This window comes from Rana temporaria, chromosome 8, assembly GCF_905171775.1.
Source record: "Rana temporaria chromosome 8, aRanTem1.1, whole genome shotgun sequence".
NCBI classification, from domain to species: domain Eukaryota; kingdom Metazoa; phylum Chordata; class Amphibia; order Anura; family Ranidae; genus Rana; species Rana temporaria.
Window position 1 is genome coordinate 185,559,000 of NC_053496.1, and position 118,657 is coordinate 185,677,656.

General features: G+C 47.3%; 9 protein-coding genes and 2 long non-coding RNA genes across 11 annotated transcripts; all 11 read right to left on the minus strand.

Moving 5' to 3' along the window:
• Positions 1 to 1,146: 1,146 nt before the first annotated feature.
• On the minus strand, positions 1,147 to 9,103 carry LOC120910624 (oocyte zinc finger protein XlCOF6.1-like). The gene is made up of 2 exons (XM_040322379.1): positions 7,768 to 9,103; positions 1,147 to 1,194 (listed from the first exon to the last, which is right to left on the minus strand). The coding sequence occupies exons 1-2, from the start codon at positions 9,028 to 9,030 to the stop codon at positions 1,147 to 1,149; spliced, it is 1,311 nt and encodes a 436-aa protein (XP_040178313.1). The 5' UTR covers positions 9,031 to 9,103.
• Positions 9,104 to 22,200: 13,097 nt separating this feature from the next.
• Positions 22,201 to 27,432, minus strand: LOC120909608 (piggyBac transposable element-derived protein 4-like). Its single transcript, XM_040321362.1, has 3 exons — positions 27,398 to 27,432; positions 26,516 to 26,651; positions 22,201 to 25,655 (listed from the first exon to the last, which is right to left on the minus strand). Exons 2-3 carry the CDS (start codon positions 26,637 to 26,639, stop codon positions 23,890 to 23,892), a joined length of 1,890 nt encoding a protein of 629 aa, XP_040177296.1. The 5' UTR covers positions 26,640 to 26,651; positions 27,398 to 27,432; the 3' UTR covers positions 22,201 to 23,889.
• Positions 27,433 to 27,918: 486 nt separating this feature from the next.
• LOC120909676 lies at positions 27,919 to 29,231 on the minus strand. The gene is made up of 3 exons (XR_005741336.1): positions 29,190 to 29,231; positions 28,086 to 28,176; positions 27,919 to 27,958 (listed from the first exon to the last, which is right to left on the minus strand). It is a non-coding gene; the product is annotated as an uncharacterized LOC120909676 (long non-coding RNA).
• A 7,081-nt stretch (positions 29,232 to 36,312) lies between these two features.
• LOC120909643 (gastrula zinc finger protein XlCGF17.1-like) lies at positions 36,313 to 61,594 on the minus strand. Its single transcript, XM_040321405.1, has 3 exons — positions 61,563 to 61,594; positions 61,272 to 61,407; positions 36,313 to 37,296 (listed from the first exon to the last, which is right to left on the minus strand). The coding sequence occupies exons 2-3, from the start codon at positions 61,393 to 61,395 to the stop codon at positions 36,419 to 36,421; spliced, it is 1,002 nt and encodes a 333-aa protein (XP_040177339.1). The 5' UTR covers positions 61,396 to 61,407; positions 61,563 to 61,594; the 3' UTR covers positions 36,313 to 36,418.
• Positions 47,231 to 51,210, minus strand: LOC120909665. Its single transcript, XR_005741325.1, has 3 exons — positions 51,049 to 51,210; positions 47,361 to 47,509; positions 47,231 to 47,244 (listed from the first exon to the last, which is right to left on the minus strand). It is a non-coding gene; the product is annotated as an uncharacterized LOC120909665 (long non-coding RNA).
• Positions 61,595 to 68,008: 6,414 nt separating the features above from the next.
• LOC120909647 (gastrula zinc finger protein XlCGF7.1-like) lies at positions 68,009 to 69,395 on the minus strand. Its single transcript, XM_040321410.1, has one exon. It carries the CDS (start codon positions 69,047 to 69,049, stop codon positions 68,156 to 68,158), a length of 894 nt encoding a protein of 297 aa, XP_040177344.1. The 5' UTR covers positions 69,050 to 69,395; the 3' UTR covers positions 68,009 to 68,155.
• A 9,388-nt stretch (positions 69,396 to 78,783) lies between these two features.
• Positions 78,784 to 80,874, minus strand: LOC120909653 (gastrula zinc finger protein XlCGF67.1-like). Its single transcript, XM_040321415.1, has 2 exons — positions 80,838 to 80,874; positions 78,784 to 79,823 (listed from the first exon to the last, which is right to left on the minus strand). Exon 2 carries the CDS (start codon positions 79,813 to 79,815, stop codon positions 79,063 to 79,065), a length of 753 nt encoding a protein of 250 aa, XP_040177349.1. The 5' UTR covers positions 79,816 to 79,823; positions 80,838 to 80,874; the 3' UTR covers positions 78,784 to 79,062.
• An 8,514-nt stretch (positions 80,875 to 89,388) lies between these two features.
• LOC120909642 (oocyte zinc finger protein XlCOF6.1-like) lies at positions 89,389 to 91,526 on the minus strand. The gene is made up of 3 exons (XM_040321404.1): positions 91,521 to 91,526; positions 91,230 to 91,365; positions 89,389 to 90,533 (listed from the first exon to the last, which is right to left on the minus strand). Exons 2-3 carry the CDS (start codon positions 91,351 to 91,353, stop codon positions 89,644 to 89,646), a joined length of 1,014 nt encoding a protein of 337 aa, XP_040177338.1. The 5' UTR covers positions 91,354 to 91,365; positions 91,521 to 91,526; the 3' UTR covers positions 89,389 to 89,643.
• Positions 91,527 to 101,376: 9,850 nt separating this feature from the next.
• Positions 101,377 to 102,952, minus strand: LOC120909635 (oocyte zinc finger protein XlCOF6.1-like). Its single transcript, XM_040321393.1, has one exon. The coding sequence runs from the start codon at positions 102,790 to 102,792 to the stop codon at positions 101,671 to 101,673; it is 1,122 nt and encodes a 373-aa protein (XP_040177327.1). The 5' UTR covers positions 102,793 to 102,952; the 3' UTR covers positions 101,377 to 101,670.
• LOC120910625 (gastrula zinc finger protein XlCGF67.1-like) lies at positions 101,502 to 102,744 on the minus strand. The gene is made up of 2 exons (XM_040322380.1): positions 102,093 to 102,744; positions 101,502 to 101,599 (listed from the first exon to the last, which is right to left on the minus strand). Exons 1-2 carry the CDS (start codon positions 102,742 to 102,744, stop codon positions 101,502 to 101,504), a joined length of 750 nt encoding a protein of 249 aa, XP_040178314.1.
• An 8,253-nt stretch (positions 102,953 to 111,205) lies between the features above and the next one.
• Positions 111,206 to 112,453, minus strand: LOC120909646 (oocyte zinc finger protein XlCOF6.1-like). The gene has a single exon (XM_040321409.1). The coding sequence runs from the start codon at positions 112,337 to 112,339 to the stop codon at positions 111,374 to 111,376; it is 966 nt and encodes a 321-aa protein (XP_040177343.1). The 5' UTR covers positions 112,340 to 112,453; the 3' UTR covers positions 111,206 to 111,373.
• Positions 112,454 to 118,657: the final 6,204 nt, after the last annotated feature.

Consider the following 118,657-nt stretch of genomic DNA (forward strand, 5'->3'; position numbering starts at 1 on the left):
AAGTTGGTCTCGGAGGATGTTTTTGTACCATTCTTTATTCATGGCGGTGTTCTTATGCCGCGTACACACCATCACTTTATGTGATGAAAAAAAACGACACTTTCTGTGAAGTAAAAAATGACGTTTTTGAAACTTCAATTTTCAAAGACGAAGTTGCCTACACACCATCGTTTTCTCACAATGTTCTTGCAAAGTGAGGTTACGTTCCACCACGTTTTACCATTGAAGCTTGCTTCATAAGTAGCTTCTGGGCATGCGTGGATGAAAAAACGTCTTAGAAAACGACGTTTTTTGCTACACACGGTCAATTTCTGTGAAGTAAAAAGTGCACTTTTGAAAAACGACACATAAAATTGAAGCATGCTTCAATTTTTTTTGGTCGTTTTTTACAAGACATAAAACGACGTTTTCCCCCACACACAGTCAATTAAAGTGACGTTTTTAAAAACGTCATTTTTTTTCATCACATAAAGTGATGGTGTGTACGGGGCATTAGGCAAAATGGTGAGGCATTGTTCCTCACCAAACTCTTCTTGGGTGGTCGGGAGAAGTTGGTCTCGGAGGATGTTTTTGTACCTTTCTTTATTCATGGCGGTGTTCTTAGGCAAAATGGTGAGGCATTGTTCCTCACCAAACTGTTCTTGGATGGTTGGGAGAAGTTGGTCTCGGAGGATGTTTTTGTACCATTCTTTATTCATGGATGTTTTCTACACACGGCCGGAATTTCCGACAGACTTAGATAGAGAGCAGATTGTCTATTTTTCCGTCGGAAATTCCGACAGAGTTTTTCCTGTTGAAATGTGCGGCCGTGTGTACGCGGCATTAGGCAAAATGGTGAGGCATTGTTCCTCACCAAACTCTTCTTGGGTGGTCGGGAGAAGTTGGTCTCGGAGGATGTTTTTGTACCATTCTTTATTCATGGCAGTGTTCTTAGGCAAAATGGTGAGGCATTGTTCCTCACCAAACTATTCTTGGATGGTTGGGAGAAGTTGTACTCGGAGGATATTTTTGTACCATTCTTTATTCATGGATGTGTTCCTAGGCACAATTGTGAGTGAGCCCACTTCTTTGGCTAAGAAGCAACCCCACACATGAATGGTCTCAGAATGCTTTACTGTTGGCATGACACAGGACTGATGGTGGGGCTCACCTTTTCTTTTCTCGAAAAGGTTTTCTCCAGCTGCCCCAAACAATCTGAAAGGGGATTCATCAGAGAAAAATTACTTTCCCCCAGTCCTCAGCAGTCCAATCCCGGTACCTTTTGCAGAATATCGTTCTGCCCCTGATGTTTTTCCTGTACAGAAGTGGCTTCTTTGCTGCCCTTCTTGACACCAGGCCATCCTCCAAAAGTCTTCTTCACAGGGATGTTGCTAGGTGGCAAAAAGACTAGGGGCTTCAGCCCAAAGTCCAAGGCCAGCAACGGCGGGGGGGGGGGGGGGGGTGAGTATGTGGCGCAGGCTATTGTTTTTTGGCTGGGTGGGGTAAGCTCACTTGCTGCCTGGCTTACCAGTGTCCATCAGTGATGACCACTAATCTCACCTGCCTGACACACTGACCTACCTACCTGACATACACACACTGAGGGTAGTGACATACATACAGACCTACCTACCTGACATACACAATGACGGTAATGGCATACATACACTTACTTACCTACACTACATACACTGACCTACCTACCTGACATACACACACTGACGGTAGTGACATAGATACACTGACCTACCTACACTGAGGGTAGTGACATACATACACTGACCTACCTACCTGACATACACACACTGACGGTAATGGCATACATACACTGACTTACCTACACTGACGGTAGACATACATACACTGACCTACCTACACTGAGGGTAGTGACATACATACACTGACCTACCTACCTGACATACACACACTGACGGTAATGGCATACATACACTGACTTACCTACACTGACGGTAGTGACATACATACACTGACCTACCTACACTACATACACCAACCTACCTACCTGACATACATACACTGACCTACCTACCTGACATACACACACTGACGGTAGTGACATACATACACTGACCTACCTACACTGATGGTAGTGACATACATACACTGACCTACCTACCTCACATACATACACTGACGGTAGGGACATACATACACTGACCTACCTACACCGACGCTAGTGACATACATACACTGACCTACCTACACACACTGACCTACCTGACATACATACACTGACGGTAATGGCATACATACACTGACTTACCTACACTGACGGTAGTGACATACATACACTGACTTACCTACACTGACGGTAGTGACATACATACACTGACTTACCTACACTGACGGTAGTGACATACATACACTGACCTACCTACACTACATACACCAACCTACCTACCTGACATACACACACTGACGGTAGTGACATACATACACTGACCTACCTACACTGATGGTAGTGACATACATACACTGACCTACCTACACTACATACACCAACCTACCTACCTCACATACATACACCGACGGTAGTGACATACATACACTGACCTACCTACACTGACGGTAGTGACATACATACACTGACCTACCTACACTACATACACTGACCTACCTGACATACATACACTGACGGTAGGGACATACATACACTGACCTACTTACATTACATACACTGACGGTAGGGACATACATACACTGACCTACCTGACCAGGAGACAGACCTCTTCATGTGTCCTGCAGCAGTTCAGCTCAGCTGTGGTGTGCGGCATGCCCATCATCACACCAGGCAGCCAGTCACCAGAGGAGAAGGAGGAGAGGAGAGGAAAGCCACCCACCCGAGCGGGGATGTGGCTCGGCGGCCGCATTGTAATTCCCACCTTCTGGAGCCTGCAGCGCCCATGATGGACGTCACACGTCCCAGCATTAGACCAGTGGGACGTCCATCATAGGCGCTGCAGGCTCCAGAAGGCGGGACCTGCTATGTCACGCGGCGGAGCTCAAGATCAGATCGGTTCTTGTGGTGCGCATTACACAGAAGTTAAAATGGACCCGCTTAGACACTCGGGGCTATTGAGCCACACATTCGGGGGCTCCGGCCTCAATAGCCCCACCTTAACGACGCCTACGCTTCTCCTCACTGTTGCGTACCGATGTCCTCACACCTGCCTGCTGCCATTCCCGAGCAAGCTCTGCACTGGTGGTGCCTCCCTTGCTCCCGGGGCTGAACCAACCGCAGGAGACAGTCCTGGCGCTTGGTGGACTTTCTTGGGCGCTCTGAAAGCTTCTTCACAAATGCAGTGGAGATGTTCACTTGCATTAGAGCTTAACGATTCTGGAAAAAAATTAGAATCACGATTTTTTTTTGCTTTAGAATAAAGATCACGATTCTGAAGAACTTTTTTATTTAAAAGATTTACAACTCCTGAACATTGGGTTATCAAACAAGGTAGCAATAAAATAAGACATACAGCGGAACCTCGGATTACGAGCATAATCCGTTCCAGGTGAATTCTCGTAACCCAAAGCACTCGCATATCAAAGCGAGTTTCCCCAAATTTAGTTCCGCATTGACTTCAATGGCATGCAATACCACATGTGGTCAGAGGTGGGGGGCGCAAGAGAGCCTCGGAAATGATTGGAGACAGCTCAGCTGACCTTGGAAACAACCGAGAATTTTTGCTCGTTTTGTTGCTCGTCTTTCAAAATGCTCGTTAACCGCGTTACTCGTAAACCGAGGTTCCACTATAATACTCTTTGCTTCAATCAAATTTAAAGTAATGTAATAATAAAAAAAAAAAACAACAATGTAGGGCCGGATTCAGGTAGGGGCACGCATTGTTACGGCGTCGCAGCGTATCGTATTTATGCTACGCCGCCGTAAGTCAGAGGGGCAAGTGCTGTATTCACAAAGCACTTGCCTCCTAAGTTATGGCGGCGTAGCGCAAATGTGGCCGGCGCAAACGCGCGTAATTCAAATAAGGATAAGGGGGCGTGTTTTATGTTAATTTATGGTGACCCGATGTGATTGATGTTTTTTCCCGAACGGCGCATGCGCCGTCCGTGGAATTTCCCAGTGTGCATTGCTCCAAAGTACGCCGCAAGGAGGTCATTGGTTTCGACGTGAACGTAAATTACGTCCAGCCCCATTCACAGACGAGTTACGCAAAATTTTCAAATTTCGACGCGGGAACGACGGCCATACTTATCATTGGCTACGCCACCTAGGGGGCAGCTTTATCTTTACGTCGGCGTACCTCTTACGGAAACGGCGTATCTTTACTGCGACAGGCAAGCGTACGTTGGTGATTCGGCGTATCTAGTCATTTGCATATTCTACGCCGAACTCAATGGAAAGCGCCACCTAGCAGCCAGCGGAAATATTGCACCCTAAGATACGACGGCGCAGTTTGAGCATACACTTAAACATACGACAGGCTTAGATTCCGAGTTACGTCGGTGTATCTACTGATACGCCGGCGTAACTCTTTGTGAATCTGGCCCGTAATGTGTAAAGAAATAATTAAAAATAAATAAAAAAATTACCATTAAGTTATATTAATGTCTTCTTTTTTATTATTATTATTTCTTTACACATTACATTGTTCATAAAAAAAATAACAATGTAATGTGTAAAGATAGGGAGTGACAACCAGATAGCTAGGATCCTTCACCAACAAAGCATATAAATCTGCTTACCAGATCCCGGGGGGGGGGGGGTCCCTTGATTATAGGGGACCCCAGGTAGCATGTAGGTATAAAGAGTTGCAAAGCCACACGCTGGATGGAAACGGTCTATAAGGGATCATCACCTTGTTCCATTAATTCGAAATATCAACGTTCATAATTCACAAGTTGGAAAAAGAAAAGAGGGGGGGGCCTCGATAGTGTAAAACCTTCTAAAATGTTATTGTTAAAAAATTACACATGCTAAAACACTCACAATTTGGCAGTGATATAGAGCCTTGTAGTCCGATGTCCCGGCCGGGTTACATACAGACGACCCGTCCACAGGGAAACCAAGCAGTCCAAGGGGTTGATACCGATGTACCGCACGTTCCGCCTGTAATGGAATGACCCGGGACATCCAGAGACTTTGTGAGGATGGGGGATACTCCTGTGTCAGCGTCACTGATAACTCTTGGGTCTGAGTCCACTCTGTGCCCTTTGGGCATGGAGTGGCAAGTGAATCATAATTCATGTATTACATGAGATAGGACCTCAATAATAGTTCATATTGCAGGATCTTGAGAGATTGCAAGATGTTGGCCCAACCAGTCAATAGTCATTTCTAGTGACATGCTAATTGCATCAGGGCCTGGGAGACAGTCCATTGTCCTTGTGTAAAGGTGTTGTAACGGACAGGTATTAATCCCAGGTCTGCTCCCAGACCTATAATTTTGCATGCTAAAAACTGTTTATGTGTGATAACACTGTCTACAACCTATTAATGCTCAGAGGTGTCAAGCTGTATGCGGAGACGAAACGTCTGCCTAGGAGACGGAGTGGGTGAAGGTGTTTTGTTGTTGATTAAGGAATGTTAAGTAATTAGCCTTAGTGTGTGATTAGGGGGGTGGAGATCTCATTGTCCCTTTGAATACTGTCACATGGTTGTACTGTATATAAGACTGAGAAGAAACCATTAAAGTATCATTACATTTGAAACCAGAAGCACATCACCCTCCTAAATACCTTTCAGCGTCAAAAGAGAAGCCACGGTTCCGGTCCGCGGCGCATGCGCAACAAAAACCAAGCCTCGTTTTGGAAAAGACGTAGATGGCCAATGCGCACGCGCTCAATGGTCGAAAAACCAAGCCTCATCCTCCACCCTCACGCACTGGGCGGAGGCAAACACACACTGACGCAACCATCAACAAAAACAATACTTGGGCTGTAGCCCAGGGGCCAATGGGAACACGGACCAATCCACTATGGGCGTCCATGTCCAATGGCGCTCGTGGTCCAGACGCGCGTGCGCGGCACGTCGGCGCGAGGGAAAGCCCAACCCCGAGGCGGAACGTGAGCCGCCAAACGCGCATGCGCGCCGTGAAACAAAGAGAGCCAGGCCCCATTATGAACAGCCACTCACATGCCAGATAAACCGGAGTGGAAGTGGTGATCAAAGTGCGGAAACCGCCCCCTCCTGTAAAAAGAAGACAGCAGCGCCGCATTATTGCTCATCCCCTCCCAACCAGGGGTGAACAAAATACATTAATTGGCATTTGAAAAAATATCCACTGGTTTAAACATTGATTTAGTTGATTATTGTGCAGTAAAACTACAAAAATACCACTAATCAATACTAAATGCATGATCCCATAAACATTAAACCACTAAAAGACTCCAGATCGTAACTTATGATTGCTGGGTAAATCAAACCTCAGTAATCAAATGTGATAAAAAGTAAAATAAAAAATCTATAAAAATAATGTATGTGTAACCAAAGCCATCCAATCATATAAAGATTGGCCAATATAAATTTACCGCAAGGGTACCCAAAAAACTACGATTGGTAAACCCACGCAGCAAAAATTGGATGGTTGGACAGATAAAAATCTGTTACAATTTTCGACGGGAAAACCGGTCGTGTGTACGAGGCATAAGTGTGAGGTCTCTGTGTGTTCCCGTGGCTTCGTAGGGAGTTCCCCAGCCACTCCGGTTCTGAAAGTCCCCATGGGGGGGTGGGGAGGTCGAATCGAGATCACAATCTTTTAATGATTAATCGCACAGCTTTAAGTTGCATCTAGCTGACCTCAACTATGAAGGACAAACTCAACATCGCAGATGTAGCAGAGTACTGACTTAACGAGAAGATCTTATTTTTCTATTCTTCAGTCTACAGCCCCCCCCCCCAACACTCTATCTTTCCCTCCTTGTTGTTTTCTACCCATCTGGAGATCTTTTCTGATAAACAAGGTCTGACTTGTGCACAGTGGCAGCCAGGGGTCAAATTTCTTTTGGAGGGGTGGCAAACTAACTCCACCCCCAACCCCCCCATGGTAGACTGACAAGACGGCAGCGACCCCCACTCCCCCCCCCCCCACAGGAGTCCTAAGACTCCTTGGCCCGTCAGGTCTCAGGACCCACTTCCTGATTGGCCAGGAGGAGAATCAGGAAGACAATAGCGAATATTAAATTTGCTATTTTCACACAAATGGGTGGGCTCAGGGCGTAGTGCTCTGCGCCCCGGGTCCACCCCTTTTTTAAGCCAATTAGAGCCTCAGGCTGTAATCATGTGCTTAAAAAAACAAAAAAAAAACCATTGGAATTCATGCATCCAGCACCCTGCATATATGATTAGGGGGCCGCCGCGGCTTCCCCCGTGTGAGATATTTGATGTCTAACAAGGTGCGATTTATGCGTATAACATTTCCCGCACTCTGGACAGGCAAAAGGTTTCTCACCAGTGTGAGATCTCCGATGTCTAGAAAGAATGGACTGCTTTGAAAAACATTTCCCGCACTCAGGGCACGAATACGGCTTTTCCCTCGTGTGAGACCTCTGATGTCTAACAAGGTCTGATTTTTTTGACCAGCATCTCCCGCACTCAAGGCAGACATACGGCTTATCTCCCATGTGAGATATTTGATGTCTATCAAGGTCCGTTTTATGCATATAACATTTCCCGCACTCTGGACAGGGATAAGGTTTCTCACCAGTGTGAGATCTCAGATGTCTGGAAAGAATGGACTGCTGTGAAAAACATTTCCCGCACTCAGGGCACGAATACGGCTTTTCCCCTGTGTGAGACCTCTGATGTCTAACAAGGTCTGATTTTTTTGAACAGCATTTCCCGCACTCAGGGCAGACATACGGCTTATCCCCCGTGTGAGATCTTTGATGTACAACAAGTACTGATTTGCGTGTGTAACATTTTCCACACTCAGAGCAGGAATGCGGCTTTTCTCCTGTGTGAGACTTCTGATGTATGGCAAGATTGGACTTCTTTAAAAAACATTTCCCGCACTCGGGGCAGGAATACGGCTTCTCCCCGGTGTGAGAGCTCCGATGTTTAACTAAATCGTTTTTTCGTGTATAACATTTTCCACACTCAGGGCAGGAAAACGGCCTCTCCCCTGTGTGAGATCTCTGATGTACAACAAGTTCTGTTTTCCGTGTATAAGACTTTCCGCACACAAGGCAGGAAAATGGCCTCTCCCCCGTGTGAGATCTCTGATGTATAACAAGTGCTGTTTTATAGGTATAAAATTTTCCGCACTCAGGGCAGGAATATGGCTGTTCCCCTGTGTGAGATCTTTGATGGACGTCAAAATGGTACTTCAGTGAAAAACACTCCCCGCATTCAGTGCAAGAATACGGCTTCTCCCCCGTGTGAGATCTCTGATGTCTTACAAGTTCTGATTTCTGTATGTAACATTTTCCGCACTCAGAGCAAGAATACGGCTTCACCCCTGTGTGAAAACTTTTATGTCTTACAAGTTCCGGTTTCTGTGTAAAACGCTTCCCGCACTCAGGGCAGGAATACGGCTTCTCGCCCGTGTGAGTTCTCCGATGTAAGGAAAGACTGGACTTCTCTGCGAAAGATTTCCCGCACTCAGAGCAGGAATACGGCTTCTCACCTGTGTGATATCTCATATGTATGCCAAGATGGGCCTTCTGTGAAAAACATTTCTCGCACTCAGAGCAGGAATAGGGTTTCTCACCCGTGTGTAACCTCTGATGTTGGGAAAGATTGAACTTCCTTGAAAAGAATTTCCCACACACAGGACAGGAAAAAAGCTTTCCACCCGTGTGCAAACTCTGATGTTCAGTAAGTCCTAATTCCGAGTGAAAACTTTTCCCACAATTAGGATAGGAACATTTCTGTTCTCCTTGAATCCCGGCCCCACCCCTCACAGTACGAGGTTGCTCAGAGTCGGAGGGATTCCATGGTCTCTCCACACTGTGAAGTCCTCCATCCATAGTGGAGCTCATTGTCTTTTCTTCTCCACAATCTCCTGTGATGTCCTCATCTTCCATTTTACAACCTGGAGATAAAGTGAGACGATCCTTTGAGGGTTTCTCCATGGCGTGTCCTGGAAAAATATAAAAACATCATCAATAGATATGAGAGGGTTAGTTCACTTCCCTCAAGATTCCATCTGGATCAGGTAGATATGAGTGAGGAGATGTTCTCTGTGGAGGTCCCAACCAGCTGGGACTCTTCCCCCCCATCAAAAAACCTTTGGTCCTCCTCCCAGATTACTTCTACATTTACACAGCCTTGTCAGAAGAGCAGGAACCAATGGGGACTGGGAGGTCCATGCTCACTGGGACAGGGCGTGGCCCCGATTGAGTATAGAGCTGATGACGCGGCTCCTTACCCATGTGATCGGCTGTGTCCAATCACAGCTGGTCACATGTAAACAGGGAAATGCCGGTTATCGTCTCTCTTCTCCTTACACTGACAAAGAGTGAGGAGAGGGGAGCCGATCAGTGGTATTTCCTCACAGGGGAGATCAGTACCAATAATTAGTGCCCTGTTCATTAGTACAGCCTCAAAAGTGCCCATCAGTGAGGCCAATTTGTCCCCATCCGTGGGGCCAATTTGTCCCCATCCGTGAGGCCAATCTGTGCCCATCCGTGAGGCCAATTTGTGCCCATCCGTGAGGCCAATTTGTGCCCATCCGTGGGGCCAATTTGTGCCCATCCGTGGGGCCAATTTGTGCCCATCCGTGGGGCCAATTTGTGCCCATCCGTGGGGCCAATTTGTCCCCATCCGTGAGGCCAATTTGTCCCCATCCGTGAGGCCAATTTGTCCCCATCCGTGAGGCCAATTTGTCCCCATCCGTGAGGCCAATTTACGCCCATCCGTGGGGCCAATCTGTGCCCATCCGTGAGCCAATTTGTGCCCATCCATGAGGCCAATTTGTGCCCATCCGTGAGGCCAATTTGTGCCCATCCGTGAGGCCAATTTGTGCCCATCCGTGAGGCAAGTCAGTGCTGCCTATAAGTGCCGCCCATCCATGGCACCTATTAATGCCCATCAGTGCAGTCTCTTAAAACACCTACTAACTGCACCTGCAGCATTTGAGGGGAATTGATTCAGCGTTGGCTTTGTTTTGGAGGTATTGCAGGTATGAGATCTCCCAGAATGCACTGGGCAACCAACAAGAAAACCTAAAAGACCTCATCAGCAGTCACTTCCTGTTCAGGTGTATATATTCTGGGACTGTCTGGTGCAGAAGTCACATGTGGTGTACAGTGTTGAGCAGCAGAAAGGTAAGCGGGGTTCGGGCTAAAGAGGAGCAACTAGCATACAGCCCACGTGGTGCGCCACTTGGGAAAGCTATAGCAGAAGGTGAGCAGGGAACGGAGAGGGAGGACTGAGCGGAGGAGGATTAGCAGAGCTAAGGGACCAGAGCAGGAGAAAATGAGCAGATGTTGCACGTGGTGAGCAGCGTGGGAGCAATATAGTGGGAGGTGAGCGGGGACTGAAGGGAGAAAGTACTGAGCAGCAGAGCTGGGGGACCGAAGTACGAGACACTAACAGATTAAACATGCGGTGCACAGCATGGGAGCAATATAGTGGGAGGTAAGCGGTGACTGGAGGGAGAGAGGACCAAGCAGAGGATCAGCAAAGCTGGGGGACCAGAGTACGAGATACTAGAAGATGAAACATGTGGTGCGCAGCATAGGAGAAATATAGCGGGAGGTGGGCGGCGACCGAAGGGAAAGAGGACCGAGCAGCAGAGGATCAGCAAAGCTAGGGGACCGGAGTACGAGATACTAGAAGATGAAACATGTGGTGCGCAGCATAGGAGCAATATAGGGGGAGGTGAGCGGGGACTGAAGGGACATAGGAGCAGAGGATCAGCAAAGCTGGGGGACCAGAGTATGAGAAACTAGCAGATGCCACACATGGCGAGCAGCATGGGAGCAATATAGGCGAGTGGGGACTGGAGGGGGGGGGACTGAGTAGCGGAGGTTCAGCAGAGCTGAGGGACCGGAGCAGGAGAAACTAGCAGATGTTGCACAGGGTGAGCATTATAGGAGCAATATAGTGGGGACTGAAGGGCGAGAAGACTAAGCGGCAGAGGATCAGCAGAGCTGAGGGACCGGAGCAGGCGAAACTAGCAGATGTGGCACATGGTGAGCAGCATATGAGCTATATAGCGGGAGGTGAGCGGGGACTGGAGGGAGAGAGGACTGAGTGGGGGAGTTTCAGCAGAGCTGAGGGACCGGAGCAAGAGAAACGAACAGTTGTCGCACAGGGTGAGCATTATGGGAGTAATATAGCAGGAGGTGAGCAGAGACTGAAGGGAGAGAAGAGTGAGCAGCGGAGAGACCGGAGTAGGAGAAACCAACAGATGGCACACGTGATGCATAGCAAGGAGGGAAATATAGCCGGAGGCTATCAGGGACTGGAGCGAGAGAGGACTGAGTGGCAGAGGATCAGCAAAGCTGAAGGACCGGAGTAGGAGGAGATGTCACACATGGCGAGCAGCATGGGAGACATATAGCGGGAGGTAAGCAGGGGCTGGGAGGGAGTTAGGACTTAGTGGCGGAGGTTCAGCAGAGTTGAGGGACCGGAACAGGAGAAACTAACAGATGTCGCACAGGGTGAGCATTACGGGGGCAATATAGCGGGGACTGAAGGGCGAGAAGACTAAGCGGCAGAGGATCAGCAGAGCTGAGGGACCGGAGCAGGCGAAACTAGCAGATGTGGCACATGGTGAGCAGCATGGGAGACATATAGCGGGAGGTGAGCGGGGACTGGAGGGAGAGAGGACTGAGTAGCGGAGGTTCAGCAGAGCTGAGGGACCGGAGCAGGAGAAACAGATGTCGCACAGGGTGAGCATTATGGGAGCAATATAGCAGGGACTGAATGGCGAGAAGACTGAGCAGTGGAGGTACCGGAGTAGGAGAAACCAACAGATGGCACACGCGATGCACAGCATGGGAGCAATATAGCCGGAGGCTAGCGGGGACTGGAACGAGAAAGGACCGAGTGGCAGAGGATCAGCAGGGCTGAAGGACCGGAGTAGGAGAAACTAGGAGATGTCACACATGACGAGCAGCATGGGAGACATATAGCAGGAGGTGAGCAGGGACTGGGAGGGAGTTAGGACTTAGTAGCGGAGGTTGAGCAGAGCTGAGGGACCGGAGCAGGAGAAACTAACAGTTGTCACACATGGTGAGCATTATGGGGGCAATATAGCGGGGACTGAAGGGCGAGAAGACTAAGCGGCAGAGAATAAGCAGAGCTGAGGGACTGGAGCAGGAGAAACTAGCAGATATCGCACATGGTAAGCAGCATAGAAGCTATATAGGGACTGAGCAGCGGAGGGACCGGAGCAGGAGAAACTAGCAGATGTCACACGCGGTGACCAGCATAAGAGCAATATAGTGGGAGGTGAGCGGAGACTGGGGGGGGGGGGACTGAGCAGCAGAGGTTCAGCAGAGCAGAGGGACCTGGGGACCTGTACAAGTCGCTCCGCGCGCCCGTTACTTTCTGTAATGCGTTCTGCGCATGAACGCATTACGGCGACTGCGCGATGACGTCATCGCGCGGCGCTAAGTGCGTTCCACCGTGGAACGCGGAAGTGGGCCATTCAGTGCGATGCACTACAGCTTACACTCAATCCCTGTTCTATTATTGTCAACCGTAGCTCGGCCACGCTACTGATATCGCTGCGGTCGCTCCCCATGCTGCAACACCGCTCCAGGCAGCAACAACTACTACTTTGGTGCTAATGCACCTACTGCAACAGAGCATTGCTGGGGACAACCTTGAGGCCTTTGCTGAACACCCTACACCATGGATCCTCCATCTCCTGCATAGAAGCCATTGTATCACTTGTAGTCCTATAAGAAGATCTACTGCTAGTGTTCCATCTAATACAAATGTGTTACTAAATATGCCGTGTGGATATCAACATACTATTTGGGAGATATTGCTGTGCTAAGGACTGTTTGCTAAGGAGTACCTTAAAGGGTCAGCTACCCTCAAATTACTAGAGCAATATTTACCTCATATATGCAACTATAATTACCTGAGCTATATTGCCTCTCACATGCAACTACTATTACGTCTGCCATATTTACCTCATGAATGTAACTATAATTACCTGAGCTATATTGCCTCTCACATGCAACTACTATTATGTCTGCCATATTTACCTCATGTATGTAACTATAATTACCTTAACTATATTTCCTCTCATACGCAAGTACTAGCTGTTACTACAACTCCTATTTACTACGAGCTTGACATAAGTACAAATCCCTTATAGGCCTTGTCCTAATTGTTTGAACATGTTCGTTCTAACTTTTCTATTCTAGGGGTTGATGCTATTTCATAGCATCTCCCTTAGTGGCCCAATACATCCCTATATGCTCAAAGTGATATGACGTAGAAAACCCCCAAACTCCTGTTCGTGTGGAGTGATGCCTGGGGTCCCTTACTGATAATCACTTGCATATAGGAGGTGTATTGGAATATTGACCTTGAAGTATACTATAATTTTAAACGCTAAGCTCTGGTTGCATGTTGTAATGCGTCCATCCTTAGTAGCGCAACGCCTTTCTTTATGTGAGAGATGATGTAGAATCCCCCAAACTCCTGTTGCGAGGAGCGACGCCTGGGACCAATACTGAGTTGTGGAAGCGCATGGGAATCCTTGCTAATCACAGTTGTGGTTCACTCCGTTCACCAGTGCTGTTACAGGACCAGAATAGGGGAAACTAAAAATTGTCACGCATGGTGAGCAGCATGGGAGCAACATAGCGGGAGGTAAGCAGGGACTGGAGGGAGAAAGGACTGAGTGGCGGAGGTGGAGGTTGAGCAGAGCTGAGGGACTAAAGCAGGAGAAACTAACAGTTGTCGCACCGGGTGAGCATTATGGGAGAAAAATAAATATAACCGGGGGGGGGGGGGATGAATGGGGACTAAAAGGTCTCTTGCTTTTGCTAGTTTCTCCTGCTCCGGTCCCTCAGCTCTGCTGATCCTCTGCTGCTCAGTTTTCTCGCCCTTCAGGCCCCGCTATATTGCTCCCATAATGCTCACCCTCTGCAACATCTGCTAGTTTCTCCTGCTCCGGTCACTCAGCTCTGCTGATCCTCTGCTGCTCAGTTTTCTCGCCCTTCAGGCCCCGCTATATTGCTCCCATAATGCTCACCCTCTGCAACATCTGCTAGTTTCTCCTGCTCCGGTCCCTCAGCTCTGCTGATCCTCTGCTGCTCAGTTTTCTCGCCCTTCAGTCCCCGCTATATTGCTCCCATAATGCTCACCCTCTGCAACATCAGCTAGTTTCTCCTGCTGCGGTCCCTCAGCTCTGCTGAACCTCCGCCACTCAGTCCTCTCTCCCTCCAGTCTCCGCTCACCTATATTGCTCCCATAATAGACTGAGCTCCAGAGAATGAGCAGAGCTGAGGGACTACAGCAGGAGAAAAGAGCAGATGTCACACCCGGTATGCAGCACAGGAGCTATATAGCGGGAGGAGAGCGGGCCCTGGAGGGCGAGAGGACTGAGCAGCAGAGGATCAGCAGGGCTGAGGGACCAGAGTAGGTCAAACATATCACACGTGGTGCTCAGCATGGGAGCAATATAGCGGGAGGTGTGCGGGGACTGGAGGGAGAGAGGAATGAGAGGCGAAGGGACCGGAGCAGGAGAAACTAGCAGATACCGCATGTGGTGAGCAGCATAGAAGCTACTGTATATAGCAGGAGGTGAGCGGGGACCGGAGAAAGAGAAGGATCAGCAAACCAAAAGATCAGCAGAGGTGGGGGTTAGTATTAAGTGTGTGGGGGGGGGGGGATCAGCAGAGCTGGGGCACTACTGAGCAGGGGGTATTAACGATTCAGGGATTTGTTAAATGGAGGTACTAAGGGTCTGGTATGGAGTTTGGGTGGACCTGCATCCCACCTTAAAATCCTTACCAGCCCCGAATTTCAGGAAAACCCCCAAACCCGGGTTTGTGGTCCACCATTTACAGTAGACCCTCATCTAGGATAAGGGTTCGACATAGATGAAGGCAATCCCCGGCTACTGTGTTTACCAAAAGAACAAAGCGGACGAGAGCCGTATTTTGCCGGCAACGTTCCTGGGTTTGCTTTTTTTATGTTGGACTTTAACCGCTTACCCACCGGGCAACTTAAACCCCCCTCCTGCCCAGACCAACATTTTCAGCTTTCGGCGCTCTCACACTTTGAATGGCAATTACTCAGCCATGTAACACCGCACCCATATGGAATGTTGTCTCTTTTTTTTTTTTCATAAATAGAGCTTTCCTTTGGTGGTATTTAACCACTTGCTTACCGGGCACTTAAACCCCCCCTTCTGCCCAGACCATTTTTCAGCGCTGATGCACAGGGGGTTTTTGCCCTGCACTCCCACAAATTATCTAAGCTGCGCGCGATTCACGGAGCAGTAGCTCCGTAAATTGCGTGTGCGCTCTTAAAAATTGCCCTGCGTAAGGGCGCCTAATGTAAATGATCCCGTAGGGGGCGGGAATCATTTAAGTTAGGCGCACTCCCGCGCCGAGCGCATGCTCCGTCGGGAAACTTTCCCGACGTGCATTGTGGCAAATGACGTCGCAAGGACGTCATTTGCTTCAAAGTGAACGTGAATGGCGTCCAGCGCCATTCACGAATCACTTACGCAAATGACGTGAAATTCAAATTTCATGACGCGGGAACGGCGTGTATACTTTAGCATTGGCTGCCCCTACTATTAGAAGGGGCAGCCTTACGCTAAAGACGCCGTACGGAAACTCCGTAACTTGCGTACGCAGGGCCCGCGCAACATTGTGAATCGGCGTAAGTATGCAATTTGCAAACTATACACTGAGCACAATGGGAGCCTTATGCCACGCAGATTTTAGGCTGCAGTTGGCGTTACGATGTTCCTGAATCAGGAGCATTCGTAACGCCGGCGCAAGTAAGCAATTGCGCTGCGTAACCTATGGTTACACAGGCGCAATTGCTTCTTGAATCGGGGCCACTGTACTCAAATTTTGCAAAAATAAAATAAAAAATTATATATTTTGCAAACGGGTAATTTTTCTCCTTCACTGATGTACGCTGACTGATGGGCACTGACGGGCACCGATAAGGCGGCACTGAAGGTTATTGATAGGTGGCACTAATAGGTGGCACTGATGGGTGGCAAAAATGGGAACTGATGGGTGGCAAAAATGGGCACTGATCGGCTCTGGAAGGTTACACCGATAGGCAGCACTGCTAGGTGCCACTGATTGGATTGGCACCAATGGTGGGCATTGATAGGTGGAAATTGTGGGCATTTATAAGTGGCACTGTGGACACTGACAGGTGGCACTGGCAGGGGGTACAGATTGGCACACATGAGGCAGATGTGCCTCCTTCCTCTTCGGGACCGATGTCCCTTGCACCTAATCCGGTGATCGTTCACTGATGGGTGGCAATAATGGGCACTGATGGGTGGCAATAATGGGCACTGATCGGCTCTGGTAGGTTACACCGATAGGTGGCACTGATTGGATTGGCACCAATGGTGGGCAAAGATAGGTGGAAATTGTGGGCATTTTGTGGACACTGACAGGTGGCACTGGCAGGGGGTACAGATTGGCACACATGAGGCAGAAGTGCCTCCTTCCTCTTCGGGACCGATGTCCCTTGCACCTAAGCCGGTGATCGTTCACTGATGGGTGGCAATAATGGGCACTGATGGGTGGCAATAATGAGCACTGATCGGCTCTGGTAGGTTACACCGATAGGTGGCACTGATTGGATTGGCACCAATGGTGGGCATTGATAGGTGGAAATTGTGGGCATTTATAAGTGGCACTGTGGACACTGACAGGTGGCACTGGCAGGGGGGTACAGATTGGCACACATGAGGCAGAAGTGCCTCCTTCCTCTTCGGGACCGATGTCCCTTGCACCTATGCTGGTGATCGTTCAGCGTGGGGAGAAAAAAAAAAAGATTACCGAGAATTGTTTACATCACGAGATCAGCCGTCATTGGCTGGCAGATGATCACGTGGTAAGGGGCCACTCTGATCCGTGATCACACAAGTCTCAGCGACTCAGGTGATCACAGCACGCGCCCTGCAGGGGTGCGCGAGGAGCGCACGAAAGGGGGGACGTCTACTGACGTCCTCCCAGCACTTGGGGTCTGCGCTGTGGCCATCATTCGGCTATAGCGCGGACCCCTAGTGGTTAAATATTTTTTTGCGCTATAAAAAAAAAAAAAAAAAGACCAAAAATTTTTAAAAACAAAACTCATTTTTCTTTGTTTTGGTTATAACATTTTGCAAGATTAGTCATTTTTCTTCGTAAATTTTGGCCAAAACTCATACTGCTAAATTGCTTTGGTAAAAATAACCCAAATCGGTGTTTATTATTTGGTCTTTGTGAAGGGTATAGAGCAGGCATTAGCGGACCTCCAGCTGTTGCAAAACTACAAGTCCCATCATGCCTCTGGGTGTAATGCTTGTGGCGGTCAGAGTCTTTGCTACGCCTCATGGGATTTGTAGTTCTGCAACAGCTGGAGGTCCGCTAATTGCATATCCCTGGTATAGAGTCTACAAGCTATGGTGCCAATCATTGAAAATTGATCACACCCGATGTACTGACGGCCGATCTCGTTTCTTGAGACACACAAATCAGGAAAGTACAAATAACCCCCGTTTTTGGAAAGTAGACATTCCAAGGTATTTAGTAGGAGGCAAAGGGAGTTTTTTGAAGTGGTTGTTTTTTCCCCACAATTCTTTTCAAAACGAAGATTTTTTTTTTCCACCCACAAAATTGTCATTAAACAGGTCATTTCTCTCACAAGGCATATGCATAACTGCAACTACACCCCAAAACTGTTACTCCAGAGTATGGCAATACCACATGTGTGGGACTCCTATCCACATTAGGGGTGCAAAGGATCAAAAAACTCACGGATCGGATCATTTTTCGGATCGGCAAAAAAAAAAATAATCTCCCCCACTGTAATATCTACATCCCCCCCCCCCCCACCAACTATAGTACCCCCTCGGTGCAGACACCCCCCCTCCTCTCAGTACAGTGACCCCCCCCCTCCTCTCAGTACAGTGACCCCCCCTCCTCTCAGTACAGTGACATCCCCCCCCCAGCTAGTACCGACAGACGAGCGGTGTGTCCCACGAGTGCGGGCTCCTCCTCTGTGGGTGTAAACAGAGGAGGGCCGCGGCTCCGGAGCTAGGCCGAAGCCGCGGCCTTTCCTAATGTTACGGCGGCGGCTCCAGAGCTAGGCCGAAGCGGCGGCCTTTCCTAGCGTTATGGTCGCGGCTCCAGAGGTAGGCCGAAGCCGCGGCCATAACATTAGGAAAGGCTGCGGCTTCGGCCTAGCTCCGGAGCCGCCGCCGTAACATTAGGAAAGGCCGCGGCTTCGGCCTAGCTCCGGAGCCGCCGCCGTAACATTAGGAAAGGCCGCGGCTTCGGCCTAGCTCCGGAGCCGTGGCAATCCGCGGATCACAGTGTGTTCCGATCCGAAGGGGGTGACCCGTTCGGATCACGGATGAACTGTGATCCGTTGCACCCCTAATCCACATACAGGAGGCCCAACGTGCAGGGAGCACCTTTAGGCGTTCTTGGAGCATAAATCACACATTAACTTGTTGACTCTTTTCTCAACAACCTATTAGACTTTTGGAGGCCCTGGAGCACCAGGACAATGGAAACGCCCACAAAATGACCCCATTTTGGTAAGCATACACCCCGACGTATATTCTTTTAAGGCATAATGAGTCTTTTGAACGTGTTGGAAAACGTGGACGGAAAACCAATTTAATTTGTATTTATTTTTTTACACAAAGTTGTAAAATGTATAAGATATTTCCAACACATAGCATGTAAATTGCAAAAATGACACCCCAAAATACATTCCGATTAGAGGTAGACCGATGTGGGTTTTTCTCTGGCCGAGGCCCATATTTAGAAATTGGGGAGGCCGAGGCCCATATTTAGAAATTGGGGAGGCCGATGGCCGATACATGATGGCGATTTTTGTGGCTGATATTTTAGGCCGATTAAAAAAAAAACACACACCACCAGCCTCACCCACCCCACTCCTTCCTGCTTACTCCTGTCACTCTAGCACACACTTGATGTCCTCAGTACAGATGGCACTGGTTAGCACTGGCAGGTGGCACTGGTTGGTGGCACTGGTTTGGAACTGGCAGGTGGCACTGGTTTGGAACTGGCAGGTGGCACTGGTTTGGAACTGACAGGTGGCACTGCTTTGGAACTGACAGGTGGCACTATTGGCACTGGCAGGTGGCACTGACAGATGGCACTAATTGGCACTAGCAGGTGGCACTGGTTTGGAACTGACAGATGGCACTAGTATGGGACAGCTGGCACTGGCAATTGGAACTGGTTGGCACTGGTGGGTGACAGATGGCACCGGCAGGTTTCACACTAAGCCGAGTGTAACTAACTGTGTGAAACCAACAGAGAGGAGAGAGAGAGGAGCTGTCAGCTCGATGTCGGGGGGTGGGCGGGACCCAGCTAAATTACACCAGCCAATGATTGGGCTCCTTTAGAAAGGGGGTGTGGTCACATACACGTATCGGCCCGCCCAGATACCATGCCATTGGCTGGTGTAATATAGCTGCTGGGTCCTGCCCACCCCCGACATCGAGCTGACAGCTCCTCTCTCGCTCCTCTCCGTTATTTGTCAGTTTCACACTCAGCGCGGGCGCTTGATGCTGCCAGAGCCGCTGAGTGTGGAGAAGGGAGGAGGAACGGCGATCAGTGTAAAATATCGGCCTAAATTTGATAATAATCGGCCGATGCCGATCAAAAATGGCCAAATATCAGCCGATATATCAGCCAGGCCGATATATCGGTCTACCTCTAATTCCGATACTCCTCTCGAGTATCCCAACGCCACATTCGTGAGACTTTTTCACAGCCTGGCCACATACAGAGGCCCAACATCCAAGGAGCACCGTCAGGTGTTCTAGGCACATAAATTACACATCTAATTTCTTGACCACTTATTACACTTTTCAAAGCCCTGGAGCATCGGGACAATGGAAACACCCACAGAACGACCCAATTTCGGAAAGCATACACCCCAGCGTATAATCTATGAAGCATAATGAGTCTTTTTAACGTGTCATTTTTTTTCCACAGGTTTTCGGAAAACGTGGAAAGAAAACCTAATTTAATTTTTATTTATTTTTTACACAAAGTTGTAAAATATATAAGATATTTCCAACACATAGCATGTGAATTGCAAAAATGACACCCCAAAATACATTCCGATACTCCTCCTGTGTATGGTGATACCACATGTGTGGGACTTCTATCCACATACAGGAGGCCCAACGTGCAGGGAGTACCATCAGGCGTTCTAGGAGCATAAATCACACATCTCGTTTCTCGACCACCTATTACACTTTGGAAGTACCTGGAGCACCAGGACGATGGAAACACCCACAAAACGAGGTATGTACATGTAGCACTACCCCCAGAGGAGCTGCTTAAGTAGGTGTGGTTCCGTACTCGGCCTCTCAACCCCCAAAAACTAGGGTTGTCCCGATACCACTTTTTTGAGACCGAGTACAAGTACCGATACTTTTTTTCCCCCCCAAGTACTCGCCGACACCGAATACCGATACTTTTTTTTTCAATGTCATGTGACAGTGGCGTTTTTTTTTTGTTTTACTATTTTTTTCTACAGTAATTTTCTAGAGGGGGGGGGGGTAGTGGATTGTCAGTGTTATTTTTTTTATGATTTACATTTTATTTTTTACATTTATTTATTGCATTTTTTTATATATCAGCCCTGTTGGGAGGGGCTTTGGTGAGATATCAGGGGTTATTAACAGACCTCTGACATCTCCCCTTTAAGACAGGGAAAGGGACTAAGGACACAGATTCCCCAGCCCCTTTCTCTGCAGCCTCAGCTAAAATGAATAGAGAGAAGCTCCTCTCCATTCATAAACGGAAGCATCGTAAACACAGGAGGTTACGATGCTCAATTATGTCAATGGACAGAGTCAGTGATCACTGACTCTGTCCATTCGGAAAAAGGTAGGTAGCCGGGTTTAGCGGCTCCTACCTCCGCTCTCCATCCTAACAAATTGAGGGGGAGAGCGGCATGGAGGGGGGGGGGGGGGGAGACGGCACGGGGGGAGAGCGGGACTGAGTGGAACAAAACAGCATTGGGGAGAGCGGCACGGAGGGGGACAATACAGCACAGGGGGAGAACGGCACGGAGGGGGACAATACAGCACGGGGGAGAGCGGCACGGAGGGGGACAATACAGCACGGGGGAGAGCGGCACAGAGGGGGACAATACAGCACGGGGGAGAGCGGCACAGAGGGGGACAATACAGCACGGGGGAGAGCGGCACAGAGGGGGACAATACAGCACGGGGGGAGAGCGGCACAGAGGGGGACAATACAGCACGGGGGGAGAGCGGCACAGAGGGGGACAATACAGCACGGGGGAGAGCGGCACAGAGGGGGACAATACAGCACGGGGGGAGAGCGGCACAGAGGGGGACAATACAGCACGGGGGGAGAGCGGCACAGAGGGGGAGAAGACAGCACGGGGGGAGAGCGGCACGGAGGGGGAGAAGACAGCACGGGGGGAGAGCGGCACGGAGGGGGACAATACAGCACGGGGGGAGAGCGGCACGGAGGGGGACAATACAGCACGGGGGAGAGCGGCACGGAGGGGGACAATACAGCACGGGGGAGAGCGGCACGGAGGGGGACAATACAGCACGGGGGGAGAGCGGCACGGAGGGGGACAATACAGCACGGGGGGGGACAATACAGCACGGGGGAGAGCGGCATGGAGGGGGACAATACAGCACGGGGAGAGCAGCACGGGGAGAGCGGCACAGAGGGGGACAAGACAGCACAGGGGGACAAGACATCACGGGGGAGAGCGGCACGGAGAGGGACAATACAGCACGGAGGGGGAGAAGACAGCAGGGAGGGGGACAATACAGCACGGGGGAGAGCAGCACGGGGGAGAGCGGCACGGAGAGGGATAAGACAGCACGGGGGAGAAGACAGCACGGAGAAGACTTGTAACACCCCCCACCACCCCGATACCTGACTGCCCAGGTATCGGGTGAAGCATCGGAGCATTTCAGCCGAGTACAAGTACTCGGGGAAATGCTCGGTATCGGGACATCCCTACAAAGAACAGTCCCAACCCCTCTGGCACACCTAGTATGCAGTATTAGTGTAAAAACACAGCAGTAGAAAAGAAACACAAACTGTGGTAAAGCAGAAGATATGTTTACTGAGATGATGAAGGCATTCAAAAAAAGGTGTACAACGTGAACTGACGCTTTATGAAAATACCTCGGGTGAAACACCACTGGTGGTATAAAAGCAACAACAGCAGTAAACAATATAAGATGGTAATAAACAAATAACAATCAATCAAATATTAGTAACCCTTGATTTAGTTGTGGACAGGCAAAAGGAGGGCGGGGGGGGATTACTTTTTAGCCATGTCAAACCACTCCTCTCCTGTCCCTCAACTCACAGGATCAAATAAAAGGAAGTTCAGTCTCTAAGAGTGTGGTAAAAAAAAAATATTAATAGAAGGGGGGGGGGGGGGGGGGGTTAGGTTAGATGTAGTCCCTTGTTAAAAAGATGAAATCCTTTGGTCTTCAGCTAGCACTTCGGAGAATTGTAGTTGGAGAAGTTCTGAGTAGCGGAGCAAAGCAATTTGACTGGCACAGATCTTCCTGTCTTATTGGAGTAGTGATCACTGGGGTAGTTTGCTTAAAAGGTATTGAATTCTGTGGCACTACAATGATCAGCAAGGAAAAGAAGGACAATGGTGTCTGTATACAGTGTCTCTGTATCTGGGTGGCCTTGTGTCCTTGTGGCACTACAGGGATCAGCAAGGAGAATAAGGACAACGGTGTCTGTATACAGTGTCTCTGTATCTGGGTGTCCTTGTGGCACTACAGGGATCAGCAAGGAGAAGGACAATGGTGTCTGTATACAGTGTCTCTGTATCTGGGTGGCCTTGTGTCCTGTGGCAGTACAGGTATCAGCAAAGTGAATAAGAAGGACAATGGTGTCTGTATACAGTGTCTCTGTATCTGGATGGCCTTGTGTCCTGTGGCAGTACAGGTATCAGCAAAGTGAATAAGAAGGACAATGGTGTCTGTATACAGTGTCTCTGTATCTGGATGGCCTTGTGTCCTGTGGCAGTACAGGTATCAGCAAAGTGAATAAGAAGGACAATGGTGTCTGTATACAGTGTCTCTGTATCTGGATGGCCTTGTGTCCTGAGGCACTACAGGTATCAGCAAGGTGAATAAGAGCAATGATGTCTGTATACAGTGTTCATAAAGCTGGGTGGGCAGGTGCCCGCTCACCGATACTGTAATGGATGATGCCGATTTTGAAGATGGTGGCTTACAGGATCTCCTTCAGGGCCCTGGCACAAGGGATGAGATGGTCGTCCAAACCTCTATCGCACCGCGTCGTGGACCACCTGGATTGGCTGTAACCGCGATGAAGATGGGAGCAGAAACAGCGACAGTAGAGCGTATGCCCCTAGGATACACATGGGATTCTTCCTTGCACAGGCCACGACTCGGCCACAGCACATACAGACACACAGAGTCCCTGCTTGCGGATTCCGGCCGGGGTCCCAAGAGAGCGATCCAGGCCTAGCACAGCCTTTTTATGAGCTCTCCCAGAACTCTGTCCTTCTCTACCAGCCGGCTGGTAGTTGTAGTTTCAAGCAGTTCAACTAGAATGTAAAACTCGAGTCCTCGGACTACAATTCCCTGTATGCTTTTGCTTCCTAGTGGTAATCTTCTGATACTACAAGTAAGGTAGCCGACTCCTTGCTACATACAAAAGCGGAAGGGCAAAAGGCGTGGTCAGGCCAGGGTCAGTTCAGGAGCTAGTAGGGGCAGGATAATCACGTTTACCATACTAAAAATGTACAGAAGTATGGTAACGGCGGAAACATTCGCCTATGCAGAGGCCTGGCTGGGAAGGACACTGGGGACAATAATAAGAGCTGTCTCTTCTAACTCCTCCTCTGGTGCACATCCTACATTTTTTTTGACACCTTTTGCCCGATTGCCTGGGGGGGAGCTTCTCGGGAAAGTGGCGCTCGTGGAGTCTGCTTATCACATCCGATCGAAGGTTTTCTTGAGGGCCGTTTGGGTATATAAGGGCGGTGATGATCTCCTCCTGATAGCCAAGGAAGGATAAGGGTCTCACGGTGGACGCACGGTAAATGACAAACGTATTGTATATGGCCAAATTGAAGAGGTAAATTGAGACTTTTTTATACCAATGGCGGGATCTTCTCGTGGCGAGGAAGGGTTGGAGCATTTGGTCGTTGAAGTCCACTCCACCCATGAACAAATTATATTCGTGGACACACGTCGGCTTTTGGATTGGGCCGTTCCTTCTGGAGATTTCCACGCAGGTGTCGTTGTGGATCGTAGAGAGCATGTAGACCTCCCTGCTGCCCCTCCACTTCACAGCCAGAGTTTCCTCGTTCCGCAAACTCGCTGCGTCCCCTTTTCTTAGCTTCACGTTAAGAAGCTTTTGAGGGAAGCCCTTCCTGTTTTTTCTCACGGTGCCACATGCTGGAGTCTTCCTCCGGTGAAGGTTGTGGAAAAGGGGCAAACTGGTGTAAAAGTTGTCCACATAGAGGTGATAGCCTTTTTCCAGGAGTGGGTGTATGAGGTCCCAAACGACTTTCCCACTTGATCCTATGTACTCCGGGCATTCAGGGGGACGCAGCTGGGTGTCCTTCCCTTTGTACACCATGAAGGCATAGGTGTACCCCGTTGCCCGGTCGCATAATTTGTAAAGTTTCACTCCATAACGGGACCTTCTGTTGGGGGTGAATTGCTTGAAGCCCAGCTTGTCGTTAAAGTGGACGAGCGACTCAGCCACAGAGATATTTTGGTCCGGGGTAAATAACTGGGGGAATTTTTCTGAAAAATAATTTAGAAGTGGCCGAATCTTGTAGAACTTGTCATATGTTGGGTCGTTTCGGGGAGGGCACTCGGTGTTGTCGTTATAATGGAGGAACCTCATGATCATCCAATATCTGGTTCTGGACATTACCGCTGAGTAGATCGGCATGTGGTGGATGGGGTTGGTCGACCAGTATGAACGTAGGTCGTTTTTTTTGGTGAGTCCCATATTGAATGTAAGTCCCAAAAAAATCCTAAAATCCTCCACCGTTAGGTATTTCCACTCATAGGGACGGGAATAGGAGGACGTTGGGTTAGTCGCTATAAATTGTTGTGCGTACAGGTTGCACTGGAACACAATTGATGATAACAGGTCCTCTGTAAAAACTAAATTAAAGAAATCTATAGGGGCAAAATTCTGCGTGTTCACCTGGACTCCTGGCTGGGCGGTAAAAGGGGGGATGTTTGCTTCTCCTGAATCAGGGGGAAGCCACACAGGGTTCTCAAGAGTATACGGAAGGCTGGCATTAGTCCTAACCCTTCGGGGCCGAGGTACTGCGGTACCGGTGGTCATCTCCTCACCAGAACGCCTTCGTTTGGCGGGCAGACCATCTTCCTCCCCTGAGTCCGTCAGTGTCCCACTGCTTAGGTCTGGATCGTAAGTCGCATCAGAGTCCGAATCCAAATCCGAAGAGGAATACGAAGCAGAGAGCTCCCCGTTGTTCTCGTTGGCAGGACAGAGAATATTGTACGTCTCCTCAGCTGAAAATAATGTTTTAGACAGTGTTGGTGGTGATGAGCCTGCACAGATGGGCGCTAATAAGCTTGCACTGATGGGCGCTGATGAGCTTGCACTGATGGGTGCTGATAAGTCTACACTAAAGGGGTGCTGATGAGATTCCACTAATGAGGCAGAACTGATATGCAGCACTGTACCACTGATAGCACTGCTAGCACGGTGATAATGATGACACTATGGCACTGCAACACCGATGACACTACGGCATGGTGATACTATGACACTGATGGCAAGGTGGCACTGATGGGGCACCGTTTAGGCAGTGTTTGAACCAATTGTTGTAACTGTAACAAAACATATCCAACTCACGATCTCACAGAAGCTCTCCTTCCCTCTTACACGGTCTGTGCGAGAGAAGGAGAGCGGTCAATGAGAGATTAGCTCATATGTTTACATTTGAGATCACCTCTCATTGGGGCATGGCGATCACATGGTAAATGGCCGCTGTGATTGGCTATTCCCTGATGCGCGTGGGGAGCAAGTTCCCGAGAGGACACCAATTGGAGCCTGCTCGGCACTGGAAGCCCACGCTGCAGCTGCCATTCGGCTATAGCGCGCCGGGGGTGGGCGGAAAGGGGTTGAGCATTATTAAATCATGGCTCCTGCAAAACAGAATTTTTAAAAACATTTTGTTTTGGTACGTATCCCCCAGGGCAGTGCTCAGTCCCCTCAATGCCATTTGTTTGACTAGAAAATGGCCAGAACTATTTTATTTATATTCGGCTCCCATTGACTTCCCAGGTGTGTTTGGCTCATCACTCCTCAGGACCAATCAGTGAGCAGTAACAGAGCTAAGATAAGAGAAGAATATATTATGGCTCACCTGTGCTGATCTCTGTAGGAGTGTCCTCCTCTATGAATGTCCTCGTCATTCCAGCCTCCTCCGTATATTGCTGATCATCCCTCACATACGTCTCTTTTTCTTCACCCTCAACTTTCGTGTTCATCAGATCTTCACCCTAAACCAACAGAATGGCAGAAAATAACATCTGTAACATAGAAGTATTTATGATGTGAGATCACATAGAAAATATCATCTTGTAGAGTCCACACATCATCTCCACATGTCAGAGTGTTCAATCACTTTATGTTCCCGACCCTCAACTCCACCTACCTGATGATGGTGGGGGATGGTGTGACCTTCCTGTGTAGAATCCCGGGAATACAGAGGACGGGGACATCTCTCTGGTGGGTTCCTGGTATTAGGTGGCTCCATCATATCCTTGTGTCCTTCTGAAACCTCCTCCATCACTCCATACTCCTCATCCTCCTCTTTATACTCTTCTTTAACGTCAACTTTAGAATCACTCAGGTTTCCACTCTGAATATATAATAAAAATTACATAAATTATAACAATGTACAGATCCTAATGATACCATCAGTGATTGTTTCTTTGCTGGTTTGTAGATTCATCTACCTGATCAGATTTTGCATAGTCGTGATCTTCTTGTGTGGAATCCCCAGAGTACAGAGGACGGGGACATCTCTCCGGGGGGTTCCTGGTATTAGGTGGCTCCATCATATCCTTGTGTCCTTCTGAAAACTCCTCCATCACTCCATACTCCTCATCCTCCTCTTTATACTCTTCTTTACCAACAATATTATCATCCCCGAGGTTTCCACTCTGAATATATAATAAGACATTCATTATAATAAACATGTTTGTGTATAAATCATAACCACCAATAATTGTTCCTCATCTACCTGATGATGGTGGGGGATGGTGTGACCTTCCTGTGTGGAATCCCGGGAATACAGAGGACGGGGACATCTCTCTGGTGGGTTCCCATTACTGGATCCATCTGTAGGAAACACACACACTGACTGAATACATTGTTTCTATGTGTTTATCAGATGATGGGGGATCTAGGTGGAGCCTCCGTACTGCTCTCTCCTTTACAATAAAGTCTCCTCTTACCCGGTGATGTGAGGGGCGGCTGATTCTCCATCATGACGTCCTTGTAGAGATCCTTGTGTCCTTCTAAATACTCCCACTCCTCCATGGAGAAATAGACAGGGACATCCTGACACCTTATAGGAACCTGACACACACAATGATACAGTCACCATCCAGACACACCCCTTGTCTGTTACTGGATAATGTCCCAGAATTCCCAGAATCCTCCTCACCTCTCCTGTCAGCAGCTCCATCATCTTCTTGGTGACTTCTAGAATCTTCTCCATGTTGTGTCTCTCAGGTTTTAGGGAGTCACATGGAGGCACTGTGATGGTCATATGATCACCTGACTTCACAAGAGGAAATCTCTGTATTGAGGAACCAATAGGAATATCATGTTAGACTCCCAGAATCCTCCTCACCTTTCCGGTCAGGTCTGTGTTTTATTAATAGAGATAAGAGTGATGTCATATGACCTCCCAGAATCCTCCTTACCTCTCCGGTCAGCAGGTAGACGATCTCCAGGGTGAGGTTTAATATCCTCTCAATCACGTTAGTCCGGTACTCTTCCATCCTCATTGGTTTCCTGTAGACCAATAATTGATAAGAAAGAATTATCTGGACTGTACTGGTTGTACAATATTAGGATGGTGGGATAATATGAGGGTTTCTATCATGGAGGAACGGTCCCCAGTGGGATTACGCACAGTTTAGTGTTTCCAAGGTTTTCGGGGGAGCCGGGATCCTCTTACCCTTTGGTTATTATGTCTAAAAATCCCCTATCTTCCTAACATCTCTAAAATGAAGAGAATGTTCCGGCCCTGTAAGTGGGGAATGTTCTGACCCTGAAGGGGTTAATCTACATTTCCACACTATATATTCGTGTATCAGCTGGAGATAAAAGACGTCACAGTGACTATGGAGGAAGAGGATGGACATGACGGGGGGGGGTGGTGTTGCCAACCTACCAGATTGAAATTTACTGGCACGTCACCCGAAATTTACTGGCGCAGCCACGTTTTTACTGGCATTTCACAAAAGTTACTAGATTACATTTTTAGGTGCAAATTTCAGGATTTAGGCTACAAACTAGTACGCTAGGCAAATAGCAATGTGATTTAAGGTAGATATTAAGGTAAAAAAACATATTTTTGTTATTTTCGATATAATAAGGGCAAATTATTTAGTCACATCACCCCCTGCCTCCATCCCCCTCTGCAGTGTCACAATCTCTCCCCCCCCCCACCCCCCGCCTCCAATTTCCCTCTGCCTCCAATCTCCCCCAGGCCCCCTGCCTCCATCCCTGTCTGTGGTGCCACCAACAACCCCTGTCTTCATTCCCCACCCTCTGCGGTGCCACCATCCTCCTCTGCGGTGCCTCCATCCCCCTCTGTGGTGCCACTGCATCCACAATCACCCCCTGCCTCCAATCTCCATGTGCAATTCCAAGCCAAACCGATTTTGGCTATTTTTACTGGCACATTCCCGCAACAACGGACATTTACGAACGGGGGGGGGGGGGAAAGTGCCCGTTTTTACGAACTGTCCGTAAAAATACAGACGGTTGGCAACACTAAATAGACAATAAGATCTTATTACCTCCTCGATTGCAACTTCCAGCAACGTCTCCTCTCTACTTCCTCCCGACTCACCTCTCACCCGGAACTTCCTGTCTTTTCCTGACATCACTTCCTGTCTGTATCTGACATCACTTCCTGTCTTCCATAGATACTTCCTGTCTGGGTAATAGTGAGATCACCATCTTGTGGAGCTCAGAGGAACTTCAGCCCAGAGAAACGTCTCGTAGTATGAACACGGCCTTGTGCTGTGTGTGTATGTACTGTATATCCTTATAGATGGGGTCATCTCCGATCCCACCAAGGGAGTTTTGCAGCAAAACTGATTATGGGTTTAGTAATAATTAACCTTTGTTTTTTTTTTACTATGTTGCACTGCGTAGAAGTTTTCTTCATAAAACTTGTCTATCTTGATTAAAACCTTCTGATGTGGTCTTGCAAGCCGTTCAATAAAAGAAGACTCGGGTAGTGGTTGAATAAATTACGTGGGTCACCTCCTCACAGTCCTCATCAGATGTACCCAACAGCAAACAGTCCACCTCTAGTGTACAGTAGCAGGGCAGCCAGGCAGATCAGGGAGGAGGCCCCAATAGGGTTGCCACCTTTTCTTCAAGCCAAACCCAAACACTTTAGTGGCACAGGGCACGTTTTTTTTTTTTGTAGTATACACAATAGGATAATAAAAGACCTGAGGCACCTTTGGGTGCATCCCTTCCTCTCCTCTGTACACCTGGTTAGTTCCTCCTCTTCACCTGGCTGGATTCCCTCCTCTCCTCTGTCCACCTGGCTGCATCCCCTCCTCTCCTCTGTCCACCTGACTCTGTCCTCCCCTCCACCTGGCTGCATCCCCTCCTTTGTCCACCTGGCTCCATCCTCCCCTCCACCTGGCTGCATACCTTCCTCTCCTCTGTCTACCTGCCTTAATCCTCCCCTCCACCTGGTTGCATCTCCTCTGTTCACCTGGTTAGTTACTCCCCTTCACCTGGCTGGATCCCCTCCTCTCCTCTGTCCACCTGGCGGCATCCCCTCCTCTCCTCTGTCCACCTGGCTGCATCCCCTCCTCTGTCCACCTGGCTGCATCCCCTCCTCTGTCCACCTGGCTCCATCCTCCCCTCTCCACCTGGCTGCATCCCTTCCTCTCCTCTGTCCACATGCCTCCTTCCTCCCCTCCAACTGGCTGCATCCCCTTCTCTGTCCACCTGGCTCTGTCCTCCCCTCCACCTGGCTGCATCTCCTCTGTTTACCTGACTCTGACCTCCCCTCCACCTGGCTGCATCTCCTCCTCTCCTCTGTCCACCTGACAATGTTCTCCCCTCCACCTGGCTGCATCCCCTCCTCTCCTCTGTCCACCTGACAAGTCCTCCCCTCCACCTGGCTGCATATCCTCCTCTGACCACCTGGCTAAATCTCCTCCTCTTTCCACCTAGTTTTGTCCTCCCCTCCACCTATCTGCATCCTCTCCTCTATCCAACTGGCTCCCTCCTCCCCTCCACCTGGCTGCATAACCCTCATCTCCTCTGTCTATCTGACTCCCTCCTCCCCTCCACTTGGCTGCATCCTCATCTCTTCTGTCCAACTTGTTCCGTCGTCCCCTTCTCCTTGCTGCATCCTCTCCTCTATTCACCTGGTTCCTCCCTCCCCTCCACCTGGCTGCATCCCCTCCTCTCCTCTATTCACCTGGTTCCGCCCTCCCCTCCACCTGGCTGAATCCCTTCCTCTCCTCTATTCACCTGGTTCCGCCCTCCCCTCCACCTGGCTGCATCCCCTACTCTATTCACCTGGTTCCGCCCTCCCCTCCACCTGGCTGCATCCCCTACTCTCCTCTGTCCACCTTTACATCGCTGTGCCCCCTTTAAACATCATCATGCATCCTTTCCTGAACAGTCCTACCAAGATAAAGGCACACAGCTTCTGGGGGTTCTCTCTTGGTTCTCCCGCCGCCATTATTATCGTCACAGCGGGGGCGGGAGGAACTGCATATCGGGATGGAGGGCGGGAGCTGCCCAACTTACTACAATAACAGCTTGTTTATTTGAAAGACTCCCGCCCTCTGTCCCGATATTCAGCACCTCCTGCCCCCCTCCGCCCGCTGTGAGGACAATAGCGGCAGCCGGTCGGGAGAAAGAAGTGATAGAACACCCAGGATGGTCAGTGACCCCGGCCGCGGTCCGGACAGGACTGTTGCTCAGTCCAGGTTCGGACCGCGGTCCGCCATTTCGGAATACAGGAAAAGAAATGAACATTGAGGCAGAGAAATCTGGAGGCAGACTTTTATTAATCAATGTAGAAAGAATATCATGATTTTATAAATATAAACATTTGATCATTTGTTTGATCCCCAAAAATATGTATCAATATATTTGCATTTATATCCGGGAAATATCAAATGACACGTGAAAAGGTCATATTTTACAGTTTCAAGCAGATCAGGGGAGATCAGACTACACTGCTAGAGGGACCCAACCGGCAGTGACACCCCCTCCTTCTCTCTCCTAGAGGGACCCAACCAGCAGTGACACCCCCTCCTTCTCTCTCCTAGAGGAACCCAACCAGCAGTGACACCCCCTCCTTCTCTCTCCTAGAGGGACCCAACCAGCAGTAACACCCCCTCCTTCTCTCTCCTAGAGGGACCCAACCGGCAGTGACACCCCCTCCTTCTCTCTCCTAGAGGGACCCAACCAGCAGTGACACCCCCTCCTTCTCTCTCCTAGAGGGACCCAACCAGCAGGGACACCCCCTCCTTCTCTCTCCTAGAGGAACCCAACCAGCAGTGACACCCCCTCCTTCTCTCTCCTAGAGGGACCCAACCAGCAGTGACACCCCCTCCTTCTCTCTCCTAGAGGGACCCAACCAGCAGTGACACCCCCTCCTTCTCTCTCCTAGAGGAACCCAACCAGCAGTGACACCCCCTCCTTCTCTCTCCTAGAGGGACCCAACCAGCAGTGACACCCCCTCCTTCTCTCTCCTAGAGGGACCCAACCAGCAGTGACACCCCTCCTTCTCTCTCCTAGAGGAACCCAACCAGCAGTGACACCCCCTCCTTCTCTCTCCTAGAGGGACCCAACCAGCAGGGACACCCCCTCCTTCTCTCTCCTAGAGGAACCCAACCAGCAGTGACACCCCCTCCTTCTCTCTCCTAGAGGGACCCAACCAGCAGTGACACCCCCTCCTTCTCTCTCCTAGAGGGACCCAACCAGCAGTGACACCCCCTCCTTCTCTCTCCTAGAGGAACCCAACCAGCAGTGACACCCCCTCCTTCTCTCTCCTAGAGGGACCCAACCAGCAGTGACACCCCCTCCTTCTCTCTCCTAGAGGGACCCAACCAGCAGTGACACCCCCTCCTTCTCTCTCCTAGCAGAATAAGCCAGACAGAACTTTGAAGTCTTTAGTGATCTCTGATTTCCTTCCATGATAAAGATCAGAGAAGCGCTCAGCCACGTTTTTTCTGAGGTGTATAAAGCCGGCTACTTGGTGCAAATTCCCTTATCGGCTACATATAAAATGGCACAGCATCAAAAAAATGCAACGCGTTTCGGCATACACTGCCTCCCTCATAGTATAGACGCTATAAGGAAGGCTGTGTACGCCGAAACGCATTGCATTTTTGATGCAGTGTCATCACAGGCACCAGCTGGGGCTCAGACAACATCTCAGAGATCGGACTCTCTAATACCTACACCCAAAGATCTAAGTCCACCACCCAGAGATCTGAGTCTCTGATACCACCACCCAGACATCAAAGACTCTGGTACCACCACCTAGTGATATGAGTCTCCAAAATCACCACCAGAGAGCCGAGTCTCTGATACCACCAGCCAGAGATCTGAGTCTCTGATACCACCACCTAGAGACATGAGTATCTGATACCACCACCCACCAGAGACCCGAGTCTCTGATACCACCACCCACCAGAGACCCGAGTCTCTGATACCACCACCTAGAGATCTGAGTCTCTGATACCACCACCTAGAGATCTGGGTCACTAAAACAAGAGTCTATAATACCACCACCCACCAGAGACCCAAGTCTTTGATACCACCACCTAGAGATCTGAGTCTGTGATACCTCCACCCAGAGACCTGAGTCCCTGATACCACCACCCACCAGAGACCTGAGTCTTTAATACCACCACGAGACATGAGTCTGATACCACCACCACCTAGAGATCTGGGTCTCTTAATCTACCACGAGAGACGTGAGAATCTGATACCACCACCCAGAGATCTGAGTCTCTAATACCTACACCCATAGACTTGAGTCTCTAATACTTACACCCAGAGATCTGAGTCTCTAAATCTACCACGAGAGACATGAGAATCTGATACCACCACCCAGAGATCTGAGTCTCTAATACCACCACCCAGAGATCTGAGTCTCTAATACCACCACCCAGAGATCTGAGTCTCTAATACCTACACCCAGAGATCTGAGTCTCTAATACCACCACCCAGAGACTTGAGTCTCTAATACCTACGCCAAGAGATCTAAGTCTCTAATACCTACACCCAGAGATCTGAGTCTCTAATACTTACACCCAGAGATCTGAGTCTCTAATACCTACACTCAAAGATCTGAGTCTCTGATACCATCACCCAGAGATCTAAGTCTCTGATACCTACACCCACCTCCCCTCTGCTGGATTCACCGGCAGGATCTGAGTTGTCACAGATGTCGGAAAAGGCGAGTGACACAGATACACCCGCATTATACATTTACTGATGACTACGGCAAAGACCAAAGCAGACCTGGAACTCTATGTAGGATGCATAGTAAGATAAGAGGTCTAAACACGAATTTGTGCCGAAAAGCATAGAAAACGGCTGGCACAACAATTGATACAAATAAGATAGAACCCTAAAACCTTCCAGTTACCCACCTGTTGTATTAAATATATATAATATAAATATTTACAGTACATATAGTGTGATGGCGGAGCGTAGCTTCCGCACCCCTGATGACGTCAGATGTGACGAAACACGCAGGGGGGAGCTTTTGGCTCATGACGTCACCATGCATTACATTACTTTAGTGTTCTTTTCTGACTCGCTTTTTACCATGGGACAATAAACATCACTTCCATTTCTCCTTGGACCCGTTCGTTTTTATCGAGTGTGCGTTAGCACTGGATTCATTTTACGTATTGTCATTTATAATAATTATTTTTCTTTCTAGCACGACACTTTAGGTTTATATCCTATGCGTAGTAAGATAACGATAAAATCGTTTTTTTTAATTAATTCTCTTTATAGAGAGTTTGGATGCTTTGTTGGCTTTATTGCAAATGTCCTCCATAGCCAGGGAACCACCTATGGACCTCTCAAGTTTAAAGCATACACCATGTTGTCAAAAGTATTGGGACACCTGCCTTTACACGCGCACACAAACTTTAATGGCATCCCAGTCTTATAGCCAGATTCAATTAGGTCGCCGCATCTTTAAGGCGGCGTAGCGTATCGTATTTACGCTACGCCGCCTTAAGTCAGAGAGGCAAGAACTGTATTCACAAAGCACTTGCCTCCTAACTTACGGCGGCGTAGTGTAAATGGGGCCGGCGTAAGCGCGACTAATTCAAATGAGGATGAGGGGGGCGTGTTTTATGGAAATTACTCGTGACCCGACGTGATTGACGTTTTTTACGAACTGCGCATGCGCCGTCCGTGTACATATCCCAGTGTGCATTGCTCCAAAGTACGCCGCAAGGACGTATTGGTTTCGACGTGAACGTAAATTACGTCCAGCCCCATTCACGGACGACTTACGCAAACGACGTAAAATTTTCAAATTTTGACGCGGGAACGACGGCCATACTTAACATTGGCTACGCCTCCTAGGGGGCAGCTTTATCTTTACGCGGCGTATCTCTTACGGAAACGGCGTATCTTTACTGCGACGGGCGCACTTACGTTCGTGAATCGGCGTATCTAGTCATTTACATATTCTATGCTGAACTCAATGGAAGCGCCACCTAGCGGCCAGCCTAAAAATTACACTTTAAGATACGATGGCGTAGGAGACTTACGCCGCTCGTATCTTAGCCTAATTTAAGCGTATCTGGTTTCCAGAATACGCTTAAATTTACGACGGCGCAGATTCAGAGTTACGTCGGCGTATCTACTGATACGCCGGCATAAATCTTTCTGAATCCGGCTATTAGTCTGTAGGGTCCAATATTGAGTTGGCCCACCCAAAACTCCCAACACGCATGCTTAGAAACAATGCTAACCATAACACAACATTAGCAGGTTACCCAAAGGGTGGCGCTAAAGAGCTGAAAAAACACATAGTTTCATGTTTGTTGGCCGACAATTCTTTTGCCGTTTGTACGCAATACAAGTTCATGCCCAACGTCTTTCGGACAAAAGTCCTACGATTTGTCCACGGAAAATCTGATTGTGTGTATGAGGCTTTAGGCCCAGATTCACGAAGCACTTACGCCGACGTATAACAAGTTACGCCGACGTAAGTGCAAATGTGCGCCGTCGTATCTGTGCGCCGGACCCACAAACTAATATGCGCCTAAAAACAGGCTTCACCCCGCCGACGTAACTTGCCTACGCCGGCGTAGGGTGGGCGCACATGTAGGCTGGACGCATTCCATTGATCAGCCATTCGAATATGCAAATGAGGGAAATACGGCGATTCACGAACGTGCGTGTGCCCGGCGCATGCTACGCGAGGTGCGCGTAAGTTGTACATCCGGCGTAAAGTTATTCCCCATAAAGGAGGTGCAACCCAGCAGCAGACATGCACAGGTCTGCACCAGGGAACACAAGCCGGCGTATTGTGCGTTGGACGTGTGACTGGCTGGGCGTACGCTATGTTCACGGCGTACACAGTGATCCGGCGTAGCTTAGGCAGTTTTGCCGGCGTGCTTGTGAGCAGGCGCATGGGGGGGTGCTGTATGGGGGGGTGCTGTCATCACGAAGCATGCGCAGTTCGTGTATACGTACCTGTCTGGCGCATCATTTGCATGGGGTTACGCCTCATTTGCATTAGTTCACGCCCACTTTCACCTACGCCAATGTACGCCTTCAAAACCCACGCCACGCTGGTGCACCATTGGGAGCAATAGCTTGCTGAATGCAGTGCTTGCCTCTCTGCGCTGCGTTGGCGTAGCGTACATTGTTTGCCCTACGGCGGCGTAATGTGCGCCCTGCTCTCTGTGAATCTGGGCCCATGTGCGTGTAAAGGCAGGCGTCCCAATACTTTTGACAATATCGTGTATATTTCGGCTGGTGGAGAAGACCGATATTATTTGTGGACGGAAGTCTGTATCGTATGAGATCTTTGATGTTTGACAAGGTCTTTTTTATGCATATAACATTTCCCGCACTCTAGACAGACATGCGGCTTCTCGCCCGTGTGAGATCTCTGATGTCGGTTAAGACAGAACTTCTGCGAAAAGCATTTCCCGCACTCGGGGCACAAATACGGCTTCAGCCCCATGTGAGATCTCTGATGTTTATCAAGGTCCGATTTATTCGAACAGCCCTTCCCGCACTCATTGCAGGAATACGGCATCTCCCCCGTGTGAGATCTCTGGTGTATAACCAGCTTTGCTTTCTGTGTATAACATTTCCCGCACTCGGTGCAGGAGAACGGCTTCTCGCCCGTGTGAGACTTCTGATGGATGTCAAGATGGAACTTCAGCGAAAAACGTTTCCCGCACTCAAGGCAAGAATACGGCTTCTCCCCCGTGTGAAATCTTTGATGTCTAACGAGGTCTGATTTCTGTATATAACATTTCCCGCACTCGGAGCAGGAATACGGCCTCTCGCCCGTGTGGGTCTTCTGATGGATGTAAAGATGGAACTTCTGTAAAAAACATTTCCCGCACTCGGGGCAGGAATGCGGCTTCTCCCCCCTGTGTAATCTCAGATGTCTGGAAAGAGTGGACTTCTGTGAAAAAAACTTCCCGCACTCAGGACAGGAATGGAGCTTTCCACCCGTGGGAGATCTCTGATGTTCACCAAGTCTTAATTCAGACGGGAAACTTTCCTCACAAACTGGATAGGAGAATATCTGTTCCCCTGGAATCCCGGCACCACCCCTCACAGTACGAGGTTCCTGAGGGTCAGAGGGATTCCATGGTCTAAGATGATCCTTCGAGGGTTTCTCCATGGCGCGTCCTGGAAAAATATAAAAACAAATCCTTTATCTATGCGTACAACCTGGCCGACAAGGACAGGCAAGAGACAAGAGATCTGAGTCTCTGATGCCACCACCTAGAGACATGAGTCTGATACCACCACCTAGAGACATGAGTCTGATACCACCACCTAGAGACATGAGTCTGATACCACCACCCACCAGAGACCTGAGTCTCTGATACCTCCACCCAGAGATCTGAGTCCCTGATACCACCACCCACCAGAGACCAGAGTCTCTGATACCACCACGAGACACGAGTCTGATACCACCACCTAGAGATATGGGTCTCTAAAACCACCACAAGAGACAGGAGTCTCTGATACCACCACCCAGAGATCTGAGTCTCTGATACCACCACCCAGAGACATGAGTCTCTGATACCTACACCCAGAGATCTAAGTCTCTGATACCACCACCCAGAGATCTGAGTCTCTGATACTTAAACCCAGAGACATGAGTCTTTAATACCTACACCCAGAGATCTGAGTCTCTAATACCTACACTCAAAGATCTGAGTCTCTAATACCACCGCCCAGAGACATGAGTCTCTAATACCACCACCCAGAGATCTGAGTCTCTGATACCACCACCCAGAGACATGAGTCTCTGATACCACCACCCAGAGATCTGAGTCTCTAATATTTGTGCCGAAAAGCATAGAAAACGGCCGGCACAATAATTGATACAAATAAGATAGAACCCTAAAACCTTCCAGTTACCCACCTGTTGTATTAAATATATATAATATAAATATTTACAGTACATATAGTGTGATGGCGGAGCATAGCTTCTGCACCCCTGATGACATCAGATGTGACAAAACACGCAGGGCGGAGACTCCACTGATGGTCACTGTTGAGACTCCACTGATGGTCACTGTTGAGACTCCACTGATGGTCACTGTTGAGACTCCACTGATGGTCACTGTTGAGACTCCACTGATGGTCACTGTTGAGACTCCACTAATGGTCACTGTTGAGACTCCACTAATGGTCACTGTTGAGACTCCACTAATGGTCACTGTTGAGACTCCACTAATGGTCACTGTTGAGACTCCACTAATGGTCACTGTTGAGACTCCACTAATGGTCACTGTTGAGACTCCACTAGTTCGGCTGACCTCGCCAACCCTTGGGAAAACACTTAATTCTCAAGATTTGCCGAGTTCCTCTGGACTTTCCAAAAGGCGAAGATCGGCGTGGTTCGGCTCCGTCGCCCCCCCCCCACCCCACCCCAAAAGTGGTACTGCACACCGCTTTGGCCTGAATCCTGCTCGTTTTGCGGCACAACACTCGCAAACCGAGTTAGAACTTTTAGAAATACGGTGCCCGTATTGCAAAATGCTTGTTACCGCCTTACTCGCAATCCGAGGTTCCACTGTATAGCCCTACAGAACAGACAGTGCACAGCCCACATGTGTTTTATTTGCTGCTTAACTGCAGACAGGAAACAGGAACTTTATTATACAGGGAAAAGACATACTTAAAAAACACTGACACCTACTGGCTGATGTAGTTGTTGCACAAAATACATGAACAATGTATTCCAACACGAACCCAGGTGTGTTGGGTGTCCTTAATGCTCTAGACCAGGGGTGTCAAACTGAATTTCATCGGGGACCGCATCAGCATTACGGTTCAAAGGGACGGTTGTATTTGTAAGACTGGATGTCCAGAGCACATTAGCCATCCCCCCTTACAAATTTCAAAAGCCACCCCCCCATCATCAGATGTCAAGAGTCCCCCACTCTCCCTTATATTACAGTGCACTCCCTTAACTTGTGCTGCTGATGGGAAGAATCTGGGGGCAGAGCTGGAAGGAAGAAAGTGCAGGGTGTGGAGGAGGACCACAAGAGGGTTGGAATTAGTTGCCAGAGTCTGCTTAATGCTAAGGCCAAGGGAGGTGGAGAGAAGGTGGTAATGTGGCTGCGCAGGATCTGCCGGATAAGTTCAGTCCTCCTCTCTGCTCCTGACTGCTGAGACAAGGTGGAGGTAGAGATGAGGTAGGTGCTGTAGATGTGCGAGGGCCACATGAAGTGGCCTGGCAGGCCGCATTTGGCCCATGGGCCTTGTGTTTGGCACATGTGCTCTAAACCAGGGCTCAAAATTTCAAATTCTGAGCTACTAGCCAGGCCTCAAAGGTTACTCGCCACCAGTTGCCCCACTCAACCCCTACCAACCCTGCCCCTAATTCCCGCCCCTAGACACACCCTCATAAAATGAAACTTAAATGTTTTATGCAAAAATAAATATTAACAACTTTATCAGTGCAGCCTCGCCTGTGCCCCTCAATGCAGCCTCATCTGTGCCCACCATTGCAGCCACACTGTGCCCACCATTGCAGCCACACTGTGCCCACCATTGCAGCCACACTGTGCCCACCATTGCAGCCACACTGTGCCCACCATTGCAGCCACACTGTGCCCACAATTGCAGCCACACTGTGCCCACAATTGCAGCCACACTGTGCCCACAATTGCAGCCTCGCCTGGGCAGAGAAAAGCATGGCTGGAGGAAGAGGATAGCGCGTTGTTACCAGCGCTTACATTATAATTGTCTCTCCTCTGCTCGACACAGCCCCGCCTCTTCCTGACCCCGTGCCTGTGATAGATAGAACTCATTGCTGCATTGGACCAGCGCTCTGTCTATCACAGGCATGGGGTCAGGAAGAGGCGGGGCTGTGTCGAGCAGAGCGGAGACAATTATAATGTAAGCGTCGGTAACAGCGTGCTATCCCGTGGCTCTCCTCTTCCTCCATGCTCTCTTCCCCGCCAGGGCGATCGATGGGAGAACGGCTCCCCCCCCCTCTCCCAGGCAGGCAGCCCAGCTCGCAAGCCCTCATTTCCCACTCGAAAAATGCGAGTGGAAAATTTGAGGGCTGCTCTAGACCAATATTTTCCAACTTCAGTCCTCAGGTAGCCCCAACAGGCCATGTTTTCAGGATTTCTCTCAGATGGCATGTGGCAATTAGTAAGGCAGTGAAACTGATCAAATCACCTGTGCAAAATAGCGGATAGCCTGAAAACATGACCTGTTGAGGGTACTTAAGGACTGGAGTTGAGAAACATTGCTCTGGACCAATCAATGAGCAGTAAAAGAGCATATAAAAGAGAAGAATATATTATGGGTCACCTGTGCTGATCTCTGTAGGAGTGTCCTCCTCTATCAATGTCCTCGTCATTCCAGCCTCCTCCGTAGACTGCTGATCATCCCTCACATACGTCTCTTCTACTTCACCCTCAGCATTTATGAAATTCAGAGAGAACATCTGTAACATAGAAGTATTTATGATGTAAGATCACATAGAAAATATCATCTTACATAGTTACACAGTAGTTACGGTTGAAAAAAAGACACAAGTCCATCAAATCCGACCCATGTGTGTGATTATATGTCAGTATTACATTGTATATCCCTGTATGTTGTGGTCGTTCAGGTGCTCATCTAATAGTTTCTTGAACCCATTGATGCCCCCCGCTGAGACCACCGCCTGTGGAAGAGAAATCCACATCCTTGCCGCTCTTACAGTAAAGAACCCTCTACCTTGTTTAAGGTTAAACCTCTTTTCTTCTAATTTTAATGAGTGGCCACGTGTCTTGTTACACTCCCTTCTGCAAAAAAGTTTTATCCTTATTTTGAGGTCACCGGTACGTTATTTGTACATTGAAATCATCTCCCCTCTCAAGCGTCTCTTCTCTATTTCAGGTCACCTGTGGCCAGGTGACAAGTGCACCCCGTTGGGGTCAGGGATGCACCACAGGGTAGTGAACCCTATGGCCGACTGCTGCGATTAGAGAAGAAGCGTGAACCCAAGATCGCCCAGGGGGGCGCGGAGTCTGAGGCCCAGCTTTGTGTTCACCAGAGCCTCTAGTGTTGATGATGGCCTTCGCCGCAGCTGGATCCAGGTCGCGACCCCTGGGATCCCCTAGGTCAGGCTCCGCAGGGAGAGAGGGGAAGCAGCAACCAGGACAAGCGGTAGTGATGGGTAAGCCGAGGTCAGGGCAACAGGCAGACAAGGGTAACCGAGGGACAGGCAAAAGGTCAGGATCACAGGCAAACAGGAGAAGTCAGGGACGAGCCAAAAACTGTACACAGGAAGGTAATCGTAGCACACTGCAGACAGGAACTAAAGCTAACAACACGGTTGAACAGCAAAGCAGACTAGCAGTGCAGTGGTTAATATAGGCTTCCTGGGATGGCCTGGGGTGGAGCAATACAGGGAGGAAGGTGATAAAAGTCAGTCAGAAGGAGGGTCAGGCCTCTAATGAACACATGGAGATCAGGTAAGCTGCCAGACTTTATTGCATGTCCATGACACTCCAGAGAGAATAAGTTCAGTGCTCACAACCTTTCCTCATAACTAATATCCTCCAGTCCCTTTATTAGCGTTGTTGCCCTTCTTTGTACTCGCTCCATTTCCAGTACATCCTTCCTGAGGACTGGTACTCAGAACTGGACTGCATACTCCAGGTGCGGCCGGACCAGAGTCTTGTAGAGCGGGAGAATTATCACGTTATCTCTGGAGTTAATCTCCTTCTTAATGCCGATATTCTGTTTGCTTTGCTTGCAGCAGCTTGCATGCCATTGCTGAGCCTACTCATCTACTAGGACCCCCAGGTCCTTTTTCCAACTGTCATGGATATGCAATAGTCTGGCAGCTTACCTGTTTCCATCTGTCCATTAAGAGGCCTGACTCTGTTCTGGTTACCTTCTTATCTCCTCTACTTCCTGTTTGGCCCCACCCAGGCCATCCCAGGAAGTCTATATTAACTGTTGCACTACAGGCCTGCAGTGCGGTTCAACAGTGTTGCTTAAGTTCCTGTCTGCAGTGTGCGAAGTTACCGCTCTGTGTACCGTTTTTGGTTCGTCCCTGACTTCTCCTGTTTGCCTGTGCCCTTGACCTTTTGCCTGTCCCCCGGTTACCCTGACCTCGGCTTACCCATCACCTCCGTTTGTCTTGCTTGCTGCTTCCCCTCTCTCTCTGTGGAGCGTGACCTAGGGGATCCCAGGGGTCGCGACCTGGATCCAGCTGCGGCAAAGGCCATCCTCACTACCAGAGGCTCTGGTGAACACAAAGCTGGGTCTTAGACTCCGCGCCCTGGGCGATCTTGGGTTCACGCTTCCTCCCAGATAGCAGCAGTCGGCTATAGGGTTCACTACCCTGAGGTGCATCCCTGACCCCAACGGGGTGCACTTGTCACCTGGCCACAGGTGACTTGACACCATCCTAGACTCCCCCAGAGGTTCTCCCCCCAGTTTATAGATTGCATCCATATTGTGCCACCCAAATGCATAATTTTACATGTTTTCACATTGAACCTCATTTGCCATGTAGTTGTCCACCCCATTCCTTTGTTCAGAACTTCTTGCAAGGTTTCCACATTCTGTGGAGAAGTTATTGCCCTGCTTAGCTTAGTATGGTCCACAAATACAGAGATTGAACTGCTTATCCCATCCTCCAGGTCGTTTAATGAACACATTTAACAGGATTGGTCCCAACACAGAACCCTGAGGGACCCCGCTACCCACCCGTGACCATTCCGAGTACTCCCCATTTATCACCACCCTCTGAACTCGCCCTTGTAGCCAGTTTTCAATCCATGTACTCACCCTATGGTCCATGACAATGGACCTTACTTTGTACAGTAAACGTTTATGGGGAACTGTGTCAGATGCTTTTGCAAAATCCAGATACACCACATCTACGGGTCTTCCTTTATCTAGATACACCACGTCTACGGGCCTTCCTTTATCTAGATACACCACGTCTACGGGTCTTCCTTTATCCAGATACACCACGTCTACTGGCCTTCCTTTATCTAGATACACCACGTCTACTGGCCTTCCTTTATCTAGATACACTACGTCTACGGGTCTTCCTTTATCTAGATACACCACGTCTACTGGCCTTCCTTTATCTAGATACACCACGTCTACTGGCCTTCCTTTATCTAGATACACTACGTCTACGGGTCTTCCTTTATCTAGATACACCACGTCTACGGGTCTTCCTTTATCTAGATGGCAACTCACCTCCTCATAGAAGGTTATCAGATTGGTTTGGTAAAAACGATTCTTCATAAATCCATGCCGATAACTGCTAACGATACCGTTCTCATTACTAAAATCTTGTATATAGTCCCGTATCATCCCCTCCAAGAGCTTGCATACTATTCATGTTAGGCTGACTGGTCTGTAATTCCCAGGGATGTATTTTGGGCCCTTTTTAAATATTGGCTTTTCTCCAATCAGCTGGTACCATTCCAGTAAGTAGACTGTCTAAAAAATAAGAACAATGGTCTGGCAATTACCTGGCTAAGTTTCCTAAATACCCTCGGGTGCAAGCCATCTGGTCCCGGTGATTTATTGATGTTAAGCTTCTGAAGTCTAATTTTAATTCTGTCCTCTGTTAACCATGGAGGTGCTTCCTGTGATGTGTCATGAGGATAGACACTGCAGTTTTGGTTACTGAAGCCCCCCGATTCCCTTGTGAAGAATAAATTCGATACCTTCTTGTGGAGTCCACACATCGTCTCCACGTGTCAGAGTGTTCAATCACTTTATGTTCCCGACCCTCAACTCCACCTACCTGATCATGGTGAGGGATGGTGTGACCTTCCTGTGTGGAATCCCGGGAATACAGAGGACGGGGACATCTCTCTGGTGGGTTTCTGTAGCTGAATGACTCCTCCATGGTGTCCTGGTACAGATCTTTGTATACTTCGTCCATCACTCCATCCTCCTCTTTTATCTCTTCTTTAATATCGACTTTAGGATCTCTCAGGCTTCCACTCTGAATATATAATGAAAATAACATCAATGATAACAATGCAGATAATGTACAGATCCTAATGATACTCTCAGTGATTGTTCCTCATCTACCTGATGATGGTGGGGGATGGTGTGACCTTCCTGTGTGGAATCCCGGGAATACAGAGGACAGGGACATCTCTCTGGTGGGTTCCTGGTATTAGGTGGCTCCATCATATCCTTGTGTCCTTCTGAAAACTCCCCCATCACTCCATACTCCTCATCCTCCTCTTTATACTCTTCTTTAACAATAATATTATAATCCTCAAGGTTTCCACTCTGAATATACAATAAAAACATTCATTGTAACAAACATGCTCGTGTATAAATCATAACTACCAACACAGGCGGTCCCCGGGTTACAAACTGTGACGAACCCTTGTACAACCACACCCCAAACGATCTCAGCAAAGGAGTCCAACAGCATGAGACAACACACAATGGGGTAGATTCAGGTAGGGAGCGCGTAACTCTATGCGGGCGTAGCGTATCCTATTTACGCTACGCCTCCGCAACTTTGACAGGCAAGTGCATTATTCACAAAGCACTTTCTCCGTAAGTTGCGGCGGCGTAGCGTAAATTGGCCGGCGTAAGCCCCCCTAATTCAAATCTGTAAGATGTGGGCGTGTTTTATGCAAAATCACCGTGACCCCACGTAAATGACGCTTTTTACGAACGGCGCATGCCCCGCCCGTGAAAGTATCCCAGTGCGCATGCTCCAAATTAACCCGCAAAAAGCCAATGCTTTCAACGTGAACGTAAATTACGCCCAGCCCTATTCGCGAACGACTTACGCAAACAACGTAATCGACGGAAAATTCGACGCTGGCCCGACGTCCATACTTAACATTGGCTGCGCCTCATATAGCAGGGGTAACTTTACGCCGGAAAAAGCCTTACGTAAACGGTGTATCTGTACTGCGACGGCCGGGCGTACGTTCGGTAATAGGCGTATCTAGCTGATTTACATATTCTAGGCGTAAATCAGCGTACATGCCCCTAGCGGCCAGCGTAAATATGCAGTTAAGATACAACGGCGTAGGAGACTTACGCTGGTCATATCTTAGACAAATTCTGGCGTATCTGATTCTTTGAATCAGGCGCCAAGATACGATGCCTCACACTCAGAGATACGACGGCGTATCTGGAGATACGCCGTCGTATCTCCTACCTGAATCTGGCCCAATATATACAAGGTTCCAGTGCGGCAATAAAGAGTCCGTCTAGTGCAGATCAGAGTGGGGTTATCATTCACCCTGTGCCCCTATTAGAGGCACAGGGTGATTTACACAAAAGAGGGATCAGGGGACCTGAAAACAGAGTTTCCACAGCTCTCCAAGGTAAGCCGAGTTCCACGAACCCCCCACCCAAACAAGATCGGGTCTGAAGGTTTGTTCTTAAGCTGAATTTGTATACAAGTAGGAACAGGTCAATTATTTAGGTGCAACTCCAGTCCAAAAAAATTATTGTTAAGTTTTTTGGATAGCATAGGGAAGGGTTAACACCCCTGCTATGTTTGTTTTGCTGCCTATGCCCCCATTCAGAAGATTTCACCTCACTTTCTTTCCCTGTGACAATTGAATTTTGAAAAATGTTGGGGTTGTTGTGGAAATAAGAATTGGTGATAAAGCTTCAGTGGAGACACCTTTTTCCCATTATAACTCTTATGCTGCGAACACACGATCGGATTTTCCGCCGGAAAAAACCTTGGATGTTTTTTACGACGGAATTCCGCTCAAGCTCGGCTTGCATACACACGGTCACACATATGTTCTCTGAACTTTCGTCCGTCAAGAACGCGGTGACATAAAAACACTACGACGAGTCGAAAAAATGAAGCTCAATGCTTCCGAGCATACGTCGAATTGTTTCCGAGCATGCGTTGGAATTTTGAGCGTCTGAATTGCCACTGACAATCGGATTTTCCCATAGGAATTCTTTTCCGTCTGAAAATTTGAGAACCAGCGCTCAATCTTTCGGTTGGCAGAAATTTAGACAGCAAAAGTCCGATGGAGCCTACACACGGTCGGAATTTGCGTTCAAAAGCTCACATCAGACTTTTGCTGTCGGAATTTCTGAAAATGTCTACGGGGCATAATGCTGCATACACACGGTCGGAATTTCCGACAACAAATGTTCGATGGGAGCTTGTTGCCGTGTGTAGGCTCCATCGGAAATTTGCTGTCGGAATTTCCTACCACAAAAATTAGAGAGCTGGTTTTCAAATTTTCTGACAACAAAATCCGTTCTCGTAAATTCCGACGCGCAAAATTCCACGCATGCTCGGAATCAAGTATGAGACGGAAGCGCTCGGTCTGGTTAAAATAGCGTTCATAATGGAGATAGCACATTCGTCACACGGCAATGGACTGAAAAACACGAGGCTGAAAAGCGCGAATCGTCTCTCACCAAACTTCTACTAACACGACTGGGTATTGAACTTCCCTTTTATAGTACCGTCGTACGTGCTGTACATCACCGCGTTCTTGGTGTTCGGAATTTCCGACAACATTTGTGTGACCGTGTGTATCCAAGGCAAGTTTGAGCCAACATTCGTCGGAAAAAATCCACGGTTTTGTTGTCGGAATGTCCGATCGTCTGTACGTGGCATAACAGGAGAGAATTTCCCTTCCTAAGGGTAGATGTCCTCTCACTTCCTGGTTTCTCCCTCAGTTTGTAGGTACGAACCATTTGTAAGTCAGATGTTTGTAACTCGGGGGCTGCCTGAAATTGTCAATCATCTACCTGATGATGGTGAGGGATGGTGTGATCTTCCTGTGTGGAATCCCAAGAGGAGTACCGAGGACGGGGACATTCTCTATTACTTGGTGGCTCCATGATGTTCTTGTAGAGATCATTGTTTTTTTCAGAAAAATCCTCGATCACTCCATACTTTCCATCCTCCTCTTTACCGTCAATATTATAATCCTTCAGGTTTCCACTCTAAACACATAATGAAACATTAAAAGAAACAACCATGTGTATAAATCATAACTACCAATAATTGTTCCTCATCTACCTGATGATGGTGGGGGATGGTGTGACCTTCCTGTGGTGAATCCCGGGAATACAGAGGACGGGGACATCTCTCTGGTGGGTTCCCATTACTGGATCCATCTGTAGGAAACACACACACTGACTGAATACATTGTTTCTATGTGTTTATCAGATGATGGGGGATCTAGGTGGAGCCTCCGTACTGCTCTCTCCTTTACAATAAAGTCTCCTCTTACCCGGTGATGTGAGGGGCGGCGGATTCTCCATCATGACGTCCTTGTATAGATCCTTGTGTCCTTCTAAATAATCACACTCCTCCATGGTTCGGAATGGCCGGTACTGTTTATTCTGATGTGTCGCTTTGCCACCAATGATCTTCTCTGTCCTAACGGATTATATAACTTTTATTAGGTGCAGGGGATGGTGGGTTCATGTAGATGTAGGATATGTTTGAATTTATTATATGAAATTTGATTAGGACGAAAAACTCTATTCGACCATTTTATATACACTACATACAGTACAGCCCTGTTCTATCAGGGGCCTGACCTCAACCTGATAGAACACCTTTGGGACAATTTCGAGTGGAGACTAGGAGCCAGGCCCTCTCGTCCAGTATCAGTGCCTGACCTCACCAAATGATTTGGACCAGTGCACAAAGCAAGGTCCATAAAGGCATGAATCAGCGAGTTTGGGGTGGAGGAACTTGACTGTAGACATGTGCACAACAAAAAATTTTGTATTTTTTTGTTCCGATTCGTCTCGTTCCGTAGATTCGTAAAGATTCGTAATTTCGTAAGACTCAAGTTTTCCTATTCGGACCCGTTCGTATTTCGTAAGATGCAAGTTTTCATATTCTGACCCGTTCGTATTTCGTAAGACACAAGTTTTCCTATTCGGACCCGTTCGTATTTCGTAAGATTCAAGTTTTCCTATTCGGACCCGTTCGTATTTCGTAAGACGCAAGTTTTCCTATTCGGACCCGTTCGTATTTCGTAAGACCCAAGTTTTCCTATTCGGACCCGTTCGTATTTCGTAAGACGCAAGTTTTCCTATTCGGACCCGTTCGTATTTTGTAAGACGCAAGTTTTCCTATTCGGACCCGTTCGTATTTCGTAAGACCCAAGTTTTCCTATTCGGACCCGTTCGTATTTCGTAAGACGCAAGTTTTCCTATTCGGACCCGTTCGTATTTTGTAAGACGCAAGTTTTCCTATTCGGACCCGTTCGTATTTCGTAAGAGGCAAGTTTTCCTATTCGGACCCGTTCGTATTTCGTAAGAGGCAAGTTTTCCTATTCGGACCCGTTCGTATTTCGTAAGATACAAATTTTCCTATTCGGACCCGTTCGTATTTCGTAAGACGCAAGTTTTCCTATTCGGACCCGTTCGTATTTCGTAAGACCCAAGTTTTCCTATTCGGACCCGTTCGTATTTCGTAAGACGCAAGTTTTCCTATTCGGACCCGTTCGTATTTCGTAAGACCCAAGTTTTCCTATTCGGACCCGTTCGTATTTCGTAAGACGCAAGTTTTCCTATTCGGACCCGTTCGTATTTCGTAAGATGCAAGTTTTCCTATTCGGACCCGTTCGTATTTCGTGTGACTCAAGTTTTCCTATTCGGACATGATCGTATTTTCATAACAGTTTTATTTTCGTTTCTACTGAATGATTCGTAATTCTGTCTAATTTATTTTCGTTGATTCGAAATTCGTAATTTTGTTAGATAATAATTTCGTTTAATGGATTCGTAATTTTGTACTTTCGTAAATACATAGCAACACGCGGCTAATCCATATTAGGATAGACTTTCTCTTAAGCCTCGTACACACAGTCTGACGTTTTGCCAACAAACGTCAAAATGAGCGTTTTCCAAAAAATCCGACCGTGTGTATGCTCCGTCGGACAAACTTTTTCGGTTTCAAAAGTCTGGCCAACTCCCTTCGGACAAAAATCCACGGAAAAGTTTGTTTGAAGTCCGATCGTGTGTACGAGGCTTTACACTGTACAAAAGAGATAAGCTGATTGGCTAAGATATTAAGTAATCACTCACTAACTACACTGCCCAGTGCCCATTCGAAAGAACGATACAAGTACACAAATTTACCAACAGACAAAGAAACGGATTTACAAAACACACAAATGAAAATACGAACATACGAATGAAAATACGAACAGGCAAAGGATTTAAAATACGGAATGCAAATCGTTCGTTATAGATGTCATTTTCGTTCTTTTGCTTTTTCGGTGGTTCGTATTTTAGTAAGATTGTCCAATCATACGTTCGTATTTTCACTTGTTCGTTATTTTGCTTATTCGTAATTCTTAAATTTTCGTATTTTGGGTCTTTCAGCTTTTCAGATGTTCGAATTGATACGAATGTACGAAAACGAACAAATTTGTACGAAAATCCATTCGTTACGAACGGGAACGCACATGTCTACTTGACTGGCCTTCAGAGTCCTGACCTCAACTAGTGTTGCTCACGAATATTCGCATTGCGAATATTCGTTACGAATATGGCATATTCGAATATTCGCGAATAACTCGAATTTCGCAGCCAATATTCGCTATTCCGAATATTCGTATTTTTTCAATTTTATTTTTAAAACAGATCACATCCTAGTGATCTCCATCGACGTCTAAAAGCATTGCTGGTATGATTAGAGACCCTGGGCCGAGTAGCTAAGCTGAGGCGATCCTTTTATGTTGCCGAATATTCGCAATCGCGAATATTCGATTTCCGAATATTCGCGAATACTTTCTCCGCCCTTCTTTTGCATCAGAGCCAATCAGAGTTCTCCTACCACAGTTGTCATAGGAGAGAGTGGAGTGTTTCTGTGCGTTTTTCCAGTGTATCACATCTTCAAAGAATTTTCCATCTTTTGTCCCGTGTCATCATCATTTGCATTTCACCTCTTTAATGAGAATAATAACTGTTTAACATAAAGACATTTAAGAGATGTCAACGTAAACGGTTTACTTGTATTTTCCAAATCTATGGTTATTCAATATTAATTAAACTAATCAATATACAAATTGGTCAAAGTAAACCCTCAAATCTATATAATAATGTATTTATTTTATTAATACCTTGTTAGTTGCAGGGTCCATTACGTAAAACCACACTTTTTCCAAAGGGCAGGTGAAATCGAATGTTTCAAAATTTCGCAATCAATTTCGCATTCGCAGTAGCGAAATTTCGCAATCAGTTTCGCATTAGCAAAATTTCGCAAAATTTTTTTTGATAAAATATCACGAATATTCGATTTTAGCGAATATTTCACGAATATTCGGCTATATATTCGTGATATATTGCGAAATCGAATATGGTGTATTCCGCTCAACACTAACCTCAACCCGATAGAACACTATTGGGATGAATTAGGGTGGAGACTGCGAGCCAAGCCTTCACGTCCAACTAGGGTTGCCACATCATCCCTTTAATACAGGACACACATTAATTAATCAGGTTCTATGGCTGATTAAGGTGGTAATTAAACTTACTTGGTGCCTTACCTGCATTAAATCAGCCTCAACCTGTGTAATTAACATGTGTCCTGGATTAAAGGGATGATGTGGCAACCCTACATCCAACATCGGTGCCTGAGCACACATTTTGGAAGAATAGTCAAACATTCTCATAGACACACTCCTAAACCTTGTGGACAGCCTTCCCTTAAGAGCTGAAGCTGTTATTGCTGCAAAGGGCGGGGCCAACTCAATATTGAACCCTACGGACTAAGACTGGGATGTCATTAAAGTTCATGAGCGTGTAAAGGCAGGTGTCCCAATACTTTTGGTAATATAGTTTATGTGTGAATCATCATCTGCTGGAGATAAAATACATCACAGTGACTATTGAGGAAGAGGACGGACATGACGGGGGGGCTACTGGGTGATATTATAAAAAATAATAACTTCTTACCTCCTCTGCTGCCACTTTCAGCAATGTTTCCTCGCTACTTCCTTATTACTCGCACGGAACCTCCTATTTATATCTGTCATCGCTTCCTGTCTGAACCTGACATCACTTCCTGTCTTCCATAGAGACTTCCTATCTGGGTGGAAGTAAGAAGATCACCACCTTGTGGAGCTCAGAGGAACTGCAGCCCAGAGAAACGTCTCGTAGTATGTTCATCGGGGGGTGTCCAAACATTTTTCGAAGAGGGCCAGATTTGATGAAGCGAACATGCCCGGGGGCCGACCATTTTGCCTGACATTCTTTGAACCAATAAAATTTGGTCTAAGTGTGTTTGCCCGAGCAACTAATACACTGCCCAACAGGAATTCTCTTGCCTTTGTGGCTGTGTGTGTGGTGAAGAGATGAGCTTGGGCGTGCTATTTGGATATCTATCTATATATATATATATATATATATATATATATATATATATATATATATATATACACACACACACACACTGGCCCGGATTCAGATACAATGGAGTATCTATCCGCGGGCGTAATGTATCTCAGACACGTTACGCCGCCGTAAATTAGGGCGCAAGTTCCCTATTCAGAAAGAACTTGCGCCCTATGTTACGGCGGCGTAACGTATGTGGTCCGGTGTAAGCCCGCCTAATTCAAATGTGGATGATGTGGGGGTGTTTTATCTAAATTTAGTGTGACCCCGCGTATTTGATGTTTTTTTCGAACGGCGCATGCGCCGTTCGTGAAAGAATCCCAGTGCGCATGCTCGAAATTACGCCGCAAATCGTCATTGCTTTAGACGTGAACGTAACAGCCCTATTCGCGAACGACTTACGCAAACGACGTAAAATTTTCTAAATTCGACGCGGGAACGACATCCATACTTAACATAGGATACCCCTCATATAGCAGGGGTAACTTTACGCCGGAAAAAGCCTAACGTAAACGATGTAAAAAAATGCGCCGGGCGGACGTACGTTTCTGAATCGGCGTATCTACCTAATTTACATATTCCTTGCGTAAATATACGGAAGCGCCACCTAGTGGCCAGCGTAAATATGCAGCCTAAGATACGACGGTGTAAGACACCTACGCCGGTCGGATCTTAGGGAAATCTATGCGTAACTGATTCTATGAATCAGGCGCATAGATACGACGCCGCAACTCAGAGTTACAACGGCGTATCCGAAGATACGCCGTCGTAACTGCTCTCTGAATCCGGGCCACAGTGGATATAAAAAGTCTACACACCCTTGTTAAAATTTCAGGTTTCTGTGATGTAAAAAAAAATGAAGTAAATATAAATAATTTCAGAACTTTTTCCTCCTTTAATGTGTCCTATAAACTGTACAACTCAATTGAACAACTAACTAAAAACTTTTAGGGGGGGGGGGGTAAAAATAAAAAATTAAAATAATGTGGTTGCATAAGTATGCACACCCCCTTATAACTAGGGATGTAGCTGTGCTCAGAATTAAGCAATCACATTCAAACTCATGTTAAATTGGAGTCAGTACACACCGGCCATTATTTAAAGTGCCTCTGATCAACCCCAAATAAAGTTCAGCTGTTCTAGTAGGTCTTTCCTGACATTTTCTTAGTCGCATCCTATAGCAATGGTCAGCAGAGAGAGCTTCCAAAGCATCAGAGGGATCTCGTTGTTAGAAGGTATCAGTCAGGAGAAGGGTACAAAGGAATTTCCAAAGGCATTAGATATACCATGGAACACAGTGAAGACCGTCATCATCAAGTGGAGAAAATATGGCGCAACAGTAACATTACCAAGAACTGGACATCCCTCCAAAATCGATGAAAAGACGAGAAGAAAACTGGTCAGGGAGGCTGCCAAGAGGCCTACAGCAACATTAAAGGCGCTGCGGGAATATGTGTCAAGTACTGGCTGTGTGGTCCATGTGACAACAATCTCCATACTTGCCAACAGTCCAGATTTTCCCAGGACAATCCCGATTTTGGGACCCTCGTCCTGATCGGAGCTCGTCCCGATTAATCGTGAATGTGCTGATTGTTAAACTTTTTTGGAATACACATATTGCTATTATGGTGTAGGATCTGAGCCTGCTGTCCCTCTATCGCTCTCTCTTTTTCCCTATTCCACGCCTATAAATGAATGCCCCGCCCCTAATTATAATAAGACTCCGCCTACAGGCAAAAAAGTGTCCCTATAAAATTTTTTGGACGATGTTGGCAACTATGAATCTCCCGTATTCTTCATATATCTGGGCTATGGGGTAGAGTGGCAAGACAGAAGCCCTTTCTTACCAAGAAAAACATCCAAACCCCGCTATGGTTTAGCAAAAACACATCTGAAGTCTCCCAAAATCATGTGAAAAAATGTGTCCTGGTCTAAGGAAACCAAGGTTACATTTTTGGCCATAATTCCAAAAGATATGTTTGGCGCAAAAACAACACCGCACATCACCGAAAGAACACCATACCCACCGTGAAGCATGGTGGTGGCAGCATCATGCTTTGGGGCTGTTAGTCTTCAGCTGGAACAGGGGCCTTAGTCAAGGTAGAGGGAATTGTGAACAGTTCCAAATACCAGTCAATATTGGCACAAAACCTTCAGGCTTCTGCTAGAAAGATGAACATGAAGAGGAACTTCATCTTTCAACGTGACAACGACCCAAAGCCTACATCCAAATCACCAAAGGAATGGCTTCACCAGAAGAAGATTAAAGTTTTGGAGTGGCCCAGCCAGAACCAAGAACTGAATCCCATTGAAAATCTGTGGGGTGATGTGACGAGGGCTGTGCACAGGAGATGCCCTCACAATCTGACAGATTTTGGGTGTTTTTACAAAGAAGAATGAGCAAATATTGGCAAGTCAAGATGTGCCATGCATTCATACGCTCAGACAAATGTCCGCCCGTGACGTACAACGGCACTATGAAGGGGAAGTTTCATTCCAACGACGCCACCCTTTGGGCTGCTTTTGCTGATCCTCGTGTTAGTAAAAGTTTGGCCAGAGACGGTTCGCGCTTTTCAGTCTTCGCGCTTTTCAGTCCCGTTACAGCATGACGAATGTGCTATCTCCATTACGAACCCTAGTTTTACCAGAAAGAGCGCTCCCATCTCATAACTTGATTCTGACCATGCCTGTCGGAAAACGATACAGACGAACGGTTTTCCTGCTCGGATTTTTGGCCTGATGGGAAAAAAGAGACCCTGGTCTGTGTAGACTTATAATATCCAGCGTTCTGAAAAACTACAAAAAAAAAATCGAACATGCTGCATTTTTTAACGTCGTTTTAAACTATGTCGTTTTTCGGGTTGTAAAAAATTATCGTGTGTGGGCTAAAACGACGTAAAAAACCTGCGCATGCTCAGAAGCAAGTTATGAGACGGGAACGCTCGTTCTGGTAAAACTACCGTTCGTAATGGAGTAAGCACATTCATCACGCTGTAACAGACAGAAAAGCGTGAATCGTCTTTTACGAACACGGAATCAGCTAAAGCAGCCCAAAAGACGAATGAAACTTCCCCTTTATAGTGCCGTCGTACGTGTTGTACGTCACCACGCTTTGCTAGATCATTTTTTAAAAAAGAGGGTGTGTAGGCAATGTCGTTTTCATGATGAAGTTGGGAAAACATTGTTTTTTCGACATGCTGAAAAACAACATTTTTTTTTCATGCTGAAAAATGATCGTGTGTACATGGCATTAGGAATGAAAGGATGGCACATCATTTGATGGAAATTAAAATGATCCACCTACAGAGGGCTGAATTGAAAGACCCCTGAAAATCAAAGTGAAATTTTATTGCAACAACGCAAAATGGTCCTCGGGAGTTTGTATGACCCCCCCAAGTGCTTGTATGCATGCCCGACAACATTGGGGCATACTCCTAATGAGACGACGGATGGTGTCCCGGGGTATTTCCTCCCAGATCTGGACCAGAGCATCACTGAGCTCCTGAACAGACTGAGGTGCAACCTGGCAGCAACGGATGGACCGAAACATAATGTCCCAGAGGTGTTCTTTTGGATTTAGGTCAGGCGAGCGTGGGGGCCAATGGTATCAATTTCTTCATCCCCCAGGAACTGGCTGCATGCTCTCGCCACATGAGGCCGGGCATTGTCGTGCACCGGGAGGAACCCACTGCATCAGCGTAAGGTCTGATAATGGGTCCAAGGATTTCATCCCGATACCTGATGGCGGTCAGGGTACCATTGTGTAGCCTGTAGAGGTCTGTTCGTCCCACCATAGATATGCCTCCCCAGACCATCACTGACCCACCACCAAAACCGCTCATGCTGAACAATGTTACAGGCAGCATAATGTTCTCCGCAGCTTCTTCAGACCCTTTCACGTCTGTCACATATTCTCAGGGTGAACCTGCTCTTATCTGTGAAAAGCATGGGTCACCAGTGGCGGACCTTCCGATTTTGGTGTTCAATGGAAAATGCCAATCGAGCTCAAGAGTGTCCGGCAGTGAGCACAGAGCATACTAGAGGACGTCGGGCCCTCAGGCCACCCCCATGAAGTCTGTTTCTGATTGTTTGGTCAGAGACATTCACACCAGTGGCCTGCTGGAGGTCATTTTGTAGGGCTCTGGCAGTGCTCATCCTGTTCCTCCTTGCACAAAGGAGCAGATACCGGCCCCGCTGATGGGTTAAGGACCTTCTACGGCTCTGTCCATCTCTCTTGGAGTAACTGACTGTCTCCTGGAATCTCCTCCATGCTCTTGAAACTGTGCTGGGAGACAATGTAAACCTTCTGCAAATGACACGTATTGATGTGCCATCCTGGAGGAGTTGGAATGCCTGTGCAACCTTTATAGGGTCCAAGTATCGCCTCGTGCTACCAGTGGTGACGCTGACCCTAGCCAAATGCAAAACTACTGAAAACACCAGGAAAGATGAGTAGGGAAAAAATGTCAGACACCTTCACCTGAAAAACCATTCCTGTTTTGGAGGTCGTCTGATTGTTGCCCATCTAGTGCACCTCTTGTTAACTACTTAAAGACCCGCGTATTGTAAATGTACGTCCTCTTTTTAAACATGGATATCTCAGTAACGGCAGCAGCTGCTGCCACAACTGAGATATCCATGTTTTCAGCGGGCGGCCGTGTAAACGATAACATCGGTCTCCGCGGCGGATTCGCCGCGAGATCGCCGTTATCGGTGGCGGGAGAGGGGGCCCCCCCCCCTCCCGCCGCTTTTCCGCGCCTTCCGCCGCTTACCGGAGCCGTCGGTAGCGGCGGAGGAGATCCGATGCTGCCGCCTGGAGAGCGAGGACTTGAGTGAGGGCAAGGTGGGGCCCCCACCCGTCCTCATAGCTCTGCTGGGTGGAAGTGACGTCAAAACGTCAGTCCCGCCCAGCCTCTTAAAGAGACAATTTTTTTTTTGTCATTTTTTTAAATGACAAATTTTCCTTTTTTTTTTGCATTTAAGCCTAAATATGAGATCTGAGGTCTTTTTGACCCCAGATCTCATATTTAAGAGGACCTGTCATGCTTTTTTTCTATTACAAGGGATGTTAACATTCCTTGTAATAGGAATAAAAGTGATCATTTTTTTTTTTTTTTATATTTTAGTGTAAAAAATAATAAAATCAATAAAATGAAATAAGAAAACAAAAAAAAATTTTTTTTAAAGCGCCCCGTCCTGACGAGCTCGCGCGCAGAAGCGAACGCATACGCGAGTAGCGCCCGCATATGAAAACGGTGTTCAAATCACACAAGTGAGGTATCGCCGCGATCGTTAGAGCAATAATTATAGCCCTAGAGCTACTCTGTAGCTCAAAAAATGCAACTTAGATTTTTAAGGGTAAAAGTTTGACGCCATGCCACGAGCGGGCGCAATTTTAAAGCGTGACATGTTGGGTATCATTTTACTCGGCGTAACATTATCTTTCACAATATATAAAAAAATTGGGCCAAATTTATTGTTGTCTTATTTTTTAATTCAAAAAAGTGAATTTTTTCCAAAAAAAAGTGCGCTTGTAAGACTGCTGCGCAAATACGGTGTGACAAAAAGTATTGCGATGACCGCCATTTTATTCTCTAGGGTGTTAGAAAAAAAAAATATATAATGTTTGGGGGTTTTAAGTAATTTTCTAGCAGAAAAAACTGTTTTAGTCTTGCAAACACCAAATCTGAAAAACACCTAAGGTCTTTAAGTGGTTAATTTCAATTAACAGCAAAGCAGCTGAAACTGATTAACAACCCCCTCTGTATACACCCCTCCCCCTCTGTATACACCCCTCCCCCTCTGTATACACCCCTCCCTCTCTGTATACACCCCTCCCCCTCTGTACATACCCCCCCTCTGTATACACCCCTCCCCCTCTGTATATACCCCTCCCCCTCTGTATACACCCCTCCCTCTCTGTATACACCCCTCCCCCTCTGTACATACCCCCCCTCTGTATACACCCCTCCCCCTCTGTATATACCCCTCCCCCTCTGTATACACCCCTCCCCCTCTGTATACACCCCTCCCTCTCTGTATACACCCCTCCCCCTCTGTATACACCCCCCCTCTGTATACACCCCTCCCCCTCTGTATACACCCCTCCCTCTCTGTATACACCCCTCCCCCTCTGTATACACCCCCCCTCTGTATACACCCCTCCCCCTCTGTATATACCCCTCCCCCTCTGTATACACCCCTCCCCCTCTGTATACACCCCTTCCCCTCTGCTACTTAAGTGATTAGATTAATATCCCAAGGGTTCTGATTCAAAAGTGTTCCTTTAATTTTTTTGGAGTAGTGTACATATGTTGGGAACGAAACGAACCGCACGTGTCTAATTAAAATTCTGACAAATTTTCCTTATTCGGAAATTCGGATGTATCCAGATTTCCGAAATAGAATGGTACCGAATTTAAACAAATCTGAAATAACTAAATTCGAATTTAAATCGTTTTCGAATACTTTTCAAATTCAAAAAATTTCGAATTCCAATAGTTTTCCAATTTCCAAAGAGATTAACATAGAATAGAAAATAAAGGAATAGAATAATGAATGAATGACTTGTATAGCCCTACTCATGCGAACTGAATCGCCTCTGGGCGCTTTTTCCAGCCAGTATCTGCTTGGCTGGTGCGGTCATTTTTACCCCGTAGGATCATGACACGCTAGGGACACACAGTCATACACACATATATACATAGATAGAATTCTATTCCTTTATTTTCTTTGGAAATTGGAAACAAAATCGAATTCGAAAAAGATTAGAATTTCGTCCGAACTCTAATTTCGTATTCGTTTAAATTCAGTACTATTCTAATTCGGATACATCCGAATTTCCGAGCAGGGCTGTGGAGTCGGTAGATAAATGTTCCGACTCCGACTCCTCAGTTTTTTGTACTTCCGACTCCGACTCCTCTGTATTAATATGCGAATGTGTTTTATACATTCCATGAAGGAAAGAAAGGCAACATACATGTCATTACCACAGGAGTTTTTATAGCCTTAGCTGAATGACAGCAGTTTTTCCAATGGTTTACAGCTTCAGTCTTGAACTATTGACCCTCCATTCCCTTCACTTATACAAGTGTCTCTAGCCCTGAAAAAAACATATTTACTTAATCCCTTATCGGTGAGAGGCTAGGTTACCCATGGGCGCTGCGTTCCCTGTAACAGCAGAACACAACACTATGGAAAGTATAAGTATTGCCGCTCCTAATTGTGCGTTGCGTGCCATATAGTGAAGCATGCTTCTTCACGGTCACTTAACGTGTTGGTTTTGCGGTTACGTGAGGCACTGCATGCATTGATCTTTATTCTTACAGTAGAGAAGTCATTAATTATAACTTTTTGTAAATTGGGACATTTAAACTTGCCTTTTTAATTCCAATCTAAATTTAGTAGGAGTCGGAGTCGGTGCATTGTTTGCCGACTCTGACTCCAGGTACCCAAAATCTCCTCCGACTCCTCGACTCCGGCTCCACAGCTCTGTTTCCGAGTAACGAAAATTCATCCGAATGTTAATTCGGAAAGAAACGAACCGCACATGTCTAACATACTACACCCCCGTGTGGGATCTCTGATGTGTAGCAAGTTTTGCTTTCTGTGTATAACATTTCCCGCAATCAGGGCAGGAATACGGCTTCGCACCCGTGTGAGACGTCTGATGTCTGGAGACACTGAACCTCTCTGAAAAACGTTTCCCGCACACAGGGCAGGGATACGGCTTCTCCGCAGTGTGAGATTTTTGATGTTTAACAAGGTCTGATATATCCGAACAACATTTTCCGCACTCAAGGCAGGAATACCGCTTCTCCCCCGTGTGAGATCTCTGGTGAATAACAAGGTTTGCTTTCTGTGCATAACATCTTCCGCACTCGGGGCAGGAATGCGGCTTCTCGCCTGTGTGAGATTTCTGGTGTCTGGAAAGAGTGGAATGCTCTGAAAAACATTTCCCGCACTCAGGGCAGGAATACAGCTTCACCCCCGTGTGAGATCGGTGGTGTTTAACAAGATCTGATTTGTTTGAACAACATTTCCCGCACTCAGAGCAAGAATACGGCTTTTCCCCCGTGTGAGATCTTTGATGTCTAACGAGGTCTGATTTCTGTATATAACATTTCCCGCACTCAGAGCAGGAATGCGGCCTCTCACCCGTGTGAGTTTTCTGATGTATGTAAAGATGGAACTTCTGTAAAAAACATTTCCCGCACTCAGGGCAGGAGTGCGGTTTCTTGCCCGTGTGTAAATTCTTATGTCTGGAAAGACTGGACTTATTTGAAAATGTTTTCCCACACTCAGGACAGGAATAAAGCTTTCCACCCGTGTGAGAACTCAGTTCATGTTCAGTAAGACTTAATTCAGAGTTAAAATTTTCCTCACATTCAGAACAGGAATATGTCTGCTCCCCCTGAATCCTGGCCCCGCCCCTCGCAGTACGAGGTTGCTCAGAGTCAGAGGGATTCCACGGTCTATCCACACTGTGAAGTCCTCCATCCATAGTGGAGCTCATTATCTTTTCTCCTCCACAATCTCCTGTGATGTCCTCATCTTCCATTCTACAACCTGGAGATAAAGTGAGACGATCCTTTGAGGGTTTCTCCATGGCGTGTCCTGGAAAAATAGAAAAACAGCATCAATAGATATGAGAGGGTTAGTTCACTTCCATCAAGATTCCATCTGGATCAGGTAGATATGAGTGAGGAGATGTTTGGTCCTTCGAGTGTTTCTTCATGGCGTGCCCTTGAAAAATATAAAAATGAAACCTTTATCTATGCGTACAACCTGGCCGACAAGGAGGGGAGGGGGACAAGTGCGCTCCCTCGAACCATAGCAGACCACATGCCCTCAACATGGGCAGGTTACCTCGCCAAGGGAGAGCCCCCTGGCAAAGGAGCATGTCCCTATGCTGATGGGGAGCCTCCCCCCCACAACCCTGGCCTGGTTGTTGTGTGGGGGGGGGGGTCAGCAGGCTGAGGGCTTATTGGAATCTGGAAGCCTACTTTAACAATAGGTGGGACATCCTGATACTGGCCCCTCCCACGTGAATGATTATGTAAATGGGAGTCTCCAAGATAACGGCATTAATTTATTTATTTTTCGAACATCATGGGACACAGAGCTGTTAATTACTTAGTGGGTTATATGTCACCATCAGGTGATTGGACACTGGCACACCCTAATTACAAGAGAAGAAGCTCTGGTGAGGACCCCTGTGGTGGTTAAGGAGCTACAAAACTGGATCCATCCAAGAGGGTCAGAAAAAATGCCAAAGTGGATGGTACCCGGACCTCGTGGAAGAGCGAGGCTTTGCCTGCATGGTCTCTCTTGTAGGACTGGACTCTGGGATACAGCACGTATTAAAAAATGCCCAAAGGTTTCTGGCAGAGTGCCTTACAGGTCCAGGGAAGAGGCCTCCTTTAAGTAGGAACCCAGAGCCCTGAAGGTTGACACAACACAACCCGCTGTGATGGGTGAAGGTTGAATCTGTCTGGTCTTCACCAGTATCCTGCGGCAGGGATAAGGTAAGTGAAGACAACCCTGAGAAATTCCTGGGGTTTTCTTCTGTGAGTAGTTGCATGTCTTACCTTTCTAGTGACATTGACCAAATATGGCAATTTCCAAATATGGTCAATGATGTCACCTGGGAGACCCCACCCTTTTATTTATAGTAGCTGCTCGAGCTCTCAGCTCATGTTGGTGGTATTTCTGTATTTCAGTGAGAGGGCCAATCAGTATGTAGCAACAGAGCAGAGATAAGAGAAGAATATATTATGGGTCACCTGTGCTGATCTCTGTAGGAGTGTCCTCCTCTATGAATGTCCTCGTCATTCCAGCCTCCTCCGTATATTGCTGATCATCCCTCACATACGTCTCTTCTACGTCACACTCAGTTTTCATGATCATCAGATCTTCAACCTAAACCAACAAAATGGCAGAAAATAACATCTGTAACATAGAAGTATTTATGATGTGAGATCACATAGAAAATATCATCTTGTAGAGTCCACACATCATCTCCACATGTCAGAGTGTTCAATCACTTTATGTTCCCGACCCTCAACTCCACCTACCTGATGATGGTGGGGGATGGTGTGACCTTCCTGTGTGCAATCCCGGGAATACAGAGGACGGGGACATCTCTCTGGTGGGTTTATGTAGCTGGATGACTCCTCCATGGTGTTTTGGAACAGATCTTTGTGTGTTTTTGGAATCTCTGACTCCTCCATCACCCCATCCTCATCATCCTCCTCTTTTATCTCCACTTTAACCTCAACTTTAGAATGTCTCAGGTTTCCACACTGAATAGATAATAAAAATGACATCAATGGTAACAATGCAGATAATGTACAGATCCTAATGTTACTATCAGTGATTGTTCCGCATCTACCTGATGATGGTGGGGGATGGTGTGACCTTCCTGTGTGGAATCCCAGAAAGACAGAGGACGGGGACATCTCTCTGGTGGGTTCCCATTACTGGATCCATCTGTAGGAAACACACACACTGACTGAATACATTGTTTCTATGTGTTTATCAGATGATGGGGGATCTAGGTGGAGCCTCCGTACTGCTCTCTCCTTTACAATAAAGTCTCCTCTTACCCGGTGATGTGAGGGGCGGCTGATTCTCCATCATGACGTCCTTGTAGAGATCCTTGTGTCCTTCTAAATACTTCCCCTCCTCCATGGAACGAAATGGCCGGTATGGTTTCTTCAGATGTGTCACATTCCCACCAATGACCTTCGTACCTTATCAGTCTTTCCTAACAGATAATAAAACTTATATGAAGTGCGAGGGATGGTGGGTTCATTTAGATGTAGATTTTGGATCTGTTTGTATGAACTTTGGTTAGGATGAAAATCTCTATTCCACTCTTCTATATATGTGTGTATCATCATCTGGGGATAAAAGACATCACAGTGACTATGGAGGAAGAGGACGGACATAACGAGGGTTACTGGGTGTATAAAGTGCAAAAAATAAGATCTTATTACCTCCTCTTCTGCAACTTCCAGCAATGTCGCCTCTCTACTTCCTCCCGACTCACCTCTCACCCGCAAATTCCTGTCCTTATCTGACATCACTTCTTGTCTGTATTCCATAGAGACTTCCTGTCTTGGTAGAAGATGGTCACCTTGTGGAGCTCAGAGGAACTGCAGCCTAGAGTACCATCTCATAGTGTGAACAGTGGAGTAGATTCAGATAGAATTTACGCCGGTGTATCCATAGATACGCCGCGTAAATTCAAATCTGCGCCGGCATATCTACTTTCTGTATTCAGAAAGCTAGATACGCCGACATTTGCCTAAGATACGACTGGCATAAGTCTCTTACGCCGTCGTATCTTAGGGTGCATTCTAACGCTGGCCGCTAGGGGCGCTTCCGTTGTTGTCGGGGTAGAATATGCTAATTACCCAGATACGCCGATTCACAAACGTACGTACGTCCGTCGCAATGTATTTACGTTGTTTACGTTAGGCTTTTTCGGCGTAAGGTTGTTCCTGCTATTAGGAGGCGCAGCCAATGCTAAGTATTGACATCGTTCCCGCTTCGAAATTAGAATTTTTTGCGTCGTTTGCGTAAGTCGTTCGCGAATAGGGCTGGACGTAATTTACGTTCACGTCGAAACCAATACGTCGTTGCACCGTACTTGAAAGCAATGCACACTGGGATATGTACACGGACGGCGCATGCGTCAATCGAGTCAGGTCATCATACATTTACATAAAACACGCCCCCCCTTCCACATTTGAATTACGTGCGCTTACGCCGGCCCCATTTACTCTACCCCGCCGCAACTTACGGAGCAAGTGCTTTGTGAATACTGCACTTGCTCCTGTAAGTTACGGCGGCGTAGCATAAATACGATACGCTGCGCCGCCGTATCATTGCGCGCCCCTACCTGAATCTACACCAGTGTTTCGTCAGATTAAGCGACCCATCAAAACTTGCAACGGAAGTGATGTCCCGTCACGGCCATCTTGGTACACCCCGCACTCAGCCGCAGTAAGCCTACGGTCTGAAGTCGCCAAGCGGACATCTTTTTACACTAGGGTTGCCACCTTTTCTTCAAGCCAAACCCGAACACTTTAACCACCTGGGACACCTTTTGGTGCCCCAAGTAGAGTAGTAATATGGTGTGCATAGCGTGCCGCAAGCGAATGGTGGGCGTGGCCAGATTACGCTTCTTGACATCATCACCCTGCCCCACAGCGATGCCAAACCTGCCACCAGACGGGCGTTGCAGCTTTCCAATGGCAACAGATTTGCGTGTTACTATCTTAGTTACTTGGGGAGCCACAGTCTGGCCTGAATAATGTGTCCGGGTTTCAGTCCACCTGAAACCCGGACACAGGATTCAAAACTCGAACTGTCCAGGTGAATCCCGTACAGGTGGCAACCATATTTTACATCCACCAAAATCTTGCATTTCACACTTATTTTTACCACAAAAATGAGCTTATATTGTCAAATACAGTATTTAGAAGTCTGTGACACTGTTTTGATGTTGAATTTTTATTCATTTGAGCAGAAAAACATGCGACAAAACATGCGGATGCACGAATAATGCCCAACGATCTGCAGTACGTTATGTCACCCCAGCTGCTTGTAATGTTCTCTATTTTCTATCCCTTTCTGTGATTGTCATTTCCCCTTCCTCTCGGTTAGTTTTCTGTATCCTCCTTTACAAGTCCGCACATGGGGGCCAGGAAAAGCCAACATTCCTTTTTGACCATCTTAAACACTTCTGTATCAAATCCACCCCATCTTATTGTATTGCCTTATTGTGTTCTGCATGCAATAAAGACAATTGTGGATGCCCAAGTGTTTGGGGAGTTCAGTCATCTGACAAAGACCGTCCGCGGTGATTGTCTCTGCAGGTTAGGCATGGAGATCTCATGAAGGGATAGTGAGATTTTTACTGTATAACAAGTTCTGTGGAGAACATTTCCTTTCCCTTTAGGATAGCAAAATGGCTTCTCCTGTGTGAGATTTTGGATGTCTTCAGGATAGGAATACGGCTTCTCTCGTGAGATTTTTGATGTCTTCAAAATAGGAATACGGCTTCTCCCGTGTGAAATATTTGATGTCTTCTTCAGGATAGGAATACGGCTTCTCCCGTGTGAGATTTTTGATGTCTTTAGGATAGGAATACGGCTTCTCCCGTGTGAGATTTTTGATGTCTTTAGGATAGGAATACGGCTTCTCCCGTGTCAGATTTTTGATATCTTCAGAATAGGAATACGGCTTCTCCTGTGTGAGATTTTTGATGTCTTTAGGATAGGAATACGGCTTCTCCCGTGTGGGTTTTTTTATGTCTTCAGGATGGGAATACGGCTTCTCCCTGTGAGATTTTTGATGTCTTCAGGATAGGAATACGGCTTCTCTCGTGTGAGATTTTTGATGTCTTCTTCAGGATAGGAATACGGCTTCTCCCGTGTGAGATTTTTAATGTCTTCAGGATAGGAATACGGCTTCTCCCCGTGTGAGATTGTTTATGTCTTCTTCAGGATAGGAAAATGGCTTCTCCGTGTGAGATTTTTAATGTCTTCAGGATAGGAATACGGCTTCTCCCGTGTGAGATTTTTGATGTCTTCAGAATAGGAATACGGCTTCACCCGTGTAAGATTTTTTATGTCTTCTTCAGGATGGGAATACGGCTTCTCCCGTGTGAGATTTTTGATGTCTTCAGAATAGGAATACGGCTTCACCCGTGTAAGATTTTTTATGTCTTCTTCAGGATAGGAATACGGCTTCTCCCGTGTAAGATTTTTTATGTCTTCTTCAGGATGGGAATACGGCTTCTCCCGTGTCAGATTTTTGATATCTTCAGAATAGGAATACGGCTTCTCCTGTGTGAGATTTTTGATGTCTTTAGGATAGGAATACGGCTTCTCCCGTGTGGGTTTTTTTATGTCTTCAGGATAGGAATACGGCTTTTCCCGTGTGAAATTTTTGATGTCTTCAGGATAGGAATACGGCTTCTCCCATGTGAGATTTTTGATGTCTTCTTCAGGATAGGAATACGGCTTCTCCCGTGTGAGATTTTTGCTGTCTTCAGGATAGGAATACGGCTTCCCCCTGTGAGATTTTTAATGTCTTCGGGATAGGAATACAGCTTCACCCGTGTGAGATTTTGTATGTCTTCAGGATAGGAATACGGCTTCTCCCGTGTGAGATTTTTGATGTCTTTAGGATAGGAATACGGCCTCTCCCGTGTGAGATTTTTGATGTCTTCAGGATAGGAATACGGCTTCTCCCGTGTGAGATTTTTGATGTCTTCTTCAGGATAGGAATACGGCTTCTCCCGTGTGAGAATTTTGATGTCTTCTTCAGGATAGGAATACAGCTTCTCCCGTGTGAGATTTTGTATGTCTTCAGGATAGGAATACGGCTTCACCCGTGTGAGATTTTGTATGTCTTCAGAATAGGAATACGGAATCTCCCGTGTGAGATTTTTGATGTCTTCAGAAAAGGAATACGGCTTCTCCCGTGTGAGATTTTTGATGTCTTCAGGATAGGAATACGGCTTCTCCCTGTGAGATTTTTAATGCCTTTGGGATAGGAATACGGCTTCTCTCGTGTGAGATTTTTGATGTCTTCTTCAGGATAGGAATACGGCTTCTCCCGTGTGAGATTTTGTATGTCTTTAGGATAGGAATACGGCTTCACCCGTGTGAGATTTTTTATGTCTCCAGGATAGGAATAAGGCTTCTCCCTGTGAGATTTTTAATGCCTTCGGGATAGGAATACGGCTTCTCCCGTGTGAGATTTTGATGTCTTCAGGATAGGAATACAGCTTCGTCCCTGTGTGAGATTTTTGATGTATAACATTTTCTGTGGAGAACATTTTCTGCACTCGGAATAAGAATACTGTCATGGACATGCAATAATGTCTAGCAGCTTACCTTCTCCTCCATGTGTCAATTAGAGGCCTGACTCTCTTTCTGGCTGCCTTTTATCATCTCCTCCCTGTATGGCTCCACCCCAGAAAGTCTATATTAACTGTTGCACTGCAGGTCTGCTTTACTGTTCAACTTTGTTCATTAGCTTGTGTTCCTGTCTGCCATGTGCTACGTTTACCTTTCTGTGTACTGATTTTGGCTTGTCTCTGACTACTCCTGTTTGCCTGTGACCCTGACCTTTGGCCTGTCCCTTGGTTACCCTTGTTTGCCTGTTGCCCCAACCTCGCTAACCCATCACCATCCCTTGTGTCCTCAGTGGCTGCTTCCCCTACCGAGTGTGACCTGGGGGACCCCAGGGGCTGCGACCTGGGTTTAGTTGCAGCGAAGGCCATGCTCACCACTAGAGGCTCTGGTGAACACCTGCTGGACCTTAGACTCCGCGCCCTGGGGAATCTTGGGTTCACGTTTCCTGTCCATCCGCAGCAGTCTGCTATTGGGTTCACTACCTTGCGGTGCACCCCTGTCTCCATCGGGGTGCATTTGTCACCTGGCCACAGGTGACCCGACAAATACGGCTTCTCCTCTGAGACTTTATTTTTTTTATGCAATCTTTATTTGGATTTAAACATGAAAAATAAAACAAAGAGCAGTATAAATCAAAGCATGTTTGCAATACGTGCAACAACAGACAACAGTTTGACATATGGTAGAGTGGCCAGACGGAAGCCACACCTCAGTAAAAGGCACACGACAGCCCGCCTGGAGCTTGCCAAAAAGCCCTTGAAGGACTCTCAGACCATGAGAAACAAAATTCTCTGGTCTGATGAAACAAAGATTGAACTCTTTGGCCTGAATGGCAAGCGTCATGTCTGGAGGAAACCAGGCACCGCTCATCACCTGGCCAATACAATCCCTACTGTGAAGCATGGTGGTGGCAGCATCATGCTGTGGGGATGTTTTTCAGTGGCAGGAACTGGGAGACTAGTCAGGATCGAGGGAAGATGAAAGCAGCAATGTACAGTGACATCCCTAATGAAAACCTGCTCCAGAGTGCTCTGGACCTCAGACTGGGGTGAAGGTTCGTCTTCCAAAAGGACAATGACCCTAAGCACACAGCCAAGATAACAAAGGAGTGGCTACGGGACAACTCTGTGAATGTCCTTGAGTGGCCCAGCCAGAGCTCAGACTTGAACCCGATTGAACATCTCTGGAGAGATCTGAAAATGGCTGTGCACTGACGCTCCCCATCCAACCTGATGGAGCTTGAGAGGTCCTGCAAAGAAAAATGGGAGAAACTGCTCAAAAAATAGGTGTGCCGAGCTTATAGCATCATACTCAGAAAGACTGGAGGCTGTAATTGGTGCCAAAGGAGCTTCAAGGCTGTGATACTTATGTACGTGGGAGGAGCCTGTGATACTCATGTACATGGGAGGAGCCTGTGATACTTATGCACAAAGGAGGAGCCTGTGATACTTATGCACAAGGGAGGAGCCTGTGATACTTATGCACAAGGGAGGAGCCTGTGATACTTATGTACATGAGAGGAGCCTGTGATACGTATGTACATGAGAGGAGCCTGTGATACGTATGTACATGAGAGGAGCCTGTGATACTTATGTACATGGGATTTTTTTTTTTTTTATACATTTTCAAAGATTTCAAACTCATGTTGTCATTATGGGGGATTGTTTATAACTGGTTTCTCCTCTGTGTGAGATCATTGCTTTAAAACAAAATTAGATTTCTGTGGGAAATGATCAGGAGAGGCATTCGGGCTTCTGGCTCGTGTGCAGTCTCTGATGTCTATAAAAACTGGGCTTATCATAAAAACTTTTCCCGCACTCAGGGCATGAATATGGCCTCTCCCCCGTGTGAGATCTTTGATGCTTAAGAAGATCTGACTTATGCATATAACATTTCCCGCACTCAAGGCACGAATGTGGCCTCTCCCCCGTGTGAGATTTTTGATGTTTAACAAGGTCTGATTTATGCATATAACATTTCCCGCACTCGGGACAGGCGTTCGACTTCTCGCCAGCGTGGGATCTCTGATGCCTGGAAAGAATAGGCTTATCTGAAAAACATTTCCCACAATCAGGGCAGGAATACGGCTTTTCCCCTGTGTGTGATCTCTGATGTATAACAAGTACAGATTTCTGTGTGAAGCACTTTCCGCACTCGGGGCAGGCATATGGCTTCTCGCCCGTGTGCAATCTCTGATGTCTGTTAAGATGGGTCCTCTGCGAAAAAAACTTCCCACACTCAGGGCAGGAATATGGTTTCTCCCCCGTGTGCAATCTCTGATGTTTGGAAAGATTGGACTTTTGTGAAAAACATTTCCCGCACTCGGGGCAGGAATAGGGTTTCTCTCCTATGTGTAATCTCTGATGTCTGGAAAGATTGAACACATGTGAAAAAAGTTTCCCACAATCAGGACAGGGAAATTTCTCCTTCCCCGAAATTCCCGCACCGTCCCCCTCAGTATGAGGTTCCTCAGAGTCAGAGGGACTCCATGGTCTATCCACACTGTGAAGTCCTCCATCCATAGTGGAGCTCATTGTCTTTTCTCCTCCCCAATCTCCGGTGATGTCCTCATCTTCCATTTTACAACCTGGAGATAAAGTGAGACGATCCTTTGAGGGTTTCTCCATGGCGTGTCCTGAAAAAATAGAAAAACATCATCAATAGATATGAGAGGGTTAGTTCACTTCCATCAAGATTCCATCTGGATCAGGTAGATATGAGTGAGGAGATGTTCTCTGTGGAGGTCCCAACCAGCTGGCACTCTTCCCCCATCAAAGAACCTTTGGTCCTCCTCCCAGATCACTTCTACATTTACACAGCCTTGTCAGAAGAGCAGGAGCCAATGGGGACTGGGAGGGGCGTGCCCTTTACACTACCACAAGCCTAGGCACTGGGTCATGTGACCTCTGACTGACCCTCTTGTCTAAGTTCAGACCCCATATGGGGGGGGGGGGGTATGTGGAGGCCCTCCTTTTTGTAAGAGGGCTTTATTACTCCAATAAGCCTCCAGCTTGTAGACCTGCACAACCAGTGGGCTAGGCATGTGTGGAAGAGACATTTGTCCTCATTAACATGGGGACAATGTGCTTTGTTAGGTGGGCTCCTAAGGACCAGATATTGCCTATTAGCCTAAAAAATGTCCGGGACTGATTTCTAACATTTAACTTTCATTGACTTCAATAGGGTTTGGCTACAGTACCCGAACCTTACTCATGTTTGCAGAACCCACCTCAAATCGAACCCAGGAGTGTTTGGCTCATCACGCAATAAGGACCAATCAGTGAGCAGTAACAGAGGAAAGATACGAGAAGAATATATTATGGGTCACCTGTGCTGATCTCTGTAGGAGTGTCCTCCTCTATGAATGTCCTCGTCATTCCAGCCTCCTCCGTATATTGCTGATCATCCCTCACATACGTCTCTTCTACGTCACACTCAGTTTTCATGATCATCAGATCTTCACCCTAAACCAACAGAATGGCAGAAAATAACATCTGTAACATAGAAGTATTTATGATGTGAGATCACATAGAAAATATCATCTTGTAGAGTCCACACATCATCTCCACATGTCAGAGTGTTCAATCACTTTATGTTCCCGACCCTCAACTCCACCTACCTGATGATGGTGGGGGATGGTGTGACCTTCCTGTGTGGAATCCCGGGAATACAGAGGACGGGAACATCTCTCTGGTGGGTTCTTGGTATTAGGCGTTTCCACCATGATGTCCTTATAGAGATATTTGTGTCCTTCAAAAAACTCCTCCGTCACATCATCCTCTTCTTTAACAACAATATTATAATCCCAGAGGTTTCCACTCTGAATATAGAATAAAAATGACATCAATGGTAACAATGCAGATAATGTACAGATCCTAATGATACTATCAGTGATTGTTCCTCATCTACCTGATGATGGTGGGGGATTGTGTGACCTCCCTGTGTGGAATCCCGGGAATACAGACGAGGGGGACATCTCTCTGGTGGGTTCCTGGTATTAGGTGGCTCCATCATATCCTTGTGTCCTTCTGAAAACTCCTCCATCACCCCATACTCCTCTTTATACTCTTCTTTAACATCAATATTATCATCCCCGAGGTTTCCACTCTGAATATATAATAAAACATTCCTTGTAACAAACATGCTTGTGTATAAATCAGAACTACCAATAATTGTTCCTCATCTACCTGAAGATGGTGGGGGATGGTGTGACCTTCCTGTGTGGAATCCCGGGAATACAGAGGACGGGGACATCTCTCTGGTGGGATTCTAGGTGGCTCTATCATACTGTTCTTGTAGAGATCCTTGTGTCCTTCAGGGATCTCCTTCATCACACCATACTCCTCATCCTCCTCTTTATACTCTTCTTTAACAGCAAAATTATTACCCCCGAGGTTTCCACTCTGAATATTTATTAAAACAGTTATTGTAACTAACGTGCTGTGTATAAATCAGAACTACCAATAATTGTAAATCATCTACCTGGTCATGGTGACCTTCCTGTGTGGAATACAGAGAACGGGGACTCTCTGGTGGGTTTCTGTAGCTGGATGACTCCACCATGGTGTCCTGGTACAGATCTTTGTTTTCTTCCTCCATCACCCCATCCTCATCATCCTCCTCTTTTATCTCTTCTTTAAGCTCAACTTTAGAACTTTTCCGGTTTCCACTCTGAATATATAATAAAAATGACATCAATGGTAACAATGCAGATAATGTACAGATCCTAATGATACTATCAGTGATTGTTCCTCATCTACCTGATGATGGTGGGGGATGGTGTGACCTTCCTGTGTGGAAGGAGGAGAACATCTCTCTGGTTGGTTCCTGATATTAAGCGGCTCCATCATATCCTTGTGTCCTTCTGAAGGTTCCTCCATCACTCCATACTCCTCATCCTCCTCTTCTTCATACTCATTTTGAATGCAAATATTTATATCCTTGTTGTCTTCACCCTAAACCAAGAAAGTGATAGAAAATATCTTGTAGGATCTATACATTGTCTTCATGAGTAATTTTCATGTCCTAGATGCTCAGTCCCACCTACCTGATGATGGTGGGGGATGGTGTGACCTTCCTGTGTGGAATCCCGGGAATACAGAGGACGGGGACATCTCTCTGGTGGGTTCCCATTACTGGATCCATCTGTAGGAAACACACACACTGACTGAATACATTGTTTCTATGTGTTTATCAGATGATGGGGGATCTAGGTGGAGCCTCCGTACTGCTCTCTCCTTTACAATAAAGTCTCCTCTTACCCGGTGATGTGAGGGGCGGCTGATTGTCCATCATGACGTCCTTGTAGAGATCCTTGTGTCCTTCTAAATACTCCCACTCCTCCATGGAGAAATAGACAGTGACATCCTGACACCTTATAGGAACCTGACACACACAATGATACAGTCACCATCCAGACACACCCCTTGTCTGTTACTGGATAATGTCCCAGAATCCTCCTCACCTCTCCTGTCAGCAGCTCCATCATCTTCTTGGTGACTTCTAGAATCTTCTCCATGTTGTGTCTCTCAGGTTTTAGGGAGTCACATGGAGGCACTGTGATGGTCATATGATCACCTGACTTCACAAGAGGAAATCTCTGTATTGGAGAACCAATAGGAATATCATGTTAGAATCCCAGAATCCTCCTCACCTCTCCGGCCAGGTCTGTGTATTATTAATACAGATAAGAGTGATGTCATGTGACCTCCCAGAATCCTCCTCACCTCTCCGGTCAGGTCTGTGTTTTATTAATAGAGATAAGAGTGATGTCATGTGACCTCCCAGAATCCTCCTCACCTCTCCGGTCAGGTCTGTGTTTTATTAATAGAGATAAGAGTAATGTCATGTGACCTCCCAGAATCCTCCTCACCTCTCCGGTCAGGTCTGTGTATTATTAATAGAGATAAGAGTGATGTCATGTGACCTCCCAGAATCCTCCTCATCTCTCCAGTCAGGTCTGTGTTTTATTAATAGAGATAAGTGTGATGTCATGTGACCTCCCAGAATCCTCCTCACCTCTCCGGTCAGCAGGTAGATGATCTCCAGGGTGAGGCTTAGAATCCTCTCAGTCATGTGACTCCGGTCCTCCTCCATCCTCATTGGTCATGTGATCTGTACAGGTTTCCTGTAGACCAATAATTGATAACAAACAATTGACTGTACTGATTGTACAATATTAGGATGGGTGTGTATGAGGGATAATATGAGGGTTTCTATCATGTAAGAACGATCCCCCGTGGGATTACACACAGAGAAACATTCCGTTTAGTGTTTGCTCTGTTTTTTTTGGTGTCTGGGAACCTTTATACCCAAATAAAACTCCTATCCTCTACACATCACCAACATGAAGAGAATGTTCTGGCCCTGTAAGTGGGAGAAATGTGTTGCCTCCTGAAGGGGTTAATCTAGGTCTCCACACTATATATGTGTGTGTAGCATCATCTGCTGGAGATAAAAGACGTCACAGTGACTATGGAGGAAGAGGACGGACATGACGGGGTTACTGGGTGTAAATAGAAAATAAATCTTATTACCTCCTCTGCTGCCACTTCCAACAATGTCTCCTCTCTACTTCCTCCCGACTCGCCTCTCACCTGGCACTTCCTATTTAAACCTGACATCACTTCCTGTCTTCCATAGAGACTTTCTGTCTCTATGGTAGAAGTGAGATCACCACCTTGTGGAGCTCAGAGGAACTGCAGCCCCAAGAACGGTCTAGTGTGAATGTGACGAATGCGAAGCGCAGGCAGAGAGCATCTGGAGAAATCACATGGAACCTGATTTTCCGGCATTTATTGGGGAATTGGGGTATATCAGAGGGGTGGCAATAGGACGTAGCACAGAGGAGTATTCCTCAGAGCAGCAGTATGGCACGGAAAGAAAAAAATGATCCTCAGGGCATTAATATTGCACAGCTATAAATATACCAATGCACAGAGTGGCAATATGACGCAGCAAAGAAAGCTAGTCCACTGAGCAGCAATATGGCACAGCAAAAAATAAGCAGTTGATGGGGTGGCAATAGTTTTGCCACCTCATCGGTTTAAAACTGAACACATATTGGTTACTCAGGTTCTGTGGCTGAATAAGTTGGTGATTAAACTCACTTGGTGCCTTATCTGCATTAAATCAGCCTCAAAACCTGTGTAATTCATATGTGTTAGCCATGAGTCAGCTTTACGACGTTAGTTGATGTTTTTGGTAAATATTTGGGTAATTTTTAATGTGGTGAGTGACCTCCTCCTCAAATGTATAAAAGCCTCTGTTCTTGTTCAAATAAACAGTTATTATTCTGGTTTGCTCCAAAACTGGTACTGCCTAGTTCTTGGGGTAACTTAGCCAGATCCACTGGTCTCGTGTTCCAGAGCTTGGGAAGAAGCTTCTTGGTGGAGATACCCAACAGGGTGTCCGGAGTCCGTCACACACGCGGCCAGGGGCAAACTCTTATGCCGCATACACACGATCGGAATTTCCATCAGAAAAACCATCCAAGGAATTCCGCTCAAGCTTGGCTTGCATACACACGGTCACACATATGTTCTCTGAACTTTCGACCGTCAAGAACGCGGTGACGTACAACACTGCGACGAGCCGAGAAAATGAAGTTCAATGCTTCCAAGCATGCGTCAAATTGTTTCCGAGCATGCATCGGGATTTTGCGCATCGGAATTGATACAGACGATTGGAATTTCTGATAGGAACTTTTTCCGTTGGAAACATAGAGAACCAGCTCTCAATCTTTTGTTGGCGGAAATTCCGACAGCAAAAGTCCGATGGAGCATACACATGGTCAGAATTTCACACCAAATCTCACATCGGATTTTTCTTGTCGAAATTTTCAGTCGTGTGTACGCGGCATTATGCCGCGTACACACGATCGGACATTCCAACAACAAAACCGTGGATTTTTTTTTCCGACGGATGTTGGCTCAAACTTGTCTTGCATACACACGGTCACACAAATGTTGTCGGAAATTTCGAACGCCAAGTAAGCGGTGATGTACAACACGTACGACAGCACTATAAAAGGGGAGTTTAATACCAAGTGCACCACCCTTTGGGCTGCTTCTGCTAATCTCGTGTTAGTAGAAGTTTGGTGAGAGACGATTCGCGCTTTTCAGCCTTCGTGCTTTTCAGTCCGTTACTGCTCTTCAGTTTTTGCTTGTGGGTTTGTATAGTTTTTTCAGTGCGTGTAGTCAGTTCGTATATGGTTTTCCTTCGCCAATTTCACCAGTTTATCCAGCGTTGCCTTCCTCTTTATTTTGATATGACTCCCAAAAAATGACTTTTTTGTCACAAATACTTGCCTATGTGTTTTACTTCAAAAAGGACAGTTTGTGAGTAGGCAGGTACATTTCAAAAGTACAATGTCAAATTAAAGTGGAAGTGGAACTTCCGCTTTAAAGGGGTTGTAAAGGTTCATGTTTTTTCACCTTAATGCATTCTATGCATTAGGGTGAAAAAACATCCGAGGATTAGCGGCCCCCCAGGCCCCCGTTTCCTTCCAAGACCCCTTGAAAGTCCAGCGCCGTGAACGCGCTGGCTTCTTGGTCGAGGCTTCTTGGCTCATTCATTGGTTGATTGATAGCAGCGCAGCCATTGGCTAATGCTGCTGTCAATCAAATCAATGACGTGGCGCGCCGGGGGGCGGGGCCGAATGATACAGTTGGCGGCTATGGACGCAGGCTGTATCACGGGAGCGCGCCCGCAAGAACTAACCCCCTTCATGGGAGCTCTCTCCCATGGGGGTTAGTTCTTCCGGGGAGGAGCCGAGACAGCCGCCGAGAGACCTCAGAAGACCAGGATCGGGGCCAAAAAAATGGGAACCTTTAGTGACCCTTTAAGCACTCCTCACCCCCTTACACGGCACATTTGGCATGTAATTTTGTTGCGGGGGGGGGGGGGTGGTGACTTCAGTAGGAGTGGGACTTCTGTCACACTTCCTACTTCCACCTAGGGACCGCCTAGGCAACTCCCCCTCTGCCCCTAGGCGGCCCCTCGCTCTAGGCAATCTCCTGGGACACGTGGCAGGTCCCAGGATTTCGCCTGTCCATTCCGGGAGCGCAGTGTGACCAAGTAGGGTCCCCATTACCATCTATACCAGACCCCAATAAAAAACAAGTGTCTGGTATGTATTCTTAGGGGGGACGGGGAACCCATGCTGTTTTTGTGTAGGGTCCCCCATTAACATCTATACTAGACCCTAATAAAGAACAATGGTCTGGTATGTATTCTTAGACACTTTTAAACATTGTGGACGGCCTTTCCAGAAGAGTTCAAGCTGTTATAGCTGCAAAGGGCGGGGCCAACTCAATATTGAACCCTACTGACTAAGACTGGGATGTCATTACAGTTCATGTGCATGTAAAGCCAGGTGTTCCAATACTTTTGGGAATATAGTGTACATTCCAATATTTTAAAAACCATTGTTAAAAGATTTTTTGGTAAATCACAGATCACATGAGGTCCAGGTATATGTACATGAATTTCTGCTCAACATGTTTCACCGATAATGGCTTCTTCAGGAGCATTTTTTAATTACTATACACCCAGATGTAAACACAAAGTTGATAAGCAAGGATATCGGAGACAACAGATTGACATTAAGTTTGTCATAGAAGGGCTACATCCCCCCAAACACATTCTAGGTAGAAACCCCCACATCTCTCTCCTAGAGGGACCCAACCAGCAGTGACACCCCCTCCTTCTCTCTCCTAGAGGGACCCAACCAGCAGTGACACCCCCTCCTTCTCTCTCCTAGAGGGACCCAACCAGCAGTGACACCCCCTCCTTCTCTCTCCTAGAGGGACCCAACCAGCAGTGACACCCCCTCCTTCTCTCTCCTAGAGGAATCCAACCAGCAGTGACACCCCCTCCTTCTCTCTTCTAGAGGGACCCAACCAGCAGCGACACCCCCTCCTTCTCTCTCCTAGAGGGACCCAACCAGCAGTGACACCCCTCCTTCTCTCTCCTAGAGGGACCCAACCAGCAGTGACACCCCCTCCTCTCTCCTAGAGGGACCCAACCAGCAGTGATACCCCCTCCTTCTCTCTCCTAGAGGGACCCAACCAGCAGTGACACCCCCTCCTTCTCTCTCCTAGAGGGACCCAACCAGCAGTGACACCCCCTCCTTCTCTCTCTCCTAGAGGGACCCAACCAGCAGTGACACCCCCTCCTTCTCTCTCTCCTAGAGGGACCCAACCAGCAGTGACACTCCCTCCTTCTCTCTCCTAGAGGGACCCAACCAGCAGTGACAACCCCTCCTTCTCTCTCCTAGAAGGACCCAACCAGCAGTGACACCCCCTCCTTCTCTCTCCTAGAGGGACCCAACCAGCAGTGACGCCCCCTCCTTCTCTCTCCTAGAGGGACCCAACCAGCAGTGACGCCCCCTCCTTCTCTCTCCTAGAGGGACCCAACCAGCAGTGACACCCCTCTCCTTCTCTCTCCTAGAGGGACCCAACCAGCAGTGACACCCCCTCCTTCTCTCTCCTAGAGGGACCCAACCAGCAGTGACACCCCCTCCTTCTCTCTACTAGAGGAACCCAACCAGCAGTGATACCCCTCCTTCTCTCTCCTAGAGGGACCCAACCAGCAGTGACACCCCCTCCTTCTCTCTCCTAGAGGAACCCAACCAGCAGTGACACCCCCTTCTTCTCTCTCCTAGAGGGACCCAACCAGCAGTGACACCCCCTCCTTCTCTCTCCTAGAGGGACCCAACCAGCAGTGACACCCCCTCCTTCTCTCTCCTAGAGGGACCCAACCAGCAGTGACACCCCCTCCTTCTCTCTCCTAGAGGGACCCAACCAGCAGTGACACCCCCTCCTTCTCTCTCCTAGAGGAACCCAACCAGCAGTGACACCCCCTTCTTCTCTCTCCTAGAGGGACCCAACCAGCAGTGACACCCCCTTCTTCTCTCTCCTAGAGGGACCCAACCAGCAGTGACACCCCCTCCTTCTCTCTCCTAGAGGGACCCAACCAGCAGTGACACCCCCTCCTTCTCTCTCCTAGAGGGACCCAACCAGCAGTGACACCCCCTCCTTCTCTCTCCTAGAGGAACCCAACCAGCAGTGACACCCCCTTCTTCTCTCTCCTAGAGGGACCCAACCAGCAGTGACACCCCCTCCTTCTCTCTCCTAGAGGGACCCAACCAGCAGTGACACCCCCTCCTTCTCTCTCCTAGAGGGACCCAACCAGCAGTGACACCCCCTCCTTCTCTCTCCTAGAGGGACCCAACCAGCAGTGATACCCCCTCCTTCTCTCTCCTAGAGGGACCCAACCAGCAGTGACACCCCTCTCCTTCTCTCTCCTAGAGGGACCCAACCAGCAGTGAACACCCCCTCCTTCTCTCTCCTAGAGGGACCCAACCAGCAGTGACACCCCCTCCTTCTCTATCCTAGAGGGACCCAACCAGCAGTGACACCCCCTCCTTCTCTCTCCTAGAGGGACCCAACCAGCAGTGACACCCCCTCCTTCTCTCTCCTAGAGGGACCCAACCGGCAGTGACACCCCCTCCTTCTCTCTCCTAGAGGGACCCAACCAGCAGTGACACCCCCTCCTTCTCTCTCCTAGAGGGACCCAACCAGCAGTGACACCCCCTCCTTCTCTATCCTAGAGAGACCCAACCAGCAGTGACACCCCCTCCTTCTCTCTTCTAGAGGGACCCAACCAGCAGTGACACCCCCTCCTTCTCTCTCCTAGAGAGACCCAACCAGCAGTGACACCCCCTCCTTCTCTCTTCTAATGGGACCCAACCAGCAGTGACACCCCTCCTTCTCTCTCCTAGAGGGACCCAACCAGCAGTGACACCCCCTCCTTCTCTCTCCTAGAGGGACCCAACCAGCAGTGACACCCCCTCCTTCTCTCTCCTAGAGGAACCCGACCAGCAGTGACACCCCCTCCTTCTCTCTCCTAGAGGGACCCAACCAGCAGTGACACCCCCTCCTTCTCTCTCCTAGAGGGACCCAACTGGCAGTGACACCCCCTCCTTCTCTCTTCTAGAGGAACTCAACCAGCAGTGACACCCCCTCCTTCTCTCTCCTAGAGGGACCCAACCAGCAGTGACACCCCCTCCTTCTCTCTCCTAGAGGGACCCAACCAGCAGTGACACCCCCTCCTTCTCTCTCCTAGAGGGACCCAACCAGCAGTGACACCCCCTCCTTCTCTCTCCTAGAGGGACCCAACCGGCAGTGACACCCCCTCCTTCTCTCTCCTAGAGGGACCCAACCAGCAGTGACACCCCCTCCTTCTCTCTCCTAGAGGGACCCAACCGGCAGTGATGCCCCCCTCCTTCTCTCTCCCAGTAGAGTAGCTCAAACAGAACTTTGAAGTCTTTAGTGATCTCTGATCTTGTTATAAAGTGTTTCTTCCATGATAAAGATCAGAGGAGCGCTCAGCCACGTGTTTTCTGAGGTGTATATCAAGGTGAGCTTCTTCCCAGTGTGAGATCTCTGATGTACGGCACAATATGATCCATATAGAAGACATTTCCCACACTCAAGAGACTAAATTAACCTTGAGGGTTGTGTGGTTTTTCAGATCTTTCCTAAGACTAGACGTCTGTGATAAAAATTTCCTGCACACAGGGCAGGAATACGGCTTCTCACCCGTGTGAGATCTCTGATGTGCGACAAAATAGGATTCATATAGAAGACATTTCCTGCACTTGGGAACCTAATACACCACAAGGATTGTGTGAGTTCTCTGATGTTTGGTAAGACTTCTGTGAAAAACATTTCCCGCATTCAGGGCAGGAATTCGACTTTTTTCCTATGTGTGACAGCAGATGTGTTTTAAGATTGGACTTCTGTGAAAAACGTTTCCCGCACTGAGGACAGGAATAAGGCTTCTCACCCGTGTGAGATTTCTGATGCGTGTTAAGATGGTACCTCCGAGAAAAACATTTCCCGCACTCAGAACAGGAATACGGCTTCTCACCCGTGTGAGTTCTTTGATGTATAACAAGGTCCGATTTCCATAGAAAACATTTCCCGCACTCCGAACAAGAATATGGTTTCTCGCCCGTGTGCAATCTCCAGTGAGCGGTTAGCTTTTTCTTCTGTGAAAAACTTTTCCCGCACTCAGAACAGGAATAACGGGACTGAAGCTTCTCCCCTTTGTGAGATCTCTGATGTATAGAAAGACTTAATTCAGAGTAAAACCTTTCCCCACAAAAAGGACAGGAAAAGTTCTCATCCCCCCGAATTCCAGAACCATTCCACTCAGTACGAGGTTGCTCAGAGTCGGAGGGATTCCATGGTCTATCCGCATTGTGAAGTCCTCCATCCATAGTGGAGCTCATTGTCTTTTCTCCTCCCCAATCTCCTGTGATGTCCTCGTCTTCCATTTTACAACCTGGAGATAAAGTGAGACGATCCTTTAAGGGTTTCTCCATGGCGTGTCCTGGAAAAATAGAAAAACATCATCAATAGATATTGTAACGGGAGGGCCGTGGGACCCAGAAGCTTTTACACAGATTGACTCAGGAAATAAGAGACATATGTTGGATTGTTTTAACATGGGTCTGTAATCCACAATATATTCCAGAACGTCTGCAAGACCTATTTACAGGTTGTTGATTCTGAACCCAAAAGGTCAATAGGAAGAGTGACTCATTCAATGTGGGAACTCAGACTGTTAAGGTGGTAATTAAGTCTGCTACTGTGATGTTAGTCTGGCCTCCTAAAGACCTTTCATTGTGTTATGCTAATTGACACTGTATTGTGTGAATTTCTATTGATGATAATTGTGTATTGTATAGCAGGTGAGAAGAGCTTATCTCGGAGTCACCTTGTCTGGGTAAATGATTAGTAATTAGCTCATGTAGATTATCTCGGTGCCAGAAAGTCTGACTAAAAGATGTGTATTGGAGGCTCGTTAGTACCCATTGTATGATGTTGTGGATGGAGTGTGTCATTGTCCATCTGATTACTGCAGCATCTATTTTGGTGTATATAAGAGCCTGCCTTCTCAATAAAGCTTGTCTATTCGTTTGAACCAGAGAACAGAGCTGTGTGTCTCGTTTCTGGGGAATCCATAAGGGCCGTGTTCGTCTGCTGGATTGTGGAGTGTCGTTAGGCTGTCGTGGGTTGGTGAAATGGAATATCGTAAACGGCGTTAACCCCTGACTGTTACAGATATGAGAGGGTTAGTTCACTTCCATCAAGATTCCATCTGGATCAGGTAGATATGAGTGAGGAGATGTTCTCTGTGGAGGTCCCAACCAGCTGGGACTCTTCCCCCCATCAAAAAGCCTTTGGTCCTCCTCCCAGATCACTTCTACATTTACACAGCCTTGTCAGAAGAGCGGGAACCAATGGGGACTGGAAGGGGCGTGCTCTTTACACAACCACAAGCCTAGGCCAATCAGTGTGCAGTAACAGACCAGAGATAAGAGAAGAATATATTATGGGTCACCTGTGCTGATCTCTGTAGGAGTGTCCTCCTCTATGAATGTCCTCGGCATTCCAGCCTCCTCCGTATATTGCTGATCATCCCTCACATACGTCTCTTCTACGTCACACTCAGTTTTTATGATCATCAGATCTTCACCCTAAACCAACAAAATGGCAGAAAATAACATCTGTAACATAGAAGTATTTATGATGTGAGATCACATAGAAAATATCATCTTGTAGAGTCCACACATCATCTCCACATGTCAGAGTGTTCAATCACTTTATGTTCCCTACCCTCAACTCCACCTACCTGATGATGGTGGGGGATGGTGTGACCTTCCTGTGTGGAATCCCGGGAATACAGAGGACGGGGACATCTCTCTGGTGGGTTCCTGGTATTAGGTGTTTTCATCATAATGTCCTCTTTGTATACATCGAAAATCTCCTTCATCATTTCATGCTCCTCCTCCTCTACAAACTCTTCTTTAACAACAATATTATAATCCTTGAGATTTTTACTCTGAAAAATAAAAATAAAACATTCATTGTAACAAACATACTTGTATATAAATAATAACTACCAATAATTGTCAATCATCTACCTGATCACTTTGTGCATAGTTGTGATCTTCTTGTGTGGAATCCCCGGAACACAGAGAACGGGGACATCTCTCTGGTGGGTTCCTGGATGACTCCACCATGGTGTCCTGGTACAGATCTTTGTGTCTTTTTGGAAACTCCTCCATCACCCCATCCTCCTCTTTTATTTCTTCTTTAATAATGACCTGTGTGGAATCCCGGGAATACAGAGGACGGGGACATCTCTCTGGTGGGTTCCCATTACTGGATCCATCTGTAGGAAACACACACACTGACTGAATACATTGTTTCTATGTGTTTATCAGATGATGGGGGATCTAGGTGGAGCCTCCGTACTGCTCTCTCCTTTACAATAAAGTCTCCTCTTACCCGGTGATGTGAGGGGCGGCTGATTGTCCATCATGACGTCCTTGTAGAGATCCTTGTGTCCTTCTAAATACTCCCACTCCTCCATGGAGAAATAGACAGTGACATCCTGACACCTTATAGGAACCTGACACACACAATGATACAGTCACCATCCAGACACACCCCTTGTCTGTTACTGGATAATGTCCCAGAATTCCCAGAATCCTCCTCACCTCTCCTGTCAGCAGCTCCATCATCTTCTTGGTGACTTCTAGAATCTTCTCCATGTTGTGTCTCTCAGGTTTTAGGGAGTCACATGGAGGCACTGTGATGGTCATATGATCACCTGACTTCAGAAGAGGAAATCTCTGTATTGGGGAACCAATAGGAATATCATGTTAGAATCCCAGAATCCTCCTCACCTCTCCGGTCAGGTCTGTGTTTTATTAATAGAGATAAGAGTGATGTCATGTGACCTCCCAGAATCCTCCTCACCTCCCCAGTCAGGTCTGTGTTTTATTAATAGAGATAAGAGTGATGTCATGTGACCTCCCAGAATCCTCCTCACCTCTCCGGTCAGGTCTGTGTTTTATTAATAGAGATAAAAATTATGTCATGTGACCTCCCAGAATCCTCCTCACCTCTCCGGTCAGGTCTGTGTTTTATTAATAGAGATAAGAGTGATGTCATGTGACCTCCCAGAATCCTCCTCACCTCTCCGGTCAGGTCTGTGTTTTATTAATAGAGATAAGAGTGATGTCATGTGACCTCCCAGAATCCTCCTCACCTCTCCGGTCAGGTCTGTATTATTAATAGAGATAAGAGTGATGTCATGTGACCTCCCAGAATCCTCTTCACCTCCCTGGTCAGGTCTGTGTTTTATTAATAGAGAGAAGAGTGATGTCATGTGACCTCCCAGAATCCTCCTCACCTCCCTGGTCAGGTCTGTGTTTTATTAATAGAGATAAGAGTGATGTCATGTGACCTCCCAGAATCCTCCTCACCTCTCCTGTCAGCAGGTAGAAGATCTCCAGGGTGAGGTTTAGTATCTTCTCAGTCATGTGACTCTGGTCCTCCTCCATCCTCATTGGTCATGTGATCTATTCAGGTTAGTTTTAGACCAATAATTGATAACAGAGAATGATCTGGACTGTACTGGTTGTACAATATTAGGATGGGGGTGTATGGGGGGTAATATGAGGGTTGCTATACATGTACAAATGGCCCCCAGTACGCACAGAGACACAATCGGTCACTGCTTCCTATATTTTTGGGGTCCTGAAGCCCCATACCCTTCACGAGACATGTGCGATTCGTTTCGTTTTCAAATACATTTTTTGGATGAAAATTTTGCTTTCAGAGATTTGGATTTATCCGAATTTTCGAATGGACAACGAATCCGAAAAAAGTTATAATGAAAATAACGAAGACATTCATTTTGTTTGTTTCATTCAGATGAATACAATTTTCTGATTTGTTCGATAACATAACAATTCATTGTGGAGAATATCTGATTGTTAAGGAGCGAGCGGCCGCAGTGTCCTTAACAACCATGACTCATCTGCTGTCAGCGGGATTTCCTTGTCCCCATGCTGATGAGAACAATGGCCTCTTCCCCACATCCCTTGCCCAGTGGTTGTGGAGGTGACTTATCGGAGTCTGGCAGCCCCCTTTAACAAGAGGGCCCCCAGATCATGCCCTCCTATGTGAATAAGTATGAAGTAAGTAAAACCCTGACTCAATCACATAAAAAAAGTAAATAAAAACTCAAAGACAGTTTTCGAGAAGTCCTTTACTAAAGAAAACCCCCCAAAAATAAATGCCCCACGGAGCAGATCCAACGTCAATCTTGATGAACGACCTGCCCGAAAAACAAAACAAAAAACGTCTGCCGAACACTTACCGAATGACAGGTAAACATGGGGGTGGGGTCAACCAGTGACATCATCAGGTAACCCCATCCTTATGTTTATCTGTCATTCGACAAGTGTCTCTCCACAGGACACATCATCTTCAGTGAGCAATGCTTTTTTTTTTTTATGCGGGTCGGCATTCTTCGTAATTGACGTTGGACGTTTATTACTTGGGATTTTCATAAAGGACTTCTCAAAAAATGTCTTTTCATTTACTTTTGATTTTTTTTTTTGGTGAATGAGTAGGGGTACTATGTATCCCCTACTCATTCACATGGATCTGGGGCCCCCTTATTAAAGGGGGCTTCCAAGATTCGATAAGTCACCCCTCGCACTCCCACAACCACCAGCCAAGAATTGTAGGGAAGAGGCTCTTGTCCTCATCAACATGGGGACAAGGTGCTTTGGGTGCTTGCTCGTATTTTCTTGGCCTGCTAGGCTGCATGCTAAAATATGGGCTGGTGTGGATTTTGGGGGGTCCCCACACCATTTCTTTTTTATTTTGGCGTGGGGTTCCCCTCAAAATCCATACCGTCCAAAGAGCTTTTTATGAATTGGGGAGGGGGACCCCCACGCTGTTTTTTCTTATTGTTTTAATGTCATCACTTGTTTGTTTACATTCTGCTGTCAGCGGGCAAGTTAGCTGACAGCGGATAAGTTATGGTTATTAAGGATGCCGTGGCTGCCTTAACAATCAGCTATTTTTCACAATAAATTTGGATCAGATTGGAAAATATCAAATCCTTCCAATAACAACGAATATGCTAAATGAATGCCGAAGATACACAAAAATTTCAGAAAAGGAATCTGTTCAACATAACGAATTTGACAAAACAAAATTCTTCAATTAACGAATGCATGCAAAACTAAACAAAAATTTCCGGCGTGCACGTGTCTACCCTTCACCTTTATGTTTAAAAAACTTCTATCCTCCGTGGATCTCTAAAATGAGAAAAATATTCCCACGAGTGGCCCAAATGGCCCCCTAAGTGCGGGAATCGGGAATGTTCTGACCCTTAAGGGGTTAATCTAGGTTTCCACACTATATATGTGTGTATCATCACCTGCTGAAGCTAAAAGACGTCACAGTGACTATGGAGGAAGAGGACGGACATGACGGGGAATACTTGGTGTAAATAAAAAATAAGATCTTATTACCTCCACTGGTGCCAGTTATAGCAATGTCTCTTCTCTACTTCCTCCCGACTCACCTCTCACCCGAAACTTCCTGTCTGTGCCTGATATCACTTCCTGTCTGTAACTGAAATCACTTCCTGTCTTCCATAGAGACCTTTTTTCTCTATGGTATAAGTGAAATCACAAGCTTGTGGAGCTCAGAGGAACTGCAGCCCTGAAAATCATCCCATAGTGTGAACATGGACACGTCTTGTTGCCAAGTGTCCCGAATGCTACAGGACAATCCTGGGATTTTGGCAACTGATCCAATGTCTCTGCTTCTCCAGGTTTTTTTTTTGTATGACCCTCATTAATATGCATACAGGACCTTCATCAAGAACAAGGGTCTAGTATGTGTAGCGCCCTGCTCCCAAAGATGGAGGCACTATTTTAAATTTAGGGGATATCTGGGCCAATAGTTGGGCCCAGACTTGCTGAATTACATGTAAATTTGCCTCTGTTATGGCTGTTGTACTGCCTGGTAGTATTTTCCCTTGCTGCCTGTGGGTGGCATTGCCACTTCAGGCCCATGTTGGACCGCAGGTGTACTATGGTGTCCCTCCTCGGCAGTGGTACATTTGTTGTGGTGACCCCGCTGTGCATGCTGGGAGGGGATACTTAAGGGACAGATGCCGTATCCCGGGGTCCTTCGCCTCGTGGCCCTCCTGGCGTGAGGTGGGTGTGCATGATTTTAGTCTCGGGACCACATTGGTCTGAGGTTGTGTTCCTGTCAAGTAGGCCCAGATTGTTCTGGCTGGGGCCTACGCTTTGAAGGTGATCCTGTGCTGTCTGTCCTGCGGGAAGAAGCCACTCAATGAAGGAAGCCAGGGTAGGACCTGTCCTGGAAAGGACCGAGCGGAAGGCTGGTACTTTGGGAGAGGCCTGGTAACTTAATGAAGGATGCACCGTAACCTACAACACCTTACAGTCTGCTGGGTTGGCTTAAGGGTTCTTTGGCTGTAAGGCAGGAAGTTCGGGACTTTAAATCCTGTGGCAGAGGATTCCTGACCATCCATTCTGTGTTCTCAGACGGTCTGTGGCAGAGACTGTTTCCTATACTGTATCTGGTTTTCCAGAAACACGGCTTTCTCACAGGGCTGGGCTGTTTGTATTCATGCCGATCCTCTTGTTTAGAAGGACACGGACATAGAAAAGATGGAGGGGGGTTTCTCTATGTTAGAAGTGATGTGAGGAAGAAAGACGATCTTGTGGTTGGTGTTCCAGAAACACGGCTTGACTCCTCACAAGACTGGGCTGTTTGTATTCATGCTGATCCTCTTGTTTAGAGGGACACGGGACATAGAAAAGATGGAGGGCGGTTTCTCTATGTTAAGAAAGATGATCTTGTGGTTGGAGGTTGTGGAGGAATTATGGGTGGAATGATATACAGGTAAATATGAAATGTAATGTAGCACCCTCCTTGCATAGAATGCTAGGCAAATTTAGTTTTTGTCTCCTGCTGTAAGGGAGCAGTGATCCTTGGTCCTGGTCTGTTCAGGGTTTCACAGGCTGGGAGTTTGATTGCGTCTCCCTGCTTCTGGATAAAGCGCCAAGAGCTTAGGGCGGGAGATTCAAACCAGCCTGAATATTTATCATGCTCCAGGCAATTCTTGGAGGGGAGTGTCCAGAAGAAGGATAAATAGTCTGAAGCTCTCGAGAGTTGGTGTCACGATCAGGGGTCAGACTCAAAGACCAATTGCTAGAGCAGTTGCAGGACTACCACTGACCAGCAGGATAGGTACACAGGCAGTCACCCTGGCAGATAACACAGGCTCACGTGAGGTGCGGAGTCTAAGTAATAACCGGTGTTCACCAGAGCTCCTGATGGTGGAGATGGATTTTGCTGCGTATTAGTACCAGGTCGCAGTCCTCAGGATCGCCCCACCAGGAGGTGAGCGAGCTAGGGTTCAGTATCTGATAAGCAGGTAAGGATCAAACAGAAGCGTGGTCAGTAAACAAGCCAAAAGGTCGGTAACGAGTAGTTGCTGGTTGGGATCAGGCAGAAGTGTAGTTGAGGAACAAGCCAAGGGTCGATAACAAGTAGTAGCAAATATGGATGGCAGCAGGGAAGACAGGAGCGAGATACAGGCTGGAGATAGCACAATATTCTGGCAAGGAGGAAGTGCAGAGACATGGCTTATATCAGGAAGTTCGTGGGAGGAGCAAAGAGTTCAAGGTTCAGCTGAAATCAAGGTACAAGGCAGGGCTGTCCAAATGATCTGACAAGGTGCTGTCCAGCATCTCAGATAGCTCAGTGAGAAGATGCATTACCAGACACAGTAGAGGGCCCAGGTTCAAGTCCAGGTCCTGACAGTTGGGTTCTCACTTCCCAGGAGGGTTCCAAAGCTTGAAGAGCTGCTACCTTAGGACTGTGTAGCTCTTCTTGAAGCCTCAGAGGTGTCAGGGCTGAGGACCTGGATGGATTATCCTAGAAGCTGGTTGCAGGACAGACCCACACAGGTCTGAAGAAGGTCTCACTCACTGGAGGATGCTGGAAGGTGGCAGCTGTCCTGGCGTCAGGAATCAGCAGTAGGGATGGCCAGTTCTGTGTGGTACACTTAGGAAACTGGGACCAGACTGTGTATGTTTTAAGTGAGGTTTATTTACAGTGAAATAAAATTCATCCAAACACCAGCAAACATAAATATATAAGTAAACCAAAAACTTGGTGACAGAATACCTGACTAATAATAAGCAAACAATGAACTATATACAATATTTACAAAATGGGGAACACCGAAAAGCAGGGGAAAACTGGAGGTGCAGGAAGCAGATGGGAAGGGGGATCAGGAACAAGGGAGAGGGGGTATAAGGCAGCAGGGTGCAGGGCACAGGGCAGAAGCAAGATCATGATCAATGGCACTGGAGAGGCAATAGTAGGGGAGGACCTAATACCCTCCCAGCAGCCAGCATGAGATGGAAACTGATTACTAGGTTTTGCTGTCTGCTGGTGGACACCAGAAATACAACCTTCCTCTCTGGAAAGCACAGTGCCACCAACAGGTGATCCAGGTCCTGACAAATGAGGATTTGTGAATAAATACCCTAAATTGATCCCTGTTAATGTGCAGTGTCATGGAAGCTGCATTGGTGCAAGGTAATCAGGTGCCAAACAAACTTAGTCTTATGCCACGTACACACGATCGTTTTTCGGGTTCCAAAAAAAATGAAGTTTTTAAGGGTCTAGAAAAAAAACGACGGGCCAGATTCTTAAAAGGCTTACGACGGCGCAATGCTATTTGCGCCGTCGTAAGTCCTAATCTGGCCCGGCGTATCTATGCGACTGATTCTTAGAATCAGTTACGCATAGATATCCCTTAGGCTGCATTGCCACTCCGCGACAAGATACGCCGCGTATACGTAGATAATTTGGAGCCGGTGTGAATGGACTGGTGCTTGTGGTGGTGGGCAGCCTCTCTACTATTAGGAAAGAGACAGTTGTTACCAGCGCCCCCCTAAAGACAGCAGGCGGCACTCTCCAAGCAAATGAAGCTGCCTGTACAAACTGATAACTACTGAAATTATCACACTTGTCATGTAGTGTGATCTCCCTTTCTCTTTATCCATAATCAATATCTAGTTCCTCTCTTACCACAATACCTTTCTTTTGAAAATTCAGCTGAAGATCAGACTACACTGCTAGAGGGACCCAACCGGCAGTGACACCCCCTCCTTCTCTCCTAGAGGAACCCAACCAGCAGTGACACCCCCTCCTTCTCTCTCCTAGAGGGACCCAACCAGCAGTGACACCCCCTCCTTCTCTCTCCTAGAGGAACCCAACCAGCAGTGACACCCCCTCCTTCTCTCTTCTAGAGGAACCCAACCAGCCGTGACACCCCCTCCTTCTCTCTCCTAGAGGAACCCAACCAGCAGTGACACCCCCTCCTTCTCTCTCCTAGAGGGACCCAACCAGCAGTGACACCCCCTCCTTCTGTCTCCTAGAGGAACCCAACCAGCAGTGACACCCCCTCCTTCTCTCTCCTAGAGGAACCCAACCAGCAGTGACACCCCCTCTTTCTGTCTCCTAGAGGAACCCAACCGGCAGTGACACCCCCTCCTTCTCTCTCCTAGAGGAACCCAACCGGCAGTGACACCCCCTCCTTCTCTCTCCTAGTGGAACCCAACCAGCAGTGACACCCCCTCCTTCTGTCTCCTAGAGGAACCCAACCGGCAGTGACACCCCCTCCTTCTGTCTCCTAGAGGAACCCAACCGGCAGTGACACCACCCCCTTCTCTCTCCTAGAGGAACCCAACCAGCAGTGACACCACCCCCTTCTCTCTCCTAGAGGAACCCAACCAGCAGTGACACCCCCTCCTTCTCTCTCCTAGAGGGACCCAACCAGCAGTGACACCCCTCCTTCTCTCTCCTAGAGGGACCCAACCAGCAGTGACACCCCCTCCTTCTCTCTCCTAGAGGGACCCAACCAGCAGTGACACCCCCTCCTTCTCTCTCCTAGAGGGACCCAACCAGCAGTGACACCCCCTCCTTCTCTCTCCTAGAGGGACCCAACCAGCAGAGACACCCCCTCCTTCTGTCTCCTAGAGGAACCCAACCGGCAGTGACACCCCCTCCTTCTCTCTCATTGTAGAGTAGACCAGACAGAACTTTGAAGTCTTTAGTGATCTCTGATTTACTTATAAAGTGTTTCTTCCATGATGGAGATCAGAGGAACGCTCAGCCACGTGTTTTCTGAGGTGTATATCAAGGTGAGCGTCTTCCCAGTGTGAGATCTCTGATGTACGGCAAAATATGATCCATAAAGAAGATATTTCCCCACGCTTAGGACACTAATAAATCCTGAAGATTGTGTGGGATCTCTGATGTTTGTTGAGATAAGACTTCTGTGAAAAACTTTTCCCGCACTCAGGGCAGGAATACGGCTTCTCGCCCGTGTGAGACAGCAGATGTGTTTTAAGATTGAACTTCCGTGAAAAGCGATTCCCGCACTGAAAACAGGAATACGGCTTCTCACCTGTGTGAGACATCTGATGCGTGTTAAGATGGTACTTCCGTGCAAAACATTTCCCGCACTCAGAACAGGGATACGGCTTCTCACCCGTGTGAGTTCTTTGATGTATTACAAGGTCTGAATTCCGTTGAAAACATCTCCCGCACTCAGAACAAGTTGGTCTACCGCCCATGTGCAATCTCTGATGAGCGGATAGCTTATTCTTCTTTGAAAAACATTTCCCACACTCAGGGCAGGAATACTGGCTGTCCCCACTGTAAGATACTGGTTGTATAACAAGGTCTGATTTCTGTGGAAAAAATCTCCCACATTGAGAACAAGAATATGGCTTTTCACCCGCGTGGAATCTCTGATCTCCGAAAAGGTTGGATGCCTGCGAAAAATATTTCCTGCATTCAGGGCAAGAATGAAGGTTCTCCCCCATGTGAGATCTCTGATGTACAGAAAGATCTAATTCTGAGCTAAAACTTTCCCCACATTCGGGGCAGGAAATGTTTTCCTCCCCCTGAATTCCGGCCCCACCCCTCACAGTACGAGGGTGCTCAGAGTCAGAGGGATTCCATGGTCTATCCACACTGTGAAGTCCTCCATCCATAGTGGAGCTCATTGTCTTTTGTAATGCCCAGTCTTGGGTCATGTCCTCATCTTCCACTTTACAAACTCGAGATAACGTGAGATAATCCTTTGAGGGTTTCTCCATGGCTTGTCCTGGAAAAATAGAAAAACATCATCAATAGATATGAGAGGGTTAGTTCACTTCCATCAAGATTCCATCTGGATCAGGTAGATATGAGTGAGGAGATGTTCTCTGTGGAGGTCCCAACCAGCTGGGACTCTTCCCCCCATCAAAGAACCTTTGGTCCTCCTCCCAGATCACTTCTACATTTACACAGCCTTGTCAGAAGAGCGGGAACCAATGGGGGCTGGGAGGGGCGTGCTCTTTACACAACCACAAGCCTAGGCACTGGGTCATGTGATCTCTGACAGATAAGAGGGTCAAAGTTCAGACTTGTAGACCCTTTACCATAGAACAAGTGACCATAGGCCTAGGCTTCTGGCGATATGCAGCACTTGAGGGAGCTTACAGCAGGATTTTCTGTTAAATAGATAAATGTTTCAGTTTTTTTATGTTACTCCATATTTTTCCAACCCAGCAAAGTATCTATTGTAACAATCCTGATACAGGCAGATGAATCCAAGAATCTACATAAATAGTGGCTGCAGCAAAAAAAGAGGGATTTATCTGCGAGAAAAGACTGATATCACTCAGTTCCCACCCTACTCTGAACCAATCAGTGTGCAGAAACAGAGCAGAGATAAGAGAAGAATATATTATGGGCTCATCAGATGATGGGGGATCTAGGTGGACCCTACGTGCTGCTCTCTGAATACATTATGGGTCACCTGTGCTGATCTGTGTAGGAGTGTCCTCCTCTATGAATGTCCTCGTCATTCCAGCCTCCTCCATAGATTGCTGATCATCCCTCACATACGTTTCTTCTACTTCAGCTTTAACTTTTACGTTCATCAGATCTTCACCCTAAACCAACAGAATGGCAGAAAATAACATCTGTGACATAGAAGTATTTATGATGTGAGATCACATAGAAAATATCATCTTGTAGAGTCCACACATCATCTCCACATGTCAGAGTGTTCAATCACTTTATGTTCCCGACCCTCAACTCCTCCTACCTGATGATGGTGGGGGATGGTGTGACCTTCCTGTGTGGAATCCCGGGAATACAGAGGACGGGGACATCTCTCTGGTGGGTTCCCGGTATTAGGTGCTTCCATCATGATATCCTTATGAAGTTCTTTGTGTCCTTTAAAAAGTTCCTTCATCACTCCATACTCATTGTCCACCTCTTTATACTCTTCTTTAACAACAATATTATAATCCCTGAGGTTTCCACTCTGAATATAGAATAAAAATGACATCAATGGTAACAATGCAGATAATGTACAGATCCTAATGATACTATCAGTGATTGTTCCTCATCTACCTGATGATGGTGGGGGATGGTGTGACCTTCCTGTGTGGAATCCTGGGAATACAGAGGACGGGGACATCTCTCTGGTGGGTTCCCATTACTGGATCCATCTGTAGGAAACACACACACTGACTGAATACATTGTTTCTATGTGTTTATCAGATAATGGGGATCTAGGTGGAGCCTCCGTACTGCTCTCTCCTTTACAATAAAGTCTCCTCTTACCCGGTGATGTGAGGGGCGGCTGATTGTCCATCATGACGTCCTTGTAGAGATCCTTGTGTCCTTCTAAATACTCCCACTCCTCCATGGAGAAATAGACAGTGACATCCTGACACCTTATAGGAACCTGACACACACAATGATACCGTCACCATCCAGACAGAACAGACATTATCTGTTACTGGATAATGTCCCAGAATTCCCGGCACCCCTCACCTCTCCTGTCAGCAGCTCCATCATCTTCTTGGTGACTTCTAGAATCTTCCTGATGTTGCGTCTTCTAGGAGTCGAGGAGAGAAGTGGAGGCACTGTGATGGTCGTATGATCACCTGACTTCACAGGGGGAATAACCTATTCAAGCAAAAACAGTAATAACATGTGATATTCCCAGAATCCTCCTCACCTCTCCGGTCAGGTCTGTGTTTTATTAATGGAGATAAGAGGGATGTCATGTGACCTCCCAGAATCCTCCTCACCTCTCCGGTCAGCAGGTATATGATCTCCAGGGTGAGGTTTAGTATCTTCTCAGTCATGTGACTCCGGTCCTCCTTCATCCTCAGTGGTAATGTGATCTATACAGGTTTCCTGTGGACCAATAATTGATACGAGATATAACTGGACTGTACAGGTTGTACAATATTAGGATGGGGATAATATGAGGGTTTATGTCTGAACAATCCCCATTGCACACAGAGACACATTCAATTTAGTATTTCCTATGAATTTTGGGTCCCAAAGCCTCTTACCCTTCACCTTTATGGAAAAAAAACAAACAAAAAAACTTCTATTCTCGGCATAGCTCTAAAATGAAGAGAATGTTCCGGCCCTGTAATTGAGAAAATGTTCTGCCCCTGAAGGGGTTAATCTAGGTTTCTACACTATATATGTGTGTATTATCATCTGCTGGAGATAAAAGACGTCATAGTGACTATGGAGGAAGAGGACGGACATGACGGGGTTACTGGGTGTAAATAGAAAATAAGATCTTATTACCTCCTCTGCTGCCAGTTCCAGCAATGTCTCCTCTCTACTTCCTCCCGACTAACCTCTCACCTGGAACTTCCTATTTATACCTGACATCACTTCCTGTCTTTCATAGAGATTTCCTGGAGAAGCAAGATCACCACCGTGTGAAGCTCAGAGAAACTACAACACCAAGAAACGTTTTCATAGCATGCTTTTATCTGAAATTCCGACCGTGTGTAGGCTCCATCGGACATTTGCTGTCGGAATTTCCAACAACAAAAATTTGAGAGCTGGTTCTCAAATTTTCAGACAACAAAATCCGTTCTAGTAAACTCTGATCGTGTGTGGACAATTCTGACTCACAAAATTCCACGCATGCTCTGAATCAAGTACGAGCCGGAAGCGCTCGGTCTGGTAAAACTAGCGTTCGTAATGGAGATAGTACATTCACCAACGCTGTAACAGACAGAAAGGACGAGGCTGAAAAGCGCGAATCGTCTCTCACCAAACACGACTGGTATTGAACTTCCCTTCAATAGTGCCGTCGTACGTCTTGTACGTCACCGCGTTCTTTTCGTTCGGAATTTCCGACAACATTTGTGCGACCGTGTGTATGCAAGACAAGTTTGAGCCAACATCCGTCGGAAAAAAATACACGCTTTTGTTGTCGGAATTTCCGATCGTCTGTACGCAGCATTAAAAGTGCTCCCTAGATTTTAGGCCCCATTATGCAGCTAGGCTGCAAAAGACTTTAACATTTGTGGTATGCTCATATTCAGGATTAGTAGTAGGGTTGTCCCTTACTTTTACTCGCCGATACCGATTACCTATACTTTTTTTTAAATCTCATATGACAGTGGCACATGTGTCAGTAGTTTTTTTTTTTACAATTTTTTTTTTTTTTTTTTACAATGCTTTCTTTTTTTTTAACCACTTACCCCCCGGACCATATTGCTGCCCAAAGACCAGAGTACTTTTTGCGATTCGGGACTGCGTCGCTTTAACAGACAATTGCGCGGTCGTGCGACGTGGCTCCCAAACAAAATTGGCGTCCTTTTTTTCCCACAAATAGAGCTTTCTTTTGGTGGTATTTGATCACCTCTGCGGTTTTTATTTTTTGCGCTATAAACAAAAATAGAACGACAATTTTGAAAAAAATGAATATTTTTTACTTTTCCCCCAAAAATATATAAAAAAACATTTTTTTTCCTCAGTTTAGGCCGATACGTATTCTTCTACATATTTTTCGTAAAAAAAAATCGCAATAAGCGTTTATTGATTGGTTTGCGCAAAAGTTATAGCGTTTACAAAATAGGGGGTATTTTTATGGCATTTTTATTAATATTTTTTTTTACTAGTAATGGCGGCGATCAGCGATTTTTTTTCGGTATTGCGACATTATGGCGGACACTTCGGACATTTTTGACACATTTTTGGGACCATTGGCATTTTTATAGCGATCAGTGCTATAAAAATGCATTGGATTACTATAAAAATGCCACTGGCAGTGAAGGGGTTAACACTAGGGGGCGGGGAAGGGGTTAAGTATGCCTGGGTGTGTTCTTACTGTGGGGGGGGGGGGTGGCCTCACTAGGGGAAACACTGATCCTCGGTTCATACATTGTATGAACCGAAGATCAGCATTTCCCCTGCTGACAGGAACGAGAGCTGTGTGTTTACACACACAGCTCCCGTTCCCCGCTCTGTACCGAGCGATCGCGTGTGCCCGGCGGCGATCGCGCCCGCCGGGCACACGCACGGGAGTCGGGGGCGAGCGGGGGGCGCGCGCGCCCCTAGTGGCGGCTAATAGACAGGACGTCATATTACGTGCTCTCGCCTAGGAGAGCCACCTTGTGGACGTATTTCGGCGGTGCGCGGTCGGCAAGTGGTTAAAGGGGGTGGGGGGGAATGGACAGTGTCAGTGTGTTTTATTTTTTTACAATTCATTTTTTTTTTATTTATTGCAATTCTTTTTTTTTCACCCCTGTTGGGGGGCTTTGGTGAGATATCAGGGGTCTTAACAGACCTCTGACATCTCCCCTCTGAGACAGAGAGCGGGACTAGGGACACATATTCCCCAGTCCCTTTCTCAGCAGCCTCAGCTGCAATGAAAATGAAAGGATAGAAGACAGCGGCTTCTCTTCATTCATAAACTGAAACATCGTAAACACAGTTTACGATGTTTCAGTTATGTGAATGTACAGAGTCAGTGATGACTGACTCTGTACTTCGGAAAAGGTAGGAGCCGGATTTACCGGCTCCTACCGCCGCTCTCCATCCTGAAAGATCGAGGGGGACACGGCGGCAGCACGGAGGGAGGACATGGCAGCAGCACACGGCAGCAGCACGGACGGGGGACATGGCAGCAGCACGGAGGGGGGACACGGTGGCAGCACGGAGGGGTGACATGGCAGCAGCATGGAGGGGGAACACGACGGCAGCATCGCCGAGGAGGGACAGGACAGTCAGCGGTGATCGGTGCTTGTAACTCCCCCACCTCACTGATCACCCTGACTGTCCTGGTATCGGTTGAAGCATCGGAGCATTTGCCCGAGTACAAGTACTCAGGCAAATGCTCGGTATAGGTCCCAATACCGATACTAGTATCGGTATCGGGACAACCCTAATTAGTAGAATGTGCTTTGAGGTGTAAGAATGCCCATGCTGTGTGAGATAAAACTTTTTAATTTTATTTTCTAAAAATGTGTGGCAAAAAAAGTGATTTTCAAAAGACTCACCATGTCTCAAAATAAATATCTTGGAGGGTCTACTTTGAAAACTAGGGTCATTTTGGGGGGGGGGGGGGGTTCTCCTGTCCTGACACTTCAGGGCCCCAAGAAATGTAAAAGGTAATCAGGAAATCAGATGCATGATTTATGCATCTTGAAAACATGACGTTGCTCCTTGGATTTTGGGCCCCTCTATGGCATCTGGACAGCAAAAAATCTCACACATGTGATAGCTCCATACTTGGGCGGAGTAGAAGAATGTGTTTTTGGGGTGTAATTCGAAGTATGCCTAGGCTGGATTTTATTTACTTTCTTCATTTTCCAAAAACATTGTGGCAAAAAATTACAACTTCAAAAAATTTCACCATGCCTCTTACTAAATACCTTGGACTGGCTGCTTTACAAAAAATGGTCATTTTGGGGGTGTTTCTACTGTCCTGGCATTTTAGGGTCTCAAGAAATTAAACACAACATCAGGTTCATAAATTTCACATATACATACCATTGTTTGTAGATTCTATAACTTTCATACAGACTAAACAGAATACAATGTATCATGCTAATGAATATTTGTTACTGTAATTGAATTTATAGTAAATATGAAATGCTACATTTAAAAATGTCTTATTTTCCACTTTCCGACAGCAGGTGGCACTCTTCAAGCAAATGAAGCGCCTGTACAAGCTGATAACCACACTCCTTCTCTTCATCAATGAGCAATATCTAGCTTCTCTCTCGCCATGATGTTTATGTGTGGAAGCTTCTGCAGTGCTGAAGGTCAGGGGAGATCAGACTACACTGCTAGAGGGACTCAACCAGCAGTGACACCCCCTCCTTCTCTCTCCTAGAGGGACCCAACCAGCAGTGACACCCCCTCCTTCTCTCTCCTAGAGGGACCCAACCGGCAGTGACACCCCCTCCTTCTCTCTCCTAGAGGAACCCATCCAGCAGTGACACTCCCTCCTTCTCTCTCCTAGAGGAACCCAACCAGCAGTGACACCCCCCTCCTACTCTCTCCTAGAGGGACCCAACCGGCAGTGACACCCCCTCCTTCTCTCTCCTAGAGGAACCCAACCAGCAGTGACACCCCCTTCTTCTCTCTCCTAGAGGAACCCAACCAGCAGTGACACCCCCTCCTTCTCTCTCCTAGAGGGACCCAACCAGCAGTGACACCTATACTTACCTTCTCTGTGCAATGGTATTACACAGAGTGGCCCCAAACTCCTCTTCTTGGATCCACTGCCGGAAGCTTCCAATGGGGGCACTCACGTGGGCTCCCTCCCAAACCTCCCTGTCTGCATCTTTTGGCCCCTGCTTCCTCAATACTGGCTTTGATAGACAGCAGCAGGAGCCAATGAGACCAGGAAGTGAGGGGAGAGAAGAGCAGCATATGTGCACAGCTCTGGATCAAATGAGGGTTCAGGTAAGTGTAAGGGGGGTAACTGGGGGTACTACTGCTACCTAAACATTTTTTACGTTAATGCAAGTCATAAAATACTTGGGCTCTATAACCAATTTAATATCTATACCAGACTGTAACGGAACCCCAAACGGGACAGGGGTTAACGCCGTTTACGATATTCCATTCCGAGCCCAAGACAGCTTATCGACACTCCACAATCCGGCGACACGACCCATACGGTTCCCCCCCCCCCCCCCCCCCCCCCGAAACGAGACACACAGCTCTGTTCTCTGGTTCAACAGAAATAGACAATATTTATTGAGAAGGCAGGCTCTTATATACACTAAAAAGAATACTTGCAGTAATCAAATGGACAATGACACACTCCACCCACAATATCATACAATGGTTACTAATGAGCCCCCCTCAATACACATCTTTTAGTAGACAGACATTCTGACTCCGAGATAATCTACATGAGCTAATTAACTACAGCTGACAAGTCAGACATCTGACCTCTAGACTGTGCTAACTCACAATACACATTTACCATCAATAGAAATTCACACAATACAGTGTCAATTAGCATTACACAATGAAAGGTTTTTCAGAAGCCATCCGAGCTTCATTTACATCACAGTAGCAGACTTAATTACCACAGCAAGCTTAATAGTACACATCAGCCAACACACAATATATATACAATATCTATACTGCATTAAATGTGACTAGCACAGACCATAGTGGGGTTCTCATTCACCCTGTGCCCCTAAAGTGACTCCCGTTACACAGACCATCATCATAATTGTGATGAAGGTCTGCTACAGATGAAGCAAATGCCTTGCTGCCTTCTTGGCTTCAGATTTATCATCCAAACTTCAGAAATGTTCTCTGACCCTCACTAAAGCAAACCCAGGTATGTCCAGCTAAAGGGGTGTGACTGCAGCCCCATACACAACAAACTGCAATGTATTGTGTGTTCCGACACCCTTCTATCAGAACCCACATTTTGAGCTCCAGTAGCTCTTCTATTGGATCAAACTACACAGGTCAACATTCACTCCCAACTTTCATCAATGAGCCTTCCCTCCCCTCCTCCATCAATAAGCCTTCCCTCCCCACCTTCATCAATGAGCCTTCCCTCCCCACCTCCATCAATGAGCCTTCCCTTCCCACCTTCATCAATAAGCCTTCCCTCCCAGTCTCCATCAATGAGCCTTCCCTTCCCATCTCTATCAATGAGCCTCCTCTCCCCACCTCCATTAATGAGCCTTCCCTCCCCACCTCCATCAATGAATCTTCCCTCCCCACCTCCATCAATAAGTCTTCCATTCCCACCTCTATCAATGAGCCTTCCCTCCACACCTCCATCAATGAGCCTTCCCTCCCCACCTCCATCAATGCGCCTTCCCTCCCCACCTCCATCAATGAATCTTCCCTCCCCACCTCCATCAATAAGTCTTCCATCCCCACCTCCATCAATGAGCCTACCTTTCCACCTCCATCAATAAGCCTTCCCTCCCCACCTCCATCAATGAGCCTTCTCTCCCCATCTTCATCAATAAGCCTTCCCTCCCCACCTCCTTCAATGAGCCTTCCCTTCCCACCTTCATCAATGCGCCTTCCCTCCCAGCCTCCATCAACGAGCCCTCCCTTCCCACCTCTATCAATGAGCCTCCTCTCCCCACCTCCACCAATGAGCCTTCCCTCCCCACCTCCACCAATGAGCCTTCCCTCCCCACCTCCACCAATGAGCCTTCCCTCCCCACCTCCATCAATGAATCTTCCATCCCCACCTCCATCAATGAGCCTACCTTTCCGCCTCCATCAATGAGCCTTCCCTCTTCACCTCCATCAATGAGCCTCTCCTCCCCACCTCCATCAATAAGTTTCCCCCACGCCTTTATCAACGAGCCTTCCCTCCCCATCAATAAACCTTGGTTGCCCTCGACCCTGTCACCAGTTGGCCGGTTCTCCTTCCTTGGACCACTTTTGGTCGGTCCTGACCATTGCAGACCAGGAACAGAGCTGAAGTTTAGGAGTTGCTCTACTGTCGTCTAGACAATACAATTTGGTCCTTGTCAAAGTCCCTCAAATCCTTACGCTTGCCCATTTTTTCTGCTTTCAACACATCAACTTCAAGAAAAACATACTGCCTAAAACATCCCACCCACTTTCAGGAGATAATCAACGTTATTCATTTTACTTTTCAGTAGTCATGATGTTATGGCTGATTGCTGTATGTATCTTCCTGTGTGTGGCCAGCCACCTAGGTTCGGGTGACGTCTCCCTCCAGTGATGGCCAGTGGTATTGCAGATTATAATAACTGTTCAATGGCAGTGTTTTATCCCCCCCCCCCCCCGCACGCACACACACCTTCCAAAGTAAGCACTGTCCTTGTTCCATTATACATTCTGCATCATATTAAAGTATGCTTGATGAGGATGTGTAGCCATCTTTCCAAATATTGAGGTTGAACTGGAGGAGAAGGATTGTAGATCTTGATGTTTTCAGTGATGAGAATGTAGTTGGTGTTCTAGAAACACGGCTTGGCTCCTCACAAGACTGGGCTGTTTGTATTGAATGAATGAATGAAAAACTTATATAGCGCGGCACATGCAAACCAAATCGCCTCTGGGCGCTTGTTCCTGTCTCCTTTGATATCAAAAGAGATGAGTTTTGATCTTTCTCCTGAACGCTAAGTGATTTTCCTCCAACCGAATGCTGGTTGGTAACGCGTGGTGAGCTTTTATTTTTTCGCATAGATAATGGGGAGCATTCCCATGGTATTCATGCTGATCCTCTTGTTTAGAGGGACACGGGACATATAAAATATGGAGGGGGGTTTCTCTATGTTAGATGTGATGTGAAAGTGAGGAAGAAAGATGATCTTGTGGTTGGTGTTCTAGAAACACGGCTTGTCTCCTCACAAGACTGGGCTGTTTGTATTCATGCTGATCCTCTTGTTTTAAAGGGACACGGAACATAGAAAAGATGGAGGGGGGTTTCTCTATGTTAGATGTGAAGTGAATGTGAGGAAGAATGATGATCTTGGGGTTGGAGATGTGGTTAGTGTTCCAGAAACACGGCTTGGCTCCTCACAAGACTGGGCTGTTTGTATCCATGCTGATCCTCTTGTTTTAGAGGGACACGGGACATAGAAAAGATGGAGGGGTTTCTCTATATTAGATGTGAAGTTGAAGTGAGGAAGAAAGATGATATTGTGGTTGGTGTTCCAGAAACACGGCTTGACTCCTCACAAGACTGGACTGTTTGTACTCATGCCGATCCTCTTGTTTTAGAGTGAAAGTGAGGAAGAAAGATGATCTTATGTGGTTGGTGTTCCAGAAACACGGCTTGACTCCTCACAAGACTGGACTGTTTGTATTAATGTCGATCCTCTTGTTTAGAGGGACACGGGACATAGAAAAGATGGAGGGGGGTTTCTCTATATTAGATGTGAAGTTGAAGTGAGGAAGAAAGATGATCTTATGTGGTTGGTGTTCCAGAAACACGGCTTGACTCCTCACAAGACTGGGCTGGGCTCTCCAAGCAAATTAAGCTGCCTGTGCAGGCTGATATGTACAGCATTGAAATTGTGAGTTTTGTAGTCTGGGTCCCCCCTTCTCCTCATCCACATGCTCCTCCTTCACCATCAATTCTTCCCTGGAAGCTTCTGCTCAAGACCAGGGGAGATCAAACTACACTGCTAGAGGGACCCAACCAGCAGTGACACCCCCTCCTTCTCTCTCCTAGAGGAACCCAACCAGCAGTGACACCCCCTCCTTCTCTCTACTAGAGGGACCCAACCAGCAGTGACACCCCTCCTTCTCTCTCCTAGAGGGACCCAACCAACAGTGACACCCCCTCCTTCTCTCTCCTAGAGGGACCCAACCAGCAGTGACACCCCCTCCTTCTCTCTCCTAGAGGAACCCAACCGGCAGTGACACCCCCTCCTTCTCTCTCCTAGAGGGACCCAACCAGCAGTGACACCCCCTCCTTCTCTCTCCTAGAGGAACCCAACCAGCAGTGACACCCCCTCCTTCTCTCTACTAGAGGGACCCAACCAGCAGTGACACCCCTCCTTCTCTCTCCTAGAGGGACCCAACCAGCAGTGACACCCCCTCCTTCTCTCTCCTAGAGGGACCCAACCAGCAGTGACACACCCTCCTTCTCTCTCCTAGAGGGACCCAACCAGCAGTGACACCCCCTCCTTCGCTCTCGTAGAGGGACCCAACCAGCAGTGACACCCCCTCCTTCTCTCTCCTAGAGGGACCCAACCAGCAGTGACTCCCCCTCCTTCTCTCTCCTAGCAGAGGAAGACAGACAGAACTTTGAAGTCTTTAGTGATTTCTGATTTCCTTATAAAGAGTTTCTTTCATGATAAAGATCAGAGGAGCGCTCAGCCACGTGTTTTCTGAGGTGTATATCAAGGTGAGCTTCTTCCCAGTGTGAGATCTCTGATGTACGGCACAATATGATCCATATAGAAGACATTTCCCGCACTCAGGATACTAATACACCTCTAGAGTCATGTGGGTCCTCTGATGTTCGGTAAGACAAGACTTCTGTGAAAAATATTTCCGGCACTTGGGGCAGGCATAACATTTCTAAACTGGGTGTGCAGTCTTTTATGTCTGGAAAGACCGGTGTTATGTGAAAAACACTTCCCGCACTCTAGACAGGAATACAGGCCTTGTCCTGTGTGATACCGTTGATGTTTAACAAGTTCTAATTTCCGTGAATAACATTTCCCGCACTCGGGGCAGCAAAATGGCTTTTCACGCGTGTGGCATGCCTGATGTTTCGTAAGATGGGAATTCTGTGAAAAGCATTTCCCGCACTCTGAACAAGAAAACGGCTTCTCACCACTGTGAGATCTCTGATGTTTGTTAAGATTGGACTTGTGCGAAAAACATTTCCCGCACTCAGGGCAGGAATACGGCTTCTCACCCGTATGAGATCTCTGATGTATAGCAAGTTCTGATTTACTTGAAAAACATTTCTGGCACTCGGAGCAGGAATATGTCATTGCCCCCGTGTGAGATGTTTGATGTATTACAAGTTCTGATTTTTGAGGAAAACATTTCCCGCACTCAGGACAAGAATATGGGTTTTCCCCAATGTGAGATCTCTGATGAGTTACAAGTTCTGATTTATGTGCAAAGCAATTCCCGCACTTGTGACATATATGTGGTTTCTTGTCCATGTGCCATCTCTGATGTCTGTAAAGATGGCACTTTTGTGAATAACATTTTCCGCAATCAGGACAGGAATACGGCTTCTCCCCCGTGTGAGATCTGTAATGTATGACAAGTGCTGAGTTATGCAGAAAACATTTCCCACACTCAGGGCAGGAACGAAGCTCCTCACCTATGTGAGATCTTTGATGTACAGTAAGACTTAGTTTAGAGTTGAAACTTTCCCCGCACTCAGGACAGGAAAGTGTCTTCTTCCTCTGAATCCCGGCACCACCCCTCACAGTACGAGGTTGCTCAGAGTCAGAGGGATTCCATGGTCTATCCACACTGTAAAGTCCTCCATCCATAGTGGAGCTCATTGTCTTTTCTCCTCCACAATCTCCTGTGATGTCCTCATCTTCCATTTTACAACCTGGAGATAAAGTGAGACGATCCTTTGAGGGTTTCTCCATGGCGTGTCCTGGAAAAATAGAAAAACGTCATCAATATATCTGAGAGGGTTAGTTCACTTCCATCAAGATTCCATCTGGATCAGGTAGATATGAGTGAGGAGATGTTCTCTGTGGAGGTCCCAACCAGCTGGGACTCTTCCCCCCATCAAAGAACCGTTGGTCCTCCTCCCAGATCACTTCTACATTTACACAGCCTGGTCAGGAGAGCAGGAACCAATGGGGACTGGGAGGGGCGTGCTCTTTACAGCCTAGGCCCTGGGTCATGTGATCTCTGATAAACAAGAGGGTCAAAGTTCAGACTTGTAGACCCTTTACCATATAACTTTAAGTGACCATAGGACTAGGCGCTGTGTTATCCTATCTGTGCTATTGTAACTAGGAGTGACACACAACCTAATACTGCCAGCTGAACCCCAGGATGAGTATCAGTACAGGGAGGTGACCATTATCAACCTATTATTGGCTGACATCACTCAGCTCCCGCCCTACTCTGGACCAATCAGTGTGCAGTAACAGAGCAGAGATAAGAGAAGAATATATTATGGGTCACCTGTGCTGATCTCTGTAGGAGTGTCCTCCTCTATGAATGTCCTTGTCATTCCATCCTCCTCCGTATATTGCTGATCATCCCTCACATACGCCTCTTCTACGTCACACTCAGTTTTCATGATTATTAGATCTTCACCCTAAACCAACAGAATGGCAGAAAATAACATCTGTAACATAGAAGTATTTATGATGTGACATCACATAGAAAATATCATCTTGTAGAGTCCACACATCATCTCCACATGTCAGAGTGTTCAATCACTTTATGTTCCCGACCCTCAACTCCACCTACCTGATGATGGTGGGGGATGATGTGACCTTCTTGTGTGGAATCCCAGGAATACAGAGGACGGGGACATCTCTCTGGTGGGTTCCTCGTATAAGGTGTTTCCATCATGATGTCCTTATAAAGATTCTTGTGTACTTCAAAAAGCTCCTTCACCACTCCATACTCATCATCATCCTCTTTATACTCTTCTTTAACAACAATATTATCATCCCCGAGGTTTCCACTCTGAATATATAATAAAACATTCATTGTAACAATCAAACATGTGTATAAATCATAACTACCAATAATTGTTCCTCATCTACCTGATGATGGTGGGGGATGGTGTGACCTTCCTGTGTGGAATCCCGGGAATACAGAGGACGGGGACATCTCTCTGGTGGGTTCCCATTACTGGATCCATCTGTAGGAAACACACACACTGACTGAATACATTGTTTCTATGTGTTTATCAGATGATGGGGGGTCTAGGTGGAGCCTCCGTACTGCTCTCTCCTTTACAATAAAGTCTCCTCTTACCCGGTGATGTGAGGGGCGGCTGATTGTCCATCATGACGTCCTTGTAGAGATCCTTGTGTCCTTCTAAATACTCCCACTCCTCCATGGAGAAATAGACAGTGACATCCTGACACCTTATAGGAACCTGACACACACAATGATACAGTCACCATCCAGACACACCCCTTGTCTGTTACTGGATAATGTCCCAGAATCCTCCTCACCTCTCCTGTCAGCAGCTCCATCATCTTCTTGGTGACTTCTAGAATCTTCTCCATGTTGTGTCTCTCAGGTTTTAGGGAATCACATGGAGGCACTGTGATGGTCATATGATCACCTGACTTCAGAAGAGGAAATCTCTGTATTGGAGAACCAAAAGGAATATCATGTTAGAATCCCAGAATCCTCCTCACCTCTCCGGTCAGGTCTGTGTTTTATTAATAGAGATAAGTGTGATGTCATGTGACCTCCCAGAATCCTCCTCACCTCTCCGGTCAGGTCTGTGTTTTATTAATAAAGATAAGAGTGATGTCATGTGACCTCCCAGAATCCTCCTCACCTCTCCGGTCAGGTCTGTGTTTTATTAATAGAGATAAGAGGGATGTCATGTGACCTCCCAGAATCCTCCTCACCTCTCCGGTCAGGTCTGTGTTTTATTAATAGAGATAAGAGGGATATCATGTGACTTCCCAGAATCCTCCTCACCTTTCCGGTCAGGTCTGTGTTTTATTAATAGAGATAAGAGTGATATCATGTGACTTCCCAGAATCCTCCTCACCTCTCCGGTCAGCAGGTAGATGATCTCCAGGATGAACTTTAGTATCTTCTCAGTCATGTGACTCCGGTCCTCTTCCATCCTCATTGATGTGGTCAGGTGATCTATGTGGGTTTGTCTGTATATGGATAGCGGAGAATTACAATACAATACTGCTACAGAGAAAAAACTTTACATTTTCAAATTGAAGAAAATGTTCCGGCCCCATAAGTGGGGAAATGTTCTGACCCTGAAGGGGTTAATCTAGGTTTCCACACTATATATGTGTGTATCATCATCTGCTGGAGATAAAAGACGTCACAGTGACTATGGAGGAAGAGGACGGACATGACGGGGTTACTGGGTGTACATAGAAAATAAGATCTTATTACCTCCTCTACTGCCTCTTCCAGCGATCTCTCCTCTCTACTTCCTCCCGACTCACCTCTCACCCAGAACTTCATATTAGTACCTGACATCACTTCCTGTCTTCCATAGAGACTTCCTGTCTGGGTAGACGTGAGATCCTCACCTTGTGGAATTCAGGGGAACTGCTGCCCCTATTTCATCAGATCAGGCGACCAGTCAAATTGTGTAACGGAAGGGATTTTCGTCACGCCATCTTGGTACACCCCACGCTCGGCCACAGTAAGGATACAGTGAGAAGGCGGTGTAGTGTCACATTCTGCTCCCCATGATAGAATGCTCCGGAAGTGACGTTCCGTTGCCGCCATCTTGCTACACCCCACACTCCTGCACAGTATTGATTGAGTGAGAAGGGGGCAAGTGGACATCTTGTGACACCCATCGGAGTTTTAGATTTCACAGTTATTTTCAACACAAAACGGAGCTTATTTGCTTAAATACAGTATTTTGAAATCCGATGGACTGTTTACATGTTAAATGTGAAAATCAGAGGTGTTCTGTCACATTAGCAACCATGTGAGGTCAGCAGGTTTGCTGCGGCTTTTAAAATTTAACATTTAAACAGTCGGTCGGATTCCCAAATACTGTATTTAAGCATATAAGCTCCGTTTTGTGTTGAAAATAACTGTGAAATCTAAAACTCAGATGGGTGTAACAAGATGTCCGCTTGCCCCTTCTCGCTCTATCCTTACTGTGCAGGAGTGTGGGGTGTAGTAAGATGGCGGCGACATAACGTCACTTCCGGAGCATTCTGTGAAAGGGAGCGGAATGTGACACTACAGCGGCAAGCGGACATCTTGTTACACCCACAAAGTCTTGCATTTCACACATATTTTTTTACCAGAAAACTGAGCTTATATCGTGAAATATCATATTTAGAAATCAGTGTGACTGTTTTGATGTTGAATTTTAAAAGCAGCCGTGTTCTGTCAGATTAGCAAACCTGTGAGATCAGCGGGCTTGCCGCTGCTTTTAAGATTCAGCATCAAAACACTCAGACGGATCTTTGAAAACACTGTATTACACGATATGAGCTCAGTTTACTGGTAAAAATACCGGTTAGTGAAATCAAGACTCCGGTCGGTGTAAAAAGATGTCCGCCTGCCACCTTCTCACTGTTTCCTCACTGCGTCCGAGTGCGGGGTGTACCAAGATGGCCGCAACGGAACGTCACTTGCGTTACAAAATTTCACAGGTCACCTTATCTGACGAAACATCTCGTAGTGTGAACACGGCCTGATCTGTGAACACGGACTGTACCTTTCTTGCCTCCAGTACCCTGCCCTCCTGGCCCCCTAATTGCATACCCACCAGACCCCCCCTGTACCATGCTCTCCAGACCTGCTATTAGTGTGCCCTCCTGCCCCCGCCCCCCTCCATCACATGTAGGACTACCCCCGTAGGAGATGCAGGTGATGGGGATCCCCACTGCTGCACAGCCAGGCACATGACAACCTTAGCTGTCATTTATAGACAAGGAACAGTCTTGGTCTTTATGTTTTATTGGGGGGGGGGGTAATAACCTGGATGGGATGGGAATTATGGAATGCCCAATTTCATAATTGAAAAACCAGGGACAGCTTCCTCCCTATTTACAACTTTAAATCCCTGTACACACGGGCAAGAATCTCGTCAGGAAAAAAAACGTTGTTTTCCCTGACGAGATTCTTGGCAAGAATCTCTTGCCGCCCGAGTATACAGACTCTCCTTTCAAAAGAACCGTGGTTCTCTTGAAAGGAAAGAACGCAGTGACCTCATCGCGTACGACGAGCATGCGCTCGTCACATTCGATGCCGTCGCCGCCATTCTTGCTGCACCCTACCTATGCCTAGGAAGCTACCGCGCATGCGTTAAAGTCATTTCGAGCATGCGCGGGTTTCCACGGCGACAGGTAAGTATACACACTCTCGGGTTTCTCGGCAGGAAAACTGCCGAGAATCTCAAGACGAGAAAAATAGAGAACATGTTGGGCCAGATTCAGATAGATTAGCAGATCTTTAGATCCGCGTAATCTATCTGATTTACGATCCGCCGGCGCAAGTTTTTGAGGCTAGTGCTGTATTCAGAAAGCACTTAACTCAAAACTTGCGGCGGAGTATTGTAAATCCTCTGGCGGAATTCAAATTCCGCGGCTAGGGGGAGTGTACTATTTAAATCAGGCGCGTCCCCGTGCCGATCCAACAGTGCATGCGCCGTTCGCAAATTTTCCCAGCATGCATTGCTCCAAATGACGTCGCAAGGACGTCATTGCTTTCGTCGTGTACGTAAATTACGGCCATCCGTATTCGAGAACGACTTATGCAAACGACGTAAACATTTCAAAACTCGGCGCGGTAACGACGGCCATACTTAAAATTGGCTGCGCCTCATAGACCCAGGGGTAACTATACGCCGGAAAAAGCCGAACGCAAACGACGTAAAAAAAAAGCGCCGGGTGGTGCGGACGGCCTGGAATTGCAGCCTAAGATCCGACGGTGTAACACAGTTACACCTGTCGGATCTTAGGAATATCTATGCGTAACTGATTCTATGAATCAGTCGCATAGATACGACCGGCAGAACTCAGAGATACGACGGTGTATCAGGAGATACACTGTCGTATCTCTTTGAGAATCTGGCCCGTTCTCTATTTTTCTCGTCTAGATTCTGGGCAGTTTTCTTGTCGAGAAACCTGAAAGCCTCGTACACACGCACGGTTTACTCGGCAAGAAAGCTCTGCCAGTTTTCTTGCTGGTTCTTGCCGAGTAAACCGAGCGTGTGTACGAAGCTTAACTCCAATTTTCACTCCTTTATCCTGTACAACAACAGCGCCGATTGATTCCTCTCCTCAGTACTGACAGTCTCTAAACGATGCAAAAGTCCCGTATAGGCTAGGAACTCTCAGTCCCTTGGATAGCAGCACAATGTTTTGTGAACTGCATCCTAAAGTTCCTTCAGCTTCCCTGAGGATACTGGTCCCAGTTCTACCACAGCAGGAAATGCTAGCCTACCCAGTTCCCTCTTCACCAGCCCACCTGTTTGCTCTTCCTCCAAACCAAAACACCAAAGTCTAAACCTGACTGACTATCTTCACCAGTCTATACGACTGACTCTCTGGAGATTTCCCCAGGGCAAGGTTTGATGAAGACTTAAGCCCACCGCTGTCTTCAAGACAGACCTGCTACATGTGGCAGTCTCTCCCACTGTCAGTCCCCGCATCGTGCTGATCTACCAACTCTGTCCTTTCCTTGTACCAGCTGCCTCTCAGGAAAGCCTCCTTACAATTTCTTCTGGGGTAGGATCCTTCCAGGCCAGCCACCTGAGCCCTGGCCCGAGGCAGAGCCCCTCCCCTTGAGGGCCACCAACAGTCTCCCTCAGCACTGAATCTCCATCTTCCACCCGGCTCCCTGCTGGCATGACACATCCATATTTAAAGGTTGGCTTAGTCCCCTGCCAGGCCCACTGTCTGGGGATTGGCTAAGCTCCCCTAAGTATGCAGGACAGCCCTTCTGGCCTTCGCCCGCTAACTTCCAGAATGTTCTCCAACTTTCCAGAATCAGAGGGAGGCACCAGAAAGCTGCCTGTATGAGTCACCCAGCCCTGAACTTTAGTAAATCCTGACCCAGATTCAATGACTCAGGCTTAGTCCTGAGTCAGACTATGGGTTACCTGCTCTCCCAGTAGTGGCACACTAGAGGGTGCTACACACTCCAGTATCATGTCCTCCTGACCCTCCAGATCTCCCAGCCCTCCTGACCCCCAGTGTCGTGCCCTCCAGACCCCCTGTATAATGCCCTTTAGACCCACCAGTACCAGGCTCTTCTGACCTCTCTGTACTGTGCCTTCCTGACTCCCCCTTTACACTGCTTTGCTGACCCCTTGTCCTTTGCCCTGTTGTTGCCCCTTTCACTTCCCTGCTAACTCCTGTCCTGCTGCCCTACTGATCCCCGTACACTGCTCTACATCCTGCTGAGCTCTGCACACGGCTCTACATGCTGCTGAGCTCTGTACATTGCTGTACATCCTACTGAGCTCTGTACTCTGCCCTACATCCTACTGACCCCTGTACATTGCCCCTACATCCTACTGACCTCTGTACACTGCCCTACATCCTTCTGACCTCTGTATATTGCTCTACATCCTACTGAGCTCTGTACACTGCAATACATCCTACTGACCTCAGTACACTGCAATACATCCTACTGACCTCAGATTACTGCCCTACCCACTACTGACCTATGAAGGCTTGCTAGTTAACGTCTTAAAAAAAAAAAAAAAAGTTGCCTACCAATCCCTTAGGTCCTAGAGTATGAGGTCCAGGCAGTTTTCACCAGAACTCCCAAAGGTAGAGATAGATTTCATTGCATGCTGACCCCAGGTTCACCTTGCTCTAGAATTCAGGGATCTCCAAACTACGGCCCTCCAGCTGTTGCGGAACTACACATCCCTTGAGGTTAAGGGTCTCACGACCCGCTTCCTGATTGGCGGGGAGGATAATCAGTGTGAGATAAGCGAATATTAATTTGCTGTTGTCACACAACTGGGTGGGCTTGGAGCGCAGTGCTCTGCGCCGCGAGCCCATCCTATTTTGAAGCCTAAAAAATACCCCTCCCTCCAACCATTGTAATCCATGCATCTGGCGCTCCAAATGTAGATTAGGGGACCGAATGGATGGGGGGACACCCCTAATGGACGGGCCGCCACTGGTCAGCAGACAAGTTAACAAAGAGTGTAAATCTGGGCTCAATACACTGGAAGACAATCCAAGGAACCAGTCAGAGAATGAGAACACAGAGGCGTACGTGACAGCGCAAAGATGACCTCACTGCCTTTATAAATGCTTTCCCGATCATTATTTCCCCAGGAGAAGAAATTGCTTAAATTGATTTTTTTAATACTTTTTATTGCAAAAGTAAACAAAATACAGAAGTACGGGCTTTTGTGTAATCCGGTTACAGTCGGGAGTGCATATAATCTTGTAAAATAATAAAACAAACATTACACGTAAAATACAAAAAGTGATGAACATCTATCGATCTCTATCTGTACAGGTCATACAATCAGGTAATATGTAAAGGTATTTATATTGAATTGAGTCAAGTGTTCGGGTCAAAGCATGGTAAAGTCATACATGTTATGCCGCGTCCACACGATCGGGCTTCTGCCTGGCCAAATCACATCTGAAATTCCGATCGTGTGTACGGGGCATTAGACATGTGCACCGACGAAAAACACTTAGACCGAATTTTAATGGTTCAAAGAATGTCCCCTCTCTCTCCTAGAGGGACCCAACCGGCAGCGACACCCCCTCCTTCTCTCTCCTAGAGGGACCCAACCGGCAGTGACACCCTCTCCTCCTCTCTCCTAGAGGGACCCAACCAGCAGTGACACCCCCTCCTTCTCTCTCCTAGAGGAACCCAACCAGCAGTGACACCCCCTCCTTCTCTCTCCTAGAGGGACCCAACCAGCAGTGACACCCCCTCCTTCTCTCTTCTAGAGGGACCCAACCAGCAGTGACACCCCCTCCTTCTCTCTCCTAGAGGGACCCAACCGGCAGTGACACCCCCTTCTTCTCTCTCCTAGAGGAACCCAACCGGCAGTGACACCCCCTCCTTCTCTCTCCTAGAGGAACCCAACCGGCAGTGACACCCCCTCCATCTCTCTCCTAGAGGAACCCAACCAGCAGTGACATCCCCTCCTTCTCTCTCCTAGAGAGACCCAACCGGCAGTGACACCCCCTCCTCCTCTCTCCTAGAAGGACCCAACCGGCAGTGACACCCCCTCCTTCTCTCTCCTAGAGGGACCCAACCAGCAGTGACACCCCTCCTTCTCTCTCCTAGAGGGACCCAACTGGCAGTGACACCCCCTCCTTCTCTCTCCTAGAGGGACCCAACCAGCAGTGACACCCCCTCCTTCTCTCTCCTAGATGGACCCAACCGGCAGTGACACCCCCTCCTTCTCTCTCCTAGAGGGACCCAACCAGCAGTGACACCTCCTCCTTAATTCACCTCAATGGTTTTGTGGGTTCTTTGATGTTCAGTAAGATGAGACTTCTGTGAAAAACATTTCCCGCACTCAGGGCAGGACTACGACTTCTCTAACATGTGCTGTCTCTTGTGTCTGGAAAGATTGGTGTTATGTGAAAAACACTTCCCGCACTCTAGACAAGAATACAGGCCTTCTCCTGTGTGATGTCTTTGATGTTTAACAAGTTCTAATTTCCGTGGAAAACATTTCCCGCACTCAGGGCAGCAAAACAGCTTTTCACGCGCGTGGCATGCCTGATGTTTAGCAAGATTGGAGTTCTGCGAGAAGCATTTCCCACACTCCGAACAGGAATACGGCTTCTCGCCCGTGTGCGATCTCTGATGTTTGTTAAGATTGGACTTGTTTGAAAAACATTTCCCGCACTCAGGGCAGGAATACGGCTTCTCACCCGTGTGAGTTCTTTGATGTTTAACAAGGTCGGATTTCCTTGGAAAACATTTCCAGCACTCTGTGCAGGAATAGGTCTTCGCCCCCGTGTGAGATGTTTGATGTATTACAAGCTCTGATTCCTTAGGAAAACATTTCTCACACTCAGGACAGGAATATGTTTTTTTTTCTATGTGGGATCTCTGATGTGTTACAAGTTCTGATTTATTAGTATAACATTTCCCGCACGTGTGACATATATGTGGTTTCTTGTCCATGTGCCATTTCTGATGTCTGTATAGATTGCGCTTTTGGGAATAGCATTTCCCGCACTCGGGACAGGAATACGGCTTCTCCCCCGTGTGAGTTCTGTAATGTATGACAAGAGCTGAGTTACGCGGGAAACATTTCCCGCACTCAGGACAGGAAAATTTCTTCTTCCCCTGAACCCCGGCCCCACCCCCCACAGTACGAGGTTGCTCAGAGTCGGAGGGATTCCGTGGTCTATCCACAATGTGAAGTCCTCCATCCACAGTGGAGATCATTGTCTTTTCTCCTCCACAATCTCCTGTGATGTCCTCATCTTCCATTTTACAACCTGGAGATAAAGTGAGACGATCCTTTGAGGGTTTCTCCATGGCGTGTCCTGGAAAAATAGAAAAACATCATCAATATATCTGAGAGGGTTAGTTCACTTCCATCAAGATTCCATCTGGATCAGGTAGATATGAGTGAGGAGATGTTCTCTGTGGAGGTCCAAACCAGCTGGCACTCTTCCCCCCATCAAAGATCCTTTGGTCCTCCGCCCAGATCACTTCTACATTTACACAGCCTTGTCAGAAGAGCGGGAACCAATGGGGACTGGGAGGGGCGTGCTCTTTACACAACCACAAGCCTAGGCACTGGGTCATGTGATCTCTGATAAACAAGAGGGTCAAAGTTCAGACTTGAAGACCCTTTACCATAGAACAAGAGACCATAGGCCTAGGCTTCTGGTGATATGCAGCACTGGAGGGCGCTTCCAGCAGTACTTTCTCTAGGAAAGTTAAGTGTATCAGTCTTTATGTTACTCCTTTACTTCTCATGCCAATAGAGTTTTGTGGTAACATTTATCTAGAAGTCTTCTGGAAGAAGAGGGACCAACCTAAGAGAGGCTCAATCTGTGTTATCATATCTGTGCTACTGTAATTAGGAGTGACACACAACCTAATACTTTGCAGTATTACAAAGGCAATACACTTTCTATGTGGCTAAAGGCTCAGTGAACAGGACGTTACAAGGGCACTGGATTTCTGTCAAGATCAACAGCTTTATCTCTTTTTGGGGATTGGTGACTGAGTGTCACCATTCCCTTCAGTCCAAATTTACTTGAATGGACAGAGGCCATGGCAGGGTTTAGCGTGGCATCAGCAGCACGTACATGCCCCCCCGACGTCAGTTGACTAAACATATAGGGCGGAGCCTATGTACGTGCCATTGCCCATGGAGACAGTCAGTCACAAATCCCCAAAAAGAGATGAAGCTGTTGATCTTGACAGAAATCCAGTGCCCCTGAAACGTCCTGTTCACTGAGCCTTTAGCCACATAGGAAGTGTATTGCCTTTGTCAAACTTATCGAGGTTAGGGCTAGGTTACCACTTCAGTGATCTGATTTTGATCCGAATTTCAGTGCAATTATGTTGCAATTATGTTGTGCAACTTGGATGCTATGCTGCTGGATTTGCACCAAAGTAGTACAGGACCATTTTCGGGAAAACCTAGCCTTAACTCCAACTTTCCACTTAAGAGGAAAGAGGCCTTGGCGGAGCCTATGTACGTGCCGTTGCCACGCTGGTTTTGCTGTATACACAAACGTTCCGCTTCCATGCATTGTTTACATCAGTGGTCATCAACCCTTCCCTACAGGGCCCACTAACAGGCCAGGTTTTATGCATTACCATGGGGAGATGCAGTCTAGAATACTGCAATCACTGTGATGTATTTCAGTTATCTTGCAAACCTGGCCTGTTAGTGGGCCCTGTAGGGCAGGGTTGATGACCACTGGTTTACATGACCGAGTGTCTCCATGAGCGACGAGCACCATTCCCTTCAGTCCAAATTTCCTTGAACGGACAGAGGCCATGGCAGGGTTTACCATGGCATCAGCGGCACGTACATACCCCCGATGACGTCAGTTGGGACGAAACATGTAGGGCAGAGCCTATGTACGACCTGTTGCCACGCTGGTTTTGCTGTATACACAAATGTTCCACTTCCATGCATTGTTTACATGACCGAGTGTCTCCATGAGCGGCGAGCACCATTCCCTTCAGTCCAAATTTCCTTGAACGGACAGAGGCCATGGTAGGGTTTAGCATGGCATCAGCGGCACGTACATAACCCGATGACGTCAGTTGGGACGAAACATGTAGGGCAGAGCCTATGTATGTGCTGTTGCCATGCTGGTTTTGCTGTATACACAAACGTTCCACTTCCATGCATGGTTTAAATCAGGGTTTGACAAATTTGCTTGGAATCTAGAAGCCAGCTAAAAAAAAGTTAGGAGCCAGAAAACGCACCCCGTCCCGCCGAGCTTGCGCGCAGAAGTGAATGCATACGCGAGTAGCGCCCGCATATGAAAGCGGTGTTCAAACCACACATGTGAGGTATCTTAGAGATTGGTAGAGCGAGAGCAATAATTCTAGCCCTAGACCTCCTCTGTAACTCAAAACATGCAACCTGTAGAATTTTTTTAAACGTCGCCTATGTAGATTTTAAAGGGTAAAAGTTTGTCGCCATTCCACGAGCGGACGCAATTTTGATGCGTGTTGGGTATCAATTTACTCGGCCTAACATTAACTTTCACAATATAAAAAAAAAATGGGCTAACTTTACTGTTTATTTTTTAATTAAAAAAGTATTTTTATCCCAAAAAAGTGCGTTTGTAAGACCGCTACGCAAATACGGTGTGATAGAAAGTATTGCAACGATCGCCATTTTATTCACTAGGGTGTTAAAATAAAAAATATATATAATGTTTGGGGAAGGAGATGGCAGTGAAAACAGACAGGGGAAGCTCCATTAGCATTGCTGGTTGTCTTGTCATACCAACGGCCACTACAAGATGGCGCCAGTTTACAGAAGGAAGCATAGGCCTCAATTACCGGCCAGCCTGGCGGGAGAGGTGGGGGCGCACAGAGACACAGGATACCCCAGCTGTGCCGACCCAGGCTCCAGGTCGCTAATTCTAGTCACAATTGCGACCTGGTGCCCGGGGTTTGTCGAACCCTGCTCCACCCACTAACTCGTCTTCTGCCCAGGAGATCGGCAATCACTTCAAACATAAGATTGATACAATTTGCGATGTGATCTCTGCTGTACAGATACACCCCCCCCCCCACGCTTTACACTTCATGTTCACAGGTACATTCATTACTTACCTCTTTCAACCCCACCATTATAGACGAGGTTGCTAACGTCCACCTTACCACCTGTCCCCTGGATCCTGTTCCCTTGCCAATGCTACGTTCACCCTCTGGCTCTATTCTACACTCTCTAACTCAATTCTTCACTCTCTCCCTCTCTTCTGGCATCTTCCCCAACTCTCTAAAACATGCACTAGTCACCCCCATACTTAAAGCGGAGTTCTGCCCTCACCTCCAAAAATGTAAAGTCAGCAGCTACACATACTCTACACATACTGCAGCTGCTGACTTTTAATATGAGGACACTTACCTGTCCTGGAGTCCAGTGATGTAGGCACCGCAGCCGATGTTTCCATCGGCTGTCGGGTGCTGCCGCCACCATTGCCAGTAAGGGAACCCGTAACATTATGGCTTCACAGCCAGGTCCCTGCTACGCATGTGCGAAGCGCACTGTGCTTTCTGAATGGTACCGCGGCAGGGGGAGGAGAAGGGGGCAGAACTTTTAACAGGCTCTCCCGCAGTGGCGTCCCCGGAATTGGGGGAAGGGTACCTGTCAAAAACAGGTTGCCCCCCCCGAAAGGGATCAGATAAGCGGAAGGTCAACTTTTGGGTGGAAATCTACTTTAAAAAGCCTTCGCTGGACACAACCTTTTTCTTTTTTTTTGAAAAGCCAGTGGCGTGTGAAGCACACCCAAAAACTCCACCCGGTGCCAAAAAAGTGCACACACATAAAACGTGCAAACGGGTGTTACACTTGTCCTCCACAAGGAAGGACCTTACCCTGATCCCCCGGGGCGTTAGGCTCCTTACGGGGACTGAGGTACTTCACAAGGTCCATCTGGCCTAAACCAGATGGACCCATTTCTCTGGAAGGTCTGCCGAAACAGACCCACCCGAGTACTTGGTGGGGCTCCCCCGAAGGGAGACCCCATTGGAGAGGCGGCGAACTAAGCCAGAAGGCCTTGTCCACCCACTCCCAAGATGTTCAGGGTAGGCCCGAGGAGCTACAATCTACTGATCACACTGTGACAAAACGTGTAACGACCAACAAAAAAGTGACAAACACGGGGATAAATAAAAAGAAAGTGGGTCACTGGACACAACCACTCTTAACAACCTACGCCCCATCTCCTTGCTCCTCTTTTTATCCAAACTCCTTGAACGTCTAGTCTACAACCGACTGAGCGACCACCTTTCTGAGAATAACCTTCTTGATCCCCTTCAGTCTGGATTTCGTCCTCAACATTCCACAGAAACTGCTCTCCTAAAACTAACAAACGATCTACTAACGGCCAAAACCAATGGACACTATTCTGTACTCCTACTTCTGGACCTCTCTGCTGCCTTTGATACAGTTGACCACCCCCTCCTCCTCAAAAAACTCCACACCTTTGGTCTCCATGACTGTACTCTTCGCTGGTTCTCTACCTACTTATCCAACCGCACCTTTAGCGTTACTCACAACTCTACTTCCTCCTCTCCCTTTCTCTGTCGGGGTCCCCCAAGGTTCTGTTCTTGGACCTCTCCTATTTTCTATCTACACTTCCACCCTGGGTCAGCTGATAGCCTCCCATGGCTTCCAATACCACCTCTATGCTGACGACACTCAAATCTATTTCTCTGCCCCTCAACTCACTCCTTCATTTTTCTCACGTATTACTAATTTACTATCAGATATATCAGTATAGATGTCACACCACTTCCTCAAACTCAATCAATCCAAAACCAAACTTATAATTTTTCCTCCCCCTCATGCCTCTTCCCCTGATCTCTCTGTCAAAATCGATTGCACATCTATCAGCCCATCCCCACATGCCAAGGTTCTAGGTATAGTCCTGGACTAACTCTCCCCACGTCCAATCACTGTCCAAATCTTGCCACCTCAACATCTCCAAAATACGTCCCTTTCTAACCAATGACACAACAAAGCTCCTCATTCACTCCCTGGTCATCTCTCGCCTCGACTACTGCAACTCCCTTCTCATTAGCTTACCTCTACATAGTCTATCCCCCTTCAATCCATCATGAATGCTGCTGCCAGACTCATCCACCTTACCAACCGCTCTGTCTCTGCTACTCCTCTCTGTCAATCCCTCTACTGGCTTCCGCTCGCCCAACAAATTAAATTCAAAATACTAACAACTACCTACAAAGTCATCCACAACTCTGCCCCCAGCTACATCACTGACCTAGTCTCTAAATACCAACCTAATCGTTCCTCTGAAGACCTTCTGCTCTCTAGCTCCCTCGTCACCTCCTCCCATGCTCATCTCCAGGACTTTTCCAGAGCCTCTCCAATCCTATGGAATGCCTTACCCCAATCTGTCTGCTTATCTCCTACTCTGTTAGCTTTTAGACAATCCCTGAAAACCCTTCTCTTCAGAGAAGCCTATCCTACCCACACCTAACAACTGTATTTTCATTTTCTCCATCAGCTCACCCCCCACAGTTATTGTAAGGCTAGAGTTCCCCCATAATATCAATGCATTGTAAGGCTTTCTAGAGTTCCCCCATAATATCAATGCATTGTAAGGCTTGCTAGAGTTCCCCCATAATATCAATGCTTGTATAGAGATGTATCCTTTAACCCAGAGCCGTTTGGATTAATTACACAGAAGCGAGGAACAGCCTTGCCAAATGATATTGTGTGCGAGCAGAGAACAATAACATAGATAAGGCATGCGGTTGAAACAATGTTTAGTTGGTCACACAGAAAATAGACTGCTATGTTTTACACACGTTGTATAATTGTGACATACTGTATTACTTGTATAACCTAATTACTTAAATACGATTGGCTGAGCCAAGGGCGTCCCTTTTCTTGTATGTTTTGATTAGGTACAGTGCGCACGAAAAATAAAGCCTAGTCTTGGATTTACCATATTGCTGTGTGTGTGTCTTGACTTGCCGATGCATCAGAGAGCTCCATACATCCAGAAGTCCTAAAAGCCCGGTTCTAGTTGAACCACCAACCTCACAGTTATTACCTTTTGTTTCACTTGACCTTCCCTCTTAGATTGTAATCTCTAACGAGCCGATCCCTCTGATCCCTCCTGTATTGATTTGTATTGTAACTGTACTGTTTGCCCTCATGTTGTAATGCACTGCGCAAACTATTGGCGCCATATAAATCCTGTATAATAATACTGCCAGCTGAACCCCAAGACGGGTATCAGTACAGAGAGGTGGTCATTATATAGCTATTATTGGCTGATATCACTCAGTGTTCACCCTACTCTGGACCAATCAGTGAGCAGTAACAGAGCAGAGATAAGAGAAGAATATATTATGGGTCACCTGTGCTGATCTCTGTAGGAGTGTCCTCCTCTATGAATGTCCTCGTCATTCCAGCCTCCTCCGTATATTGCTGATCATCTTTCACATACTCATCTTCTTCCTCATCCTCAACTTTTACGATAATCAGATCTTCACCCTAAACCAACAGAATGGCAGAAAATAAAATCTGTAACATAGAAGTATTTATGATGTGAGATCACATAGAAAATATCATCTTGTAGAGTCCACACATCATCTCCACATGTCAGAGTGTTC

Coding starts and splice junctions, on each gene's coding strand:
- LOC120910624 (XM_040322379.1), bottom strand. CDS start 9,030: ATGGAGAAACCCTCAAAGGATCGTCTCACTTTATCTCCAGGTTGTAAA. Junction 1,195..7,767: donor GTTCAAAAAAATCAGACCTT/GTTAGACATCAG, acceptor ATCCCCTTTCAG/ATTGTTTGGGGCAGCTGGAG.
- LOC120909608 (XM_040321362.1), bottom strand. CDS start 26,639: ATGAACACGAAAGTTGAGGGTGAAGAAAAAGAGACGTATGTGAGGGAT. Junction 25,656..26,515: donor TCCTACAGAGATCAGCACAG/GTGAGCCATAAT, acceptor CATTATTTTCAG/CTGAGGAGACGTACAATATT.
- LOC120909643 (XM_040321405.1), bottom strand. CDS start 61,395: ATGATCATGAAAACTGAGTGTGACGTAGAAGAGACGTATGTGAGGGAT. Junction 37,297..61,271: donor TCCTACAGAGATCAGCACAG/GTGACCCATAAT, acceptor ATATTTTTCCAG/GACGCGCCATGGAGAAACCC.
- LOC120909647 (XM_040321410.1), bottom strand. CDS start 69,049: ATGGAGAAACCCTCAAAGGATCGTCTCACTTTATCTCCAGGTTGTAAA.
- LOC120909653 (XM_040321415.1), bottom strand. CDS start 79,815: ATGGAGAAACCCTTAAAGGATCGTCTCACTTTATCTCCAGGTTGTAAA.
- LOC120909642 (XM_040321404.1), bottom strand. CDS start 91,353: ATGAACGTAAAAGTTAAAGCTGAAGTAGAAGAAACGTATGTGAGGGAT. Junction 90,534..91,229: donor TCCTACACAGATCAGCACAG/GTGACCCATAAT, acceptor CTATTTTTCCAG/GACAAGCCATGGAGAAACCC.
- LOC120910625 (XM_040322380.1), bottom strand. CDS start 102,744: ATGGAAGATGAGGACATCACAGGAGATTGTGGAGGAGAAAAGACAATG. Junction 101,600..102,092: donor ACATCAGAGATCTCATACGG/GTGAGAAGCCGT, acceptor GCCGTACATCAG/AGATCTCACACTGGGAAGAA.
- LOC120909635 (XM_040321393.1), bottom strand. CDS start 102,792: ATGGAGAAACCCTCAAAGGATCGTCTCACTTTATCTCCAGGTTGTAAA.
- LOC120909646 (XM_040321409.1), bottom strand. CDS start 112,339: ATGGAGAAACCCTCAAAGGATCGTCTCACTTTATCTCCAGGTTGTAAA.